We start from the raw sequence: 123,339 nt of genomic DNA on the forward strand, positions 1-123,339 counted from the left end.
TAAGTTCCTCGTAGAAGTTGTAGAGCCGGTCTGATAAGGCATTCAGTATGTGTCCTCAACACAGAAGTGAGTCATCTTCCCGTTTTGCTCTTTCCTTCTTTAGTTTTTTAGAGTCTATGTCAGTGGGTTCATGAAGTGATTGCAGATTCAGGTCCAACAGATAGTATAGCTTCAGTGTGGTCAGAAAGAATATCATCTTGTCTTGTCATCGGCTGAAATTTGCTCCATCGAACTGGTCTAGTCGAATAAGATCTTGGTTCATCATTTTGATCAAAGTCATGCTTGCTTCCGCCTCCATTGCAGAATAACGTTCTAAAAATGTTGGGGAAGATGGGGTCATTGTAACTTAGGAGGAGAAGCTCTGAGGCGCGTATGAAGACACTATCTTTAGAACGTAATTTGCCCCCACTCAGTTTTACTGAGTTTGCTGTTGGGTTACAGGCAAATTCGTTCCTAGGATACAACAAAGCCTTGGGCGAGAATCTACAACCAGCAAAGTTGAAGAGTCTCCAAAGAAACCTTTTGTGAGAGAGTAAATTTCAAAATTGTGTATTTTGGAGTCTGATTCATGCTCCTTAAATAACTTGTGAAGAGGTATGAGGAAAATGTAGGTGTTAGCTTAGAGAAGGCACCTTGAACAGTCACAATTTCAACCATTGTGACTGTTAACTTTGAATTGTGCCTCTTGATCACACCCGATAGAATCGTGACCGTTGATCTCATCAACGGTGATCAACGATCATCAACGCACCAAAACCAGAGCCGCCCATCGCGAGCCACGCGGGTGCACACGAAGTGCGAGCAAAGTGCGCCTCTAAAGCTCCTCATTGCGCCACACACACGTGTGCGTGCTATCGAATCCCCATACTCTCCTCTACTAATTCTAAGGACTGCAAATCAGCTCCTATTGAAATACTGAAAACAAACCTTGTAATTATCCAATGTGGGACAAGTTCAAAACTAGGTTTTTTTTTATTTTTTATTTTTTTTTTGTAAGAGAAAAACTGATTTTCCAACCAAGTGTGCAGGTGCAATTTCTCATGTAATTGACCAATCAAACCCATTGGATTTAATTTTTTATGAAATTAAAACCCAACAATTCATCTACTCCAAGCATGGTTAATGATCGATACATCCATCATATCTGTACTACACCAGTGGGATTTCCTGTTTACCTAGAAAAAATCGTGGGAAAGCACCATTATTATTACTACCATGCTCAAGGAAACCATAGCCATATCTACCTTGTACACAATGGAAATCACTGGCAATAATCCTAAAAAAATGCAAGATAAAGAAAAATAAACAAAGAAACAAAAAAGAACTAAAACACCAACACAGGAATAGGAACCGCCAAACCAGGAATCAAAGAAGTTAGACCTGGCAAAAAGTTGACCCAGCCCAACCCAAAAAAACAAGGTTAGGGTCTCATATTTAACTACCTGAATGTGAGTATGACTCGACCCGACCCGACCCAATCCAGAAAAAAGCTGGGTTGGGTTGGGTTAGGTCATGGGTCAACCCACTGACCCGATTGTGAAGTTTAATTGGGACTATTTATTCATTGTTAGAAGTTTCCACTTTTTATTTAGTTTTTACTCTTTATTGTTTACTCTTTAAATTGTTAAATGTTCAAGTTTTTTTATTTTATATTTGAAATTTTAAGGTTAATTCTTTTATTTTTTGCATTTTTATGTAATTTTTCTTTTTTTTTTTTAATTTTAGTTATATTTTTGGGATGACCCGAATTGACCCACGAGTCAACCCTAACCCACATTTAGGGTTAGGATCTAACATTTGACAACCTAACCCGAAATCAACCCGAAGGGAATTGACCCAACCCAAACCCGACCCACCAACCCAATTGTCAGGTCTAGAAGAAGTTATTTGATGTAATTGGACCATAAATCATTAAAACGGATTCTTGAATCTAATGCCATTAATGCATTTTCAGTTCCAATTTTGATTTTGGTCAATTTGATGGTCGTTTTCTTCATTTGGCACAAATCTCATCGTGGAGGTTCTGTAAAGCGTCGTTGGTCATATTCATTACAATTTTTTTGGAGGCTTATCATAGAATGAATCAATCGCTGAGAATTTTTTAACAGATAAACCTTTTAAACAACCAGCTTCCGGGTTCGCTTCCACGACCAATTGGAAACTTTTGTAGCATCTAGAAGCTCCTCCTAGATGGAAATTTCTTCTTCGGTAGTATTCCAGCCAAATTAAGTAGGAATAGTTTTATGGAGAAGCGTCGTTGGTCGTTTATTACAATTTGTTTGGATTTCTTTCGAAAACTGAATCAACCCCCGTTGTGTAGCCCATGAAGCAAGTATTCCGTCTACTATCACTCTCTCGTGTTATTGATTACTACATACACTTCCGTTTGTAAGCACAATTGGAGCATCATTGAACATGTACATACTAAGTACCCGATTGTTTTGTGATAAAATTAATTATAAAAGCATAGTTTTTAAGGCACCAAGGTGAGGCAGGCGATAGGGGTGCCTTGTCACTTAGGCGGGCACTTAGGCGATGGATTTTTTTTTTTAATAAAGCCATATATCCTAAGGTAGTTCCCTAGTCTTAATAAATATTCATAATTTTCATAAGAGAAGTATAAATTTCACGTTTTAAGTTTAGAAAATCAACATTTTATGGGAAAAAAATGAACAATAAAAAAATATAAGGGCCAAACCCCTACTTTTGTTATAAGAAAAGAAGAAAAGAAAAAGTGGAAGAAGAAGAACATCCTTAAGAAAATGTGTTGATTAGACAAAATTTTAAGTTCTTCCCCTGCATATTGGTTCAGGTTCTAAAATCTTTGAGGATTCAATCAAGAATCAAAACTTCAATATGATATGCCCCGTATCAGGTGTATTGTATTGTATCTTTGGCGCCCTAATACACATGTTTAAAGGTGTTTTCGGGAACCTATTTTTAAATATATATATATAGTATCGTTATAAATATTGATACACCTCTGGCGATATACAAAGGTGTATCAATATTTTGAACCATGGATTCAATACAATAGTTAGCAATGTTTGTGTTGATTGAACCCTAACAAATAAGAAAATAATAAAAAGAAATTAGTATATAAACACATAAAATGAGTATTCTAAATAATTATGCCTATTTTATAATTATAATGTCAAAAATTTTAAAATATAAAAATATTTTATAACATAATGGACAAAACTACCTGGCGACATACACTTCCGTTTGTGAGCACAATTGAAGCATCATTGAACATGTACATACTAGGTAATCGATTGTTTTGTGATGAAATTAATTATGAAAGCATAGTTTTTAAGGCACCAAAGTGAGGCTGGCGATAGGGGGCGCCTTGTCACTTAGGCGGGCACTTAGGCGATGGATTTTTTTTTTTAATAAAGCCATATATCCTAAGATAGTTCCCTAGGTTCCATAACCATCTTTCCTTAATAAATATTCATAATTTTCATAAGAGAAGTATAAATTTCACGTTTTAAGTTTAGAAAATCAACATTTTATGAAAAAAAATGAACAATAAAAAAGTATAGGGGCTGAACCCCTACTTTTGTTATAAGAAAATAAAAAAAGAAAAGGTGGAAGAAGAAGATCCATAAGAAAATGTATTGATTAGACAAAATTTTAAGTTCTTCCCCTACTTATTGGTTCAGGTTCTAAAATCTTTAAGGATTCAATCAAGGATCAAAACTTCAATACGATATGCCCCGTATCGGGTGTATTGTATTGTATCTTTGGCACCCTAATACACATGTTTAAAGGTGTTTTCGAGAAACTATTTTTTAAAATTATATATATATATATATAAGAGTATCGTTATAAATATTGATACACCTCTGTGCATGATACACCTCTGGCGATGCACAAAGGTGTATCAATATTTTGAACTATGGATTCAATACAACAGTTAGCAATGTTTGTGTTGATTGAACCCTAACAAATAAGAAATTAATAAAAAAATAGTATATGAACACATAAAATGAGTATTCTAAATAATTATGCCTATTTTATAATTATAATGTCAAAAAATTAAAAATATAAAAATATTTCATAGCATAATGGACAAAACTACTTGGCGACATACACTTCCGTTTGTGAGCACAATTGGAGCATCATTGAACATGTACATACTAGGTAATCGATTGTTTCGTGATGAAATTAATTATGAAAGCATAGTTTTTAAGGCACCAAGGTGAGGCTGGCGATAGGGGGCGCCTTGTCACTTAGGCGGGCACTTAGGTGATGGATTTTTTTTTTAATAAAACCATATATCCTAAGATAGTTCCCTAGGTTCCATAACCATCTTTCCTTAATAAATATTCATAATTTTCATAAGAGAAGTATAAATTTCACGTTTTAAGTTTAGAAAATCAACATTTTATGAAAAAAAAAATGAACAATAAAAAAGTATAGGGGCCAAACCCCTACTTTTGTTATAAGAAATAAAGAAAAGAAAAGGTGGAAGAAGAAGATCCATAAGAAAATGTGTTGATTAGACAAAATTTTAAGTTCTTCCCCTACTTATTGGTTCAGGTTCTAAAATCTTTAAGGATTCAATCAAGGATCAAAATTTCAATACGATATGCCTCGTATCGGGTGTATTGTATTCTATCTTTGGCACCCTAATACACATGTTTAAAGGTGTTTTCGAGAACCTATTTTTTAAAATTATACAAATTTTGAACCATGGATTCAATACAACAGTTAGTAATGTTTGTGTTGATTGAACCCTAACAAATAAGAAATTAATAAAAAAAATAGTATATAAACACATAAAATGAGTATTCTAAATAATTATGCCTATTTTATAATTATAATGTCAAAAAATAAAAAATATAAAAATATTTTATAACATAATGCACAAAACTACTTGGTGACTAGGTGAGGCAAGCCTCCAAGGGCACCTTGTCGCCTAACGTCGCCTTGACAACAATGTATGAAGGTTAAAATACGTTATTTTTGTATTTTTATTTAATTTGTGAATAAAAATTCATACAAAAATAAAAGAATAGATTTGATCAAAAGAGGCTAAATGTTCTTATATTTGTTCAATACAATCAACATCTTCGAGAGGGAGGTTCATGACAAGATACAAACCCAAGGTAATTTGATCCTATTTGATTTAATGACATGGATGAAAGTAGTAAATGGTTAACTAGGAATGACCCCTCAAATGGCTTAAAACATTAGGAACGTCCAAAATCTTTGAAGGGTCAAATAAGCCAAAGAGAAGTGAACATAGACATGAAAATGTAAGTGGGGTGCAAGTAGAAATGCAGAAATAGGGAAAATTATTGTTTTTAGAAGAAAATGAAGACTAAATGTGGAACAAAGATTTAGAAAATAATAAAGATGAAGTAGAAATTAATGTTGAAGACGATAATAATGTTGATAATGATAATGACGAGGGTGAAGATGTTGATGCATTCAATGGAGGGATTATCCATTCACTAAATGCTTTTTAATTTCAATAAATAGATGAATTGGTATTGCCATTTCTGTAATTATTTTTTTTGTGATGTCCATGTTATTTATTCCTACTTCCTATTAAACATCAACCAATATATATGTTTGAATCTTGCAAGGATTGAAATTGAATTCTTATGAAAATTTTTATTCTTTGTTGCAGTGTTACTTCCATTCGTTAAGGACGGAATTGAGTCCTTATTGATTATTTTAGGTTATGACTATAATATGAGAAATATATGATATCTGAAAATTTTTTGACCAATCAACTGGTATCATAAACGTGGTAGCCAATTTGGTGGTGTTTATCAAAATTCATAGGTGAGTTTTGATTGGTCAAAACTCTTCCCATACCATATCATTTTTGTATTGTAAATTTCACTTTTTTGTTGAAGATAAAATTGTAAAAAACCAAAAAACTCAAGGTCAACATTCAATAATCATCTAAAAAGTAAGAATTTATGAAATTAAATTATTAGTTTTTGTTACCATAGCTACCATGCTAGACTTATTAGTTACTTAATTGGTTTTACCTAGTATTAGCATCCACCATTTAGTTAATTGGTTTTAGCTTAGTATTATATGACAAGATTTTAAATATCGATACGCCTAATATGCTAGTAGGGGCATATCAGGCAGTATTGGTACTTTTTTTTCAAACCCAATTCAAGGGACCTAGTTTAAAGTTCTTCCACACCCTGAACCGGTCAAAACCCCGATACATCATCTATAGGGGCGTATCAAGGTGCTCCCGATATGATACGTATCAACCGATACAAGACAATACGTAACGATTTTTTGAACCTTTATATCTCCCCAAACTCATATTTCCTTAACACCTCAATCAAAAACTAATAGTGAACCAAATCATTCACAAGCGTTCTCTAGATCCAACTTACAGACTATGCCTTTCTTCTTATTCTTAAGTATGCCTTTTACTTCTAGACAATTTTGCAAATATATTTATAACTAGAATCAAAGTTTTTGCAAACAAAAAAAGTTCTTATACTAACAAGATTTTTTTAATGTTAATTTACATAAAAGACAATTATTTAAGCCCAATTTGGAAAGAGCAAGCATATACAATGCACAACCTTATATACATAATTGTCAAGGAAATGCCTAAGCGACAAGGCACCCTTAGAGGCTTGCCTCATCTAATCGCCAAGTAGTTTTGTATATCATATTATACAATACTTTTATATTCTTAATTTTTTGAGATTATAATGATAAAATAGACATTATTAAACTAAAATATTCATTTTCTTTATTTGTTAGGGTTTAATCAACACATACATTGCCAACTATTTGGTATTTAACCCTCAAAGACTTCAAAACCTAAACCAATAATTAAGGAAGAACGTTTTTTATTACCTTCTTCTATAACAAAAATAGGGGTTCAACCTGTGTTTTAAAAGCGCAAGGTGGACAGGGACAATTTGCACCTGAGGTGCAAGGCGCAAGGCAAGGAGCGTGACTTTTTGAAGCAAGGTGCAAGGCAAGGAGCGTGACTTTTTGAAGCAAGGTGCAAGATTACAAAAAAAAAAAAAAAAGCAAAAATATATATATATATATATATATCAAAATTTTCAAAAAATGCAAAAAGATCAAAAAATACTAAACATGATATTAATAAAAGTATAAACTTATATTTTAAAACATACCTATTATCTAAAATTAAAATACATAAACATAACATGTAAAACATATTCAAATAAAAATTTAAAAATAAAATCAAACATATAAAGTATTCTCAAGCATATAAAACCTACAATCCCATTTTTTCCTCAATTGCACAAGTAGCTAATGTGATGTAAAACATATTGCATTCCTGATTCTACGAGTTGACTCTGTACCAAGCCTTTTGAGGCAAGCCGAAATAAGTCAATGTTAGGGTCCCTTTTAAGAAGATATTTGATTAGAATGAATGAATAGTGGGTTCTCAAAGTTTCGGTGGACTAATTTCAGCTTGCCTCGAGGGGCGTGGTTAGGGATCCATAAGCAGAGCCCTCGGCCTAACCACTAGATTCAAAAAAGTAAAAAAGCATAAAAATAGGTGCATGCCTTTCGAAAGGGCTACCTATGACCTAGGCAGGTTGCATACCCAAAAATGTGCCTCACCTGTTCGTCTAGGCACACCTAAGAACTAGGTGAGGCACGCCTTTCAAATCACAAGATTCAATGCTTATATTTTTAAATTTTCTTTTCTTTCTTATGAATATGTTGATTTTCTATACCTTAACATAAAGTTTATGCTTTTTTTTGAAAATTATGGATAATTATTAAGGAAATATGGCTATGAAACCTAGGAAACTACCCTAGGAAAAATGTTTACTTAAAAAAAAATCCATCGCCTAGCCGATGACACAACAAGGCGACTGTTTTGAAAATCAAATCAGACCAGACTGACAAACAATTCAGTCCAAGAGCCAATCAAGTCACTGGTTCTATTTTGGCATTGAACGTTATTTTGCAAAAAAACCATTGAAATGGCCAAATAACCGCTGACCCAAGCGATTGAACAACTAAATCGTTTGACTTAGACGACGATTCACAATTTAATAAAATATTTAGTTTTTTTATTTCAAGTATCATTAGTAGAGAAAAAAAAAAGTATTGTAGAAAAAGGGGGAACTGAGATGAGATCTCATATTTGAGATCAATAAGATGAGAGAGAGAGGCGAGATATCATATATCGCCTTTACACCTTGAAAACTATGCTTGTATATTGTATTTGTAAACCTAATATTTTCATTGTACACATTTGCATTTGTATTCTTCCAAACTAAGCATTAGAATATAATAACACTAGTAAATCGTATGAGTAAAGAGTAAGACCATTGAGAAAATTAGCTAATTGATACTATTTTTTATAGCATAATTAGCAAAAAATACCACATAAAAAATAAGGGAGAATGATTGTTCAGCCCAACTTAGAATTCTTAGCCCCACCGTACAGGTGGGATATCCTGATTGATGCCAAAATGACAACTTTGACAAGTTATCGACATTTCAAACTACTCATCAGTGGAGCATTAAACTATTTCCCCTTTTATAAGACGAGATACATAGTCTCTTCTAAGGTTTCACCTTTCAAAAGGCAACAGATAATAACGAGACAAAGCCTCAAAGCATAATGAGTTGACGCATAAGCCACAATACTTTTCAAAACCTATAATAATTTAACAAACCCAATAGTTGTTTGTCTCTTCACTGGTGTGTCCTCTGTAAATCTGATGGTGAGTCTAAATATCACTTAATAATTTCTTGTCAGTTTGTTAAAGTTATTTGGGAATGGTTTACTTCTTTATTTGGATGCAGGTGGACTCCCCCTTCAAATGTTCAAACTTATTTACTTCCATGCCTAACTGGCCAACCAAAAGGGCCAAGATCATGTGGAAATGTGGTAGGACTGCAGTGTGTTGGATTGTTTGGGAGGAGAGAAATTCAACGATATCCTCAAATAAGGAGAGAAGTTTGAAAGTAATCTCGGAGACTATCCACATTAGGGTGATACATTGGTTGAAAACCTTGGAATTATTTGCAGTGTTCTCAATTGATGAGATGATAAGAAAGTGGAAAGAGATTGCAGATTCAGTCTCAATCAAGAAAACCTCAAATTCATGTTGGACACCACCTCATGGATTTACCAAATTAAATTTTGATGGCAGCAGCATGGGCAATCTAGGGCCTTTCCAAGTGGGGGGAGTGATAAAAAATGAAAAAGGGAATTTGTTAGGTATGTATTCTGGTCCAATTGGGGTGGGAGACTCCTTGAGGGCTGAGATTCTAGAAGCTCTTGAAGGATACAAAGGGTCAAGGAAATGAATATTAAAAAGTTGATTATAGAGGGTGATTCTGAAATTATAGTGAATTGGCTAAAAGAGGACAGTTCTATGCTGTGGAAATACAATAATGAAAAGAGTAAATTCCAATGGCTCACCAAAGACATTGAAATTCATTGTACATGGATAAAGAGAAGTACAAATGCATTGGCAGATGATCTAACTAGGCAAGGGGTGAGCACCCCTCCCTTCCTCTTCTTACCCTTTTCACACTCCACTGCTATCACACCTACTAACTCACCCCCCTCCACGGCTCCATCTCTCTCGAGGCATATTTATCTTTAAACTTCTTTACATGAGCTACCTCATTAACAACCTCAGCACCTGCCACCCTTTCCTTATTCCCCTCTTCCACCACTTCTTTCTGCACCACCATGCTTCCATCCCTTTCACCCTCTTCTCGATCACAATTCACAACTGCTAACCTCAAAATCATCACTTCTTGTTAAATTTGAAAAGGATTTCATTTCTATATTGTGAATTTCTTTGCCTCCTTGAAGCTTCATCTGCTGCCCTTCCTTTCTGCTTCTCAGGCTTTTAACTCTCATCACAGGCTCGTGAATTTGAACTGTGGTATTGATACTCACCTCAATCCCTCAAATCTTCTCATCCTATAATCCTTCCTTCGTGCTTCCATCTCCATCATCACCATCGCCCAAAAATCTTGAGTTCCTACTGGTTTTTCCTTGCTGCAGTCTTGGATGGTCGACTTCTCCTGCAGCTTGACCTGGCTTCACATTCTTTTGATCTGATCTATCAAACTTTGTATTGACGCAGACCCAATTCTCTTCTCTATCCTTTCTTTGTATCTTTCTCCTTCAGTTTCAACTACGACCAGTCTTCAAAGCAACACCCCTTTTGAGAACAAATGGTAGTTCCCCAAATATTTTCCAGTACTTACTCTTAATAATATTTTATTAGCTTAAAAAGGCTTGCCCCTTTCCCAGTAGCATGGGCCCCAAATGCTGAATTTCTTTCAAATCAATAGTTACCCACCCCTACATCTCTTGACTTACCAACTTCTTTGACCAATGGACTTCGCCCTCCCATCTGTTTATTTTATTCATATTACATCCCCCTTCTTCCGCGTGATAACCCCCTTCCTCTTCAGCCCAAGTATTACCTGGATTCAAAATTACCGTACTACCCCTCCTAACCACCTCCCACCTTCAACCTCAAACCGAACTTTCATCATCCTCTTCATCCCTGAGACAAGTTCCTGCAAAATGACCCCCCCCGGTTCCTTGTGTCAAAGCTCCTACTCTCCACCCAGACTCAAAACAAAGCCTGACAAACGCAGAAGTGCCAAATCTTCCCCCTCGCTCTCCACTCATACACTTCCCAAAGGAATGTTCAAATCGTGAACCTCAATCACCATTCTCACAACATCAATTTCTTCCCAAGTCTTATACCTATAGTCCTATCATCAGCTTTTAAAAACTTCCCACAAGGATTTCCAACCTCCCTAAAAATTTGAAGACGCCATAAGATACCCATGCACCTGCCACTGAGACCCATCTACTTAATCGTAGATCAAGTACCCTGTTATAATCTCATTCAATGTTCAAGACCCATTCTGCTGCTTCTCTATTATGAAATATAGATAACAACAGACCAACGTTCAGCTTTCAAACTCCTAATATCTACTCTTTTCTCCACTTAACTTCCACCTATGTGAACACCTTACTACCTCTGGTTCAACTCCAATGAATCTATTAATTAAGCAATCCTCCAGAACTCTCAAGAGAGATGATGATAGAGATTTTTTTATTCAAAAAAAGAAGAGATTTTGAGCTTTATTTATTTATTTTATTGGTAATTAATCTATAGATCAAGATTATATAACTAAATAATCAAGTTTAGAGTTTTCTTGAGTTTGATATTTTTAATTTCTTTATTTTATTTTATTAGACTAGTAAGATAAGGAATGCACCTTATGGGAAGAGAGAAATGACAGAATCTTCCAAGAGAAAGAAAGGAGCAAACAAGTTATGGATGTGTAATGACTGGTTATGCACTAGCTACAAACTTTGGAACTACTTAAAATTTTCACATTTGATGATATTTGGAGGAATTGGGCTTTAGTGGCTTCTAGTTCAATGCACAAGGTTAAGGCAAGGATGGCTTGGTTTCTGAAACTAAACTTCGATGGAAGTAGTCAAGGCAGCCCAGGCCCAACTGGAATAGGAGGGGTCATTAGAGACAAGGAAATTTAAGAGCACTCTTCCTCAGAACCGATGGGGAATGGAAACTCCTTAGAGGCAGAATTGTAAGCAACCCTACAAAGCAAGGTGTACAGATTACAAGAGAGTTGGGATTAGAAAATTTGGTGATAGAAGACTCCAAGGTGGTGGTAGGTTGGTTAAAAGACCCAGATTCAGTGATTTGGTGTTACAGAAATGAAATGAAGAAATTCAAATGGATAACTCAGCAGATGAATGTAACTATGCAATGGGTGGGAAGGGAGGCAAATGCTTTTGCGGATTCTCTAGCTAAACAAGGAGTAACTAGGAAACAGTGGTACTGGGCCCACTTGTAACTTTATGTTGTTTCTGTATTAACGAGTGAGGCTGCACCTCATGCCTCACACTGGCATGCTTGTAACAGACTATCTTCTGCTTCTAATGAAATTTATTGAATCTTTATCAATCAAAAAGAAAGATGAGGGATGTCGATGTACCTCAACAAATTGAGACAAAAGTTGGTGAGATGGTGCACGTTACTCAGCTCTCACAGCTAAAGGTGTGTGCATCAAGTATAGTATATATGGGGCAATCTGTTGCGATCCATTTGTCCCATATTGGTAGTATGGGATGCTAATGTGAGGTATCCTGATGCAGTAGGGCTGGAACAAATTAACACACGACAAAAAGAGAGAGTAGAAAGGGTAGAGAAAGAGAAAAAAGAGAGAAATCCCAAGGAATCACAAGGGGTCCTAGAATCACTCTAGGGTTTGTAGGAATCACTCCATACAGCAAGAGATTTCTTAAGAAATCTCCATTCATTCATTAGCCTCAAAAGGAAGAGAATACACTTATTTATAGAGTGACTTGTGTGGCCTGGAACACTGTTCACCATATTTAGAAAAAGTGCCACTCTGTCTGGTGCAATAAGAAACACAATAACTTTCTATCTACTAATGCAAATAAACTGAAAATTGAAAGACAAGCACTACTATAGGAACAAGATGCTATAGCCCAAGTCCACATTGGGCTGGTCAAAATGACGAAAATACCCCTGACCAGATTAGTCCAAGTCGTTAGCCTTCAAAGGAAGAGAATACATTTATTTATAGAGTGACTTGTGTGGCCCGGAACACTGTTCACCATATTTAGAAAAAGTGCCACTCTTTGTCTTGTGCAATAAGAAACACAATAACTTTCTATTTACTGATGCAAATAAATTGAAAATTGAAAGACAAGCACTACAAAGCTATAGGAACAAGATGCTATAGCCCAAGTCCACATTGGACTGGTCAAAATGACGAAAATACCCCTGACCAGAACAGTCCAAGTCCCAAGAGTCTTCTCCATGCCAAATCAGGACCTGTTTGTTGGCCTTCTTACGAGAATAGGCCTTATAATGCATAGACCGATCCCCATCATCTCTCCCCGGCTTGAAAGAACTCGACCCAAGCGAGTTAAAGGCATGATATTGCTCATAAAGTTTTGGATTAAGATGATACAAATCTTCAGCTGTAATCCACGAATACTATGAAACAGGTAGGTTCTTCCACTTTACAAGAAACTTTTAATAACCCCCACTTGCTGTAGAAATCAACTTCTGATCAAGGATGTCTTCAAGCACATTAGTAGGTGGAACCAAAGGTAGCTTAGGCAATGGGACTATGGGACAATCACTATGGCCATGATATGCACTTAGGTCTTCAACATTGAAGATTGGGCTAATTCCCATTTCGCTTGGCAGCTCTAGGTATTAGAACTGATTTTTAGTGATCTTATATGGACCTGCACTCTTGGAGTGAAGCTTCTAATAAAAGCCCTTAGGAAAGCGTTCAGGACGTATATGCACCATAACCATATCACCCTCCTGAAAATCAGCAAGGCGCCTAACTATCTCAAAGGGACTTCTTCCAATTGACCTGTTAACTGAACTGTTGTAAGCAAATTCAGCCATAGGTAGGATGAGATCCCACCAGGAAGTATGGTCACCAACTAAGCAACGTTGCAAATCATCGGGGCTCCTATTAACTACCTCAATTTGGCCATCAGTCTGAGGATGCAAAGAAGATGAGAACTTCAGCTTTGTATTGAGGAATTTCCAAAGTGTCTTCCAAAAGTAACTCATAAACTTAGCATCACGATCAGAAACAATAGTAATAGGTACACCATGTAAACGAATAATTTCCCTAAAGAATAGACTTGCCACATGTGAAGCATCTGATGTCTTACTGCAAGGAATAAAGTGGACTATTTTTTAGAACCCATTTACCACAACATAAATTGAATCATTACCCCTTATTGTCTTGGGCAGACCTAGGACAAAATCCATAGAGAGATCTTGGCAAGGCTCATGTGGAATTGTTAAACAGGTGTACAACCTTGTATTTTTCTCTCCCTTTTGCCAATTGACAAATTCTGCATTGTTTGATCACACAATCAACATCAACCTTAAAGCTAGACCAATAAAAGCGATCTTCTACCATAGCAATGGTCTTGCCCGACCAAAATGCCCAGCAATTCCACCTGCATGTAACGTAGTGAAGTGTTAGGAACACACAAGCAAGTTCCCTTGAACAAATAACCATCATGGATAGAAAAGCCAGGATATTCAGATTGCTGTCTAGCTTGTAAAGAACTATAAATGATGCTGAAATCCTTGCAACCATCATAATCTTTCTTCAAATGATCGAACCCCACAACCTGTACAGACATAGAATGAAGTATATACACCACTCAGCTCAATGCATCGGCTACTTGGTTCTCGGCGCCAACTGTATGCTTAATTTCAAAGTTATATTCTACTAAAAATTCAACCCATTTCTGATGTCGACTACTAAGATGCTTCTGAGATTTGAGATATTTGAGTGCCTCGTGATCTGAATACAAAACAAACTCTTGGGAAATTAAATAATGATGCCAATGTCGAAGATATTGCACAACAACATAAAATTCCTTGTCTTATGTAGAATACTTTTGTCTAGCTTCATTAAGTTCTTCACTATGAAAAGCTATAGGATGTCCTTCTTGCATAAGCACACCACCTGTTCCAACTTGGGAAGCACCACAAAACACCCCAAAGATTTTTGAAAAGTTGGGCAAATGTAACACTGGGGTCTAAGTCATCCTTTGCTTGATAGTCTCAAAGGCTTTAATTGCAGCCTTAGACCAAACAAATTCCCCATTTTTCATAGCTTCAGTAATTGGTGCCATAATAGAGCTGAAATTCCTTATGAAACGTCTATAAAAAGTAGCCAATCCATGAAAGCTTCTCACTTCATAGATGTTAGTGGGAGTGGGCCAATCAAGTATAGCTTTCACCTTGTCAGGATTAACTTTAACACCTTCAGATGATACAACAAATCCTAAAAAGATAACAATAGGTGTCATGAAAGAGCACTTCTTTAAGTTAATGTAGAGCTTTTCCTGGCATAAAAGTCTCATCATTTGACGTAAATGGTCAAGATGATCATCAGAAGTATGATTGTATATAAGAATGTCATCAAAGTAAACAACCAAGAAACGGCCAATAAAAGGACGAAGTACCTGAGTCATAACTCTCATGAAAGTGCTAGGAGCATTAGTTAAGCCAAAAAGCATAACCAGCCAAAAAGCATAACTCATAGAGGCCATCATTTGTCTTAAAAGCGGTTTTCCATTCATCTCCAAGTCGAATCCTAATTTGGTGATATTTGCTTCTAAGATCAATCTTAGAGAAAATTGTAGCTCCGCTCATCGTATCCAGCATATCATCTAAGCGTGGAATAAAGAACCGGTACTTGATTGTAATCTTATTGATCGCTCTGCTATCAACGCACATCCTCCATGAGCCATCCTTCTTAGGAGTGAGTAGAGTTGGTACAACACATGGGCTAAAACTCTCTCTAATGAAGCCCTTCTTCAATAGATCATCCACTTGCCTCTTAAACTCAGCATGTTCTATGGGATTCATCTGGTGTGCAGGCAAATTAGGTAGTTGAGACCCAGGAATCAAGTCTATTGCATGTTGGGCATCACATAGAGGTTGTAATTCATCAGGCAACTCTTCTGGGATCAAATCTAAAAAATCAGCCAACAAGTCTTCAATCTCTTTTGGCACCTTTGAAATAAGGGCATGTGCTGGTTTATTCACTTCTTTCACTATTAGGGCATAAACAAGGCCTAATGTTTTTCCTCCTCAAATTGCTTCTTGGACAGCAAGAGAGGTTGCTTCTTTTGTTCAACTACTTGCTTTTGGGCTAGAGTTGTCTTTTGAGGGGTCTTAGTTCGCTTCTTGATCTCATCAGGTGACACGGGTTTCATAACAATTCTCTTCCCATTAAATAGAAAGTAATATGTATTCTTTTTCCCATAATGATATACATCCCTATCGTAAAGCCATGGTCGACCTAATAGAATATGTGTCACATTCATAGGAACAACATCACACCAAATATCATCAACATAAGATCCATAGGAAATAGAAACAAGAGCTCTTTGTTCTACCTAAAGTGTCATCTTGTTTAACCAAGCAATCTTGTATGGTTGAGGATGAGGTTGTGCAACTAGACTGAGCCTTTCAACAGTTGCTACAAAAACCACATTCATGCTACTACCACCATCAATTACTAGCTTGTAAAGCGTGTCTCCGCTCTTGACAAAGGTGAGGAGATCTCTATATGAAGCCAATCTTCTTTCTTTTCTTCTTTAGAGGATGCAAAAACGCGTCTAACAAATCCAACAAGATTGTTGTCATCTTCTTCTTCATGTTCAGATCCAGTGTACTCCTCTTCACCAAGGCCTCCTTCATCATCTTCCACTTGTCCTTCCTTCTCACACCCTATGTGTAGATTTTTATTAGGGCATTGAAATGCATAGTGGCCCTTTCCACCACACTTGAAACAAGTATTTTTTGTTGTTCCCCTTTTATTAGCATCAATCATGATGTTCTTCCCCTTGTTATCAGCTCCCTTATACTTGGAACCATTAGACCTTACTAGAACCACATTATGAGATGTAGGTCTAGAGACTCTACCCTCATCTAAACTTTTATGTGTTTCTGCCTCCCCAACTTGAATACCAAACCTCCTACTATTCACTTGCTTCAAACTCTTCTCTATTTTAAGAGCCATCTGAAAAGCATCATCTACATCATAAACTCGTGCAGTCATCATCCCTTTGAATATCATCCCTTAAACCATTCCAAAATCGGGCTAATATTTGCTTCTCACTTTCTGTAGACTGACATCTAATAGTAAGCTCATCAAACTTCTGCATGTACTCAAACACAGATAAGCTGCCTTGCCTCAATGTCATCATCTCATCATGAAAAGCATCTTGGAAGTCATTAGGCAAATATTTCTCCTCCAAGTAATGCTTCGTATCTTCCCAACAGGTGATAGGACGCTTACCTCTGTAATCTATTCTCCACACTCCATCATACTTTTGCATGGTCTACAAGTTTAAGTTTAGCAAATCTAACCCGCCTTTCATCCAACATATTGAACCAATCAAAGTATTCCTCTAGTTCTGCCAACCAATTGGAGAAAACTCGTGGATTGATGTCACCTCTAAAACTAGGAACTTCTATCTTCACTTTACTAGTAATATCGTCCCGATAGTCATCTATAGTAGTCTTAGAATGCTCCACCAACTCATCATATAAATCATTTAAAGTACCTTGAGTTTGTAGAGTTCGAGACCTTAGGGGCTTGATGGGATTCCTTAGTAGGTGGTTCACATGTGGACCAGTAGGGTTATTGATGTTAGAATCCTCTGCTTCAGCACCAGTGCCATTTTTCTCTTGTTCTTCCGTCAACACTTTGACTTGAGCTTCTAGGATGTCCACTCGATTAACAAGTGCAAGCAACAGCTCTTCTTTATCTTGTTCACTTAATCTTCCTCTCATGTTTCTACCATGGTAATGAGCCATTTGAAACCTGATGCTAATGTTATGATCCATTTGTTATGTTATAGGGCTGGAATGTTATGATCCATTTGTTATGTGCAAAGACAGCCTGTGTGGGCGCCGGGACTGCAAAGTGTGGTGGAATGTTATGATCCATTTGTCCCATGTTGGTAGTATGGGATGCTAATGTGAAGTATCCCACATAGGTAGTATGGGATGCTGTTGTGGGGTACATATGTTCTTGGCTTCCCTCCCTCTAACAGCTAGCTTTTAGGGGTGAGTTCTCCTAAGATACATAACACAATCAAGGCAAGGCAGTTTGGACGTGCCTCACCACCTCATATGTTATATCAGTGCCTTCTAAAACTATGGTCACTATGGTCTCTGCTAATTAACTTAAACAGAAAGCAAAATGAGACAATTAGGTCCATCCAGATTTCTCAGGACAACATTGTCCATCCCATGAAATGGTACAAAAATTGTATTATAGGTTTTCCCTTATTAAATATGAAATAAAATGTTATGACATTACTTTTTAATAGTATCCAAACCGAATAGTCATAAAAAAAAGCACAATAAAGATTATTCTTAACAAAAAAATACTGATATTTATAATTTATCCTGGTTTTGTTCATTTCTGGAATCTGGATAGAACCTATTTGTTGCCTTTTTCTATTAGTGGATAACTTAGATTTAATAAACAAATTTTCAAGAAAAGGGACATGAGGCTCTCCATATGCCACACAGAGGGCCTAACTAGTATTTAATAGAAATTATAAAATAATACAAATTGCTCATTAATGTTATTTCTTTTATTTTTAAAAGGAGCTCATTACTGTTATATTACTGTAAGCAAATCCCTTCTTCAACTGATTATCATTTTCTTCTGAAATATTGCTCTGATAAAATCAATTATATAGTTACATTTTAATTTGATAACAAAAGCATTATCATATCCCGCATATGGCCAAATGCAAACATAGAGAAAATATGTACCTCTCTGACTAAATGCTTCTGGTTGAGTCAGTTTTGCTGTTTGCTTACCTATGATGAAAATATAAATTGAATGCAATCTGATAGTAATACCTGGATTTGATATTCATCGGTCAGAAATATCCTTAAAAATCAGTGTGCAAGCCCAAAAATGTCTGACACTCTGATCAGCAATAAAAGCCGAAAGTTCAAACAGGTTCCACATGTTTCTGCTTTTTCACTCAGTGAAGTTTTTTCCACCATGAGTGCTGTTCTCATGCAAAATAAACCCACCCATACCCAGGAAAATCTTTAGACCCATCAAAAAAAATCTTGGAAGGCTGTGGTGGATGTTCTTGAACTGGAAGGGTGGAGAGAAAAGCACTCGCAGATCTCCATTGGAAATTGCCCAATGACCAAAACATGTAAAATAAAAAATTTACACTTCTTATCAAAATCTTGGAACCTAGTCAACATGTGTACCCTTCCAAGTCAACACACTGCTTATTTTGAGCACAGAAGACAGATTTAGAGCCTGCTACCTTAAGCGCTTCATGCCCAAAACCATTGCTAACAGATCCAAACTCTGACTCATCGTCATCACTGTCAATGTTGTTTGGAGACACCCGATTCTGGTAACTTCTGCGCCGAAGAAGAAACACATTGAAATAATAACTTACCAAGTCTCTCCTCTTTTTGGTAGGAAAAGATTTAAATGCCTGGTTCCAGAAACATTTATCCAGAGATGGGGGATTTAACCTCACTATGGTCTTAAACCTCTTTTCTTCTTCCTCTGTCCATGAAAGTGAAACTTCCTCCCCCATGTAGTTGAATCTCCAATGGTGGAAAGCTGAACCCAATTCAAGTTTCAGTCTCATTCTTTTCTCTGCAATATGAAATCTGATGCATTCAACTGACCCTGGAAGTTTGCAACCACATGAATGTGATCTACCCTTGCCAATAGGATCTCTTTCAATTATTGAAATGCGTTCACCTAATTCCAATGGCCAAACTCGTTTACCCAACCATTTAGAGTCACTTTCAGAAACTGCACCAGTCCATTCTGGCACTTCGGCTTGAAAGTGTGGACCCACAGGAACCTGCTTCTCAAAGTCATCATCACCATCTAGACCAAGTGCTGCATTTTCAGACAAAGAATCAACTGCAGCAAGCAAACGGTTATTATAGCTATTCTCCAGCACTTTATTGAAAGGATTAAAACCTATGTTCATGTCATTCTTAGTGGCTGATGATGATTTAGAACAAGAGAGTGAGTGAAATTTTTTCACAGAAATTCTTTCACTGCATCTCAATCTCTCTGTAGAATGGTGATCACCACCAATGTGATCCTCATACATGATGGGATGCATCTTCATCTTTTTCTGCAAGTTGGAAACAATATCTACATTATACAATGAACATGAGAAGCAAAAAGCATTTATAGTTGTTGAAAGCTCATAATTTAACAAAGGATATGGCATTAAGCAGAATAGAATGACGAAACAGATTTATGTAGCCAGCCCCATATAGTTAGGATAAGGTTTAGATGATGATATTTATGGTTGTTGAAAAAACTTTAAAAGGAGGGATTGGTATCAAACAGTGCAAAGCACATATACAGACACCAAAGTAAATAAACTTTAAAAGGAGGGATTGGTATCAAACAGTGCAAAGCCCACAACAATGGAAGAATGAGCATCAACAACGTCATACTTGAAACTTGAAAGCAACACAAAATCTTCTCTTTACCTACTCACAATCAAGCAGATAATATGAAGGTATGCTTTGGTATTGGAGCACAGAGCAACCACGAAATGCAAAAATGTCACCATAAGATCCAACTTTTTAGAGTCTTATGTGATAGGTGAATATCACTTAGGTTAAAAGGAAACAACTGTAAGGTCATCAATACTGAATGGGGCATAATGTTGGGCAATGAAGAAACATGTCCAAAAACTGAGTGTCGTAGAAATGTATATGTTAAAGATGGACAGTGGAAAAACTAAAAAGGATAGGATCAGAAATGAAGTCTGTTGTGATAGGTGTGAATGTTATTATGTCAAATTGTGCAGATGACCAGAGGAACAAATCCACAATTGCTCCACCAATGGGACAGACCACTAATTCTTCCATCTCATGGGCATCCTGGACTTTAAAGCTGATAAGGTAGAGATTCTTAGCCAGGCTATGGCACAGGCACATGGCAAAGGAGCACCCCCCCTTGCTTCCTCTTCCTCTTCCCTTGCTAAAGTAGGTAATGCCTCTGCATATAGTGTTACTAGTCCTTTGCATTCCAATTCTTGGATTATTGATAGGGATGGCAACAAAACAGGTTCAGGGAGAGTTTTGTAATTCAAAACCCTACCCATCTCCCTAGGCCTCCCAACCTGTAATGGGTTGGATTTTCAAAATCTAAACCCTCCCCACACATGAAAATGCAAAACCCTCCCAGACCCTACCCTCCCCTCATTTGAGGGTGGGTGGGGTCCGGTTGGCAGGTTGGGTCTAGAACCTGCATATAATTTCTTATCATTTCCTGTTATATATAAGCAAAAAACAAGTAAAATAACATAAAGCATTGAAATTTCCAATTATTTGATTAGCACAAGTAAAATGTACATAAATTATCAATTATCCTTGACTTAAAATTCAAAACATTATTAAATTGAACACCTAATACATTAGTCCGCATGCCTTCCAACAATATGTGGATTGGGGAGGGTTGGGTTTAGCCTAATTCCTTACCTATATAGGTTGTAAAATCCCAAAAACTGTACCAGTCCCAAAATCTGTTTTTCAAGCAAAATAACCTGACCCATTGAGGCAGGTAGGGGCAAGTACCCACCAGGTAGGGTAGAAATTGCCACCCCTAATTATTGACTCAGGGGCTGCTGACCATATGACACATTGCGCTCCTTGTTTACTTCTCAGCTCATGGTTGGTCACAACAAGGGGGAGGTTCAAATGCCACCCCTTCTCAGCTCATGACTCACAGGCTCCTGACGATATGACTCAATTGCCACCCCTCTCCACCATTTCCGGTAAGGGGGAGGTTCAACTCAGCAAGGATCTCTCCTTTAAGTCTATGTTTCATGTTCCTACTTTCACTTATATTTTATCTATTTCGAAGCTTAATAAGAACTTGAACTATAGTATAACATTTTTTCCCATACATTGTGTCTTTCAGGACAGATTGACAAGGAGAAACATTGGGAGCAGTCATGAAGCTGGGGGTCTTTATTACTTCGATGAAGATATTAGTTCAACTCTACTATTACCAAATTCCAATGGTTGTGAGGACAAGGAGTCAATAACTAGGGTGCATCTGTGGCATGCTAGACTAGGTCATATGTCTTTTCCTTTGTTAAAAGAGTTGTTTCCAGAATTATTTTAGTCAATCTCAAGTCAAAGTTCAGTTTGTGAAGTCTGTCAGATGTCAAAATAATGTAGAACTACTTATACTATTTTAGATAATGAAACATGTGCTCCTTTTAATTTAGTTCACTCTGATGCTTGGGACCAACCCTTCACCCTTTGTTTCTTTGGATGGCTATCAGTATTATATTAGCTTTTTTTTTGTGAAGAATCAAGAAAGAAAAAAAAATTATTAAAAGAAAAGTTACATCCTATCACATTGGTTGTCTAGATGACACACCAACAACATCAAGTACATACTTCAATTACATGTCCAGAACAACTATGATATTATTAGCTTTTATTAATCACTTTTCCAAATGCTTGCTAAAAAATCGTACAGAAGTACCAAGAACAACTATGATATTCTACAAAATGATTGAAACTCAATTTGGCAAGAAAATAAAACAGTATTCATTGGATAATGCAGCAGAATACTTCAAGAGTCCATTGAATGTGCTCTTGGAAGATTTTAGTACTGTCAGTGTTTTAAAAGCGCAAGGTGCAAAAGAGACGTAGGGGTCAATTTGCGCCTGAGGCACAAGGCGCAAGGCGAGGCGTGTCTTTTTGAAGCAAGGTGCAAAAATCAAAAAATGCTAAAAATCAAAAAAATAAAAAAAAAACATTAAACATAATATTAATAAAAAATATAAACTTTAAATTTTAAAATAAATGTTTTAAAAAACTATTATCTAAAATAAAAATACATAAACATAACACGTAAAGCATATTCAAATCAATGTTTTAAAACACAGAGGCATGACGTGAAACGTTCCACTACCTAGAAGCGTGAGGCATAGTTCAGAACGCAAGAGGTGTAAGCCTCCTTAAGAGGAGGGGGATTAGGAGGAGGAAGGAAGAGCAAGGGAGGACCTCATTTTTCTTTATTTTTAATAAAAATCTTTTATATTAAGAAGAATAAAGATTCATAACATTAGTTGAAAGAGAGTGGGTCAAAAACACAAACTGGGCTGCATCGAAAAGGGGGTGGAGGGGTCTGGGTGTCAAAGCCCCCCCAACCAAAGGGGCAGAGGGCAAACCACTTTCTTTCCCCTTATCTTTTCTTCTCTTCCCTTTCCTTTCCTTTTATTTCTTTTTTCTTTTTTTTTTTTTGTCTTTTTATATAAGATGTGCATGAGGCGCATGAGGTGTACGCCTCTAGCACGCCTCATGAAGAAAGCGCATGAGGCATACGCCTCTAGCACGTCTCATGAAAAAAGCACATCAGGCATATGCATCAGATGTGTCAATGCCTCTGGCATACACCTCAGGGCATTTGGGAGTGCCTCGCCTAGAGGCACGCCTCCAAGCATACGCCTCCCACGCCTTTTAAAACACTGATTCAAATGTGAATTTAAAAATAAAATCAAACATATAAAACTTTTTCAAGCATGTAAAGCCCACAATCTCTTTTTTTCCTCAACTGCATTACTTAAAGTAGCTAATGTGATATAAAACATATTACATTCCTGATTCTACGAGCCACCTTTGTGCCACACCCCTCGAGGCAAGTCCGAACAAGTCCATGTTAGGGTCTTAAATTCTTAGTCTTCACACAAAAAAAAATAGTGATTTTATAATTGTAATTTCTTTTTAAGAAGATATTTTAGTAGGATGAATGAATGAACAGCATTACCAAATAGGGGGCTCTCAAAGCCTCGGTAAGTGAGTAAAGCAAGCGAAAATGCAGAACTTTAAAACGCCTTAGCCCAGCCATTAAGGTCAAAGGAAAAGAAAAAAAAAAAGAATTTTAAAAAGGTGCACGCCTAGGCTGAGGCGCACGCCTAGGCGCACCAAGCGTGCACCTTTTGAAAGGGTTGCGCCTAGGACCTAGGCAAGGCGCCTACCCTAAAATGCACATCGCCTGTGCGCCAGGCGCGCCTTTTAAATAACTAAGTACTCTATATTAATCTCTGTGTGCCTATACTCAACAAAATGGATTAATGGAGTTGCTAAGCGCAATAATAGGCATTTATAGAGTCTACTTGGGCATTGTTATTTCAGCATCAAGTTTCCAAGTCTTATTAGTCTCAAGCAATTCTTACTACATCTTTTTTGATAAACCAAATGCCATCTAGGGTTTTGTGCATGAAAACTCCATTATGTCTTGTGTTCTACACAAACTGACTTTCCCCTACCTCCTAAAGTCTTTGGATGTGTCTGTTTCATTCATGTCAAGGCTCCTAAACAATCTAAGTTGGATCCTAGGGCTATTAGTAGTGTTTTCCTTGGGTATTCTTCTACACAAAAAGGCTACAAGTGTTATGATCCCATGTCTAAAAAAAAAAAAAATTATCACCAAGGATGTTTTCTTTGAGTCTCAATCCTTCTTTCAATCTCCAAGAATCCTCTTCAGGGGGAGACCAATAGGATGGTGGAAAAGGATTCTTCCTCACCTTCTTTTGTTCCTTTCCTTGCTCCTAGTCCTCCACCTTCTTCCCTTGACTCTCCTAGCTCTGGCCCTTCATATGAACCTATTGAGACCCTAGTTGAATCCACAATTGGTGCAAATGATGGTGGTACTAATGCAACTCTCCAAAAGCATTTAGAACTAAATACATACAAGAAAAGAATAAAGGATCTCCATCTTGTGATGACAACCAACCAAACTCCAACCAATCTAATCCTACTAATCCAAGTTACTCCTTCCCTATTGTTTCTCTTTCTGTTTCTAACTTGATTATTCTCATTGCTCTTAAAAAGCCTATTCCTTCATGTACCACTTGCCATCCCATTGCTAAGTTTGTGTCTTATTCTATCTTGTCCCCTAGCTACCATTCCTTTGTTTTTGCTCTTTCTTTTGTCCATATTCCTTCTAGGTACTTTGAAGTTGTTACAAATCCAAGATGGAGGGAGGCAATGAATGACGAGATGGAGGCTTTATTGAAAGCCAAAATGTGGGAACTAGTGGATCTACCAAAGGGGAAGAGTGTTGTGGGATGTAAGTTGGTCTTTAATGTGAAGCATAGGGTAGATGGTTCAGTGGAAAGGTACAAAGCAGAGCTTGTAGCAAAAGTTTACCCAAAAGGAAGGGATAGATTATAAGGAGACATTTGCTCGAGCTACCAAGCTCAATATCATTTGTGTTTTACTATCCTTAGCAACTAATTATTCATGAGAACTACACCAATTAGATGTAAAGAATGTTTTTCTAAATGAGTACTTGGCATATTGTTATATCACTAGCGTTTTACTATCCTTGGCATATTGTTATATAACTTTCATTTCTCATTTATCCACATTGGCTCCTCGTTTCATGTAGTCACATGCCTTAACCTCTGAAAACCTTAAACAGTTAAATTTGGCCCGTTTGGCTTCGTAGAATAGGTGTCTAGAATTGGAATCAGAATGGCCCATTTTGGTTCCAACCATTTGTTTGGTAAAATGGGATTTTGATTCCCAACCTTGGCGTAATGGGACTCCCCTATATGGGGGAGTGGCCATCCAAGCTCCCTGCCTAAAGAACTCATGACAAAACCCCCCACTCCCAAACCCTAATATTAATAAAATATCAATAAGATAATAAAATATTATTAAAATAATAGGATAATGATAATATAGTAATAATAAAATAATAAAAAATTAATAAATGATTAACACGTTATAAGAGAAATAGTAATAGAATAATAGTACTATAATAAAATACTAATTAATAATTACAAACAAAGATATTAATTATTAAATATAAAATAATAATAATGTATGAATAAAATATTAATACAATATAATCAAAGTAATAATAAAATAATAATACAATATTAGTAAAACATTAATAAAATAATAGTATTATAATAAAATATTAATAAATTAATAATAAATTGCAAAGATATTATTTATTAAATAATAATAATTAAATACAACTAAAATATTAATATAATATAATTAAAGTAATAATGCAATCTTTGAATCACATTCAATGATCAACCTATCAACACCCATTTCTTCAGCTTTCTCCACCCCATAAACTACTGCTAAGAACTCTGCCATTACAGTCCATTTGGTTCACACAACGTAGATTAGAAAATAGGAATATTATATTCGTGAATATTCCTATTTTCTCATGTTTGCTTCGAGAGATGTGATGCGATGAGATGGGATTAGTATTCTCAAAATAAGGGACGCAATATCTCACAAATAGGTGTGACCCCAGTGAGAAACAAAAGTTGTGCAACGTGTGAAAAAATTTTGTTGAGGGTGGACTGTTCTCACTGCCTACCTCTGCAATGGTCCAAACTCCAACCACCTTATCTTTCATCTCCAACGAGGTTTACGGCCTCCAGTATGTACTCACATCCCCTTTCACGCTATTTAGTGTTTTATTCCACCAAAAATACCCTTCTCTTCCTCCATCAACTTTGATCTTAGATCTCAAACGACAAGGAGACAGGATATTGTCTTCGTCTTCTCCAGCGAAGGTAACTTTTTCTTTGTCTTCTCGGACGGGAAGGAGATAGGATTTCGTTTCACACATCATTCACACTTTTTTTTTTGCATTTTTTATCAAGAATGTGTTTCCTTCCATATGTTTCAGGTGCTTAGCAAACAAGTAGCACGGCTTCGTCTCTAGAGACTAGAGTTCTCATCCTCATCTTCTTCCCATATCTTCTCCATTTGCTAACCCTTTGCTATTGGGTTACCAGATCTAAAACCCTTTTATTTTTTTGTTGCTATAAACCCTTGTTCATTGTATAGATCTACTAAACCAAAAGTGTTTTATATAGATCTAACATCAATTTAATTTTTTCATGATTTATTTGTCCTAACAACATAAACTTCTCTTGCAAATATGCTCTTGGATCTGCCAACTCTCATCAACCAAACGTTGGAAGCAAACTTTGTAGGATAGTGGGTATCAGCAAACATAGTGACCAAAAATGAGAAAATAAAATTTTCCTTTCTCATCCCATCCTTTCACATCCCATCCCTTCTCATCCCACTATTTCTCGACAACCAAGCAGACCATTAGTGAATTCCCTTACCCAATTGGGCCTGAAAACAAGGCCCGAATAGCACCAATTTCATCCCTGACTAACCCTCCAATACCTAAGGGTCCCAGATTTCCCATACTGCTGCCATCAAAATTCAGCTTCATTCATCCCCCTCCAAGTGGAGACCAAACCTCCAAAGTTTTTTGTTTTGTAAGAGAAGATTCAGCTATGGCCACCCAGCTTCTAAAGAAGTCCACCTTGAAATCCAAGAAAAGAGACAAAGTTTTGAGCAAAGTATGTCATTCATTGTACTCATTATCTTCTTTCTCTCCTTTCTCATTTTATTTTTTTTCTCTTTTCTCTTATTTTCCCCACTGCTTCTTGCTGGTTTCTATGTTTCCTGGGTATGATCACAATTGATATTTGATGTGTCTATTAGTTAAAGTTCATTAGAGAAACTCCAAATCATCATTAGTGATAATTTACATGCCCCAATGAACATGCCAAAGCCTTCCCCAAATTCCAAAATTAATCTAAGAAATTTCAATCCCTTTCCCTTGTGCTTTAGGCCCTATTCATTTTTCGGTATATAGCGGGGGCTAAGTTGATCAAACAGGCAATTGACCACAATCCATATGTTCATGTGCTTCTATATTGGGTCCAACGATAAGCCATGATGCCAAAGAGTATCAATTACTCAAGTACCTGATACCCTCCTGGAAGGTGGGTAACTTACCCACATGCCAATAACACGCTCTCCGTCCCACCTCTCTTTACCTAGGTAACGTGTATTGCACAAGAGCACTAGAACCTAACTTACCTAGGTAAGTGAAACCTAGGAAATACTTGCCCAAGTAAACATACTTACCCAAGTAAGTGAAAACGAACGGGGCCTTAAAGGTATTCCTGTGGAACTAAAAGTAGGTCCTCGAATTTATTTTTGGAGTGTTATGCCACCAATTCATGGCAATCAAATTTAAGGAACATTAATGAGACATTAGTAAAAATATTAAGCAATCAATAAGGCCACACAAAATAACAAAAAAGAAAGAAATAAAACCAGCATAAAATAAATAAAGACATTTGATAGATCACACAGTGCCATAAAGAAAGATTCAAAACCTAAAGAACATTTGAGGAAACCATGGAGTAATTCCCCAAAGATATGACTTGATCATGTCTATCAAATACACATGATAAAATCTCTATACCAAATACATCCTCTCACTACCCTAGACAGTTGTGACCAGCATTGGACAGTATCATATTACATGCTAAGAAGACCATTAATAGCAATGAGGTTCAATCGTGCCAAAGGTTCTAAAGAAGTGAAGTTCAAAAGACTATGCACAGAGTTGGTGAAAAAAAAAATCAAGGCAAATCCAATAAAAAATATGCATACTTAAAATGGAGTCATGAAACTTTACTAGTATAACAAACGCAATAAATTGGAACATGACCTCAATGACGATAACAAAGGAAAAACCATTACTTTCGGGTCCATTTACTTTACATCAGTGTTGCATGGGCAACCCACCTTTGGAGGAGACTTGTAAGTCCAAAACATGTCCACAAGTTGACTCATGTCTGGTTCTTCAAAATGCATGTCAGATTAAAGTACAATCTGAATTAGGTGGATTCAACTCTTCAAAATTACAAAATCTCACTTTAATTACCTCTATGTAACAGGATCCAACCATTTAAACTGTCCAATAAGGACTCTAGTACTTGCATTCCCCTAATTTAAACATAACTTTGTCCCATTGTTTATTGGTTCTTCAATAAGTTGGAACATGGCCTCAATGACAATAACAAAGGGGAAACTATTACTTTTGGATCTATTTACTTTACATCAGTGTTGCGTGAGCAACCCACCTTTGGAGGCGATTTGTAAGTCAAAACCATGTCCACAAGTTGACTCATGTCTGGTTCTTCAAAATGCATGTCAGATTGAAGTACAATATGAATTAGGTGGATTCAACTCTCCAAAATTACAAATTCTCACTTTAATTACCTCTATGTAACAGAATCCGACCATTTAAACCGTCTAATAAGGACACTAGTACTTGCATCCCCCTAATTTATACATAACTTATGTCCCATTGTTTATTGGTTTATTTTATTATTGAAATCAAGAAAACCAAAAACAATGGAAAAAAAAGTAGTTTGGTCGCATGGCAAACTGGCAAAAGGTCACGAGTTTAACTTGTCAGTTGTAGATTGTATTTCAACCATTTAAGTCGCTTTGCTTCTAGTTCTATAAATTTTATGAGACTATAAAAATCATATTGTTTATGTAAAGTGTCTATTAATCCTAATTTTTTGGGTTTACCAAAGTCAGACTCTAAAGCATGTCAGATTCCGAATCAGAATCATGGTGATAACAAATCATCTTCAACAAAATTCTGTGATGAAAAGAAATTAAATAAGGCTTACACACCATCCATTCTTTAGAGTTAGATAGCTCATTGCTAGATAGAAAAGAAAAATCAATAAGTATGAGCTAGAATATCATTGAACAGGTAATAAAAATCTGGACCACTTCAGTGTAATTGAATTCCTTGCTTTTGAAAGCACAAAAATGCAGTCTGATATGTACCTGCAGGAGAGACTGTACAATAGTTGAAGGGATAGGCCATCTTAGAAATAATGCTTCTCGTGCCAACAGAGCCTGAACCAAGAACTCCTTACCACTGCAACTTCCCGGTAACATTTCATTAGCAAAATCACCAGGATTCTTTGCAACCTCAGCCACCCAATTCAGCATTTCTGATATTGACTTTCGTTTTCTCTTGCGTGAAAGAGTCTCTTCATTAACAGCATTTCGTTCTAATATCATAACATCGTCATCATCAGCATTGTCATTATCCAACACCATCACACTCCTCACCTCCGGGGTGTTATACGTGTTTTCCGTGACCAACAAAGAAATATTGTTTTCATCTGAATCCAACTTAATGTGATCATCATCCTTCTTCTTTTCCTCTGACGTCTGAGATGGCATACCTCCAAACTCGGTCTCTAACTCCACGGAAAACAAACTTAGATTCCCACCGCAATCAGATAAACCTACCGTAATGCCCTTATCTCTCAAGATTCTTTGTAACCATCGGTCTAACGAATCCAGATACTTAACATAAACCAACTTCACAGAAGACGTGACGCTCGAACCCAAACTGACTTCCTTTGCTACAGAAGTCCACAACCCATTCCTCGATACACAATCGTACCCACCCTTTTGCCTAACGACCCAGAAAAGTTTGAACAAATCCACACACCGCCCATCTCCAAGCATTGCAGGTAAAACGCGAACTTCTTCACCGATAGAGATCTCTCTCAGAAAAACGGAGAGAATCTGGCTAAATAGACATTGGAGCTTATCTTTACCACTATCAGCACCCCCCTTTAGAGAATCATCGAGATCCAAGCAGAACCCATTACTCTGAAGATGTCGAAGGATTTCGACGCAATCCAGAGCAGACCCATCAGTTAAAATCGACCATCCTGCCATGGATTTCGAATTCAAACCCTAAAGAAGCAGAGAAATTCGTTCCTCGCAACCCAACTTTTTATTATTCTTTTACACTTGAAATCAACAATAATGAAGAAGAAATACAGAACGACGAAGCTATTTAGAGAAAGAGATGCAAGAAAGATGAGAAGAAGATACCGATTATTACTCCAGTCTACTGAGAGATACAAAAAAAATGGCGGGAACTGAATGATCTAGGGCAGGAGAGCTATTTTGCACTCTCCGCATTTGATCCCATTTTTGCCCCGCGCCTTATTTCGGGGACTCTCTCCCTCCCTCCTTCCCCTCCTTCCTATTTGCAAATACGCCAAGGAAATGGAGAGGCTTTTTTATGTTTGAACAGATACAGCAACGCTTCAAATTCCAAGTTTGCTAGAGGATGCATCTAGAGAAGGACATGCGTACCAGTAAGTAACCAAAGGGATACCCTTGCTTGACCATTTCTTGCTTTTTTCAATTCTCTGCCTCTTTTCTTTCTTCGATTCGATATCCCTCCCCCCTTGGCCCTTGGGGCAGGATGGGTTTTACAGAGAGATGGTGATGATATAAAAAATCACTTTGGACAATTGGAAAAAGTGTATATTAGGGTTTTCCACAATCACCACTTGCGATTTATACAGTAGGCTTTTGAAACAAACCCTGGTTTACAAACTAGGGAATTGGGTTAGTTAATATTTAAATACGGAGGAAGTGGGTTGATAACATGACGATCTCTTTTTTTTTATTCGGGAAAATTTATGATGCAGAAAAATATATATGATATGAAAAGAATTTTGACCGATTATAACCCACCCTTAATTTTGATAAATAATACTTTATTTGCTATCACGTTAGTAATTTCAGTTTATTGATCACTTATATCATATCGAACCCTTTTTTTTTTGCCCAAAAATTAGGAAGATATCTATTTTCCCACCCCAAGTTCGAAATGTATAGAAAACCAATCTGAATATCATAGGAAATCTCCTAACAAAATTCCTTCTCAATTTCACTTTCCTTTTTGTTGTTTTTCCCTCTGAATCATAACTAATAATCTCTTTGTTTGAAACGCAAGGGTGTTTCTTAATCATTCCCATCTCCCTTAAGAAATCATCTTTTTGAAATCTTACCACCTTGTTTGAAACATCCCCAATCCCCTTTGTCTAATATTCCAAACATCACTCCCTATTTGGAACGAAAAAACAAGTAAATCTTGTAAGTACTTTTGCTTCCATCTCCCTTTCTCTCTGTTTGGGATGAAAAAGCAAGAGCGGAATGGGGGCACCACATTGCAGCAATGGAACAAGTGAAGCTTTTTTCCTTTACTTCTCAAATTTCTCTCATTTTTCACTAGGGATGCAAATAGATTAGATCAGATTCAAATCAGGATATATTTGAATCCAGTCTGACACTATTCATGTTGGATTTGATCTAATTCAAAGATCCAATCAGATCTTATAGGCCTCAATTTGAATTCGAATCCTATCGGTAAGTTGGATCTTTGAATCTGATCTGATCTGAGTTGTTTTCTTTAAAATTTAATAAATCATTAAAAGAAAATAAAATATACCAATTTAAATAAAGAAAAAACAAAAAATACAAGTATTTTTTTTAATTATTTTCATCATATATATACATATTTTTTATAAAAAAATAATATAACAAATTTATAAAAATACAATATAAAGAATATATTTATAAATAAATAAATAAATATCACATATATATGTTATATATAGATATATTTATAAATATATAACATATATCGAATTGGATAGGAATGATCCGAATCCGATCTATTTGAAGATCCAAATATGGGTGATACGAATTCAATCAAATAAGATCGGATCTCGAATCGGATCAGATCATGATTTGATCCATTTGCACCCCTTATTTTTCACCATGAATATCTCATTATTTAATGTTATATGTCATTTCTTCATATTGCAGATGCTTTTGGTTACTCAAACTAATCTCAACTCACCCATGTTGCAAATCAATCCTCTCCTCCAATATCAAGAAAAATACCTTCCCAAGTATACCTTCTTACCTTATTTGAGTCAGTTTTTATACAAAGAATGTCTAACTATTCATTTGAGTTTATTTTCATTTGAGTTGATTTGTTAGCTAAATTATAGTGAAAGGGAACCATTTTCTATGTGCCTCGGTACATTACCAAAACTAAATCCAAGTAGAATTATTATGATGTCGGTCTACCTACGGACCGTTTTTTACCCAAGCCCAACTGAAATGGTTTATTCAATCATTGATTAGTTAACTAATCTTAAATAAATGTAATTAGTGAAAATTTTGAATAATATAAAATAAAATTAAATATTATTATTGATATTTTTAATATTTAATAATTATAAAAATAATTGTGAATGGATCAGGTATGCATCGATTTTCTCATATCCAATTCAAACTAACCATATGACTTAAGTGACATAGCTTTTATATATGCTTCAATTAAACTGAATAGTTATTAATCATTGACTAATAAACTGATTAATTATGAATTAGTGATTAATTACAGAAAATAAATATAGTAAAATTTATTAAGTATTGACTAATTACAATCACATGGGTCGGTTCCTCTCCTTCCCATATGACTTTAATTATTTTCACGATTAATTGTTTTAATAATTTTCAGAGATATATTAAATTGATTATTAATGTTAATAATTATTTAATTATTAATAAATTAGTGTTAATAAATCAAAATTTATTAATATTGATTTATTAATAAAATTTATTTTTTATATATAACTTCTAATTAATATTAGTAATTATTAATTACCATATTACTTTTAACACCACTAAATTTTACTTCTACACATTTATTAAAATTTTGAAACATAATAATTTTAATAATATCGAATATTACTATTTAATAATTATTAAATATTACTGAATTTTATTGTTACAAAATTAAAAAGCTAACAAAATCATTTGAAACTTAATTATTATTAATTTTAATCCCCTAATCCATTTAAAAATAACAAAAGTTAACACTAATTAAAAATCTAGTAAAAGTTAAAATAATTTGATAAAAAATAAAAACTAATGCAACTAGGAATGTCACAATTCTCCTTCTTGGAGTGCGACTTAGGTGGATTGGGCTACGTTGACCCTAAGTGTCAAACCTCAAGCTCAGGCTTGGCCCAAGTCAAGGTCAAGCCCAAGTTTACCAACCCAAACTTGACCTAACACATCTTGGGTTGAGTTTGGGCTTGGGGTGTGTTGACCTTTGTACCCAATTTTTAGGTAAAATAGATTGATAATATGTAGATATGCATGTATATCATAAAATGTTGGGCACGATCAAATTGGTTGGGTTAGGTCAGGCTTGGGTTACTCGAGGCCTCAAAGCCCTCAAGCCAAGCCCAACCCGAGCTTAGGTTAGGCATGAGTTTTTTGGCCTAAGCCCAACCCATGCAAAATCTTTGGTTGAGCTAGACCAAGCTCGGGTTAGACCCACCCAAGCTGCACCTCTAGCTCCTTTTGCTTCAATTTATTTTAACAAAGCTCATGCATTGCATGGGTTTGAAAATTATTACTAAATTTTATTGTTATAAAATTAAAAAAAATAACAAAATAATTTGAAACTTAATTATAATTAATTTTAAATCCCTTAATTCATTTGAAATATAAAAAATTAATACTAAATAAAATTTAGTAAAAGTTAAAACACTCTGATAAAAAATAAAAATTAATACAATTAGGAATTTCACAATGCTCCTTCTTATAGTGCAACTTGAGTGGGTTGGGCTTGGGTTGATCCTAAGTCTCATACCTCAAGCTTAGTTTTGGCCCAACTCAAGGTCAAGCCCAAGTTTACCAACCCTAGCTTAACCAAACACATCTTGGATCAGGCTTGGGCTAGGGCGGGTTGAGCTTTGCAACCCAATTTTTAGGTAGAATAGATTGATGACATGTAGATACGTATATCATAAAATGTTGGGAATATGCTCAAATTGATTGGGTCAGTTGGGCTCAAGCTATTTGAGGGTTCAACCCAAGCCCAACCTGAGTTTAAGTTAGGCTTGAGTTTTTTGGCCTAAACTCAACTTGAAGTTTAAAAATTCAAGTCTAGCTTGGGCAAAATCTTTGGTTGAACTAGGTTTGGCTTAGGTTGGAATCACTCAAGTTGCACCTCTAAGCTCCTTTTGCCTCAATTTCTTTTAACAAAGCCTATGCATCACACAACTCCCCACTAGTACAATATATGTTTGTTTTGTATTTGATCAATATGCAAAACCTTTTGACCTTAATCAAAAAATTCCTTGTTTGTGAGCTCTAGAAAGCTCATTGTCGGCTCAAGCAAAGGAGTCACCACCCATTTTTTAGAAGAAATGGGTCTTCTGTAAGTTCGAGAAAATCCATTTTTGTTTTGAAACATAGTGACTCCATCATCCACTTAAAAAACACTTACCAAGAGACTCTAAACTTGCTAGGATTGGGAGAGGGAACGTGTTAAGCACCTTATCTCCAAACTGAAAATGACAACTCGATATGGAAGTTGTTTAGGCTCTCAACTTCACAAAAATTCAAATTAACAAAGGTGGAATTCTAGAATTTGTGAATAGGACCCCTTCTAGCATCTTTTTATCTCAGTTTTAAGCAGATGTTATCGGCAATTAGGTACTAATTTTTCCTAAATCCCTCACTTCTCTTTCTCTAATTCTGAAATTACAAGAAAATTGAAGGAAAACTTTCACAGATTTAGAGTTCCAATCTCATTAAATCCAAGTTTGAACCACCAAAATACACAAAAAATCAACTAAATAGGAAATAGCTAACTAAAATTAACTATAAGATAGGTTAAGAGACTTGCCTCTTAACCTGTGTTAAGGGGACTAGGATACAGAAAGGAGGTTAGATGGTGCAAACAATGTTGAGGGATGCCAGGACGAATGGTAAAGATACTTTTGATAAGGCCCCAATTAGAACAATCAACATTGAAGGGTTTAGGAATTGCTTACCTTCCTCAATGTAGTGAATATTGTTGCTTGGCCCCACTCCATGTGGTGGCATAGGGTTTTGTATGATTCTCATTGGTTGTTGTTACTTTGCTTGCTCTACTTGAAATGTGATAACACCATCATCAATTAATCTTTGAGTTGGATACTTAAGTTGCCAATACCTATCTATCATATGCCCTGGGCCTTGGTGGTAGCACAATATGCGTTCTCATCATATCCCTTCGGCTTGGGTTTTGGTGGTGGCTTTCACATCAATAGTCTCAAATATCCCTCTTTGACCAATGTTGGCAACATCTAAGAGTGTGGGTACAAATGTACACTAAGAGAGTAAACTCTACCATTTTCTCCTTTTGAGTGCAAAGGTTCTGATCAAAGGTGGTTGTTGGGGAGTGGGAGGTTATGGGGCTAGTGTTAGATGAACTAACTCCTCTGGGTATTATAGATGTTAAGGGATTTAACCTCCCTTGTCATATAGCTTCCTTAATCTTGATGGCCCGTCTAACAATCTCATTAAAATCTTTAAGAGGATGGCCAATCATTATTAAATAGTATGGATCACCTAATGGGTAATTTAGCATTCAAATCGAGCCTTACAGCCACAACCTTTACAACTTTACCAATTATAGCTCCATTGGCAAGTATATTGCATCCAACATCTTTTGGTTGGTGGGTATGGGTGGGTGATCTAATTATTATCACATCCTCCATAGTATTGGATCATGAGTTTTAATTTTTATTAGTAGGGTTCTATTTTGAAAATTTGAGATATAATGGAGGGAAAATTCAACAATTTACTTTTTTAAGTCAATATTTAATGTGATCCCATCGTCAGAAAAAATATGGGTACCTTAAGTAATTTTTAAATAGTAGGGTATGTTTTTGTCCATTTTCTAAATCATAGAGGCACTTTAAGTATTTAGCCTTAAATTTAAAGATTTTTAAAACAAAGATTTTAATATAATGTGATTAAATATAATTGGAAAGTACATTTAAAAGGTGGAATGAAGGATATGTAGGATGCAAGTTCCCACTTTCTAACCTTAGCCTAACCATTGCCATGTCAAACCCACATAAAAGGATGAGAAATGAATATAGCCATGTTAATCACTTGGTTAATTGGGTCTATACTTTATAGTGAAGTTCATATGTAGTGAGTATTAAACCAATTGTTCACATTATTTCTTTCATTTGTAAGGAAAGAAAGAGTATATTAATTCTTAAAATTGTTTACTAAGGAAGAGAAAACAACATTATTAACCCTAATTAAAGTAGTGCCTTTTGTTTACTATGTAATAGGCATGGTAAAAAAAAAATCCCTATAGGCTTAAAAGCTTGCAATGTCACTTTCATTTTTTGAGTAAATTGCTGAAACCTCCCCTGAAGTTTAATGATTGCAACCATCTCCCCTAAACTTTCTAATATAGTTGCAAGTAAACCCCTTCGGTTATAATCTTTTAAAAAGATGCACAAAAATGTCCAAAATACCCATGCAATTATTATTGAGGTTGATTTCTACATAAAAACAATACAAATTTTATAATTAACAAATAAAAAATAGAGAATTTAAAGTTGCAACCTTGCCTTTGAATGATTGATATGAAGGGCAATTTTGGAAAATAAATCAATTTTAGAAAAGATATTGGAAGGATTTGGGCTAGCAGTTCATATGAGGTCAAAATTTGGAAAATAAACATTTTGGTCAAAAGTAACTGCATGGGCATTTTGGACATTTTCATGCCTCTTTTTAGAAGATTCTAACAAAGGGGATCTACATGCAACTATGTTAGAAAGTCTAGGGGAGGTGACTATAATGACTAAACTTTAGGGGGATATTTTCAACAATAACAAAAAACTTTAGAGGAGGTTTTAGAAATTTACCTTTTTTTTCAAACCATTACCACCTTCTTATTCACTTAGGTTCAAATGAGAAATTTGGTGCCTTTATCATGAGAATGTGATGCATAGAATCATGTGGTCAATGAATATCAATCAACATATTAAGAACCTTTTAGGCCTCGTTCGTTTTTTGGGAAGTTATTTACCATGTTCTTTTATTTTCCAGGTAATTAAGACAATGACCATTTTAGTCATAAAAGCCGTTATTAGAAAGGGCAACTTTTTCCCATCCAAGTGTTGGCAACTCCCCCCCCCCCCTAGGTGGGAAAGTTACCCACCTAGGAGACTGAATAAGTGATACCCAACGAAAATAATTTTTTTTTATGAATCCCACACAAATATGAAAAAACAACATGGGTATCTTGGTAAACGGGAACCAAAATTCCATTGACTGACTTTCCCCTCTCTCAAAATCTAAAAAAGTAATGGGCCCTTAAAATTGGTGGTGGTTGGTCGGTAAAGGTGTCAATGGCTGGTCTAGGGTAACATCCAAATCGATTATTAATTTATTAGGTAGACCCAAAAATGAACTAATTGTTAATCGAGATAATCTGATATGATCCAATTAGATTTGATCATGGTTCAAAGTATTGATACATTTGATATGTATGAACATGCATATTGGGTGTTTTATGAGTCAAAAACCCCTTTTTTTTTTAATTTTTTTAGTTTCATATTTTCACATGGGGCTTCTAACATTGTCATCCTAACTGTTACAAACATCACTTGTTTTTCTGCTCACGCTTCCACCAAGGTAATGCATACAATTTGTATAATAATAGATGTACAAGATCACCGAGGTGACAAGGTCGGTAAGGTAGTGGCTGGTTGTAGCACAGACTTTGGGATAGAATCCTTTTTGCACAAGGTAAGACTACTTTTGTCAAAATTTGAATAGGCCCGGTCCAAAGGCCCAAATCCAAAGTAGTGTAAAATGTTAGATTGGGTCAGTTGCAGCCTATTACTTCTAGTTGACAAAATAATATAAACATGGGGAAATTTGAATATTTGATGCACATTCAAATCAAAATTTCAACCAATCAGTTTATAGGTGTCATGTATTTAATTACTTTTAATTGGTTTCACAAGGTGTACTTATCATTAGACTTTGATAAGGTTAATGATTTAACCATGACATGTTTTATCATTGATTTATTTATTTTTTGCTTCAAAGTATAGTTCATGCATCATAGATTAAAGCTAATCTCAAGTTTGTCTGAAAAAAAAAAAGTCGTAAAGATACATTTTTATATTAAACCTAATGGGTTCTAACACCAAACTAAGAAGGAAAGAAATTGAAACAATAAGAACAGATATAATCATACAACAAAGCGGCAAACTTTCTCATCAAAGGAGGCACTCCTAAACATTGTACCTTCCTCCATGAGAATCAATCTCAAAGAACTAAATCGTCAATGTCTTGTCCACCCCACATCCGCACACGTTCTGTCGCTGCTTCTACCTGTAATTTGATCTTCTTAAAAGTTGGATTGATGTAAGCAAGGGAAGCAAAGTTCTCATTGTGGAGAAAAACAATTCTCCTATCATAAAAGTTGGATTGATGTAAACAACAAGGAAAGCAAAGTTCTCATTGTGGAGAAAAACAATTCTCCTATCATCTTATTGTTGAAACAAATGGAGCCTTAGAGCATTGGAGTTATCCAACTTCTAAAGCTTTTTCTTGATCAATAACTTCTTTTTTTTTCTTTTACTTTCAACTATAATGGAAAGGAGCAAAATAAATGATCTGCTGAATAACCAAAGAAGGAAGGAAGAAAGAAAGAAACTATTGGATCATTTAAAAAATATCATGTAATGAGGTTTTCGACCCGTAAGTGGTGTTTTTAATCCCCACTAAATAACCTAACTGCTCTAAGACTATCATAAGTTTTATTATCAGTCTATACTAGGAATGATCTCGTACTAAGTGTGAGACCATTAATCTGAATTATTTCAAAATTTTAAATTATTTATATTAAACATTTAGGTTAGGCTTTTTATTTGATTTAAGAGATTTATCATGTTTTATCTAGAGAATACCCCATATTAAGGGGCAACTATGGCCATGTTTGGTCCAATTCTCATTCTTACCCAAGATGAAATTCTAAAATGGAAAAGAATGGGTAAAAATAGGCAGAATGAGAAAATATTGCTATGAACCAAACACTTTTTTCTTAAAAATGAATTCTTTTCAGATTGAAAAGTGCCCTATGTTGTCCATTTTCATTCTTAAAAAAATGTGCTAGTATTCACAAACCGCCAACCTAGGTCTCAAATAGTCAATGTTTACCAATTGACATAGATGTTTTGTAAAAGTACTTTCGTAAAAGTGCTTTTATAAAAGTGCTTTTGTATTTTTGTAAAAGTGCTTTCATGAAAGTACTTTCGTAAAAGTGCTTTTATAAAAGTATTTCTGTAAAAGTTCTTTCATAAAAGTACTTCCATAAAAGTGCTTTTATAAAAGTGCTTTCGTAAAAGTACTTCCATAAAAGTGCTTTCATGTAAAAGTACTTTTATAAAATTTTTTTCACAAAAGTAAACATCTATGGCAACAATTTTATAGGCAGACTTCCCTCAAAGAATGAAATGAGCAAGATGGAGCATGCTTATTTTTTATGCTGCAGGCTACCCAATTTTTCGTGCTACGGGACTGATTTTTCATTCTAAAAAGAATGTGGCCCTAGGCAAGAATTTTGTAACCAAACAATCTAATGTTATTCATTCTTGCCCATTCTTGCCTAGAATGAACAAGAATTAAGAGAATGAGGCCCGGAGCAGTGAACCAAACAAGGCCTACATTATCATTAAATTTTGAAATTTACTATTTAACTATAAAAAATTAAATTAGAAAATTAACATGGCTCTTACATCTTTGTAATTGACAATCTATTCTGACCTCCTTTGTTTGAAAATAACTATTAATTTATGTTGTTTTTAGTATGAATTAAGAGATTAAATGAGATCTTATTTGTAAACAGTAACCCACTTTAATTGGTATTTAATATTTATTTGATAAATTTATTTTTAAAAACTAAACTAGGTTATGCTTCCAATAAAAGTTAAATCTAGTTTGCAATTAATAAACTATTTAATCTAAAACAATGAAATTCACACCATTTGTATTAATTGTTTAGTCATTTTTATGAATTTCATTTATTTTTATTTTTATCCATTTAGTATTTTGAATATTTTTAAGTTAAATTATTTGTTTAATCATTACTTTTGAAATGGTTGTGTTTGAATAAAATTCAGTTACTATAGTATTAAAGTAACCACTTTTTAGGGATTAGGATGCTATGTATGTGAATTTTAAGAGAGTGGAGTTATCACTTATTTGTGAGTGGATAATTTTTTTTAAGAATGAGAGCTTAACCTCTTCTAAAATTCTATCTATTGAAACTTTACAATGCCATATATCTGAAGGGTAGGGGCTGTTACCTGAAGACCTTTTTATATATATATATATATATATTATAGAATATTCCTCATCATTCAAACATACTTTATAAGCATATTACAGTAAAAAGCCATTACTTACCTCCTTGTTCCAATTGGTGTTCCAAACGATTAAGAAGAGGACAAATGTCTGCAGCAATGTTCCACAAAGCATACCGGCCCAAATTCCCTGCAATCATAGCAGCCATTATTATTGGAGCTATGACTTAAAAAGAAACATCCACGGGAAAGAAGAAGAAGAAAGTACTGTCTGGCCTAATATTCTCATTCCCTTATCCCCTCACCTATACAGATTGACCTGTATCACATTACCTAAATCAATAGGTGAAAGAACAACATGGAACTGGTTCCAAGCAAAACAAATTGGTTTAAATGCCATTGAAAGGACTAGAGATAAGGCTTTGAACAGTCCAAAACAGGATTGGCATCAGTAAACCCAACACATTAGTTTCCATTAATTACCCCAAATATTATAAATTTATAATGTCTCTCTTTTTCTTGGATTATTCTGTACTTCTGTGAGCTCTGTCTCTTTTTGGGTCGATGTGGGAGGTGGGGGTGGGTGGTGTTCATTTTAATTTAAGAGTTGATTAAGACATCCGATTCATAAAAATGGGAAAAAAAGTTAGGACACATCCTAATTGTCATAAATACAGCACATCCCTTGTGAAAAGAACATTTGCAAATAGACCTGGCAATTGGGTTGGGTGGGTCGAGATCGGGTTGGGTCAAGATACTTCGGGTTGATTTGGGTTGGGTTATCAAATGCTAGACCCTAACCCAAAATGTTTGGGTGTTTGGGTTAGAGTTGACCCATGGGTCAATTCAGGTCATCTCAAAAAATAATTGAAATTAAAAAAAATAAAGAAAAATTACATGAAAATGTTAAAATTAAAGGAATTGACCTTAAAATTCCAAATATAAAATAAAAAACTTGAACATCTAACAATTTAAAGAATAAACAATAAATTGAAACAATAAATAGAAAAAATTAAAGAGTGAAAACTTCTAATAATGCATAAATAGTCCCAATTAGACTTGACAATTAGGTTAGCGGGTTGACCCATGACCCAACTCAACCCAACCCGTTTTTTTTTTTTTTTTTTCGGGTCAGATTGGGTCATTCTCATATTCAGGTAGCTAAATATGAGACCGTAACCCTGTTTTTTTGGGTTGATTGGGTCGGATTCACGGGTTGGGCCAACTTTTTTCCAGGTCTATTTGCAAAAGATGATAGGAGTGTCTGTCCTTTCGAAACATTTTTGGCCTTTTCCCTAGGGATTTGTCCCTTATGTGCACCAATCATAACACTTAAAGCTCAATTTAGAAGGAGTGTAAATACAAATATATGGAGTACAAAACCTTGTATTTTGTACTGTTTTGTATATATATACTATATAATATAAATACATACAAAATAATACAAATGCAAATATATACAATATAAATACATACTTAATAATACAAAATATAAAGTTTTGCACTCTTACATATTATATTTATACTCCTTTCAAACTGAGCCTTAGTTTCAGAAAAAATTCAATCAATTTAACAAAACTAATATGTTGGTATACTCCCACTAGAATGGTTGTAGTCATAGGAACCATATGGAACTTACCTCCACTCCTTCGTTACATTTGTAACCAAGCAGAAACCCAAGTGGAAGCCCGAAAAGATAATAACAAGCCAAATTAATATAAGCTACCATTGCTTGCCACCCTCCACCAACAGCAACGCCTGTAACAAATTCAAATCGATGTAATCGAAGCTAAAAAACTGGATTTATTTGAATAGAAAAAGTTTGAACTTACCACCCAGGCCCAACCTGAGCTTAACCCAATACAAGTTGGGCCGAGCTTAGTTAGGCATAGGTGGGTTGATCGTGTTTGAAAGATTATTGCCATTTTTATTAGGTTTTATAGCCTCAATTTAGGAATAAAATGGATTGAATATATGTACAAATTTTATTAGATGTATATATAATTGAAAAAGTATTTTTATATAAATAAAATGTATTAATAAACGAATTTGTTTGGACGGGTTTGAGCCACACGAGCCCTCAATCCAAGCCCAACTAGAGTTTAGGTCAGCCTTGAGTTTTTTTATTTAAGCGCAGAAACTTAAACCCAACCTGTGCAAAAAACTCGTGTTGTATCAGGTTGGGCCTGCCTAAGTTGCTGCACTACATGCATTAGAAAGGGCCCAAGTGATCTACCCAACCTTAAGGACCGCTTCATAACAGCTGAAATTGTTGAGCTAAAAGACTAATCGAATTGTCTTTTAGTTGATAAAATAATTAAATAAAAGAAATTTCAAGGGAATAATAATATACCCAAATTAATTTTGAGGTGGTTAGGGTTGAAGCATTGGCCAGCCCAATCCAACCTGAACCCAAACTTAACTTTATATTTATACGCATAAATATTATATAAACATATATTTTTGGATGCAAATAATTATGTATGTATGTATGTTATGTAGGGGTGAAAGCGAGTTGAGCCTACTCGTGAGTTACTTGGGCTCAGCTCGCTAAATACTTAAACTCGGCTGAAAGTAATTGAGTTTGAGTCGATCTTGACTTGATTCGAGTAGTTGGTTGAGCCGAGTTTGAGCTTCATAACACTCAACTTGAGTGGATAACAAGCCTAATCAAGCTCATAATAAAAATACTATTTTTTAATATATTTATATTTATAATATAAATCAACATTAATATTTTGACATTAACTTATTTATAGTATTTAGTATTAATAAATAAATTTATAATTGACTTTCATAATATATTTTTATTTATAGTATTTATAAAATTAAGCTATATATACTTTTTAATATATTTTTATTTTTAATATGCTTAATATTAATTTATTTATAAATTTTAATGCTAATTTATTTATAATTTGCTTGAATCAAGCCAAGTTCAAATACCTTGTGAGTATTGACTCTAGTCAAGTTCGAGCCAGAAACTTGAAACCCCAATCGAGCTTAAGTCAAGTTTCGAACTCTCTTTTTGAGTCAAGCTTGAGCTCAAGTAGCATGATACTCAGCTCGACTTGACTCGATTAGACCCTTAATGTTATATGTGTATATTTATGTAAAGTCAAAATAATTGCCCTATCACCATATTATTTACTATTTATACTATATACAACATATACTTGTCTTGGTTTCATTATAGGTCATAAAAGTTAAATTCAAATGCTAAGGTTAGTACTTGCTTGCATACATGCATAGCATGTGCTCTTATATTATTAATGCTAAAATTAAAGGCTCTATAAAATAAGAATATGAAGCAAGAGCTAATGGAGAAAATTTGGGTTAGGTTAGGGTTGGCCTCAACCCAACCCAATCTGGCTCAACTTGCACCATGTAGATTTGTTCATGGGCCGGCTTGGGTTTGGGTTTTGCTAAATTTGAACGGATCTAGTCCGAAGCTTGAGCTCAACCACAATGTAAAGTCAAGCCCAAAGCCCAACTCATGAACAGGTCTAGCACCATATAGTAGGGCAACAAGTGGATAAAATAGAACCTAAACCCAATCCTGAGAGATCTGAACTTGATTCAATATTAGATGGATATGTAAAACATAGTTTCAAACTCGTATCATTTAGGTAAGTAGATATCCAACTGGAGTTTATTTGACCAGAACATTAGCAAATTTGGTATAAAATTGGCATAAATTTACAAATATATACTATAAATAGTAGGGGTGTTGACAGGTCGGGTTGGGTCGGTTTCATGGGATTTTCCCAACTGACCCGACCTAGTCGGGTTACTAGAGGTGGGAACCGAAACCGACCCACTGATAGGCCAAACCGACCTGGTCGGTTTGAGTTGGGTTGGGCCAGTTTCGGTTTTGCTCCTGTACAAAGCCGAATAAACTTTGAATTAGTTGAGGACTTGAGTTGAGAGAGGCGGACCAACCAAGTTAAGTTAGAGAATAGAAGATTTTAAGAGAAGACAAAAGTTGAATTAGAAGACTAGTAGGAAACTAGAAATTCTAGTTCTAGTAGGAATTCTAATTGTAATTGCCTAATCTAGGTAAAAAACTAAAAAATGACACCTAATTAATTGAATTCTAATTGTAATTGCCTAATCTAGGTAAAAAAACTAAAAAAGGACACCTAATTAATTGAATTCTAATTGTAATTGCCTAATGTGCCTTCTATTTCTAGTAGAAATCTAGAAGACTAGTAGGAATTAGGAAACTACTCAAACTAGGAAGTAGGAATTGCCAAACTAGTAAAAGAAAGACTAGTTCGGTTCGGGTTGGGTCGGTTTCGGTTTTCTTATGTAAAAACCAAAACCAACCCGAGATATCGGTTTTTGTATGTGCCCAACCCGAAACCGACCAGTACGAATGAAAACCCATCCGACTCGGGTTGGGTCGGTCCGGGTTGGTCAGTTTGGTCGGGTTGGGCATTCTTATGAACAACCCTAATAAATAGAAAAAATAGATGGGTAAATTGCTGAAACTTTCCCCGAAGTTTCTGGTTGTTGCTAAAACCTCCCTTAAAGTTTGATAATTGTAATCACTTCCCTAAACTTTCCGACATAGTTGCAAGTAGAGCCCTTCTATTATAATCCTCTAAAAAGAGGTATAAATTTCCAAAATACCCATACAGTTACTTTGACAAAAATGTTTATTTTTCAAGTTTTCTCTACATATAAATTGCTACCCCAAGCACTTTGGATCTCTTTTTTAAAATTGATTTATTTCCAAATTTACCCTTCATATGAATCACTCAAAGGCCAACTTCAAATTCTCTCTCTCTCTCCCTCTCTCTCTTATCTTCATAAAGTTTGTACTCTTTCTTTTTTTTTTTTTCTTTAGAAACCAGCCTCACTATTAACTGCATAGGTACTTTGAAAAATTTCATGTCTCTTTTTTGGAGGATTCTAAGAGAGGGGGTCTACTTGCAACTGCATCAGAAAATTCAGCCAAACTGATTACAAATACCAAACTTCAGGGGAGGTCTCAGAAATTTACCTAAAATATATTTATCTAAAATATTAAATCAAGCAATATCCTAATTTGTACAATTAATAAACTGATCATATTTTTAAATCCGATCATTTGGAGCCCCAAAGGAGGTTACCGTAATAGAGAGAGAGACCTGAGATAACTGGTTGTATGCTGTTAAGCACCATGGTAATAGCCAGAAGGTAAGCCAATCGAGTGACAGCATGCTGTAATTCCTTGCTATTTGTAAAAATGATGGGAAACTGGTCTTTTGTTGCTAGGATAACAATCATGGAGAAAAGCCCAATAAGGAGAGACTCGAGAATCACAACGATAACTGCATATTTGGTGGCTCTGGGGTGTCCCGATCCAAGCTCGTTTGAGACACGGACGCTGAAGTAAAGAGAAAGTAAACGAAATAGATTGAACTAATTTATTTTAATAAAATAAAGAGGGAAAACACTAAAATCAAAAACGAAAAGATGGACAGATTTGTGATTGTGAGACTCTCCCACCATGAAAACCACCATTACCTCCCAGAAATATTGTTGGGTTCCGTGGTGAGAGGTCATAGTCTAGTTCCTTAATTACCTTATGGCAGCATTGATTCCAATAAAAATCATGTTTTCCCAACCGTTGATATTCATACTGAAATAGAAAGCAAAAAACAGACTGTTACAACTTACAAGCATTCAGATTCAAGTAATAATGTAAGCGAATTAAGTAAGCTCATTTGATTACCAAATAGAGATGGACCCAACTGCTATGATTGCATCACCAAGGTGGCCAGTGAGGACAATTAAAATCATCATGTACCAAATCTCTAGACAAAGCATCACGGCAGAGGCCACCGAGAGCCTAACGAAGGCCCAGATCTCCTTGAATGCCAACCAAGACAACCCCTTCCATCCATCCTTACAGAAGCACACCACATAGGCCACTTGTGCAATGGAAACCGCCCAGGCAGAGATGTTGTATGCCACAGCCGCACCATAAACGCCCCAGTTGAACCAATACACACAGATCCAGAGCAACATTACATGCAGAATTAGATCCAGAAATCCAATCCATGCCAGGATCCCTACCTTGCTTTGGGCCTGTAGGAACTTCTGGGTGGGGAAAGTAAATGCAAGCGAGAACATCTGTGGGATGATTTGGATCGAAAATTTCCCAGAAAGATCGGCAATGTCATCTTCTTGTCCTAGGAGCTTTAGGATCGGGGTGGCAAAGATGTAAACTGGACACAGGAGAACGCATGAGACTGAGAGGATGATCCATGAGCGTTGCATATAGACGCCAAGCATGAAAACCTGCCCAGCACCAAAGGCCTGCCCACATAGCGTCTCCAGCGCACTTCCCATACCCAGCTGCATTTTTTTTTTCGTTTTTTGTTTTTGAATGAGGAAAAGAGACAAACAATATAAGTGCAGTTGCAGCGTCACTGCATGTATGTATGTAACTGCGTGATCGAATGAGAGAGAGAAGCTCACCAGAAAGCCGAAAGAGAAGTTGGAGATGACAGACAGGGAAATGGCAACGGCGGAGAGCTCGACATCTCCAAGATGACCGACGAAGATCTGCGTAGAAGAGTTGACCCCGTATAGGCAGAGTATGTTAAATGCGATGGGTCCGGCAATGGCCCATAGCTTGGTCGACTCCCTCCAACACACAGCTTTTGCGTCATCGAAGTTTGTCACCGGGGGGTAGTCACCTTCACCAGAGTCGACAAGGGTCGACGGCGCGTGATGAAGTTCTTCGGCATCATCGGTGCTATCATCTTTAATTAAGGGCGCTTCCGCATCCGTCGAAGGAATCCTGGGAAGCCCCGACGAAACTGAAAGAGATAATCTTGCAGAAGACGACGATCTTTTGATCGTCTCCTCCTGCTGCTGTTGACCATCGTTATCTTTCTCTCCCGCTATCTTTACTGCCTTTTATATTCCTTCTTTTGAACTCTTCTCAAATCAAAGAAAATTAGCAACGAGAAGAAGGAAGAAGAAGAATCTTGCAGAGCTAATAACTTGCGTGTTTTCTCAGACCTTTCAAAATTGTTTACGAGATTTACTGCGACGGTATTTATAGATGTTTCATGTTTATGAGGCGACTCGCCTGAGATGTAGCGGAGCTCTGCACGTGGTAGTTGCGAAGGCTGCATCTCTTTTGTCTTTGCCATTTACAGGAGGAGCCGAGGAGGAGAGAAAAGAGACGCGTTCAAAGCAGGATCAAATGTTGACGACAATGACGACTGGTTTTGAATTTCTGGCTCCTTTCAAAATTTCGTCTGCCGTTCGATATGAGTATCGTGGTCTGACTCGCGGACTTGCTAAATTTGGTTTGTGGCTCACGGTATTTCCAAATCCACAGCGTCAATCTCTTTCTTCATTCAGTAGTTACTATAGTGCGTGTCTACTGTATAGTGGGTAAGGACTAACTGACTATGGAAAGGAAGAAAGAATGTCGTCCGTCAATTTCACCAATATTTTCTTTTAGGGTAAATTGTTAAAATCTCCCCTCAAGTTTCTGATAGTTGCTGAAACCTCTTCTAAAGTTAAAATCCATTGATATGGAGGGCAAATTCGAAAAATAAATCAATTTCTGAAAAATAATCCTAATGGCTAGGATAATAGAAACTGATTTTAAATATTTTGGTCAAAAGTAATTGCATGGATATTTTAAACATTTTTGTGCCTCTTGTTAGAAAGTTCAGGAAACTGATTTCAATTACTAAACTTCAGCGGATGTTTCAACTAGCAATGGTTAAAAACTTTGAGGGGAGGTTTTAGAAATTTACCCATTCTTTTAATGGATGGAGAAAGGATATCCACCAGTAATTCCATATCATTAATTATTAATTAGTTTCGACTTTGGATAGAATTTGAATTTGGGGAATTATCTAGGTCATTTTTTTTTAACCTAGCTGACATTTAGAACGTGCATGAATTTGAATTTGACTTTGGATAGAATTTCTTTTAATGGATGATAGAATTTGACATTGAGAACATCTCCCCATGAATTTAACATGCATGTATGGGAGATATTTTTGATGTGTGACTAGATGCCATGTTCTAAGAGTGTTTGCTTTTAGGCGATCTGAGCTCAACGAGGTAGGAGACGAGGATCTGAAAGCAAAAACTTGGTGAACACTCTGAAAGCACAGGAATCCAACTGCACATTGGGAACATCTCCCCATGAATTTAGCACACATGTATGCTAGATATTCCTAATGTGTACAATTGGATACCATGTTTTCTCGAAGTTTTTCTTTCAAGAGATCGGGGCTCAAGGTAGGAGACGAGATCTCCTTAAAGGCTTAAAACAAAAACGTTGTAAACACTTTGAAAGCAAGGGCAACCAGCTACACATTGGGAATTGTGGAATAATTGATAAGGTGAGAATTGTGGCATGTTTGGCTGGCATGTAATCATAGATATGCCCATTTTGTCTCTTAAAACCTGGCCTCTCATTTCCAAGTTCCAACCCATTTTGGCATCAAGTAATGTTGCAACTAGACTTATTCATCTCTTAGGCTTGAGTTGAACTTTTCCAAGCATGAAGCCAAAGGCCGAAGTAGTGTAAAATGTTCATGGGCCAAGCATGAAGCCCAACCCATGAACAAGTCTAATTGCAATTTACGGATCTTATCTTTAGTTGAAATGCTGAATATCCCAGTCATCAACTGGTTGCTCTTGAAACAAGAGAGAGATGTTATTCGTGTAATCCTGCTCAAACAAAACCCTTTTGATGATATGCTTACTTCTGTTTTCACTTAAAATGGTGAGTATTTAGTGTTGCTTTCTCAGCTTTGTTTGAAGCCAATCACTGGGACAATCACTCCCTACTAGAAGCCATCTACTAGAGATTTGGCTTCATGTTTGGAATCTTAAGGTGTCCTTGAAGATTAGGGCTTTATCTAGAGGTGTTAAGTGAAACAATTGCTGTCAATAAGGGTGTTAATTGGACTGGATTTGGTCCAATCCGATCCAGTCCATTATGAGTCTATTACAAATGGACCATGTCCAATCCAATCCAATGATTATTTTGGACCGGTCCAATTCAATGCGTGGACCTTTAATTTGGTTCAAAATTGTTTTAATTTAGATTGGTTTCAACCTAAACATGGTCCATTGACACCTATATTCTTATCTCATATCAATGGACCAAATATTGACTTAATCCAACCCAATCCAATATAAATTTATTATAGACAGACGGGGTCCAATCCAATCTAATAAATATTTTGGACCGGATTGGTCCAATCCAATATATACTATTGGTCCGTCCAATCCATCCAAATTGATTTTAGATTGGATGAGTCCAGTCCAAAAACGATCTATTGACACCCTTAGGTGTCAATAGCAAAGTTGGCAAGGCAGCATATCCATCATGACAACTCCTGCCCAGCTTCTTATGTTATTGAGGACGATCTTATTCATCTTCTTCTAAAATGTGATGTGGCTTGAGCCAACTTGGTTTTCTAGTTATTCCTTGGTTTAGAAGCTTTGGTTTAACTGTGGAGGAGATTTCCAAGAATGCTTCTCATATGGCTACCATTGTGTGGGGAATTTACAAAGCCAAGAACACTCTAGTATTTTTAGTGATACTCGACCAGATCCTTTTCAAATTATTCTTCAAAGTTGCAAACTACATAAGGAATTTTGGGATGCAACCCCCCTCGTTATACCTCACTTCGGCCCTAGGCATCTCAATCTCATGGTTTGGAGGCCCCTAGTGCTTTTATATTTTCTACAATGCTGGTTTTGATGACAAGTAGAGGAAAGTCTCTTCCGACTGTTGTCAATTTTGACTCTAATTATAAGTTGCTAATTGTTAAAGTCATGATGTCATTCGGTTCATAAGTTCTTGAGGTGGAGCTCAGAGCAATTTTTTTAGGTCTAGAAAAAGCTTGCAAGCTTTGTCTTCGAAAGCTACAACCTACAAGATAAGTTGAAGAGAATGGATTGAATAATATTTCATTGAGTGTACAGTTATTTATATATAGATGTGTGAACACTGATTTTGTAATTGATAGGAATCACACACTCATGAGTGGAAATTGTATTTCTTATATAGAGTTACAAGAGTTTGAGTTTTAATTGAATTGAACATTTACACCAGATAAGGGAACAACTGTAAAATCATCAATGGTTAAGGACTCTTAGGATAAGAGATTGATGACCTAAGAGTTATCTGAGAACTCTTAGGATTTATCCTTTACATCCCCCCACAAAATAAATAGGATAAGGTTGAGCTTGGAGTGTAACTAAGAAAAGCAGGGAGATGACAAGCCTTTGGTGAAGATATCCGCCACTTGATCATGAGAGCTGATATACCAAACATCCAACTGTCAGTTTAGAACCATATATTGAAGGAAGTAGAAATCCACTTCAATGTGTTTTGTGCGGGCCTTAAACATGGGATTTGCAACAAGATACATGGCGCTAACATTATCACACCAGACAGTGGGTGGCGATGAGAGTGAGACATGAAGTTCCTTTAAAAGAGAGGTAAGCCATATCAGTTCGGTGGCAACATTGGCAAGTGCCCATAGTTCAGATTCTGTGTTGGAGCAAGCCGCCGTTGGCTACTTCTTGGCACTCCAAGATAATAAATTATCACCAAGAAAAACACAGAAACCACCTAGATCTTCTGTCATCTGGGCATCCAGCCCAATCTGCATTAGTGAAAGCAGTGAGAGAGGAGAGAGATGAGCGGTTGATGACAAGGTTTAGTGAGATGGTGTGCTTCAAGTATCATAGGATGCGATTGACAACCTGCAAATGCACTGTGGTGAGTCGATGGAGGAATTGGCACACCTTGTTGATTGTAAAAGAGAGATCCAGTCACGTTAATGTCACATACTGCAGCGACCCAACAATTCTCCGATATAAGGTGGGGTCATCAAGGCTTACACTGTCAAATGATGACAAAGAAGAATTTTGTGGGATTGGTGTGGAGATAGGTTTGGAGCTAAGCATTTCAGCTTTGTCAAGTAAATTGAGGATATAGTGGTGTTGAGATAGAAAGAGACGATCACCGTTGCTATGAACCTCCAATCCAAGAAAAAAAATGAAGAGGACCCAAGTCTTTGATGGCAAATGTTGAGTGAAGTTGGGCCAGTAAGTGATCAATGGCTGGTTGAGAGTTGGAGGTAAGGAGTATATCATCCACGTAAACCAAGGCAATAATTGTGACTGAACCCTTATGCAATATGAACAAAGAGCTATCACATGTAGAAGCAATGAACTCCTCCTGAATTAAGGAGTATAGGTGAAAAAAATAGGCCCGAGGAGCTTGTTTCAAGCCATAGATAGCCTTGTGGAGTCGACAAACATGGTGGGGGTGATCCGGGTCTACAAATCCTGGTGGTTGAGACATGTGTACCTCTTCACGAAGTTCGCCATGAAGAAAGGCGTTTTGAACATCAAGTTGGTGAATGGGCCAGGCACAAGAGTGAGCAATGGTGAGAATCGTTCTAATGGTGGTGGGCTTCACAATAGGGCTGAAAGTATCAGTGAAGTCAATATCAGGTTGTTGAGTAAACCCCTTAGCTACCAAACGAGCCTTGTATCATTCATGGGAGCCATTAGCTTTCTTTTTAACTTTATAGACCCATTTGCAACCAACAATATTACCATGAGAGGGTGGAGGTACCAAGGACCAGGTACCATTGCCTATAACAAGGCATTGAATTCTTTGGACATGGCATCATGCCATTCAGCAGATTTATTTGCTTGAGAGAAGCAACTTGGTTCAGAGATGGTAGCATTATGTTCAGTAAGCAATGCACTAGGTAGGGGATGATGAGTGGTGAGAGCATGATGGTTGGATCGAACACCATATGAGAATAAGGTGGAGGTGGAACAGGTGCAGTGCGATCTAATAGCTCTTGGATGGAGTGCATGCCATGTGGTGGTGGTGGTGGTGAATATTCTTCATCAGATGATAGTGGAAAGCCAATAGCCGAAGTAGGATTTGTAGGGGGTGGAGAGGCGGGAGAGGCATCATCCGTGGTATCCTGTGACATAGTAGTAGCAGTAGACTCCTATGAACACTCATGAGTAGCATTAGTGTCTAAACCAAAATCAGATGTAAGAGGGGGCAGAGGTTTGAGCGGAGTGGCAACATAAGTATCAATGGATCATGTAGAAGGTGAGGATGAAGGAGGGAGAGCATAGGGAAACATTGTTTCATCAAAGATGACATGTCGAGAAATAAACAAGCAGTTAGAGGATGTATGATATCATTTATACCCTCTATGATGTGGGTTGTAGCCAAGGAAGACACACGGTTTCGAGTGATAATCCAATTTATGCTTGTTGTAGGGACAAAGAAGAGGATAGCAACAACAACCAAAGACTTTCATAATGGAATAGCCTAGAGTAGAGCCGATGAGCTTTTCAAAGGGAGAAATATGTTGGGTAGCTGGTGAGGGAAGACAATTAATGAGAAAGGTGGTGGTTTGTATGGCATCATCCCAAAAATGAAGAGGAAGAGAGGCATGGCCTAGTAGTGCAAGAGCTGCCTCGACAAGGTGTCTATGCTTCTGTTCAACACACCCATTTTGTTGATGGGTGTTAGGACATGATAGATGCCATTGGATTCCAAATTCACACATATGTTTAGTGAACATACAATATTCCCTTCCCCAATTACTTTGGAAGGCCTTAATAGTAGAAGGGAATTGATTCTCAACAAGCTTCTTGAACTGTAAAAAGACATCAATAGCTTGAGACTTATGAGTAAGTAATTACACCCAAGAAAATCGACTATTGTTATTAATGAATACAATGTAATGGCGAAAGCCATTGTAAGAGACTATAGGGGTGGGACCCCAAACATCAGAAAAGATAAGATCGAGTGGTGCATTGGAGCATTGTTGAGAATGAAGAAAGGGTAATTGCTTACTTCTTGCCAATTGACAAGACTCACAAATTGTAAAATATTCATTAGTAGATGGCAAACCATAATGACTAAGGACTCATTTGACAATAGCCAAAGCCAGATGACCAAGACCAGCATGCCACTGAGACACACTTTTTCACCAACAAACGTTTGAGGGGATTTATTGGAAGAAATAGACTTAGCATCTTGAACAGAAAAAGCATTAGAGAACTGATAGAGACCATGCATACTAGGTACTTGTAGGAGCACCATCCCCATTAGGGTCCTTTATAACAAAATGGGAAGGGTGAAATTCAAAAAACACATTGCTGTCACGATTAAACTGAGAAATGGATAGTAAATTTTTAGAGAGAGGGACCATGCCAAATATTGTGTAAATGAAAAGTAGAGTTTTTATGAGAGAAGCACGAAGAACCGATATGTTGAATACTCAAACTTGTACCATCTCCTATATAGACTTGTTTAGTACCATAGTCTTCGAGCATTGCTGAAGATTGTTGATGTCGGGAGTCATGTGATTCGTCACTCTGGAGTCAGGATACCATGTGAGATCGTTAGGTGAAGAAGAAGTGGAGGCCTGGTAGGCTTGCATGGGGGAAGGTGCATCAGTTTCACCAGTATAAGAGATATCAAAACGATGTCAACAGGTCTAAACGACATGTCCAAGCTTTGAGCATAATTGATAGATAATCTTTGGTGTATTACCATTGGAGGGACCAGAAGAGTGAGATCCTGAATGACTATCCTTGCCACCACGATCGCCTCGAGAATTGTATCCACCACGCGACTGGAAGGGTTGATTATGATTTGGACGATGCTACTGTGGTCGAGAGGCAGCCATATTAGCTGAGAGTAATGGACTAGATGAATCAGTGGAGTGATTCTACTTCAACCAGATTTCATGACTTATCATAAGTCCATGGAGATCATCAACAGAGACTTCATTGGCATTCATGCGAGTTGTAATAGATGTCACAGACAATTCATATTCTAGCCCTTGGCCATGATGGAGATAAAGTAAGATATCTTGTTCTACTACTGGTTCAAAAATAGTAGCCAGACATTTAGCTAAGGATTTGACAATTTGAATGCAATCATTTACTGATTGAGCACATTTCTTTATAGTTTGTAGTTGACGCCGAAGTTGTAAAATACAAGTCTGAGAAGGAGAACCATATGAATGGGCCAGGGATTTCCATACGACTGCAGCTGTAGGTAAACCAACTATTTGTGCAATAGCATTTTTGTTCAAAGAGGAGATAAGCCAACTCAGAACGAGTTGATCATATCTATGCCAGTTAGAATAGCCAGATTCTGTACCTATCTTGTGTTATCTATTGGATCAGGGATTTCTCTTGGTGGAGTGATAGATTTGTCTACCAAGCCCATCTATTCACAAGAGTTGAGGAGAGGATAAAATTGAGCACACCAGATGTTGTAATTGTCCCCATTGAGTTTGATGGGGATTAACTGAGTTACACTAGGTATCAAGGTGAGATTTGACGAAAAATCAAAGGTTGATGCAAATGCTACCGAAGGGCTGTTGGTGTTGTTGCTGGATGCCATGAGAACTAAACTTGGATCAACCAGGCGCTCTGATACCATGTAAACACTAATTTTGTAATTGATAGGAATTGCACACTCGGTGAGCGGAAATTGTATTTCTTATATAGAGTTACAAGAGTTTGAGTTTTAGTTGAATTGAGCATTAACACCAGATAAGAAAATAGTTGTACAATCACAAATAGTTAAGGACTCTTTGGTAAGAGATTGACGACCTAAGAGTTATCCGTTAACTCTTAGGATTTATCCTTCACAAGATGTATCCAAGTTGGACAGGGGGTGTGGACTAATGGTTAGCTTATCATTGAGAGGAGTAAACTGTGTAGATGCTACTGGCTAGTAAGTAAGTCAACAAGCTGGTCATGTTTGTGAATGTATTGAATAGACAATAGCTTCTTAGCAACTCGGTCCCGAATAAAATGAACATCAAGTTCAATGTGTTTGGTGCATGCATGCTGAATGTGATTATAGGCTAAGGAGTTGGCACTCATGTTATCACACCAAATAATAGCAGGAGAATGCTTCACGCCAAGTTCAGATAGTAGCATGGTCATCTAAGAAATTTCATTAGCTGTAGAAGCAAGACACCTATACTCAATCGACTTCTATACTAGATTGAGAGACAATGATTTATTTCTTTGAGCTCCAACAAACAAGATTAGGACCCAAGAATATGGAATAACCACTTTGAGGACGTTTATCAACCAAGCAACTTGCCCAATGCATCAAAAAAACCAATGATATCCAAGGAGTTGGATGGGCAAAGAACTAATCCATGTGAGATCGTACCTTTCAAATATTGTAGGATTCTTTTGACAATTCCACCCAATGAATAGTGGTAGGGGCTTTGAGAAACTAGAAGAATTTGTTTACAAAAAAGAAAATGTTCAGCCATGTCAACTTCACGTATTGGAGCGCATGGATATGTGAGTGTGTCTCCATAGGATGAGTGGAAGGTATGTGAGGAGCATTGCCAAGAGAGGTTGCAACAACTAAAGTTGAAAAAGGACTAGAATAGGAAGAAAGCCCAAGTGGTTTAGTGGGTGGTTCAATCACAAAGGAAATTGGTATGGGAGGAGTATAACTAGAAATAGGCTGAAGTGGTAGTGGCCCAAGTATAGACAAAGCTTGGGCAAGAACATGCTTTGTAAGTGAAGAGAGAAGCCAACTCAATATGAGCTGTTTCTGTTCATACCAAAAAGTAAATTTGGGGTTGATTTGTTGATCATTGGTGCCAACAACATAATTTGATGGACATGGTATACATTGATGTATCTAATGTGTTGATACCCATTGAGTGCAGGAAGAACTTGCATGGACCATAGAAGATAGTTATGTCTATCTAGACAAACTATATATGATGACATTTATAAAATTGGATAGCGTAATCATGCAATTAGTTCTAGATGAAGACTCAACTTGAGAATTGATTAAAGAAGATTGAGTAGACATGACATTAGTCTTTTACTGCTCTAATACCATACAAAGTCAGTTGAAGAGAATAAACAAAATAATATTTCATTGTGTACAATGATTTATATACAGATGTATATAATTCAAAAATTCAAATATACAGGATAAGAGTTATCCTACGTTGTTATCTAATAGGTGACATTATTGTCCATGGTTATCCAACTAGTGATGTAGCATTCATTGAGTGCTTATTCTCCTATAGCAAAAGCCCAAGCTTTGTTTGTATTCCTTGAAAGTTATTCACCTCTTGCATGACACTTTTACTCTTTAGTTCCATCCTCTAAACAACATCCTTTGTGACATCACCACTTTGGATACAACTCTTCATAATCCAGAGGTTTTATTCATCCATGGAGAGGAGAATCCATTGGCTCACTCAATCGCTACAATCATTAAGAATCTATTTGAGGACTTTGTCCACTTTACAATTGATCACCCATGGTTGAGTCATCTCTTTGATTCCTTATATGAGTGTAAGGCCGTGGATGTGAGGTGGTATGTACCTCGGGGTTCGAGGAATTAACTAAACAAAAAAGGGGAGAGAAGCATGTGGCCAAACCCCCGAAGGGGTTGCATGTATATAGATAGATAGATAGATAGATAAGAGAGAGAGAGAGAGAGAGAGAGAGAGAGAGAGAGAGAGACCATCACCTTGATGGGCTCACATCAAGGTGATAGGATAAGAATGGTTCCAATTCCCCTTGAAATGGATGGTAATCACCTATTTATAGTTTTTAGGTGCATATTCCAGAAGTTTTTTGATTGTGTTTTCCATATTTTACCCTCTTGTTCTAGAATGTTCCATATACAAATTTAAAATGTATGGTTAAATATCTTTCTAGAATTATCTTATTAATTGTTATTTTCATGTTTACCCTTTTATAATTTAAATCACATGTTTATTTTCTTGCTTAGCTGGATTTATTTCTAGAATATTCTCATGTTTGTTTCTTATCCAAGAATGCTTTCTTGGTTTCTAGAATATTCGTTCCATATGCATTGATCTTGTTATTGTGATCAAATATTCAACACTTATATTTAAAATGGACCGAATTGACCCAAGTTTGGTTGATCTTGTTGTGGTTGTCAATTCATGGTTCTACTTAGGTCGATCCCCTTACAATGAGGGTCTTTATCCTCATGTTTGTTTTGCTTTATTTATAAATAGAGGCTTTTTTACCATAAAAACTTTTGTTGAGATGAATGACTTGTTTCGGCTTAAACCCTTGAAATATAGATCCAAACATGTATTGTTTTATGTTATAAACTTACAACAAATCAAGACCAAAATTTAAGGGGGTGGGATGATTGCATAGGTGATGAGATTTTCAATTACATTATCACTTGTGCCCTTTATGGTCATTTTACATTAGTCCATATAAAAAACAAAGGGTAAACTCCAATAGCACCCCTTTATTATGTGGGTGTGCCACTTCACTACCAAAACTATTAAAAGATGTAGATAACACCCGAACTTTCACCAATGTATCAAAAGTTTTGTTTCCTCCATTATCCTTTTGTTAAGGGAATGGATGAAAAATTGTCATGTCCACATCATGTAACCTATTAAAATTTTCAAATACCCAAATTATCCTTCCAAAAGTAGTTTCTCTTATGATCTTTATTTGACATTTAAGTAGAGAAAAGGGATTGTGTTTTACTTTGTTTCTACCTTTTTGGTGTTGAAAGGCTTTTGTTCAAAAAAACATGAGGTCCTTTCATTCTGTTGGATTTGAGAACAAAATCCCACCACACTTGTGAAATAAATAGTTAATTTGGCCATTTTACCTTTTTCATAAACACTATTTAACTTACAAAAATTGGGGGTAATTTGCAACTTTTGATAGTTTAGGTAGTATACTGATACATTACTTTGGTAAAAGGGGGTTTTTGGAGTTTACCCAAAAACAAAAGGGACATAATATTAGAATTGAAAGATCTACAATGCAAGTGCAATATATTGTTCTTTTTATGCATAGATACAAATTATATGCAATATTTGGTAAATTACATCATTTGATGTATTGGTTCCCCTAGGATTAGGAGTATCTCCACTTCACTATTAGTGCTCCCATTCATAATATTCATTATGCATATTGTATGATGCATTTATAGAGAGTACACTTTTGAAAGAGAATAGAAGAGAGAATATAGTAAACATAACTTCCAAAATGCGAACACACTAGCCTTGGAAATAAAAAAATCTGTTGATGTGATGCTTTGAATTTATTGCAAGCACTGGTGTGTTTGCATATTCATTGGGAGTAAAGTGAGCTCGAGAGGATAGTGGTCCTGAGACATTTTAAGAGGACAAAAGGGCTTGCATTCTACTCTGTTTCTACTTTTTTGATGATGCCTCACTTTTGTTCAAAAGAAACATTAGGTCCTCTCATGTAATTGGGTTTGACAACAAAATCCCACCATACATGTGAAATGAATAGTTAATTGGGGGTGGGGGTATTTACAACTTTTGATAGTTTAGGTAATAAATTGATGCATTCTTATGGTACAAGGGAAGTTTTTAGAGTTTACCCAAAAACATAAGGGAGATAAAATTAAAATTAAATGAGTTTTAATGCAAATATAATATATTGCTCTTATTATGCATAGATACATAATATATGGAATATTTGGTACATTGTGTCATTTTACGTACTAATTCCCTTAGGATTAGGAGTAATTCCTTTGAATAATCTTTTTGAAAAAAACAAAAGAGAGAATAGAGAAAGCATTACCTATAAAATACAAACACACCAGCCTTTGAAATAAAAAGTTAGTTAATGTGATGCCTTAAATTTAAGTGTTTGCATTTCACCAGGGGTCTTTGGGTTGTTCTACAACCACGGTTATAGGTAATGCGAGCTTGAGAGAATAGTGGTGTTGGGACATTTTAAGAAGAGAAAAGGGCTTGTATTCTACTTTGTTTTTTTTTCTCTTTTGGCAATGAGAGGTTTTTGTTAAGAAACATTAGGTCCTTTTATGTTATTAGGAATGAGAAAACAATCCCATCATACATGTGAAATAAACCATTAATTTGGTTACATTATCTTTTCCATAAATGCCACAACTTATAAAAATTGGGGGGTATTTACAACTTTTGATAGTTTAGATAGTGATAGATGGGGGGTTTTTGGAGTTTACTCAAAAATGGAAGGAAAATAAAATTAAAATTAAAAAAATTACAATACAAGTGCAATACATTGCTCTTATAATGCACAAATACATAGTATATTGAATATTTGGTACATTGCATCATTTTAAGTGCAAACATGCCAACCTTTGAAAGAAAAAGTCAATTGATGTGATGCCTTGAATTTATTGTAAATAGTGGTGTGTTTGTACTTCATTCTGAACTGTTCTATGACAACGGTCACTAGTAATGCAAGCTTGAGAGAATAGTAGTGCTGGGATCCACATACAAGATAGAGACTAGTGGCCAATTGATTGTTCCTTTTATGACTATATAAAGTGGATGCTTGCTTTGGTTTTGGTGCAAGTCATAAAAGTTAAATTTGATTATATAATGTTATCTTTGTACACATGCATAACATATGCCCTTATACTTGTTTTTTTATTAAAATAAAATTAATGTTATCTATTGTTCAAAGTGTTCATACTTCTTGCCTCTTATAAATGTTGAATTAGTCAAATTTATCTAGTCACATGTCTTAATAGGCATTATAACTTGGCCATACCACATAGAACTTGTAGTTTTATGTGTTTGATCCCACACCTTGTAATTAGAGGGGGTATCGTGCAACTAACTTAACTAATAAAAGTCATCAGTAATCTTTAAATTTGAAAGCATCTTCTATTGTCTCACATTAATTGCTAGATCATTGGGTTCAATTTATAGTCTTGTCAAAATTTGACCACATCTTTTGTCGGTATCCACTCCTATGCAAATGGATCTTGGGTTTTTTTTTTTCTTTTTATGGTAATCAAGTTGGTCTTGGATTTGAGTCATAACATCTTAGTGCTTAGTTTGTCTGGCTTAGTCTAATTGGTACAACTTGGTTCAATTTGTTTGGCACAGTGCAAATCTATTGGTTTGATTTGGGTTTTTACCAATAAAAAAGTGTAAATGACTTAAACATATCCCAAGTTTTTAGAAATTGTCTTAAATATACCCTGAAGTTTAAAAATAGACTTAATATATCTCATAGCCTTATCTCACTAGACTTAAACATACCATTTATTAGTAAAACATCACATGCAAAATTATAGCAAATCTTTAAAATCCTATTTTCCCTCTTATATTCTTCCATGTGATTCTCCCCATGATATTACTCATTATATTCTTGTTTTGATGAGATAAGAGAAGAAGAAAGTGGGAGAGTAGACGGAGATAGAAAAAAAGAAGGAATAATTGGATTAGATTAGACAATTGTGATTATCTGCCATCGAGTTTTTGTTCAAGGTCAATGAGCCAACAAAAAGATTATTTGTGCTATGGTCAACAATTTCCCGTTAGAAAATGATCTACCATTACCAATCCAGATAATATCCTTTGGAACCTTAGTTAATGTTGAATATAAATGAAAACAACAATGACTGGTTTTCTCTAAACAAATTAAGCAAAATCAATTTCTTTAGTTTTGTGGCACCTCTTGGAGCCATTTGAAATGACTGAGCATTTTGGGTTAGGTTTAGGTCACCAACAGGTAAGTCATCCTTTACCTAACATGATCAAATCAATTTCTAGATGATAGATCAAAGTATCTCATATTGTTAGACACTACATACCCTCAACTCCAATCAAACTGATATAATTTGATATTTGTTAATGAATAAAATCAAAGCATTATTATTTCATGTGTGTTGGAATGTTTAAGTGATTTACCCCTTAAGCTGGAGATTTATGAGACTTATGTGTTAGTTTAAAATGTTCTTAACCATTTGATAAACTTGGGAAGTTTTATCTTTCCAAGGTTAGCACTATGGTAATGTCAAATTGGTGGAGGAATCTATGTCAACTAATAGGGTTAGACCCAAGGTACAATTAGTTGGTTTTATTGAAACATTAAATATGGACCATTTTTAGTTATGCCCTTGACTATGGAGATATATTGACAAAGTTGGAAAGTTGCACATAACTCTAAATGTGATAATGATATTACACTAAACATGGACTGTTTTTAGTTATGCGCTTGACCTTGGAGACAGATGAGCAAAATTGGAAAGTTGCACATAACCCTAAACTTGATAATGATACTACACTAAATGTTGGATTGAACTATTTTTTATGTACCAACCAATGAGATCATCTAAGGGTAAAATACCTGGGTATGTTGAAATATTTGAAAGATCACTTGAGTGGATGATCTTTGTGATGAGATCATCCACTTTGTTAGACAATTATACACATTCAATATCAAATTAAATAAAATTATCTTTTCACTTAAGTAGCTCAATGGCCAAGTGAGACCATGGTCCTTGTAGACATGAATTCTTGGCTTCAAATCTTTATATTCTCAAACTATTTTGGGATTTATTTTAAGGCAAGTTTAGTCCAACAAAACCAATCAAGACTGATTTCATCAAGGTCAAAAAAGGCTAGTTTCACCAAGACCAATCAAAGTTGATTCTTATGTCAATTTAGGTAGGGTATGCCCCAAACCCTAGAACTATCTTGAGTTGGGTTCTATTCCAAGAATTTGGAACCAGACCCTACCCAATAACAAATTACGCAAGGTCAGTTCCATTCGGTTTTGGTAGAGCAAATCCATTTGATCACCTTTAATTGTAATGTGGACATGGAATCTCTCTCTCTTTTTCTCCACTTCTCATCTTTCTCATTAACTCTTCCAATTATCTTTCCTCATTAGTCATGCCATTAACACTCTCTCCTTCAATAAGTAATATCACTAATGCTCTCTTCTCTCAATTACTGCACTAAATTGCCTAAAATTCATTAATTCTGTCTATATCTATATCTATTTCAATTTAATCATAATTTTATATCCATTAGATACATTTACCTTTATTTATAATTAATAGTAGAAATTAAATTAAACCAAAATATAATTTAAAATGTAACTCGATTATTTAATTACAATTTATAACCCATTTAATATTCAATGGTATATTATTGTACTCTCAATAATCAACTTCCATTTAAAGATAGTTTTTAAGTTAATTAATCAAGTAAGTTCCATTTCAAAATAAATATTATTTACTTGACTTAAAAATAAAATTATTAATATTTAAAATAGAAAATCGCATTTTATTATAATTATAACCCATTTAAATTCCATTTCAAACTTAACATTGTAATTTATAACCCATTTAATATGCTTCCATTTCATTGTAATTATTTATAAAATATATAGTTATTAACACATTTATTTTTTTTCAAAGATTATAAAATTAACAAGATTTAATTATAAAATAAAATAACTAAATAAAAATATCTCATGTTAAAATTATTCAATAATAAAATTTTAAATTAATTAGTGCAAATAAAATATCATAAAATTTGTAATACATTTACATATAATTGTTAACACATTTATATTTCTGAAAGATGATATAATTATCAACAAGATTTAATTAAATTAATAATTAAATAAAAATATCTCATGTTAAAATTATTCAATAATAAAATTTTAAATCAATTAGTACAAATAAAATATCATAAAAATTTTAGTTCAATTAGGTTTCATTTGAAAAAAAATAAAAATTCATGAGAAAAAGTAAAATTATTTAGTACATTACTTAAATAACATAAAAGACTAATTATTTTGTTATTATTGGTAAAAATAAGTTTTTAGTAGAACAAAAATGAATAAATTAAAAAATAATAAAATTAATTTTTACTAATAGAATTGATGAAATTAATAAAACTTTAATTTTTTAAAATTAATAAAACCCTTTATCTTAATAGATTAATAAAAATAGTAAAATAAATTAAAATGAAAATGCATTCAAATTTTATTTAAAATTAATACAAAATTAATTAACACTAATAAAGTAGATAAATTTATGAAAAAGTAATATAAATAATAAAAAGTTATTAATTTTAATTTATTTATTTGATTTAAATGTCATAGATGTTGTTAAATCTAAACATTGATAAAATTATGGATGGTTTGGATTTGGATTGACTCGGCCTTCCTGGAATGTTATAGAAATTGAATTTAAGCAATGAATTGACAATGTTGGAATAGAACCAAAGGACCAAGAGTTCATGGATGATTGGGGAGAGAGATTGAACTTGGGTTATTCATGGATTGGATTAGCTAGGTCTATACCCAACCCAGTTGGTTCTAGGCTTGAAGCATAAGCCTTAGGCCAAGCTTGATTATGGACCTATGACTTTTATGTATGAAGTATTAAATATGTATGCTGTTTTATATTATGTATGTCATACAATATATCTATGAAAATTTTATAGTTTTTATAATACAAATAATATATACTATATGTATAATAGGTATCAAATTAAAATATTTATATATAAAATACAAAAACATATACATAATTATAAATAATATATACATAAATATGTGTGAGCCATGCTTGCTGTAATGGACTCAAGCCCATCCAAAAAATTTGTGGGGTTAGGCTGAAAAATGATCAGCCCTAGGATGAAGGAAATGAGTGTTTTGCTAAAACAAATAAGAAAACCTAGAACGAGAGGAATGTTTTAGAATTGTCAGTTCATCTTGCCTTAGTTTGTTTATTTTTTTGCCAATAAAAATATTAAAATTTTTATTTAATTATATTTTAAAATTTAAGTTATTTATTTTTTACTTAATTAATTGCTTAATTAACTAATAATGTCATAGGGCCATCTAGACATGATAAAAAAATATTTGGATTAAACTTAGATAGTCTTGGTGATCAATTGAAAATGTCATAAAGGTCCTTCATTTTTAATTTGGCTTAACAAAGACCGTGCATCGCAGGGGTCCCTATTAGTGTTTACATATGTAAAAACTTGTAAATGTACACATGCATTGCATATGGCAATTTTAGATAATAATAATAATAATAATAATAATAATAATAATAATAATAATAATAATAATAATAATAAATCAGATATATGTCTAGATTTTATTAATTTCTTGTATAATTTTTTAAAATTTTATTATTTAATTATGATATCATGAGCTGTCCCATTTAACATAACACAGAAAATGGATTTCTTTTTATGTAAAATTAAAAATTTTTACTCCATTTTCATTACCAATAAAAAATAAATCTTTTTTATATAATGTGATGATGTATAACATCAATGATGACTCTTAATTTTTCTATAAACTTTTTTCTGTTTTTCATAGATTTTAGTGTTTCTATCTATTTTTAATTTTATATTATTTAATCGTGACATCATAAGTTAACCTAGACTATTGAATTCATGAACCATTTTGTGAACGGAAAACATTTTCCTTTTCAAGACAATTTAACCTTTTGTATTCCATTTCCACCATTAATAAAATTATTTCTCATTTATCACACTTATTTTATTTAATATGATGGCTATATAATATTAGAGATGTGCCAAATTTTCTATTAATTGTTTTTGTATTTCTATATTTTAAATTTTATTATTCAATTATAACATCATGGGTTAAACCATTTGACTTGGATAATTGACCCATTTGGTTTTAAATTTTGTATTTATTACATTATTAATAAAAGTAAATATTGTTTATCACACTTACTTTTTTTTTTTTAATATGAGAATTAATATATGATGTTAGAGATGTGTCTATATTTTTCTCTTTTATATATTTTCTATAACCTTTTTTGTATTTTTTTAGAAAAGTATTATTTTACTATGACATCTTGGATTAATCCATTGATCTAAATGGTTGAACCATTGATCCACCATAGGGAGAAAAATAGTCTCGTTTATGGATTAGTTTTAAACGTTGCATTCAATCTCTATTATTAATAAAAATACTTCGTATTTATCATACCCGTTTTTGTTTAATATACAAATATATAATATTAAAGATGTGCCTAAAATTTTTTAATTTATGTATTTTTATCTATTTGAAATTTTTAGTATTTAATTACGGTATATTGGGTTCACTTGTTTGACCCACATGATATAACTATTTATCTACCACCTAGAAAAACCAATTGTGTTTTTAGTTTTTTCTTTACTAGAAGTTTTATATTATAAATATCAGTAACCTCCCTTAACATTTATCATAAATACTAATACTTCCCTTCTCTTTTCAAAATGGATTAATAATTGGCATTGTTGTTCATTGGACCAAAACCTCCATTCTTTTAGAATTACGTGTTTCACTTGTTTGACCCACATGATATAACTATTTATCTACCACCTAGAAAAACCAATTGTGTTTTTAGTTTTTTCTTTAATATAAGTTTTATATTATAAATATCAGTAACCTCCCTTAATATTTATCATAAATACTAATACTTCCTTTTTTTTTTTCAAACTGGATTAATAGTTGACAATGTTGTTCATTGGACCAAAACCTCCCTTCTTTTAGGATTACCTGTAAGTAGTGTTTTAAAAACTGATCTAGAGGTTGAACCATTTTTGCCTCTAGGTCATTGGTTTGACCGTCTAGGTTGAATGGGTTAGACCGTGTCACATCTACAATAAATAAATCATACATATGTGTGTGTGTGTGTGTGTGTGTGTGTATCTGTGTGTGTGTGTGTTCTACATGTAATACATGTATTACTTTATATTTAATTTAAGTTTTTTATTCAGTTTTTAATTTTTTTACTAATAAAAATATTAAAAATTGCAATTTGAATCCAAAAAGTGTTTTTTTTTTAAATAGTGGGACAAGGCACCTATGGCTCCTTAGGATGCATATCTCAAAAAGTTTCCCCAAATAAAAAAAATCACCTCAATTAGAAATCAGACAATGGAGTGCAAAGTTATGGCCTCCCAAAGTTTGCATACGCATTTAGTGTGCAACTCATGACTCGGTCAACAGGTCAAACAAGTCAATGATCCAACCATCTGGGTTAGACATTTTTCTTACCAAGTCAACAATCTTTGACCATCCACATGGTTTTATAAAACCAGACCCTGAATCTTGGTTTGGTGACAGTTCGTGTAGTTCAATTGGCTAGGTCAACTACAGATTGAAAACACTACGTGTAAGACCAACTTGCATGTTATTTCATGTTAGGTTAAATATTTTCAAAACCCAATTTTATCCCTTAGCTACTTATGCCAATTTCATTAAACAAAGATCTGCCATCAAAGGAATTCACTTTTTTTGTAGGTAGAGAAGACTTGTTTGATTTTGTTTGACCACCAAAAAATTTGATATTAAATTGAGTTCATAGTAATACCCAACCTAAGGGTGTTGCCATTTAAGCAACTGGAGTCATTGACATTGGTTGTGTTTAATTTTGACCGAAAGTGAAATATAGAAAAGAAAAGCAATAACTACTTACGGGAAGAAACTTTCATATGCTTTTGGAAGAAAATAAAATAATTTTAAAATCTTAAAAACAGGACCTAGCCCTCTCCCTCTTCTTACCACGGTAGCAAAATCATCGGTGAAGAGGAAGATAACCAATAACTAAGAAGACGAAGGCACAAATGGTGTGGCTGGATGGTTTTGGAGTAGAAAGCAAGACTAAATTTTGATATGTTGTTTAGTTGCCCAAAAGAATAAAAGTTCAGATCTGTTTTATGATCCATTGTTACAAAAATCAAATCATTTTATTAAACTGATGATATCCTAGAAGATGAATACCATGCCTAACTAGTGGTATAAATCAGAAAGACATACCCCATTTCATCACCTAAACCCAAAAGGTCTAAGTTATAATCTGTTAAGAACATTCATCATTAACATGATGGTCTCGAAATAGAAACAAACTAATCAAAGGCATTTTCGTTTGAGTGAGGGAAAGAGATAAATAGAAAAGTGAATTTGAAAGTGAAGATCATAACTAATCTTTGGAGGGAGAGGAATGGTGATGAGTGTTTTGAGGAAGAGAACAAAAGATATTCCAAAGACCATAGCTACTACAATTCAATAGCCTAGACATTGTATTAACTATTAAGGTTGGACATTTTTTCTTTTTTTTTTCAAGTTGACATATAAATTTATTACATGTTTATAAGTTGAATATTGAGAAAGTGAACTCCCATAACAATATTCTGCGTTAAAAATGGTTAGGTAGAATAAAGAAATGTTTTTGGCCCTCTACTAGTATCAACTTAAATATAAATTGGGGAAGTTTTCATGAGGTTAAAAGTTCCATAGTACCCCAATCAAATGTGAAAATATTATATTCAATAAAAAAGTCTAAATATTATTATACTAAAGTGTCTTCATCTTGTTACCAAAACCATTGATTAAATTTTTTTTTTCTTATGTTTCACAGGGCTACACATATGGGGGGAGCCCATCCTCCATCCCCTTAACCCCCTAACCCCTGGTGGCAATGGGATAGGATCATCAACAAGTGAGGCAATTGACAAGGTACAGGATGCCAAATGCCAATATGGGTTTGGATTAGATTGTAGCTACTAAAGACCTAAATCCAAGTCCTTCTCAAGTTGAGGTCAATACCATATTTTCATCCCAAATTAGATTTTTGTTATCATACTTGATTTGCATTAGTGCATTTTAATTATTGATTTTTGCATTTATTTTCACTCGTGCATCTTACGGGCTTTTCAACTAGTAATAGTAAAAGAAGAGAACCGTCAATAATGACCATAAAATAAGCATGAGGTGTAGAGAAACATGCAAATAATAACAATAAAGAAGTAGAAAATGTTTTGAAAAAGGATTAGTTTAACAAAGGATTTATAGCTCTAACAATCCTTGTAATTTGCGAAAAGGCCACTTTTCACCCTGTTATATATATATCTTTCTTCTTCCTCCCATTCTATCTCCTCGGCTATAACCACCTAACTAAAAAATCAATAGAAATCACAACTTCATAGATCAAGCCCACATTACATTTAGAGGTCTAATGTGGGCTATGTTGTGCTGGCATAGCTCACTTTTGCGGGCTATTTGTGCTATAGCAGGTCATGTTGTGTTGACACAAAGGCCTGAGCGGGCCATGCCTGCCTGGCCTAGAGCCCCTCAAAATACAAAATAGACAAAAAATTGAATAGAAAAATCTAGAAGTTTTCTTTCATTTGAATTTAATGAATACAAAGTAAAAAAATAAACTGAAAAAATCTACAATGGAATTTAAATAAAATATAAAATAATATAATAAAATTGAAAATAAAAATTTACAATGGTATTGAAAAAATTGCAAATAACTTTTAAATAAAATTTAAAAACAAAATTTACAATAATTTTAAATATGCTATACAATTAATGAGTATACAAAAATATTGATTTCATTATTTTCTTCAACATCAACCATACAAGTTCCACCTCCTTCATTTCCTTAATCTTGATTTATATCATTTGGTTCTAGTGAAACATCAAGTGAAGTGTTATGTCCTCCCTGATCTTTTAGTTTGTCTTTAGCATCAAGGATTGGGTAATTTTTTTCATGCCCATTCATTCAATCAGGCTAAAATATGAAAGTTATTTAATTCATCAGAGTTGAGTTCATTTGTTAAATTAGTAAAATTAGCTTATAAATAAAAATTGAGTTTAATAAATGAACTTGATGACGAAGTGACATCTATTTTTTTCCTTCTATTTATTAATGACCAAACTATACCTCTTTCACTATTAGAACTAGAGGTTGTATAAATTCTCCTATATCCTAATAATGAAGATTCATATATAATGTACATTTCAAATAATAAAATCATTAGATTCATCTTATTCTATTCCAATTTCACTTTTAATATTTTAATAAGATTCAAGTAAAACATCATCTAAACCATTTTTATAATCTTAGTTAAATATATATTTTAAATTTATATTGTAGCTAAATCTATATTTTAAGTTTAACTTCCATTACATCAATAATATTTTGAAAATTTAAATTATTTTTATATATTTTTAAAAACATTGACTAATTATAAATAAATAATTAATTAAAATACAAGACATTGGGTAATAAACACCAAAAAGTGCATTAATTGTATCATAAAAAAATTGTAAAAAAATATTTTATACAAACTACAATTTTCCAATCTCATTAGTTATAAAATCATGGGACATTTTCTCATTATAAAAATTAGTAAGGATGTGTTTATATGAAATACAACTTTTTAACATAGAATAAATGAAATTCCACCTATGCTGAATATATAATACAAAATTTCTATACTTTAGACCATATTTTTACGTAAATATCTTAGTTCTTATTTTCTAGTACTTGAACTTATAATATACATAATACAATTTCTAATTTACGAAATATGAGAAATAATATTTAAAGCATCTTGTATACATAAATTTAAGATGTTTCATGCACATTTGATATGAAATAATTTACCATTTAAACATAGTTTTGATTGAGAATTTAAAATATTTATTATTGAATTATCATTATTAGCATTATCAAAACTTATAAAAAACTTTAATTTTTAATTTCATAAGTATGTAAAATATTTAATATAATAGAAACAATTGTTAAGCCAATATATGGCCATTCAAGTCTTGTAAAACTTTTTTTTTTTTTTATAAAAGTCAATTTTCATCAATAAAATGCCTCATAACACAGATATAACTTATATTGTATTTAAAAGTCCAAATATCAAATATGAGTGCAGTTTTATAATTAAGAATTGACAAAGTAGAAATTAAATTTTGTTTATATAAATAATTTTTTTTAAACCATCTATTCTAATTGTATTTTTAAAAACTTTTAAACTAAGGGTTTACTCATTGTTGTAAAAATCTTTCTAGCCTAGGATATTAAGCTAATAAAAACAGTTGTTCAACATGTACAATATAGTTGATTATTGTTTCATTTTTCTTGAGAATATTCAAAATTACCAAAAATTCATGCCCAATAGGTACATTGTAGTTTAGGTCGAGTGCCAATTTAGGTACATTGTACTTTAGGCCGAGTGCCAATTTAGTACATGTACTTTAAATCGTGACAATCTAGTCCCTAAACTTTCAATTTGGGACAATTTGGTATTCGGCATTAGATTTCTGTCAGTTAGAAGATAAAAAGTCTTAAATACCCCCAATGCTATTTTGGTCGATTAAAATTATTAAAATAACCCATCGAGCAATGCAAGTAGGAACTACTGTTCTTGCATTTATGGAGAACCAACTCTCTCATGCCGATGGTGTCAGGCGAATGTGCCTCCGGGAAAGTTGATTTCGACGTACACGACGCCGGAAAATGATTGCGCTGCCGTTTTTGGAGGGGAGGAGAGCACTGAAACATGCCACAAATGAATTCGACATCAAAACCACCATCCAAACCACCAGACAGAAGTATAGAAACCCATCGATTTCTCTTCTCAAACCTAGTAGCCAATATACGGGAATGCTGTAGAGAAGAGCAAACAATAGAAGGAAGGGGAGGAATACCAGGGTGTTGGCTGCTACATAGGACGAGACTCTGTAAGCTCCTCTAGAGGTCTCTCTCATCAAAATTCTTCTCTCCGATAAGAAAATCAATAGCCCTTTGTTGTTGAAGAGAGCAAGAAAGCGAGATTGAAAGCGAAAAAACCCGAGTCACGTCTGCAACCTTACCCGGATGGTGTCATTGTTAACATTCATGAAAACTGTTCCTAGCACAACTCCGGCCACTAAGGCTTGGATAATTCGGGCCGCAAAAAGTTGCTTGGTTCTGAATTTGTTGTTGCACAATCTCTGGCTTAGAATTAAGATCTCTCGAAATCGAGAATTTGGGTAGAAAAGATGCTTTTCTTCGATAAAATCAGATGTTGAAGTTGTTGCCAACCGCTTTTCTTGTTGCTCGTCTTCTTCATGATGATTTCCAGTAGCTTTATCCTCAATCGACAATTGGCCTTCAAGAGTCGATGAGGTTTTATACCTAGAGTCTCTATTACCCAGAGACCTTGCACTGCTCACCGCCTGAGATCCCACGAGCTGAATCCCCGCCAGTCCTTGAATCCTTCACATGATCCAATCCCAGCTCTTTCAGTAGCTCTCTCACTCTCGCTGCAGCTACACTACGCCCACCACATCCCCTCAGACAGGCGCTGTACATGAGTGTTTCGACTGTTAGTAACGGGAAGAGCGCGTTGTGCTTGGTGACGTAGCCCGACACTCTTCGAAAATGTGCAGCATCCATGGGCTGATCATTGACAAGAACCTGACGGGAAATTCTACCCAGTGGAATCATCCTGGCAAGATTTTCGTCGGAAGCAGTACTGTTTTTTATCGAACTAAGAAGGGTTTTTCGTTTGGTCAACCCAAAACAAAGACGAGGGGATTAGGGAAATAAGAAGGTATTTTTAATAAAGGGTATTTTTGGAATTTTAAAAATTTTAACCTGCATGTGAGTTTCTAACTGATAGAAATCTAACGTCGGGTACCAAATTCTTGCAAATCTGGGTACCAAATTGTCCCAAATTGAAAGTTCGGGTACTAGATTGTCACGATTTAAAGTACGGGTACTAAATTGGCATTTAGCCTAAAGTATAGGGTACTTATCGGGAATTTTCCCTAACTAAAATCACCTTTACATTTCATGCAAATTGGGGCGGCTTCAACAATAGCATTAGCCATTGAACCACTAGCACCCATTTGAAGCTAAACATGTTGGAAAAGGGATTTTGAAAGAACCAGCCATATTTTAAAAATTTATAGTATTAAAATCCTAAAAAAATGAAAACTAATTGCAACTTATCCAATCTATTAATTTGGAGTCCCAACTTGATAAAACTTTTTAGTCTCCCAAATTGCAAACTTGAGATATTTGTGCAAACATTTTTTTTGTTACTATTTGAATAAAGTTGAGAATTAAGGATTAGAGAGATAAAGAATAAGAGAATATGAGACTGTATGAGAGAATACACAAGTATGTGAATGCACGAGAGTATGAGAATTATGTGATGAGAACAAAGGAGGGTAAGAGTATTTATAGGAGTTAGAATTAATTTAAATAACTAAAATACCCTAAAAACTAATCATTGTATAGTTGTTGGAAGGGGTATTTTGATCTTTCATAAAATTAATTATCATTTTACCAAAATGCCCTCCAAACTGGTTATATAACTATTGAGGGGCATTATGGTCATTTTTTCTCTTCCAAAGCAAAAATACACAAATACCCCCCAAACCAATTATTTATAGCTATTGGGGTAATGCCAAAAAACCAAAAAATAAAGCAAACAATAGTTATTGAAGGTCCCTAACGAATATATTCTTACCTTCTTATTGGTGTAGCCCACAGCCACAGGCCTAGGTACAGGCCTCAAAACCCAAGCCTTATGTGGCCTGGGGGTATGGGACGGGCTGTGGCACAACCCAACTGATATAGTAACCAGGCCGTGCCCGACATGGCCCATATTGTGCTGGGTCGGCTCAATTCACAGCCCTAGGTACAATGAAAAATTTTGATCCTTGCATACATCTATGTGGGCAGCCCACGAGAAGGCATAGGGATTATGGATATCGACACAATCACTCAATTCCAGCCCCAGCCGCAGCTACCCCCGGGCAGTAGACAGGGCTCGTAGAAGCAGGAGGTTGTCTATTGTCATTACTCGGCATTGGTCCAACTATCCAGCTAACTTGAAAGTAATAGGTCATGCTTTGTGTAAATTGTTCAGTGTTCACACGCATAATCCCGGGGATAGGGTTTAAGGTAAAGGCATTCAATCGAATGACGACATGATAATTGAAGCATATTGATCTAATTACAGCTGATGTATTTTTATCTATTTAAAATTTTTTGTATTTAATTATGGTATATTGAGTTCAATTGTTTGAATCACATGATATAATTATTTATCTACCACCTAGAAAAATCAATTGTGTTTTTAGTTTTTTCTTTAATATAAGTTTTATATTATAAATATCAGTAACCTCCCTTAACATTTATCATAAATACTAATACTTCTTTTCTCTTTTCAAAATGGATTAATAGTTGACATTGTTGTTCATTGGACCAAAACCTCACTTCTTTTAGGATTACGTGTAAGTAGTGTTTTAAAAACTAATCTAGAGGTTGAACCATTTTTGCCTCTTGGTCACAGGTTTGACCGTCTAGGTTGAATGGGTTAGACCATGTCACATCTACGATACATAAATCATATATATATGTGTGTGTGTTTTACATGTAATACATGTATTATTTTATATTTAATTTATGTTTTTTATTCAGTTTTTAATTTTTTTATCTGTAAAAAATAATAAAAATTGCAATTTGAATCCAAAAAGTGTTTTTTTTTTTAAATAGTGGGACAAGGCACCTATGGCTCTTTAGGATGCATATATCGAAAAGTTTCCCAAAATAAAAAGAAATCACCTCAATTAGAAATCGGACAATGGAGTGTAAAGTTATGGCCTCCCAAAGTTTGCATATGCATTTAGTGTACAATTCATGACTCAGTCAATAGGTCAAACAAGTCAATGATCTAACCGTCTGGGTCAGACATTTTTCTTACAAAGTCAACAATTTTTTATCATCCACATGGTTTTACTAAAACCAGACCCTGAATCTTGGTTTGGTGACGATTCATGTAGTTCAATTGGCTAGGTCAACTACAGATTGAAAACACTAAGTGTAAGACCCACTTGCATGCTATTTCATGTTTGGTTAAATATTTTCAAAACCCAATTTTATCCTTTTAGCTACTTATGCCAATTTCATTAAACAAAGATCTGCCATCAAAGGAATTCGCTTTTTTTGCAGGTAGAGAAGACTTGTTTGATTTTGTTTGACCACCAAAAAATTTGATATTAAACTGAGTTCATAGTAATACCCAACCTAAGGATGTTGCCATTTAAGCAACTGTAGTCATTGACATTGGTTGTGTTTAAATGGATGAAGTAGAGGAAGTGAAATTAGAAGAGGACACAATGGGTTTTGTAAGAGATCTGAAGGTGAGATGGTAAAGTGGTGAACCGATGAAAGGATGTTTGTTCCTTTGTTACAAATTTTGGAAAAATTACTCAAATCATTGGCCATTAAAGCTTTTATATAGCTTGTGATTGGGGTGTGGCTAGCTTCCTTATCTGCAATGTAGTGTGTCGTTTTTCCACCTTTTACTTTCTTAGCAGACTCCATAGCTTATCTCTCACGGTAATGTTCATTGTTTACCTCTCAAAAATCAAACAAAACGATTTGCTTTACTATGTTTCTACCTACAACAAATTTTGATTTAGTTGGAGAGGAGAGAAAGGAAAAGGGGTTGGTGGAGAGAGAAGACATAGGGAGGATTTAGGTTGGTAATTAATTTTCAAGGTCCACTCACTAGTAGATCAGTTTAGATGGTTTATAATTATCAAAATCAATTCATAATCATTCCAACAATCAATCTGACAAAAGAGAGAGAAGGGAAGTATTAGTCCATTAAGCGTAATCCCCACATTGATTTTGCAAGGTTATATTTGTTTTTTAAATTATTGAAAATAGAAGGGAATGATTAATATACTTGAATTTAAGATTTAATGAGAGAGAATGAGAATTAATGACTTAAATATGAGACTTAATTAGGGAATAAAATATACTAAAAAGTAATATTCAAATTATAATTTCTATCCTCACAATAAAGAATGACCAAATTCAAAAAGAGGGACATTTTATTCCAATACATATGGGTCGTGATGCCATGCACGGCATGAACTATAAATACGAGTCAAAGAATATGTGTGAAAAAGAGGAGAAAATCTTGATTCCAGGCCTCTTTTTCCATCAGCGATGTAACCTTTTTCGGTTGAATATGCCAACCTGCTCAGTTGAGAGGAGCTGCTCTGTCTATGCCAAAATTGCATGCACCCAATAAACTCTTGTGCAGACCTCGCAATCTTTATTTTGGTATTCGGTGCCATGCATCATTAATAGCTTTTCCTTTACCCCTCTCTTCCAAAGTGCTGGTTGCAGAATTCAATTCCGTATTAATGCTAGAACAAATCAGCTAATACACCAACGAATCAGCCCTCAATTGGTTACAGACCTTGTAATGTCATCTTAAAGCATTCTTCTGGGTCTTGCAGAATGCTCATGTCTCGCAAAGCACATTTCCCCAAGAGGGAGATGATTGACCAACATCGTCAAATTGTGGTCATCTCACTGTATCTACTACCTTCACACTGTCTCAATCATACCAACCATTTTGACCAAAAGCTAAAACTTATAAAAAGTTCAGTCCACCTTAAGGATATCCCCTTGGAATTTTGATTCATTCCCCCACCTGTTACTTACTGTTCCAACTGCACTCAAGTTATATTAGTGTTATAACCCACATTTTTGACATACCACTAAAGTTATATTTGTCACTTCTATTGGTTTGACCGTTTGAGTGATTGAGTCGAAGGGGGAAGTTCACTATAGTGAATGACTACTGATACGGAGGGTGGCGGGTGGTGACAGTGGCTAAACTAAGCTACTAGAAAAATAAGCTGTTGTAGATTGTAGGATTTTTCATTAAGGCCTCATTTGCTTTTTGGTAAGTTATTTATTTGGGTAAATGTAATTACTTGGGTTATCCATGTTCTTTTATTTCTTAGGTAAATAAGGCAATGACCATTTTAGACATAGAAATCCATTATTAAAAGGGGTATTTTTGCCCCATTCAAGTATTGGTAACTTTTCTCTTATGTGGAAAAGTTATTTACCCACCTAGGATATAGGTATAACTTTCCTGGGTAAGTGATACCTAGGAAAATATATTTTCCTTAATCCCCACATAAAACTGAAAAAAGAACATGTGAATCTTGGAAAGTTTTCTAGGGCATATTGGTTATGCTAGCAGCTGCGTGGTCTAGTGTAGGAGCCAACATGATTTATGAGTGTATGAAACTACTGTCTACGGGGTTCACAACTTCAGTTTGCGGGAGATCACATTGGCGCCCCCTACCACAAATCTCAACATGCACTGGGAACATCTTCCATACTTATCATAGGGAAATGTTACTAATACACAGGTGGGAGGTGCTTTGGGGTGCCAATCACATCTCAATTTAGGGCTTCAAATGACTTACTCATTTTTGTAAGTATGGGAGATGTTTCAGAGGGTAAATTCCTTATTACTATACTGTATTTTAGGCTTAGTGCCACTTTGGTCCCTAAACTTCAAAATGCAACAATTCAGTACCCAAACTTTCAAAATGTGACAATCCAATACTTGTCATTAACCAGCCCGTTAACCAACCATTAAGTGATATTTGAAAAGACACAAATGCCCTTCGGGTGTCATCTAATTTTCTTTATCAACCATCCATATGTTGATAAAAAACGAAGTATCAAATCCTTGCCTCTCTTATTCAAGAAAGTTGGAGTTACGTCTTAGTGAACATTCTGGTGACCCCACTTTCTTGAATAGAAGAGGCAAGGATTTGGGACTGTTCAATTTTTGTCAATGTTTGAATGATAGATAAAGAGAATTAGATGACACTTGAAGTATATTTGTGTTTTTTAAAATGTCAGTTAACAGTTAATTAATGGGATAGTTAATGGCAAGTATTAGATTGGCATATTTTGAAAGTTTAGGTGTTAAATTGTCGCATTTTAAAGTTTGAGGATCAAAATGACATTAGACACAAAATACAGGGTACTAATTTGAAATTTTCCCTGTTTCCGATGTACGAACTTGCTGTGAGGTCAGTATGAGACGCAATATGTGAGAAAAAGATCCGGACTCATTTTTCTCTAACCACATAAAAAAAAAGTTTCGTCCCTGAAGGCGTATTGATTACTCACAATAAGATTTCACTTTTAAGAATTTTTAATTGAAAAGAGAAAATTTGAGGAGTCATTATTAAAGGATTAGAGCCTATGACAATTGACAAATGTGGTGGGTCTTGGTGTTCACATGTAGTGGTGGCAATTGGGTGGGTTGGTTTGGGTTGAGTTTTAACCCAATCCATTTAACCCGCCAACTCGTTAATGACCTAATTATGTAAAATTCAATGGGTTGGATTCAACCCAAACTCGCTTTAACCCAATCCAACCTGTCCAAACCCATTAATCTTATATTTATGTACTTAAAACTAAAAACTAACTCCATTTTAATAAATAAGTTGGTCATAGCTTAGTGGTAATAGTACTTGTTATTTATACAAGTGGTGAAGGTTCAAATCATATTACATGCATTATTTTTATACAACCAGCAAAACCATTTAACTATGTTTAGGCTTTGGATTTGACGAACCACTTTGGTTCAAACCGGTCAGACCAAGTTGAACTATCTAATTGAATTGTCTTTGAACTAATCACATCAAGAGTGGTTGAACCATTTAGATCTGGCCAGTTTGGTTAGACCAGGTCCTAATTGAACCGGTTCGGACCGGTTGGGATCACATCAGATTGGGCCGGTTCAGCTTAGTCATGCTAGCCTAATTGGACCGGTTCACTTCGGTCGGACCGGACCGATCCGGATTCGGGTCGGTCCCATGTCAGAGGCTCCAAAGGGTCTAGGTCAGCTAGCATTGTTGACCCGTGCCGGATTCGGTTCGGGTTGTATGGATACGCGCCGAACCGATGATCCGAACCGGGCAAAGCAAGTGGGGTGGTTTAGGGTTTGGACTTCACCCGTGCGACCTACTTCGGATTTGGATCAACCCGGATCAGCTTGTATCGGCTTGGTCCGGGCTATGTGAATAATGGTTGGACCGGATGACCCAAACCGGACAAAGCAAGCGATATCGAGCCATCCCATTTGAGTTCTATTTCAAATTCGAGTTGACCCAGATCGGTATATGTTGGATCGGATGCATTGAACTGATCCATACTTGGGTGAAATTGATTTGGATTTATCTTAGGTGAATGCATTGATTCAAGACAAAACTAAATTTGGTCAACAATTAATAGAAAATTAATGCATTAATTATAAATCATTTAATTCAAATGAAAAAAATATAAAAAAGCTAAGGAATTAATACTTATGTTTGTAATGATTAACCCAACAGTTATCCCCAACCCAACCCAACCCAACCCATTTAAATGGGTGGATTGGGTGATGGGTTGATCACACAACCCGCCAAGTAAATGGACGGATTGGGCAGGTTATATTCTGAGTGAATTGGGCGGGTTCAGCGAGTTGGATGAAAAATTGCCTCCTCTATTCACATGCGGTGCAATCATGTTTCTTTGTTTTATTCAAAGTGTTGTACGAAAATGCTGCCACCATGGTCACAGATGATGTAATCTCTAGGTTGTGGACCTGGAAAATGAACATCTTTGTGACCTAGAGGAAATTGTGTAAGGATCTTTCTCAACTGACCCAATTAGGAAACCTTTTCGCTTCCTAATTAGGTGCAGTGGGAAAGATCCTCCCTTAAGAGCACCCTACCAATAGGAATCTTGTGACTAATCCAGATGATGCGTATTAGATAATGGATTCATTCATGGGTGCACATGTTATTGTTGGAAGAACAAATTTGGTTGTGGGGTTAATTGTAGAACAGAAAATAAATGGAGGACGGACAAAGTACAAACTGAAAAGCTATGGACTATGGTTGGTGAAGAGTATGCTTTCATTTGGGGACAAATATCTAAAAAGTAATTTCCTGCTTTTCCAAATTCTAAAGAACCAAATATATCTTAACGTACATTTTAACCCAAAAAATTCATAATTGATTTATAAAATAAAAATTTTGAGAAAAATTTTCAATTAGTACCTTGTACTTTAGGCGTAGGCCTAGTACCACTTTTGTTCCCCAAATCTTAAAACGTGATAATTCAGTATTCAAACTATCAAAATATGTCAATCCAGTATCTACTGTTAACCAACTATTAAGTGGCATTTGAAAAGGCATAAATGCCCTACGAGTGAATCTAATTCTCTTTATTAGTCATCCAAACATAGACAAAAAATGAACAGTCCCAAATCCTTGCCTCTTCTATTTAAGAAAATTGACACTCGAAGGGCATTTATGGCTTTTCAAATGCCACTTAACGGTTGGTTAACGATAGGTATTAGATTGACATGTTTTGAAAGTTTAAGTATGAATGATCATGTTTTAATGTTCGAGGACCAAAGTGACACTAAACCCAAAGTACAAGGTACTAATCGAGTTTTATATATATTTATGTTTATATAAAAATTAGAGTAAAATATAAAACCTCCCTTGAATTTTCTAACAATCATATAAGTCTCCCTTGCAAAAGCATACAGTAAGTAATCTCCCTTCCATTATCTTTTTAGATAGAAAACCTAATGCAATGCTTTTATTTTTTTTTAAATACCAATTTTGTCCTTAGAATTATCATTGATACTCGAACCAACTTTTTTTAATGCCAATTTTATCTGTTTTGTGGCTTAGCATAAACCTGAGAGTGAAAGCATGGAGGCAATACATTGCAATTCAAGGAGGGTAGAGTTTGAGTAGAGAGTAGTGGGAAGAAATCTAGTTTGACATTCCATCTATATTAGTGGTTCTAGCAATCCATGCCCCACCATGATTTTCTCTATGGATAACCAAAATTTATAAGCAAACAAAAGGCCCTAAACCCTGAGAAAAGATGGTAAGAGTTAGTCTTGAAAATAGAAAACAACTCTGCCAAAACTATTAACATATATAGATATTTGTAAGAGAATGGTCCCTCACTCCCTCGGATCGTTGACAACAAGAAACTCATGAAAATGAGCTATATCCCAATTGCGTTTAAATCAGTTGTTCCTGCCCCCTCATTTCAACTTTCATGTCTCTCATCTGCAGGGGCATATGTTTCCTCTTTTACAGTTAAACCACTGCCAGGGTTTTGGACAAATAACGTGATTTTGTGTTAATATAGTAGATACAAATGCCTACCGGCAATGTTTAAAGTATCAATATGTATTGTGTTGATGGCTTCTCGATACTCCCCTCCAGGGGTTGTATTGGGTCAGACACTGATTCAGAGGATAATCGGGCCTTAAATCGATCCCTTTGAACCAGTTTCGAAAAAAAATAAATAAAACCTAAAAAAGTACCAACACAGGCCGATACGTATCTGCCTGTGTCGACGATACTTTGAACCTTGCCTACCGGCTGCCACATGTTGCTTATAGATTGCAAAATCGATTGCATCATGTTATGCTTTTTTATTGAAATAAGTAGTTTTGTTTTTAAAATGTCAAATCCAACCTCTGTCAAGTCAGCAAAATTTGCTGACATGGCAATTGTTTTTATTGTAAAAATAAATAAATCATACATGATGAGCACTAGTACACTAGAGCTACTAAATTATCCGATCACCCACATAAACAAACAAAGCGTTATCTAACCCTAAGTTGGCCAAGAATGGGAAACCTTCATGCCTTTTAACTAGTTTTAACATGCCGAGAAAGAGAGGTTTCCTTACCTTTTCCTTCAAACCAAATGTAGACTCGAAAGGAAATTTTATAAACAACAGTTATAGCTCCAATGCAATCAGCTTAAGCTCCACAGAATTCTGTACCATTTTATAAAAATGGGGATGGTAACAATTGTTTAGTCAAAAATCTTGGTTTTACTTTCCCTTTTTACCCTCTACTATTTTTCTTTTTTCAGTATTTATCATGAGGTCATATGCTGTCCATCAAAGTTTTTCCAACATAAAAAAATGAGAATGCAAACTATTAACATGGTTGTAAATCCTATAACCAATTACACACATGACACATAAGGACTGCGAAATGGTGGTTGGAGATCTCATAACCAATAATTTCTCATTATTTATGTTTTTGCTGAAATCATATATCAATCAATTAATTCTATAAATTCACCCTGATGTTTAGAATAAAAATTAAAAATTCATGAACCTCACTTAAGATTAGCATAGTGCATGTGAAATCATGTAAACACCAAAACTTGAGAAGAATACAAAAGACACCTCTTATTGAATTAATATTAATTTTAGTTAGATAATAAGAATCCTATTATGGGCTTAATATTAATTTAGGGTTTGTTTGGATACTTTTTCTAGCTATGGGTGAAAGATAGCAGTAGACTCAATAAGAAGGATTCAATTATATATTATAGTCATGTTATGGTTTTCTAGAAAGGGATTTCACATTCAGTGGATTATAAGAAATATATATTATCCAAAGAAGGAATCATAATTAAAATTATATGAATGTTTAATTTTGTTCAAAAGTGAAATATAGAAAAGAAAAGCAAGAACTACTTACGGGAAGAAACTTTCATATGCTTTTGAAAGAAAATAAAATAATTTAAAAATCTTAAAAGCAGGACCTAACCCTCTCCCTCTCCTTACCACGGTAGCAAAATCATCAGTGAAGAGGAAGATAACCAACAACTAAGAAGACGAAGGCGCAAATGGTATGGCTGGATGGTTTTGGAGTAGAAAGCAAGATTAAATTTTGATTTGTTCAGTTGCCCAGAAGAATAAAAGTTCAGATCTGTTTTATGATCCATTGTTACAAAAATCAAATCATTTTATTAAACTGATGATATCCTAGAAGATGAATACCCATTTCATCACCTAAACCCAAAAGGTCTTATAATCTATTAAGAACATTCATCATTAACATGATGGTCTTGAAGATAAAAACAAACTAATCAAAGGCATTTTCATTTGAGTGAGGGAAAGAGATAAATAGAAAAGTGAATTTGAAAGTGAAGATTATAACTAATCTTTGGAGGGAGAGGAATGGTGATGAGTGTTTTGAGGAAGAAGACAAAAGATATTCCAAAGACCATAGCTACTACAATTCAAAAGCCTAGACATTGTATTAACTATTAAGGTTGGATTTTTTTTTTCAAGTTGACATATAAATTTATTACATGTTTATAAGTTGAATACTGGGAAAATGAACTCCCATAACAATATTCTACATTAAAAATGGTTAGGTAGAATAAAGAAATGTTTTTGGCCCTCTAATAGTATCAACTTAAATATAGACGGGAGAAGTTTTCATGAGGTTAAAAGTTCCATAGTATCCCATTCACATGTGAAAATATTATATTCACTAAAAAAGTCTACATACTATTATACTTAAGTGTCTCCATCTTGTTACCAAAACCATTGATTAAAAGTTTTTTTTCTTATGTTTCATAGGGCTACACAAATGGGGGTAGCCCATCCCCCATCCACTTAACCCTCTAATCCCTTGTGGCAGTGGGATATGATCATCAACAAGTGAGACAATTGACAAGATATAGAATGCCAAATGCCAATATGGGTTTGGATTAAATTGTAGCTACTAAAGAACTAAATCCAAGTCCTTCCCAAATTGAGGTCAATACCATATTTTCTTTCCAAATTAGATTTTTGTTATCATACTTGATTTGCATTAGTGCATTTAATTATATTTTTAATTATTGATTTTTGCATTTATTTTCACTTGTGCATCGCACGGGCTTTTCAACTAGTAATAGTAAAAGAAGAGAACCATCAATAATGACCATAAAATAAGCATGAGGTGTAGAGAAACATGCAAATAATAACAATCAAGAAGTAGAAAATGTTTTGAAAAAGGATTAGTTTAACAAAGGATTTATAGCTCTAACGATCCTTGTAATTTGTGAAAAGGCCACATTCACCCTTTTATATATATCCTTCTTCTTCCTCCTATTCTGTCTCCTCCTTTATAACCACCTAACTAAAAAATCAATAGAAATCACAAGTTCACATATCAAGCCCACATTACATTTAGAGGTCTAATGTGGACTATGTCGGGTTGGCATAACTCACTTTTGTGGGCTATTTGTGCTATAGCAGGTCGTGTTGTGTTGACACACAGGCCTGAGCGAGCCATTCTTGCCTAGCCCAGAACCCCTCAAAATACAAAATAGACAACAAATTGAATAGAAAAATTCAGAAGTTTTCTTTCATTTGAATTTAATTTATACAAAGTAAAAAAATAAACTGAAAAAAAACTACAATGGAATTTAAATAAAATATAAAAATAATATAATAAAATTGAAAATAAAAATTTACAATGGTATTGAAAAAAATGCAAATAACTTTTAAATAAAATTGGAAAACAAAATTCACAATAATTTTAAATATGCTATACAATTAATGAGTATACAAAAAATATTGATTTCATTATTTTCTTCAACATCAACCATATAAGTTCTACCTCCTTCATTTCCTTAATCTTGATTTATATCATTTGCTTCTAGTGAAACATCAAGTGAAGTGTTATGTCCTCACTGATCTTTTAGTTTGTCTTTAGCATCAAGGATTGTGTAATTTTTTTCATGCACATTCATTCAATCAGGTTAAAGTATGAAAATTATTTAATTCATTAGAGTTGAGTGCATCTATTAAATTACTAAAATTAGCTTATAAATAAAAATTGAGTTTAATAAATGAACTTGATGACAAAGTGGAAACTAATTTTTTCCTTCTATTTATTAATGACCAAACTCCATCTCTTTCATTACTAGAACTAGAGGTTTTAGTAGTAGAGGTTGTATTAATTCTCCTATATCCTAATAATGAAGATTCATATATAATGTACATTTCAAATAATAAAATCATTAACTTCATCTTATTCTATTCCAATTTCACTTTTAACATTTTCATAAGATTCAAGTAAAACATCATCTAAACCATTTTTGTAATCTTAGCTAAATATATATTTTAAATTTATATTGTAGCTAAATATATATTTTAAATTTAACTTCCATTACATCAATAATATTTTGAAAATTTAAATTATTTTTATATATTTTTAAAATGTTGACTAATTATAAATAAACAATTAATTAAAATAGAAGAAATTGGGTAATAAACACCAAAAAATGCATTAATTGTATCATAAAAAATTTGTAAAAAAATATTTTATAAAAATTAGTGAGGATGTGTTTATATGAAATACAACTTTTTAACATAGAATAAATGGAATTCCACCTATGCTGAATATCTAATACAAAATTTCTATATTTTAGACCATATTTTTATATAGATATCTAAGTTCTTATTTTCTAGTACTTGAACTTCTAATATACATAATACAATTTCTAATTTTAGAAATATGAGAAATAATATTTAAAGCATCTTGTATACATAAATTTATGATGTTTCATACACATTTAATATGAAATAATTTACCATTTAAACATCGTTTTGATTGAGATTTTAAACTATTTATTATTGAATTATCATTATTAGCATTATCAAAACTAATAAAAAACTTTAATTTTTAATTTCATAAGTATGTAAAATATTTAATATAATAGAAACAATTGGTTAAGCCAATATATGGCCATTCAAGTCTTGTAAAACTTTTTTTTTTTTTTATAAAAGCCAATTTTCATCAATAAAATGCCTCATAACACAGATATAACTTATATTGTATTTAAAAGTCCAAATATCAAATATAAGTGCAATTTTATAATTAAGAATTGACAAAGTAGAAATTAAATTTTGTTTATATAAATAAATTTTTTTAAAGCATCTATTCTAGTTGTATTTTTAAAAACTTTTAAACTAAGGATTTACTCATTGTTGTAAAAATCTTTCTAGCCTAGGATCTTAAGCTAATAAAAACAGTTGTTCAACATGTACAATATGGTTGATTCTTGTTTCCTTTTTCTTGAGAATATTCAGAATTACCAAAAATTCATGCCCAATTTGTAATTGATTTTAACTATCTTTATTGTTTAGATAATTGGTTACATGTTTAGCTAAAATTTCAATACCATCAATGCTATTATAACTAAAAGGGTAAAATCGGATAGGTAGCCTGTACTTTAGGTTGAGTGCCAATTTAATACCCGTGCTTTAAATCGTGATGATCTAGTACCCAAACTTTCAATTTGGGACAATTTAGTATCCGACGTTAAATTTCCGTCGGTTAGAGGATAAAAAGTCTTAAATACCCCCAATGCTATTTCTATCAATTAAAATTATTAAAATAACCCATCGAGCAATGCAAGTAGTAACCACTGTTGTTGCATTTAAAAAGAACCAGCTCCTCACGCCGGTGGTGTCAGGCGAATGTGTTGCCGAGAAAGTTGATTTCGACGTACACGACGGTGGGAAATTATTGCGCCGCCGAGAATTCGAGAAGCAGTGCCGTTTTTGAGGGGAGGAGAGCACTGAAACATGCCGCAAATGAATTCGACATCAACACCACCATACAAAAGTATAGAAACCCATCGATTTCTCTTCTCAAACCCACTAGCCAATATACGGGAACGCTGTAGAGAAGAGCAAACAGTAGAAGAAAGGGGAGGAATACCAGGGTGTTGGCTGTTACGTAGGACGAGACTCTGTAAACTCCTCTAGAGGTCTCTCTCATCAAAATTCTTCTCTCCGATAGGAAAATCAGTAGCCCTTTTGTTGTTGAAGAGAGCAAGAAAGCGAGATTGAAAGCGAAGAACCCGAGTCACGTTTGCAACCTGACCCGGGTGGTGTCATTGTTAACATTCATGAAAATTGTTCCTAGCACAACTCCGGCCACTAAGGCTTGGATCATTCGGGCCGCAAAAAGTTGCTTGGTTCTGAATATGTTGCTGCAGAATCTCTGGCTTAGAATTAAGATCTTTTGAATCGAGAATTTGGGTAGAAAAGATGCTTTTCTTCGATAAAATCAGATGTTGAAGTTGTCGTCAACCGCTTTTCTTGTTGCCCGTCTTCTTCATGATGATTTCCAGTAGCTTTATCCTCAATCGACAATTGGCCTTCAAGAGTCGACGAGGTTTTTATATAGAGACCTTGCACTGCTCACCGCCTAAGATCCCAGGAGCTGAATCCCCGCCAATCCTTGAATCCTTCACATGATCCAACCCCAGCTCTTTCAGCAGCTCTCTCACTCTCGCTGCAGCCACACTACGCCCACCACATCCCCTCAGACAGGCGTTGTACATGAGTGTTTCTTCGACTGTTAGCAGCGGGAAGAGCGCGTCGTGCTGGGTAACGTAGCCCGACACTGTTCGAAATTGTGCAACATCCATGGGCTGGTCATTGACAAGAACCTGACGGGAAATTCTAGCCAGTGGAATCATCCTGGCAAGATTTCTATCGGAAGCAATGCCATTTTTTATCGAACTAATAAGGGTCTTTCATTCGTTCAACCCAAAACGAAGACATCAGGGGATTAGGGAAATAAGAAGGTATTTTTAATAAAGGGTATTTTTGGTATTTGAAAATTTTAACCCGCATGTGAGTTTCTAACTGACAGAAATCTAACATCGGGTACCAGATTCTTGCAAATTAAAAGTTCGGGTACCAAATTGTCCCAAATTGAAAGTTATGGTATTAGATTGTCACGATTTAAAGTACAAGTACTAAATTGGCACTTAGCCTAATGTATAGGGTATTTATCGGGAATTTTCCCTAACTAAAATCACCTTTACATTTCATGCAAATTGGGGTGGCTTCAACAATACCATTAGCCATAGAACCACTAGCACCCATATGGATCTCATCGTAATGTGATAGTACCACCTTTGAAGCTAAACATGTTGGAAAAGGGATTTTGAGAGAATCAACCATATTTTTAAAATTTATAGTATTAAAATCCTAAAAAAATGAAAACTAATTACAACTTATCCCATCTATTAGTTTGGAGTCCCAACTTGATTTCAATTGATAAAACTTTTTAGTCTCCCAAATTGCAAACTTCAGATACTTGTGCAAACATTCTTTTTGTTACTATTTGAATAAAGTTGAGAATTAAGGACTAGAGAGAGAGGGAATAAGAGAATATGAGAGTGTATGAGAGAGTACACAAGTATGTGAATATATGAGAGTATGAGAATTATGTGATGAGAATAAAGGAGGGTAAGAGTATTTATAGGAGTTAGAATTAATTCAAATAACCAAAATACCCTAAAAACTAACCATTGTATAGTTGTTGGATGGAGTATTTTGATCTTTCATAAAGTTAATTATCACTTTACCAAAATGCCCTCCAAACTGGTTATATAACTATTGAGGGGCATTATGGTCATTTTTCCTCCTCCAAAGCAAAAATACACAAATACCCCCCAAGCCAATTATTTATGGCTATTGGGGGTAATGTCAAAAAAAAAAAAAAAGCAAACAATAGTTATTGAAGGTCCCTAACGAATATATTCCTACTTTCTTAGTGGTGTAGCCCACAGCCACAGGCCTCAAAACCCAAGCCTTATGTGGCCTGGGGGTATGGGACGGGCTGTGGCACAACCCAATTGATATAGTAACCAGGCCGTGCCCGACATGGCCCATATTGTGCTGGGTCGGCCCACTTCACAGCCCTAGGTACAATGGAAAATTTTGATCCTTGCGTACATCTATGTGGGCAGCCCACGAGAAGGCATAGGGATTATGGATATCGACACAATCACTCAATCCCAGCCCCAGCCGCAGCTACCCCCGGGCAGTAGACAGGATTCGTAACAAGCAGGAGGTTGTCAATTGTCATTACTCGGCATTGGTCCAACTATCCAGCTAACTTGCAAGTAATAGGCCATGCTTTGTGTAAATTGTTCAGTGTTCACACGCATAAACCCGTGGATAGGGTTTAAGGTCAAGGCATTCAATCGAATGACAACATGATAATTGAAGCACATTGATCTAATTACAGCTGATGAATAATTGAAAAAAGGGAGTGAACTCCACCAGGTGCTGTTTTAATTGAACTTGGTGCCCTACACAGCCACTAAACGTTTTAATCCGAACACACAGTGACAGGTGACAACAAGCCAGACCATACCTTGTTACATTCATTTGCAGAAATTGTAGTCTATATTATAGAACCCAATATTCAAACAAAAAAAATACCTTTTCTTATTGGTCATTCTATACTTCATTCACTGATCGAATACCCACCAAACCCCAGACAATACCAAGTTAGAAAAGAAAAAATGAAAAAGAAAATAGAAAGACAGTAACCATATACAATTTACAGATCCAATGCAAAAGAACAGTTCGTCCAAGCACCTGGATTTGCAGATTAAAAGAGATGCTGTACAAAAAGGGGAGACTACGCTATTAAATCAAATGGTGAACAAGAAAAATCCAGAGTTTACCATTTCTTTTACCTTCAAAAAACAATGCTTCAAACAGCTCCCTCCAATGCATGTGCAATCTGCATCATCCTCCTGCTTTTAATCTGCCCAACCCACCAGAAACCTCACAATTATCACAGGAGAAAATGAGCCATGTGTTGTGTTACGTCAGTCCCTTAAATTTGATTACTCAAAAATAACCAAGAAAAGTGTGAGGCATTTGGAATAGACACAATTCTCCCATAGAAATGACAATGACCAATATAAAGCTGAATCTGCAGCTCTGAATGACTCACTAATAAACAGAGAAACCCCTTGTACCTCCACAGTCCTTTCCTGGTAAACTTCCGTGTCAAACAGCTGAAAAATTCATTCTCCCCTCACATTGCTGCTCTTACTATGCATTAACAGTATGATTGAATATCATTTCCTGCACCACAACAGAAGCACAACCTTTTCATGGATGGAAAAAAGGATAACAAACTGACAAAGCATATCCCTGTATACAATCATCTTACTGACAGCATCACATTGTCATATTATCACCCATAAATTAGATGTTATACAAGGCAAACCTGATCACACACAGGGCAGGTATCACTTCTTTCCATCCATTCAAGAATGCAAGCAAGGTGAAAATGATGTTCACACTTTGTGATTATTCTTGGATTTTGTTCATCATATTCTGCGGAGGAAACATTAAAAGGTTTATTAATATGATTGAGTTCCGATACAGTAGAATAATCTGAGATCACCCATGGTAGAATGAAACTGCAATTGATGGTTTTTGCAGTTAAAGCAATAACTAACTCAGAGAGTCCATAAAAATTTTTTCACCAATTGTCATCTGGAAATTATCAAGAAGATATCCAAAATTCACTATACCTTCAACTGATCAAAAATGAAAAAAAAAAAAATGTATACCTTCAAGACATGTGGGGCAAACGTCTTCTTCTTCAGTTGTTGAAATGATAGCTTCACTCAACTTTGAAAGTTCAACATCCGACTCCTTTGGAGATGAAGGCAAAGAATTGGTTTCACCTTTACAATCTGATTCCTTTAGACTTTCACATGCAGCCAAAGTTTCAGCACCACTGCTGATTAACATTTCTTGGACAGTCTCCGAATTTGCTGTCTGCAATTCACTCTTGTTGGCACTACTTTCTTGAGTGGATGGTGGAGTTTCCGGACGTCCCAAATCAACATCGTATGGCAGAGGTGCAGGAGGTGGACAATAAGTATCAGGGCTTGATGTTTGTAGGTTTGCATTAACTAGGACTCCTGTAGAGAGTGCAGGAGTTGCACCTTGATGGACTGTTAAGGATTCACGTTCTTCCAAAGCTTGTGGGCACTGCAGAAAGGGGTTGGTAACTTTAAATAAATCTTGAGGCAAGAAAAATCTCACGAACTAGCTCTAGTTTAATACCAACATGCAACTGAGAACATTTACAACAAAATTCCATCAAGTGGCTACATGAAAGAGGCAGTGCCAAAAGAAAACACATTTACAAATTTTACAGGCTTATATGTTTCAAATTTTACAGTCTCATTCCTTGGACAGCGAGCTCTCTACTTCTCCACCTATATTCTTTATCCCTAATCACCAAATTACCTTAATTCACCTTGCAAAGCCTGCCACTAGATCTAAAGTTGTAGGCATAGTTTGCAAGGCGCCAAGGTGATGCTAGGCGATAGTGGGGCACCTTGTCGCCTTGTCGCCTAGTTGCCTAAGAGATGATTTTTTTTTTTAAGTAAAAAACATATATCCTAGGGTAGTTCCCTAGGTTCCATAACCATATTTCCTTAACAATTATCCATAATTTTCATAAGAAAATTATGAACTCCATAAGCATAGAAAATCAACATACTCATGAGAAGAAAAAGAAAGAAGGAAAGAAAATTAAAAAAATATATATATAGGGGCTGAACCCCTATTTTTGTTATAGGAAAAGGAGAAAATAAAAGGTTGAAAAACCCCTATTTTTGTTATAAGAAAAGGAGAAAAGAAAATGTGTTGATTAGACAAAACTTTAAGTTCTTCCTTATTTATTGGTTCAGGTTTTGAAGTCTTTGAAGGTTCAATACAACATTTAGCAATGTTTGTGTTGATTAAACCCTAACAGATAAAAAATAATAAAAAGAAATTAGTATATAAACACACAAAATGAATATTTTTAATAATGTCTATTTTATAATTATAATATTAAATAATCAAGAACATAAAAGTATTTTATAACACAATGTACAAAACTGCTTGGCAATTAGGCGAGGTAAGCCTCCAAGGGCACCTTCTCGCCTAGGCATCGCCTTGACATTTATGGTTGTAGGACCTCCTATCTATTACTATGGTACCTATATACTCATACGGTTGTATCTGATACCTTTCCAGGCAAGTCCTTTGCCTAGGTAACACACATCAGAAGAACAACATGATCAGTTGCAATTAACTAAGTAGTCCATGAATCCAGGAAAATCAACTTGGCTTTGTCAAAACCATCACACATGTTACAAATTCAGATTTTGTACTGTGGGACTGATGTTAATAAAACAACTAATTACTGGGACACAAGAAACTACATTTAATAAGAAACCCAGTATCTGTTTCAGACCTGTTTAGGGGTTAGTTCATACAATTCTTGGATAAATGGGGTAGTATCCTTTGGGATGATGATCTTTTGCTGTAATTCCTTTTTCATTGTCTTTTGTAGCCTTGTATGTTTCTGATGAGGAAGTTTCTCCCTCAGCTTTTCTTTATATTGATGAAATTATTGTACCACCTTTTATAAGAAGGAAACTCAATCCCATGGACTACTGATATTAAGATATCTTCTTATCATATCTGTGTGAATAAAGATTCTTTAGATGCTCTTTCTGAAATGAAGCTCAAAAGGATGACTGGATGGTAAATTGGTGATCAATTAGTTGCCATGGGCCAACGGACAAAGGGAGACTAGGAAGAGACAAGGATCTGGTTGGAAAAGAAATGTTAGTTTGTTCTGATCATGATGATCCTCTAACATGCATGGGAACATATATTTATGGGCATTCCCATCCTCTTTGTCCCATCCCCATTGAAACACATAGCATGGACAGGTAAAGCTGACAATCTCTGCAACAATTCTTTTTTTTTTTATTGTTATTTTTGAAAAGTAAATTAAATTGTATTAGAGGGAGAGCTTCCCTGAAAACAAAAAATCTGCAACAATTCTGATGCAAGCCTCGAGGTAGTCAGCTTTTTCTCCACAAACACCACCTTCTGCAGGAGCCTAAGTTTCTAAGGACTAGGGAAAGAAGAGTTCAGAATCATTCTTTAACCAATTAGTTGATGACACTGCATTACCTCATTCATGAATGATCCTTATGCCAAGAAGTTATCCTTTGGGGAGTTGCTACATCACCTCTATGTGCACCTCCCTTAATACCACCTGTACACACTCCATTAGGGTATATGTCAGTTTCTCCCAGAATGCTTCCCTGTCTACCAAACTTTTGTCCCAATATGTGGTGCTATACAACGGATCATCTGATTCTGTGTGTGTGTGTGTGTGTGTGTGTGTGAGTCTATGAAAGATCCCAACTTATTATTATCTTGACTTTTCCTGCCCCCCCCCCCCCCCACAAAAAATAAATAAATAAATAAAAGAAAAAGAAAAAAAAGCATTAATAATTTCATAACACCACAAGGTACTGCTTTCTTCTTCTTGTTGCTACTTGGAGAAACTGAAACTGGAAACAAGCAGATTAGCAAAAGGAAACTCCAGAAAGATAATAATAATTTGAAACAGTATGTTATTGTCTTATTGATCAAAAAAAAAAAATGAAACAGTATGTTGAGGGCCATCTATCAATACTGTCAGCCAACCTCACAAACAAAAAAGAAAGCCCTTTGAATGGAAGGAGGTTCAAAGACTCAATTCAACACTATCAACACTATGAAACCAAAAAACATAAGAAGATCAAAGACACAGATGTATGGCTAACAATACTTTTTTTTTTTTTCTACTGAAAGCACTTCAATGTGTTTATAATGTAGTGAAGGCAGTGGGTTGGACTATGTGAAGGAGAGAGAGGCATTGTGCAATGTGTAACAGAAAATGAAGAGATATCTAGAGGTAATGGAAGCAAGAGAAGATGTGGAGGCAAAAGATAACTCATTGTCAGGTGCCCCAGGTACTGACCATGATAACATTAATGTATTGTTTCCAATGAGCCCCATTTATTTGGTTATTTCCTACAAGAAAAATGCAGTCCTTCAAATAATATTAAGAAAAGTGGACTGCATTATTAAAAATAAAGGTGCTCGAAGCACAAATAAGAAATAATTTGGTCTTTTAAAGTTTTTATTGGCATATGTTAGAAAGAAGAAGGAAAGGAGCTACGTGCAAGGCCTGTTAGAGAAGACTATTGGCCCTACACCCTTCTCTTTTTCTATTATAATATGGATATGATTCCACCTAAATTTCTGGTTCTCTTGGATTGGTTAGAAAACAAGTCTAAATGATCCAGTAATCTTTCCATGTGTCACGTGGTTGGGATCAAAAGGGTCACACATGATGGGGGAAGTTTAGTTGAAAAGGCCTTGCCTTGCCCATCATGTCCTTTTCTTGTAGGCCATATTGAAATTGAAATTTTGAAACTCTTGATAGCTTATATAACTTGGGAAAAGCTCACTGCGAGTTGGGATACAGAGTTCAGAGACTATGAATATGTGGGCAATCCAATGATATGGATTATCCACATCATTCTTCCACATGGGAGAAGCAGGTTTGCCTATCTAGAAAAGAAGCCCAAGTCGTGTGTGTTAACCGACTGATAATCATATGAGAGAAGTCATAAGAGCAAAACCCATTGAGGCCCTTGTGTTTATCAGGGGTTTGTAGTTGACTCAAAAATTGAAGTAGAATTTATGAACTTGTCCAAACCTGGCATACAACCAAAAGCATTTAAAGTATAATGTGTATTTCAGTAGCTTCAGCAGTTCAAACCAGAAGATAGTGAAGGAGCAAGAGAAGAAGAAGAACTTGGTAGCCTAAGCCCTACCAATCGACCATAAGATAGATTAGGGGTTCTAATTAGAGAACAATGACTAAACTGCCCCCCCCCCCCCTTAAGTATGGGACAGGAAGTCTACAATAGTAATATTAGAACTGCCACATAAGCACATAACTTAAACTGAATGAAAAGACTAATCTACCCTTATTCGGCTAACTCTAACACTCCCCCTCAAGCTGGAGAATATGTCATATAATCCCAGCTTATTACATGTATAGTTCACTCTCCTTGAGTTTAAACCTTTTGTAAAGAAATCTGTCCACTGATCACCTGAGCCCACATGTTCTGTGCTTATCTCTCCAGCAAGGATTTTCTCCCTCACAAAGTGGCAATCAATCTCTATGTGCTTTGTTCTCTCATGAAAAACAGGATTAGATGAGATATGACTTGTAGCTTGATTATCATAGTACAATCTCATAGGTCTATCCATTGAGAATCCAATTTCTTGTAGGTTTCTCAGCCATACTAATTCACATGTAGTGTGTGCCATGGCTCTGTATTCGGCTTCAACACTGCTCCTTGCCACAACGGTATGCTTCTTACTCTTCCATGTCACCGGATTTCCTCCAATGAATGTGCAGTAACCTGTAGTAGATCTTCTATCCAACACGGAGCCTGCCCAATCTGCATCTGTATACCCAACTACCTCAAGTCTTCCTCCTGGTTTGTACAATAACCCACGGCCTAGAGCTCCCTTCAGGTACCTTGCAATTCTAAGAACCGCATCCCAATGAGGTATCCGAGGATTCTGCATAAATTGGTTCACCACACTAACTACAAAGAAGATGTCTGGTCTTGTGATAGCCAGATAGTTCAGTTTCCCCACTAACCATTTGTATCTTCCAAGATCATCAAATATTTCACCTGCATCACTGCTCAACTTAGCATTTGGTTCCATGGGAGTTTCAGCCGGTTTCGCACCTAACTGTCCTGTTTCATCCAACAGATCAAGGCCATATTTTCTTTGGCACAGATTTACACCTTTTTTGATCTGACTACTTCTATACCCAAGAAATACTTTAACTTCCCAAGGTCTTTTGTTTGAAAATGGTCTTGCAAGAAAGCCTTTAGTTTATCAATCCCCAATCTGTCACTATCAGTTATGACAATATCATCCACATAGACTACTAATAAAATCTTTCTAGCTTCTGAATCATAACTAAACACTGAGTGGTCAACTTGGCATTGTTTCATTCCAAAATTCTTCATCACTTCATTAAACTTCCCAAACCAAGCACAGGGAGATTATTTCAACCCATAAATTGCCTTTTTCAGTCTACACTCTACACACCTCACCATCCTCCCCCTGAGCAACAAACCCAGGTGGTAGCTACCTCCTCCATAAGGTCACCATGAAGGCATATTTAATATCAAGTTGAAATAAGGTCCAATCATACACAATTGCTAGGGAAATTAAGACACGGACTGAGCCAATCTTTGCCATTGGAGAGAAGGTCTCCATAGTCCACCCCATACAATTGAGAATAACCTTGAGCAACAAGTCGGGCCTTCAAATACTCCACATTGCCATCTAGCAAGTATTTAATAGTATACACCCATTTACAACCTACAACATGCTTACCTGAAGGAAGAGTAGTGAGCCCCCACGTGTGAGTATGCTGAAAAGTAGAGAGTTCCTCCTTCATTGCTTGACGCCACCCGGGTAAAGTAAGGGCCTCCTGGACATCCTTAGGTATATAGATAGATGACAATAGAGAAACAAACTGGCAATGTGAAGTGGAAAGGTGAGAGACTGAAACAAAATTGGAAATGGGATGTAGGGTACAACTGTGTTTACCTTTCTGTAAAGCAATGGGGAGATCAAGCTCTAAAGATTAGGGGACAGGAGCAACAACAGGATCCATAAACAAGGTAGAAGCCGGAAGAGGTGCCAGTGTTTGTCGATGAGTATACACGTGCCGACTCAGTGGTTGTTTAGTAGGAATCTGCACTGGAGGAGGTGAAGGTTCAACCCCAAATGGAACAACCAGAATGGGATTACAGACTGGAAGAAGGAGAGGAAGCAAAAGTGGAGATAACGATACTTTAGGTCCCGAGAAGAATGGGAAAGACTGAAAAAAAGTGACATCAGGACAGACGTAGAACTTCCGAGTAATGGGATTGTAACACATACCTTTTCTGGGCCCGAGAGTAGCCAAGAAAGATATACTTAATAGAGTGTGTATCCAACTTGTCTAACCCATGACTCAGATTGTAAACAATGCACACACAGCCAAAGACTTGGGGTATTAATGGAAAGGGAGACAAGGTGGAGAATAAAATAGAAAAGGGAGACCGACCATGAAAGACGAAGGGAATCTGATTAATAAGGAAACAAGTAGTAAGCACAACATCACTCCAAAATATTTAGCCACCCCATTTTGCTGAGGGGTGGATGCACATGAAGTTTGATGAATGATTCCATGCTGCTCTAAATATTGTTGAAAGGAAGTAAGAAAGTATTCGCAACCATTATTTGAACGAAGAACTTTGATTGGAACACCAAATTGCATATGTATTTTAGCATGGAATTTTTAAAAAATGAAAAATAATTCACTCATTTCTTTCATTAAATAAATCTATGAAATACTTGAACAATCATAAAAAAGAAGTGACAAAATACTTGTAACCATTATAAGACTATTTTAATCGGATCCCAAACATTTGAATGAATTAAAGCAAAAAGACTCAACATACGACTATCAACCCTGGGACTAAAGGAAACTCGATGGTTTTTCCCATACTGACACAACTCAAAGATGGAACTAGTATCTTGAGTGCCTTGAGAGATGGATGTCCCAGCTGACAATGCCATTTTAAAGGAGTGAGGGAAGTCTGAAGTGCAACAGGCGATCCACCACCGTCAAGATAATACAATCCACCGGCTCCATGCCCTCCACCAATCTTCTTCCCCGTCTTGAGATCCTGAAAACACAAAAGGAAGGGAAAAATGTAATAGAGCAATTAAGGGTCTTAGTTAATTTACTAACTGACATAAAATTGAATGGAAATTTAGGTACATATAGAACAGATGATAAAGAAAGAGAAGCCATGCCAACATTACCAACACCACAGATGGGAGAAGATGAACCATTGGCAAGGGTAACAATTTGAGATGTGTAGGTTTCAGAGAGGAAGAGAACATACCTAGAGTCCCAATCATGTGATCAGAGGCTCTAGAGTCAATAATCCAGGGAGAGGGTTTGGATGCCAGACAAGCTATACCTGAGTGTGCAAGGGTGGCTATAGTATGTTGTGAAGTAGCCTGAAGACCTCTCATACTCATCGCTTGGTACACTTATCATCTCCTTCTCGAAATAGATGTGGATGTGGTAAGGTATGAGATCTGTCTGTTGGTTATCACTACTGACATCAACACAACTAGCTAATGTATGATTAGCCCATGTAGAAGGTGGGCCATGGAGATCATAACAAAAATTCACTGAATGTCCTTCCTTGCCAAAGTGGGTACACTTCCTAGTAGAGTTACCCTTTCCTTTACCATGGCCTCCCCCTAAGTCACGACCACCACCACAGCCAAATATGAAATTACCATGACCTCCTCGAGATGCATGTCCTTCCCTCTAGTACTACATTCACCTCCTCTGGCTACCACAAATCCTGATCTATCAGACAGTGTGGTACTCTTTGTAGATCCCAAAGAAATCTTGTGAAGTTGTGCAAACACTTCCTTAAGTGTAGGAAGAGTAGAGCCCCCCAATATTTGGGTTCTAACTAGTTCATACTCTGATTTCAGCCCCACTAAAAACCTAGTGACATCCAGTTGCTCCTTCTGTTGTTGCTAAACCTTAGCATCTGGAGTTAAGGGATGATAGACATTAAGTTCATTCTTGAGATTTTTCATATTGGCATAGTACTCTTCTAGGGTTTTATTCCCTTGCTACAGATCAAAATACTCCTGATAGAGCTGATATACCCTCGTAGCATTATCCTACCCAGAATAAGGCTTCTTGGCATGTTCCCATATGTCCTTAGCTATGATTAAGAACATAAAGTTGGCACTTATTTTGGGTCCCGTCCTGTTCCATAACCATGTCATGATTTGAGCATCTTCCTATTCCCAGTCATCAAACCCTGGAGAGTCAGTTGATGGTTTATCTTGCTTCACATGTTTCACTTTTCTCTTTGCTTTGAGAAAAACTTCCACTGACTTGGCCCATGACATATAATTCTCACCATTAAGTTTAATTGAAGTCATTTGCACACCCAAATAGTCGGAGGGAATCATTACACCGGGTTTCTGATCACTACAACCATCTCCAGTTGCTGCCATGATGTCCTCCCAATGCTACTTCTAATGCTGAATCCCCAATCACCAACCGAGTACTACCGTCAGGAGCTTGATGTTTCAGACACGACAACAGTCTCCAAACACAGATAATAGGTTCACAACCAATTACAGTCAATCACCAATATGTAAATTACCATTCAGATTAAGAGCTTGATGTTTCAGGCAGGTTCAGCTACCATTTCAGATTAAAAAAAAAAGGTAAACTAGCATTCAGACAGCAACAAGTCAGAAAATTGATGTAGACAATTCGGTCACTCCTTCCAGCACAAAAACACAGACTTTTGTTCTTGTTCACACCACTATTGATTACACATAACCATAAATCACCATGACAGTAACTAAGCAACTCAACTAACCACACACAAACCCTCTTGAAACTGCTCAATAGAGGGTGAACATCACAACCACCACCACACAACCAAAGCTGTCACACATGGTGACAGCAATATGGAACTGATAGCCTAGGACTACCGCACCTTCCTAACCACTTGAAACAAGGACTAAGGCAATCCTAAAAAAAACTTGCTGCAGTAACTAGATTGAGTAGCTCAGATTTCGCAGCCTAGAGAAGAGGAACCCAGAAGAAGGAGAAATCACAAAATATGAACCTTGGTGCCGCAGCCTTCTTCTCCTTTGTTTAGCACTCTGATACCATGTTATTTCAGTAGCTTCAATAGTTCGAACCAGAAGATAGTGAAGGAGCAAGAGAAGAAGAAGAAGAAGAAGAAGAAGACAAACTTGGTAGCCTAAACCCTACCAGTCGACCATAAGATGGATTAGGGGTTCTAATTAGAGTACAATGACTAAACTGCCCCCACTTAAGTATGGGACAGAAAGTCTACAAGAGTAATATTAGAACTGCCACATAAGCACATAACTTAAACTGAATGAAAAGACTAATCTACCCTTACTCGGCTAACTCTAACAATGTTGAAATAGAGAGTTGCTAATTGTCCTCCCAAAATACAAGCAACCCTTATTATACTTCCACACAAATTTTTAATACATTATTGTCCCCTTCAAAGAAAAATGATCACCTAACGTCAGCCAAAAAGAGGGTGAAATCAATAACTTAATTTATAAAGAATGGAGATGATTGCTCTTCAGAAACTAGATTATATGTGGTCTTTGACTTCATTTCCAATTCCCAACTGACTCAGAAAAGAATGACATAGATATGAACACGAAAAGTAACAAATCTTCCTTTCTATCATTCCCCTTCCTTCTCAATAATTTCTTATAAGTTGTATCTTTTTCTTTTTTTTTGGACAACTGAAGACAGTTGCTTCTTTATCACTTTATCATAGTAAGAAAAAGAAATAGAACTCAGACAAAAATAAAGAGAAAAGGAATCCTAGCCACAGAAATACAAAAAAGAAACCATGAAGTTGAAGCAGAAAAACATCCTTTTGGTATATAGGTACAATTTTGCTCGAAGTCCAAAAGCATAAAGAGGTTCATAGACAAAGAACATGAACCATAGCAAACCAAAAAGAAGGTAATTTAACAAGGGTCAGAAACTACTGACATAATAGCATATTGGTGTCCCATCCAGTTGAGATCTTCTTGAGGAACAACAACAACAGCAACCTCCCATGTCTTTCAATTTTCTCTGCTATCCAGTGAAAGCTTTGGTCCTTTGTGCATTTTTCTCCTGTCCTTCAGCATAGCAGCACAAACAAATGCTACTGAATGGAAAGATAAGTGAAACAATTATTTGAAGCCATGACTGTCACAAAGATTCTCAAATAACAAATGCAGCCTTATTTCTAGGAATAGGAACTACTAACTTAGAAAATCATCATTTCTAGAAGCAAGAACGTAATGTATCATCAAATTTAAAAGCATAGTTTTGATAAGCAAGAAAGCTGGACCAATTTTGCTCTTTCAAATTAAGAGAAGCAGAAAATCATCATTTCTTGGACTTTTGGCATCCTAACAACACTTCTAATATGAAACAATATCTCCAATGGTAAGAATTAGGGGTGTCAATAGTTGAGCCAGGTTTAGGTCCAGGTTTATCCAGACAGAGATCCTATCATATCCATTGGTCAAGGGTCTCGCCAGGCTCAATATGCACTAATATCCTTGTTAGCTGCTAGTTTAGTAAACTCAAGGAGGACCTGATTTCTATTGGGTATCAATGTGTTGACCGAAGTATGATCCTGTCCAAGATATTGGGCAAATATCCCAACTAATAAGCATTGTTGTGTCACATGACAATGTATGCAAGGTACCACACCCTTGCAAGAAAAACACATAATATATCATGAAACATTTTGAAGGTCATGAACTTGCCTGAACACAGTTTTTTGCCATTTAGACTGCGCAAGGACATTGAGGTAACCATATCAACATTGCATACACAAATTATACACCACGAATAACAGCATGAATTGTGGAGTCCTAAGGATATACATCAGCTAGTGAGAGTTTGCAGCCTTCTTTTATCTCTAGTAATGCATTATGATAAAACATGGCATAATTTATTTGCACAATTGCACAACCAATCTACCACATTGCTTGACATAACTATATCTGAACTGAATGGCATAGTTTTTTCTTAAATAGCAATGCACATAATTACATAGAAGATCAACTTAAACATGATTACATGCAAGATTCACTGATGAAAATATGGTGAAATGGGGTTATGGTTAGCTTCCACACCCCTCCAGCAAGTGGTATATCCAGAAAAAAAAGGCAGGTGAAAGAGATCGGTCAGAATCAATTCTCAGGGAACTCTACACTTTGAATCTTGAATCTAATGATACAGGGAAGAGCAGCTAATCAAAATTCTACTTATATGGTTCACACACAATTTCTATATTGTGGAAGATGCAAAACCATGCCAAAACAAGGAAGAAAAAGTGAACTCAAGATAAGTTAATGCTAGTAAACAAAGTATTAATTTCGAGATTTGGTATTTAAAGAGAAAGAAAACTTCACCCTACCATCTAGGCATCTACATCATTTGGGGTGGTTTAAATTCAATGGAAAAAATTTATGGACTGTAACTCAGCTTCTAAATTTTCAATAGCTTCAGAATTTCAACATAACTTGGAATTTGGGTTTTGTACAACCAGAGAGAGAGAGAGAGAGAGAGAGAGAGAGAGACTAACAAATCATATCTTCTGCCATAGTACTTCACAGGTTATTATATTATGTTCATCAGCATTTTCTTGTGTAGAATCTTAATCAAGTGAGATGATCAAACCTTTTTCCCCACAGCTCATTACACCTAGAGCCATAAAAATGTCATAAGCATGATATTCACAAGAGGTTCAATGTCATCCATGCTTCGTAGGTAGAAGTATTCTCAATCCCAACACATACAACCGGAGCACTAGTAGAAGCATTTTCTCCTTTAAGGCTTTTTTAACCAGTGCCAAACCCATAACTTGCTACTTATTCAGCATTATCACCTGTTACCAAATTTCTGCTTAAAGTATCTCCTTCACCCCAAGGAAGGCCAATTAATTGCTCATGGACTCTTAACCCTGTAGGTCTGGTCCATCACTCTCCACTTGGAATTTGCAGTGATTTGGTGCATACAACTGAGAATTCAGATTACTGATTCAAACCACTGGTTAAGTCTAAAAATCACAATAATTAACGAAAAAAAAAATAAAAACATAGATAGCAGGTGCTTTTTTTTTATTTCCTTGAACTCAGTCCACCACTAGCATCTTGAAATCATTTGAAACGTTCTGCCTCCCTCAACCAAAATTGCAGTGAACTATAACTGTTTTATCTTTAAACTAAAAAGTTCAACTTCACTTAACTAATATATTGACCATAACACAAGACAACGCAAAACATTCAATAACAAAACACAGAAGCTAAAAAAATCCAAAACCAGCCATCTATTTTCTAAAATTAAGGGGGTATTGGCCGATACATATGATCTTGTTTTTTAAACAAAACAACGGCTATATCAGAACAGCCATATCATACATATTGGCGAACACCTCCTAGAAGAAGATTTTTCTGATTCCCAAATTAAAGGACAAAGATAATGGCATATGCACTTGAAAGGATCACAATTGAAAACAACAAAATGCTAATAGAACTAGACGAAGACACAGACGTCAAATTTTGTTACCCTAACAAACATCAGAAGCGCTTGAATCACAACAGTAAGCAAACCAAAGCACACTTGAAAATCATCAACAACCTTGTCAAATCCAATCCAGTCCAAACTGAATAGACGAATATATCAATTGAATTGTAGAAGAAGAACGAAAAGTAAAGCCACTAGACTTCGGGACTTCCGAGTGCCAACTATTCCAGGTAGAAATTACCAAAGAACATAAACCCTAACTAATGAAGAAAATATACATAAAAACAGAAAAGCAGACAACACAGAAACAGTTGTTCATCCATGTAAGTGAACAAGCAAACAATCAATCAAGCTGCAGGGTTTTATCAGTGAATAGATGTTGAGCATAAGACAATCATTACCTCTCTGTGCAAAAGAGATCGAATTCGAGAATTTCCATTAAATTTTCATAAATTCAAGAGGGTCACCCTGCTTCTACTAATTGTTTTATCAGCAAAAGAGTTCAGTTTTCTCTCTTCTTCATCCTCTACTATCTTTCGAGGAATGCTTCACTCAACAGCAGGGGATTCGCATTCAGAGATGTGATGGAGTGCTGCAATATGCATTGAAGAATCTGTCTATCTCATGATGGACCGTTGGATTAGAATTTTTACACATGGATTGAAGATTACTGTGGGTTTCACTTCGGGTATAGTAAATCCATGGCTCCACGGACAAAATCCGTTTTTTTGGAATCATTCCATCCGAGATTAGAAGTTCCAATCTAACGGCTACGCCAGCTTCTATTCGCCATCTAGATCTAGAATCAAAGTTCTCTTCGTAATCTCGTAGATAGGAGTGAAGTAAGGGCAAAAGTTAGAAGAATCTCCATGCAACGCAGGACGAATGGACGATACTGAACAATGGTAGTATACTATCTCCAGTCAGACGGATTGATCAAAATCAATTCACATGGCAAGGTGGGGCCATGTATGGCAATGGCTCCACACAAAGAGATCAAGGTGGGGCCACGGCAATAGATCAAAGGTTTTGAAATAGTTGTTTCAGGGCAGTGCTTCGACAGCAAATGTAGTTTGATCGTTGAATCCAGTGTCTTGAACACCGCGAAATCAATTTGAATCATGTGGGAGGCAGTGTAAAATCAAAACCAATAATCCAATGTTGTCAGGCTTCGGACGAACGGAACTCAGAAATCAGAATGCTCGGTACGTCCCCATTTTACCTGTTACCCAACCTGCTCGATCGTTCAGCCAATAAGAATAGTCAAATAATCGAGAACCGTAAAGCTTTCTGGGTCATCACTTCACCGGTCCAACCTTTTCATCTGAATTGATAACAGTTACATGGCACTGACCCGGGCAAGGGCATGTGGTCACTGGTCAGTGCTGTATCCAATACTCGGGCAATCCTGTCGTCAGCATGTAATGTAAGAGCAGGCTGGTAATCGAGTTGGATTCAACATCCTGAATCTGATCCGATTATCAGAAAATCTGGATTCGGTTTGAAATCTTTTTTGAATTGGGTTTATATATTTTGGGTTTCGGATGTGATGCGGATTCAAAGAAAGAAAGAAAGGAAAGGTTAAAAAAAGAATAAATCAATTTTTAACTTAAAAATATAGAATAGAATAGATTATTGAGATAAATATAAAATATAGAATTTATTAATATATTTAATTGGACTTGGATCTTAATCAAATCGGATCGGTCAAATGGATAATCGGAATGTAGAAAAATAATCGAATCAGATTTTGGGCTTTGTGAAAGTGATTATTCACCATTATTATTTATTTATTTATTATTTTTTATAATAAACGTAACGTGTTACACAAGACGGGAGTAGCACGTCCCCACAAATCACTACAACAAATAAATGCAAAAGACCAAGGCAGCTTACAAAGGTTCAGCGAAACACAACTATCACACTCGGAAACTGGGCTTCATGAGTAGGGGTGGCAATTTTCCCTGTCCCCGATGGGTACTCGGGCTTCCCGACTTGGCGGGGTCAGGTGTGGGGGCTAGTTTGGCGGGGTGGGGGTCGGGGATGGGGAGATCCCTGAATCCCCAATTGGGTTCTAGGATGGGGATGAGGAATGCAATCCCCACCCTGAGCCGACCCCAATTAATATATATATATATATATATATATATATATATATTATAATTATAATTATTATTATTCGTTGTTTAAAAGATTAAAACTTAAAAAATAGTAAAACACTAAAACCCTCGACAGTAAAACACAAAACACTTCAACTTCAAGTCTTTGATAGAGAGAAGAGAGAACTCTACCTCTGAACCCTAGCTTCGTGCCTTCGTCTTCGTCACCGATTCGTTGACTGTCATCGTTGCCACCACTCGTCCGTCAGACATTGGACAAAGGACAAAGATGCTAGAATGATAGAGAAGAGATACTCAAAAAAGAGTTCAAGTTCTTTAATCTTCCTTCAACCTTCATCTATCGTCACTGACCGTCGTCGCCATCGCCCATCAGACTCTCTCTCTCATTGCCGACCTCAACTCTCACAATGATTTCTCTCTCTTTCTCTTTCTCTTTCTTAGTCTCAATCTCTCTGTCTCAGACCCTCATTCATTCTCTCAATTTTGATTGATTTCCATTATATTCTAGAATCTAGAAAATAAATTCTAATATAGTTCAAACTTCAGATAGAATGCCTGGAATGTAGTACTCAAATCAGTATGAGCCGAACCTAAATGAAACCCAAATGAAATGCTCAAATGCAGTATGAGCCAAACACTGAAATGCAATATGAGGCTATGAGCCGAACCCAAATGAAATGAAACGCAAATGAATAATCACCCTACAGATCTCCCTGAAATGCAGTATGAGAGCCAAACCTTGAAATGCAATATGGGTCAAACTCAAATCACCCTTTAGAGTTCAGATCTCCCTATCCCGCTGTTACCAACTTACCATATGTTATTTTATCAAAATATTAGCTTTATTGTTTATTATTTCTATAATTTGAATAATCACTGAAATGAAAAGTTGTTTATTATTGTTTATTATTCTATCAAAATATTAGTTTTATTGTTTATTACTTTTAGGCTGCTACCAACTTACCATTCTAATTTCTAGTTTTATCATATTCTAAAAAATTTTAATTCACATTGGGTTTGTGTTTTTGCATTTGATATTTTGATATAAGTTGGTAGTGATGTTTATTAATCGAAGGTCAATATATTCAGATATACTTATTATTTAGGGTAAATCACAAAGACCCCCCTATACTTTGTTTTACGAAAAATAGCCCCTTGTACTATGACCGTGAGACAAAGACCCTCTTCTGTTAGTTTTTCGTTGAAATCCGCTATTGCAATATGTTTTAATCTCCATACTACCTTTGTAAGAAAAGCATTGTTCATCTTCCCTGACCTCCAACAATGACGTTAATCCCTTATACGTTAGATTCCTTCACATTTCTCTCTATCTCCCTCTCTCTCTCCCCCCAATCTCTCTTATTCCTCTTCCCCTTTCTTTAGGCTCTCCTTGGTCTTCTCTCTCCACTGCCTGAGCTAAGCTGCTGGTTTTGCAATTCCGCCATGAGAAAAGTCCGAAAAGGAAGCGGTATGATCGTGAGGAAAGAGAAAGAGAGATTGAGACTAAGTGGTGGGGATGATCGTGAGGTTATCATTAAGGAGGTCGAAGATCAAGTGGTGGGGAGAGGTTTGAATTTGATTATAAGGGGATGGGCCCCACAAGTCCCATTACTGAACCATGGAGCCATGGGCAAGTGGAGAGAGAGGACCAAGGATTGCAGAGCTAGCAACTTAGCTCTGATGGTGGAGAGAGAAGACTAAGGAGAGTCTAAAGAAAGGGGAGGAGAGAAAGGGGAAGAGGAAGAAGAGAGAGAGAGAGAGAGAGAGAGAGAGAGAAATGTAAAGGAATCTGAGGTAGAAGGAATTATCGTTGTTGTTGTTCCTGTACCATGAGGTTGGTGAAGATGAATAGTGTTTCTTACAAGGGTAGTATGGGGATTAAAAAATGTTGCAACGACGGATTTCAATGGAAAGATAATGAAAGGGGATCTTTGTCTCACGGTCATAGTACAAGAGGGGTCTTTGTCGCAAAATATGGATTTTTTGCTTTTTAATTTTTTCTCCAAATTTAAAATATGGAAACTCAAGCTGAAAGTTCTAAATCGGTGACACCTATTGGTAGCAATCAATCTCCAATTGGGGTTGAACTTGAACACTCTCAAACTCCAGCTTTATCAACTCCAATTGATCCTCCAAGAGAGTCACCTGTTGAATCTCCCGCTCAAAATTATAATAAAATTTTGGTTGATGATTCAGAGTCACCTAATCAAGCCCCCGGTGCTAATGTTGGTGTAAAAAAGAAATTAACATTTGTTGTTTGGAATCATTTAAAAAAAGATAAAAATAAATGGGGAGGATAAGGCGGAGTGTAATTATTGTCATAAAAAGATTGGAAGCAATAGTAAAAATGGGACAACTCATTTGCATGACCATTATAAGACTTGTCCAAGAAGGTGTTATGAAGATATAAGGCAACATGTTCTAGTAAAAGAACAAAGAAAGGTTGATGGGAAAGTTTGTGTTAGTAATTATCGTTTTGATCAAGATGCTTCCAGGAAAGACCTAGCCACCATGATAATTTTACATGAATACCCACTTTTAATGGTTAAACATTGTGGATTTAGGAAATACACAACTATTTTTCAACCTCTATTTAAGGTTTTTTCTTGGAATACTATCAAAAGTGACATCTTGAAGATATATGACTATGAGAAATAAAAAACATTGCACTTTTTTGGAGAAGAATCCTAGTAGGGTTACAATAACTATTGATATGTGGACAACTAGCAACCAAAAGAAATGCTTTATGGTTATCATGGTGCATTTCATTGATAATAGTTGGGAGATGCAAAGTTGGATTATGAGGTATTTAGTTTTCAATATGTTATTTTAAAATTTATTTTTCTTGGTACATTATCAAAGTTTTTTTTTTTGTATTATTAGTAATTTGATTTTTAAACAAATATTTGAGACTTGTTTTTATTAGTAAATTAATGTTGCATTTTACGTTTGTTTATATTCCTTGTCCACACACTTCAGAAGCACTTTCCAATGTTTTAGTGGATTGCAAGATGGATTGGAATATTGATAGGAAGTTGTCGACAATGACAATTAATAATTTCTTTACTAATGATTCCCTTATTGAGATTATCTTGAATAAGCTTAACACTAGTGCACCTATGTTAGATGGAAAATTGTTTCACATGCGTTGTTGTGCTCATATTCTCAACTTAATTGTCCAAGATGGTTTAGGGATCATTAGAGAAGCATAGAAAGGGTTAGAAATAGTGTGGCTTTTTGGATAGCATCACCCAAAAGAGAGCAAGCTTTTAGAGAAGTAGTACGTCAATTGCAAATTTCAAGTTAAAAAAAATTGATTCTTGATTGTAAGACCCGATTGGACTTGATATACTTGATGCTTAGTGTTGTTTTAATTTATAAAGATGTATTTCATCAGTTGAAAAATGAGAGCCTTTGTATAAATGCTTGCCAACTCATAAGGATTGGGGTTTAGCTAAAGAGATTTGTGAGAGGTTGCAAGTATTTTATAATGTGACTGAAATATTTTTAGGAATAAATATCCAACGGAAAACAAGTTCTTTCCATTGATTTGTGAGATTAGACTTTCATTATCTTAGTAGCTCTCATGTTCTAATGAGATTATTAGAACAATGGTATCAAGTATGTTGGTTAAATTTGACAAGTATTGGTGCATCATTGATGGAGTAATGGCTGTAGCATCTATTTTGAATCCAAAGTTCAAGTTGAAGCTATTAGAGTGTTTCTTTCCTAAACTTTATGAAAGTTTTGCTTCAGATGAAATTATGAGGATTCGTCAACTTTGTTATGATTTACTCCATGAGTATCAATCAAGATCTAACTCTAGCAAGAATACTCATTAATGGAAGGGAATCTCTTCACCTTCATCTCATTGTCCAACAATGAATGGTTCTATAGATTCCAATTTTCTCTGTGGGCATGATTCATTTATTGATGATTCTGATGATATGACAATGAAATCTGAGTTGGATCATTATTTAGAGGAGAAGTCTTGCCAAGAGATCCAGATTTTGATATATTGGCTTGGTGGAAGTCCAATGAAATCAAGTATCCAACATTGCAAAAGATTGCTAGGGACATTTTAGCTATTCCCATTTCAACTGTGGCTTCTGAGTCTACTTTCAGTACTGGTGGTAGATTGGTGAGTCCTTATCATAGTAGACTTCATGTTGAAACTTTGGAAGCATTAATGTGTGCCCAAAATTGTTTATTGAAGCAAGTACAAGGTATTGGAATTAATATTATAAACTATTATTTTCTTTTAGTTTTATTTTATTGTCTTTTCTTTTTAGGTGTTCATTCAAAAGTTATAGATGCATATTACCACATAATTGAATATGATTTTGATGTTGATAAGGTAATAAATATGCTTCTTAATTTGATTATTGATGTTCATGAATTTTGTTATTCTTATTTATATTTGTATCGATAATTACTTTAATTTTTGCAGGAAAGTGTCTTGACAATTCAATCTCAATCAAGTCTTATTACTTGAATGTTTAATGATGCCATGATAAACCATGAATGGGTTGTTTTGAAGTTAAACTATTTTTTAATTTAGTACATTTTACTTGGTGTTGAATGTCAGACAAATTTTAATTTCAATGTTGGTGGTGTTGTAGGTTGACCAGTTGGTCTTTTTTTTTCCTACTTTTTTCATGGTTAATGTATTTAGATTTCAGAAATCAAACTATTGTTCAGCATTCTCTTTGTTTCTCTTACTTTGTAAGAGAAAGTTTTAGCGACTATTTATGGTGGTTTGGATGGAGTTTTGCAACTCAAATAGGTTGGAGTTTTACAAAATGTGGGAACATACACATAACTCGATGGGTTTTTGATAAGATGGCATCACCCTTAAGCATCCGACGTCCTCTCCTTGTTTTCTACTCCTTGATTCTCAGTTTCCTTTAAGTTTAGTTCTTTTCTTCTTTGTTTTCCTTTTTCTTTTGGTAATATTCAATTTCTCGTTGAAAAATTAAGATGAATGCTTCATTAATAAAGCATCATAGAAAGTTCAAAACATCTCCTAGCAAGAGACTTTTCTTGGGTCCATCTAGGAATGTGTGTTGGATTTGATCACTTAATGTTAACCCAAGATAAGCCCCCTTGAAGTGCATTCATGTGATGTGTGTTCTTGCTGGCTACTTGATAGAATTTATAGATTTTGGATTCTATTTTGCTTTCTGGCATCTGTTTATTTGAAATTATGCTACAATGACTAGTTTGTTTGATCAAGAAGATCAGGCCCAGTTGCAGAAGGTGGTCTGCAAAGCCTAGCAATTTGTAGAGAGCAATTTCAGATGTGCCCACCTCCTGTTTAGCTATAGCTCTGCTACTCAAACTTGTTCTTGGGCATGAACCATCCTTTATCAGAACAATCTTTCACTTCTACAATTAGTATGGATGGCTATCACTACTCCGTCTAGGAAAGTCTAGCCACTTGGGATGATTTCTCCATATTCTCTTCCAAGAGGAAGTGGGATAAGCCAAAGAGTGCAGAAGTGGGCACAAGATGCGTCACAAACCAAGGATTTGTCACTGCTCAAAGCGAAGGTATTATTCCTCATATACTTTCCTTCCTCCTATTTTTGACTTGTATGCATGTGTAAGAACGATTAATGTTGCTAAACACATTTCTGGTAGTGATTTTCTTCTTGAATTGCTTAATTTCCTATGCTAACATTTAATTTCTTCATAGAGTTTTCCTTGAAGCTCTCTGTTTGAGACTTCTATGAGTCGTCTTAGGAAATGCAATTAATTGTAGTTTGTTATTCTCTGGTTCATGCAACTACTTTGATTACTATAATTTGTGGCTTTTCATTTTTTGCCTATTGTAATGATGATTTTTCCTATTCCTATTATTTCAGTACTTTATCTTTTTTCCTTGGTGGTAGGAAGCTGAGGATAAAGAAAGCAATCAAAGTTAAGTAGCAAGCTAGCAAATATACCTCAAGATGATTTCTCATGGAGAAAATACGAACAAAAGCCCATTAAAGGATCTCCATATCCAAGGTATGTTAGTATTTCTCATCAGTCCTCCCTTAATTGAATTCTTCTATGCAAAAGGGATTGTTGGGTGTAGCATTTTGTTTCCATTTCATAAACATATACCTTAGTTTCCATCAACAAAAGGAGTTTACATGTCATCCAGGACATATGCTTCCTATCTTTTAGATTTTTAGATATAAAGTTGGGTATCTTCAATTGTTATATATTATGCACCATCCACCAAATGGATGCATGGAAGATTTGATCATGGAATATATAAGTTTAGTTGACAAAGAGACTATTAATAATTTAATATTTATGCTTCTTATATATATAATGATAAGATTGCAGAGTGAGGCCTACAAGCTGATAGCAGTATTGAAGTTCCTTTAATGGCTAATGGACCAGCTTGTAGTCATGTCAGAATGGTGGATGAGATGAGGCTTGGAAGCTCTTTCACAGTATGATCCAAGATGTGCACATACATATCTCGTTAGGAATTTGGGTCTCTGATGGGGAATTCATCCCCGTCAGGGTCGGCGACGGAGAGGGGATTCCTTACCCTGTTAGGGATCCGGGATGGGGATGGGGGGTGATTTGGGGGTCGGGGTCGGGGATGGGGGATGTAATCCCCACCCCAAACCTGCCCTGTTTCCATTCCTATTCATGAGCATGGTGAGCCAGCCAATTCGTAGCTTGATTTGCTTCACGAAAAACATGCTTGCAGATGATCCCCTTTCCGCACCTCTTCTTGAGCTCCTAGCAGTCTTGAATGACACTCAGGTTCCACGTGCATGGACTAGACTTGTTAAGACAAGATATCACTATTTTGGAATCACCCTCAATTATAAAAAGATTTTTTTTTAAATTTAAGGCCAAATTATGGGCTTACCAAGCAGCCCAAGTTTCCGCCCTATTAATGGAGACAAAATCCAATTTATAAGCTTTAATATCCAAAACTGCACCCAAGTGACTCCTAGCAAGAGCTACAATGGTGCACATACCATCCTCCACTTGAGAAGCATCAAAGTTAATTTTAATCACACCCAAATCAGGGGGATCCCACCTTATATAGCTACAATCTTTGGTTAAATTTTCACCCTTAGATTTATTTGTACACTCTTGAAATTCCATAAGCGAGCCAAGGACATTATCAATGACCTTACATTGAGGAATCAAATGATTCTTAAAATCCCTCAAATTTCTATTCTTCCACAGATGCCATAATAAGAATACACATTTTTCCTTTTGCCATTCCTCCTCGAGCATCAAACTCTTTAAAAGTCCAGCCACCAGTCTTTTATGGACATGTCTTGATCTTCAAGCCCTTGAATAGTTGCAAGGATAATCCCCCAACAATTCCTTGCAATAAAACATTTTCTAAAAATATGATCCACATCCTCATCTTCACGACAAATAGCACATCCACCATCGATATTGAAACCCTTGGTCTAAGAAGAGACTTAGAGGGAAGCCGATTGTTCAACAATAGGAACATAAACACTTGAAGTTTTGATGGGCACTTTAGCTTCCAAATGTTCTTATTCCAATTAAAACTATTTATTGGATTAAAAATAATACCACATTTCAATCTATAGGCAGAATTTGATGAAAATTTGCCATTAGCATTAAACCACCACACTAATTCATCCTCTTTTGACTCTGATGGGATGAAAATAGTTTTGATCTTCAGCCAAATATCATATGAAAAAATACTGCATATTTTCTCTTTATTCCATATTTTCCTATTTTGATCAATCACATCACTAAGAGTCCCTCATTAACAATGTTTCCTTGAGGAACCAAATCAACAATAGCTTTATATACAATCCATCTATATCTCCAAAAATTTACTGATTTACCATTACCAATTTCCCAGCCCAAACCCTTCATAAGAAGTTCTCTAGCCCAGAGGGACCCTCTCCAAGCCCACAAGGTACTTTTCTTTGGAATTTGAAAAGATCTCATAACAAATTGAGGAATCATATTGATAATAGAGTTAAGAAGAGTGATTCTTCTATCCATAGAAACATAATTATTTTTTCAATTAGCCAACTTACTAACAATTTTCTCACAGAGATCATGAAAAGTGATTTTTGTGACCCTGCCCGTATAATGGGGGCTCCTAAATGGGATTTATATTTTGCTTCGAATGGATATTTCATAATTTTAGCTAAAAGTTTCCTGAATCTCACGGGCATGTTTTCAGAGAAAATAACTGAAGATTTTGCAAAATAATTGTTTTTAAATATTTACTTTTATTTATTTTGACCCACAATTTTTTTTTTCATTAGTAATAATTTTCCAACCTAATTTTGCAAGGTTGGCTTCATTAACCCAAACAAGGTTCTTAAGGCCTAAACCATCCTTATCTTTAGGAGTGCAAACTCTTTCCCACTTCATTAGGTGAATTGGCTTCTTGCCTTCAAAGCTGGACTAGAAAAAACCCCTTTGAGTTCTATCAATCTCCTCAATCATATTCTTTGTGATTTGAAAAGATCTCATAACAAATTGAGGAATCATATTGATAGTAGAGTTAAGAAGAGTGATTCTTTTATCCATAGAAAGAAAATTCTTTTTTCAATTAGCCAACTTACTAACAATTTTCTCATTGAGGTCGTGAAAAGTGTTTTTTGCTTCAAATAGAATTTTCATAATTTTAGCTAAATGTTTCCTGAATCTCATGGGCATGTTTTTAGAGAAAATAACTAAAGATTTTGCAAAATTAGGGTTTTGACCCAAAGCCTTAGCAAAGACATCAATGATTCCTTTGACTTTAAGACCTGCAGGGATAGTAGCTTCAGCAAAAATAAGTCAATCGTTAGCAAATTGCAGAATGGAAATCTTAGGAGCACCTCTAGAAACTTTATAGCCAATAGGGTTTCCCATTGTCAAAGATTCTTACTCCAACATTCTAGCAAAGGTTTCAACACAAAGAACAAAGATGTAAGGAGAAAGAGGGTCCTTCTGTCTTATTCCTCTAGTGGGGTGAATTTCTCGTGGGCTTTCCATTAATTAAAATTTGGTAAGATACTATTTTGATACATTCCATAACCTAATTTACCAATTTCTCATGGAAACCAAATTTCCTTAAGACTTTCTCAATAAAATTTCATTCCAATCTGTCATAAGCTTTCTCCATGTCAATCTTGTAGGCCATCACCCCAACTTTACCATTCTTCTTTTTCACAGAATGCATCATCTCATGATCAATAAGAATGTTATCATTGATTTGTCTATTAAGAACAAATGCACTCTGATAAGGGGAAATGATTTCATCCAACAGAGGTTCGATTCTATTAACTAGAATTTTGGAAATAATTTTATAAATAACATTACATGGACTTATAGGTCTAAAACAATCCACTAATTTTGCATTTTACTTCTTAGGAATAAGTGAAATGAAGGTTTTGTTGAGAATCCTACATAGCTTTCCCGAACGAAAGAAAGCTTTCACCACTTTGCACATAGACTTCTTAACAATAGTCCAATATTTTTTAAAAAATAAAACATTGAGACCATCATGTCTCGAAGCTTTAAGATCTTTCGTAGAGTTGAGGGCATAGAGAATCTTCTCATCAGTAACATCCCTCTCAATATCATTGTTTTGATCATCACTTATACAAGGAGTGATCATCACTTATCAAATTGCTTACAAAAATAATCAGCAATTTCATTCTGATCATTTATTAATATTCCATCCTCGTCTTTGATATAGACAATCCTATTTCTAGCCCTCCTAATTATAGCCATTGTATGAAAAAATTTGTTATTCCTATCCCCTAGATTGATTCAATCAATTCTAGATTTTTGGGCCAATAAAACTCCTCTTGCTTAAGGATATTATTTAATTATTTATGAAGAGCCCTCTTTAGGTTGGGTAGTGAGGAATTATTCATTGAATCAACTTGTTGCCTTTTCACCTCCTCCCTGTCTCCTGAGGATATTCTCTTTTCTTTTGAATATTTTACCAAATTTATTTCTATTCCAATCTTTAAGAACTTGAACTAATTTGTTTATTCTCCTTACAAAATGCATAGCTCTAGTACCATTCGTCTCAAAGTTCCAAGCATCTTGGATAGTTTTTTCTAAATTTGGGTCTAAACACCACATAAACTCAAATATAAATGGCTTAGGACCAAATATAGCCAATGAATCCATATTAAGTAATAAAGAAGAGTGATCAGAATCCAAGAAAGGGAGATTAATGAGACTAGAATTAGGGAACATCATCCTCCAAGCCTCATTAACAAGCACCCAATCTAAACACTCCCACATAGTCTTATTTTTTCTAGTAAACTGCAACCCTTTCATTTTTAAGTCCATGAGGTTATAGTCATCAATAATGTCATTAAAACTTTGGACTTGGTTGTATCGAACTTCTTTTCCCCCTCTCTTATCCTCTCTTTTTCTATATGAGTTAAAATCACCAATGAGAGACCATACTTCATTAATATTGTTGGAAATATCTCTTAACCAGCTCCAAACAATTCTTTAATCTATTTTACTAAGGGGGGGGGGGGGGCATAGATGAAGGTGCAAAAACAATATTTATTGGAATCAAAATTAGTCACAAAGATAACTTGGAGATTACATAAACTTTTATTCCAAAAGAGCCACAAAATTAACAATCATAAAATCATAAAAAAGAAATGATTTGGCTATTTTGTTAGATCTTTCTAGATTTGTTCTAGTCTCCATAAAAAAGCAAACACTAGGCTTATGGATTCTACTGAGATCCCTAACTTGTCTCTACAAAGATTGCCTCCTTGCCCCCTCTCACATTCCAACTAATTACCCTCATTGACAACAGTTTTGATATTCGCACCTATATTGTCCATTTCCAGAAGGGCAATTTCCCTATCAACATCAATATCTTGTTGCACCATAATATCCTTACCTCCATGGCTAAGGGAATCAAATCCAAAGTTCATGGAGTTATCTTTAGTATCACCACTTTGTTGGTCATTCCATATAGTCTCCATATCCTGCCCATTGTTCCCCTCTTTATTATGTTTATTCGGGGGGGGGGGGGGGGTTAGGTTCAGTTGGTTTGATAGTGGCATGGCTTGCATTGATGAATCAGGTTCTACTCAGCTCAAATCTATTGGAGGGGTCTCTTGATCTCTTAGCCACCCAGGATTTGTTCTTGTTCAGCCCATACCTGTCTTTTTTTCTCTTTCTAACTGCTTAAAATTCTGGGAAGGAATCCCAACGCTGGCAGCTTTGTGACTCTGAAACCTTCTTCGTTTAACCACCGTCCATCCATCCGATCTTTAATTCTGGAAGCTCTTTGTGCAATCTGGAGCCTTATGCCCCCTCCACCCACAGTTTAGCGGTGGCTGGGTAACTAAAGAATTCATATCTACGCCCCACATCTCAGCATGCATTGGGAACATCTTCCACTGACAACTTTGGGAGATGTTCCCCATGCATGCTGGGATGCATATGTGGGGCGTAGATGTGATCTTGTAACTAAAGATAAAGGGGTATTTGCACAAGTGCCACATCAGCAAAATGAATTACTTATCCATATGGCAAAAATCAAAACAACTTGGGAACACCCCCTAATAAGGTGAAATTTGGTACTGGTTACTTTCTAGTTTTGAAATGATGGCACATCAATGGTTCAACACCACCTTGGTTGGGATTGTTTTGAGATAAAACAGTTATAAAACAGTTCTACTATAAATAAAATCTAGCGGTGATCCATACGATGCACAGGAAAATCTAAAAGATTTAATAATTTTATTTACTATTAATTAATATTAAATTAATAATCAAAATTTGTTGTTAATAAACTAAAAGTATTCAAAGTGTTTGTTAATATCTAAAATTTTAATAATTGTATTTTCATTTAATGTTGATTTACAAAAAATAATTATTGTTAATTTAATAACTAAATAAATACCATAGTTAATAAAAAATACAACTAACTTTTGATATTTTTCAATAAATTCTGGCTTGGGTATTTTTAGTAATAAAATACTCTTAATTGTACTTTTTAATTATTTTTTTAAATACACTTATTAATAGAAAATATTTTTAATTATTTTTAGTTCTTTAATTATGTTTAGGTTTTTTAGAATGTTTCAGAATTTTAATTAATTGTTGGTATTTTAAAACTACCAATCAATATTTTTATTAATGTTTATTAAGGTCTCAACTCATAAGTTATCTAATAATATTATTAAAACTATCAATAAATATTTTTCTATTTAAATTTCTTATTTTTATTAGCATTTATTAAGCTAGATTTTTAAGTGGAATTAAAACACATTTTTAATATTTACAAAGTTTTGTTAATATTTATTTTTAGTGGATTTTTAAATTAATAATTTTTTTGATTGTTTAACCTCAACCTATTTATTTTATTTGGTTTATATCATAGTTTTCAAAACCGGATCAGACTAGAAAAACTAGGAATCAGTTATGTGATCGGTTCCGTTTTCCCTAGAACCATTATTTTTGCCAAAAAACGTTGATTTGGTCAGTAAATCGCTGACCCGGGCAATCAAACCATTTGAACTGTCCCACGGTTTTGGCCATTTTTTTATTATTTTTATTTTTTGTCGGAATGTGCCATCCATTCAGTTTGAACGATCGAACCATTCGACCTAGGAATTGGACCTCTAACCGGTTCGTGTTTGGTTCAGTTCTAAAAACCTTGATTTATATTATTACTATATCTACCTCTCTCTCTCTCTCTCTCTCTCTCTCTCTTTTAAATGTAATAATAATATGCATTAAAATAAGAGGCCTTGAAAAACCTAAAGGTCTCTTTGTCTTAAATATCTTTTTTAAATGTAATAATAACATGCATTAAAGTAAGAGGCCTTGGAAAACCCAAAGGTTTTTTGTCTAATAGTGTGCAACTTTATTAATCTAACCTAGACAAGCAATGGTTACTATTTTATATTTTTAAAACAAAAAAAATGCAAAAAATGGGGAAAATAGATAAAATTGCTTTTCTTAAAGGAAAGGGTGCTAACATGAAACCTCCCCTGAAGCTTCTGGTTGTTGCTAAAATTTCTCTTGAAGTTTGGTAATTACAATCACCACCCCTAAACTTTCTCACACAATTGCAACTTGTAACTTGCAACTTGCAAGTAGACCCTTTCTAGTAGAATTTTCTAAAAAGAGACCTGAAATGTCCAAAATAACCATACATTACTTTTAACAAAAATGTTTGTTTTCCAAAGTTTTTCTTCATATGAATCACTACCCCAAACCCTTCTTGTCACTTTTTTGAAATTTATTTATTTTTCAAAATCGCCCTTCATATTTAGGGGTGCAAATGGATCAGATTTTGATCCAATTCGAATTTAAATCTGATATTATAAATGTCAAATTCAAATATATTATTAGATCATCGGATCAGAAAATATGATCCATTTGCTCATCAAATTGAATTTAGGTGTAGCCCTGATTCGATCCAAAAAATTCTGATTTGATTGTATATATTGTAGGTACATGTTGATCACCACAACCGTAAAAGCACAGAAGGTGCTAAACCGATGCCACAAGGGTACCCGTGAAGAGTTCAAGAGTTGGCATAAACCTGCGATGAGCTCTAAGCCCGCATAGACTTGCGATGAGCTCAAAGCCTAAAATGATCTTTCGATGAGCTCAGGGCCACCACGGACCTGCAATAGACCCAAAGCCACAATACCGAAGATAAATTCAAGGCCATCGCGAGCCTGTGATGAGCGCAAAGCCATTGCGAGACTGCAATGAGCTCAAAGCCATTGCAAACCTGCGATGGGCTTACGACCATCGTGTATCAATGATGCATGAAAGAACACGATGATTGACCAACATCACTCGTGATAAGATGCCCAATAGGATTAAGAGAGACACATAAGATTGGTAATGACATCATCCACGCCATGTTAGTCTAGTAAACTCACAAAAGGAAGTAGCATATGTGAGGATCCTCAGACAAAAGGAAACCTTATCCTTGAGATATCTCATAAGACACGTGGCAAAAACCTAGCGGTGTTCCTTGACAATTAACATTGAATCAAAGATTCCCTTTCCTAGTGGGAATAAAACACTTTTAGCTCCTTCCTTTCAGGACCTCGGGATCTCTCCCTATAAAAGGTGGTCTAACTCATAATGAGAACAACATTCTGTCAATCATAACCTTTAGCCTACCCTTTTCACTCAGCCTTCCTTCGTCCTTAAAGGAGACCCTCATACGTAGCCTTACCACACTACTCACATTAGAATCTCTGGTTGTTCATTGATTACAAATGATGGCTGCTCGTAGAATTAACCTTTCTCCCATCCCTGAAAAACAAATTAATGAGCAAGAGAACACCAACCTGAAGATCAGAGACCAATCCATATAAGAGTTAGCTAAGCAGGTTGACATCAATTGTATAGATGCATGCCAAGATAAGAAGCACCTTGTAGTTACTCCTCCAAAGGTCATCTGTGGCCGAGCACTCCCCCTTCACCCCTGTCGTCCCTTCCATATCCATCCTTGCTAACAAGATACAATACAAAGAACCCACTTCTTCACCACTGAACAACCTCGTGTGACCCCGCAAAACAATGTGATGACAAAAGCACCCATCAGCCGCGATGAACTGAAGGAGTATGTCCAGGGCCTGATGGAGGAGAGCCAGAATAGGGCCCAATCCTAACTTATCCTCCAAAAACCCTACTCTGACCGAATCCTATACAAACCTTACCCCTCTGGTTACATCCTGCCTTAGTAGTAGCTACAATATGATGGATAGAAAGGGAGTCCAGAGGAGCATGTGAACAAGTTTGAGGATGCCTTGGGATCATATTCCCTGGATGAAGATTTGAAAGTTAGGGAATTCTCAAATCTCTAACCAGACTTGCATATACATGGTTCTTCAATTTGACTACAGACAGCATAGACTTGTGGGAAAAGTTGGCAAAGAGATTCTTGTTCAAGTGGTTCACCTTGGAGCGAAGACTAACAATGGCGGACCTGCACAACATGGAGCAACGTCCTGGCAAGGACCTCTTGGCCTATGTCATGAGGTTCTAGAAGTTGACACATTCAGTCTTTGATGAGCATGCTACTGAAAAGAGCTTTGTTGAATAGTGTGTGCAAGGGATGCATCCAACCTACAAGATAGGCATTGAAAATGTTGAGATTGAAACCTTTAGTCAGTTGTGGAAGAGAACGGATAGGACAACGCGCACTGTCAAGAGCACCACACCCTAGTCTACCTCAATGGCATTGTAGTATGGTAGGAACAAAGCATATGTTGTTGACCGGAGGCCTAACCAAGGGCCTTATTACTGCAGCAACAACCAGAATCGACAGAATAACCTACTACCTCCACCCCCTCCTTTTTTCTGTAGCAAAGAAGAGGTGATAATGATAATGAACAAACTGGTGGAGGATTATGTGACCAACCTACCACCACTTTTAGCAAGAGTCGACCCTAAGAAAGAGAGGCATGGGAGCAGGTGGTGCAACTTTCACTAGTCACCAAACCATGACCTAATGGACTACTTCACACACTGGCGTTTGTTTGACCAGAAGGTAAAGTTGAATGACTTTTTGTCAAAAGGAAGCTAGCTCAGGTAGTGACCAACCCCCTCCCAGCACATGCCCAGGGAGGAAGTATCAATGTGGTAGGAGCACCAAGTCAAGACAACCTTGATATGCTGATCCAGCTGTTCAGACAAAGTACATACATGTAGTAGTTCTTCAACAAACAGGGAGCTAGCACTGCGGCAAGGTGACTTGCCATTAGGGCACTGAAAAAAGCATTCAGAAGGCCATTGGAGCCCCATCGATTGGACAGGTTCCATGTAGAGTTTACCTCATATGACATGATGGCCACTGGCCCCCATGAAGGGATGAGAGATCCATCATATGGATGGTCGAACCCTGCAGGAAGGTTGGATAAATTTTCAAAAATTTCTCTCTCATATGGGAATCGTATCCCTATTTTAGAAAATTGCATTTTCAAGGATCAATCTTGAACCCAAAACTGGACCAGATCTGAAACCAAAAGAGAGGAGAGGGATATACCTGATACGAAGTAGTAGTAACTCCCAATGAAGGTGTTCACGCCCAAGGAGAATACCAAAACCCGTTTCCACTGAATATGACACAGTGTGTAATGAAGCAGGATCAGTAGAATGGCTCTTCAGCAAGAACCAAAATCCTTTAGCAAGAATCAAATAGGGCCTGGTAAGCACAACTTCAGGTTGTTTCTTTATCCAAGAAACAATATCAAGAACCTTTCTTGATCAATTCCTCTAGAGGAGATCGAATTGGGTAGAGATGGCAAGAATAGGAGAGAATTCTGTAGATTGCTGTGATGTGTTGTATAACTGAGGAATTCACCCCTTTATTTATAGCCTTCTCAGGATCAACCTCCTAATCTAATTAGGAGAGAGATCCTTAATCCAAATCTGATGTTTGGATGTGGACTCTTGAATGGATAAGACTTATCTTATCCTTTAGCTAATCCTAGTCAGATTATAAATTCTATCTTGCCTCCTTTTTAATTAACTAACTTAAGCCCAGGTCGAATTGGGCTTTAGGCTCATTAAGCTTATGTGATCACTTACCCCTTTAACCTACTACCCAGTTGGTTCTCTTTATATGGCGTGGGACCCAAACATTGATCTACACATCAGCCACATGGGTTCAGCCCAACCTTTGTTACAAGGCCTGGCTGAATTCACTGTAGGAGATAGTGTGAACTCCTAAGTCCATCACTATGGGCTCTTGATGCATGCACAATTTATACATAAAATTCTAATGTTTATGCTTAGTTTTTGTGTTGATTTGTGTCAAGTTTTCCCCAATTCAGCATAATTTCAGGAAATCTTCAAGGGAAACCAACATAGGAGAAATAAAGCAAAGGATAAAGTAATTGATTTGAAGGAAATCCAGCCCAACTAGAACAAGAACCCAACTGAGAAGTCAAGAGAGGGCCATTTGACCCATGAAGCTCATGCTGCACTCTTGGGGAGGGCCCAAGAAGAGAGCCTAGCCGCAACCTTCCAAGGAGCCTATTCGGCCCAGCAAGGAGGAGGCCCATGTGCAACCCATTTGTAGCTCCTAAGCAGCACAAATTGCAGCCCAAGAAAAGCTAGGGGCGGCAACTTCTAGAAGGCTCAAGAGCAGCCCAATGTGCAGCCCAAAGAAGCTAGGGGCGGCAGCTTCTAGAGAATTCAAGAAGAAGCTAGGGGCAGATACTTCTAGAATGTTCAAGAGAAGTTAGGGGCAGCAAACTCTAGAAGGTTAAAGAGAGGCTAGGGGTGGCAACTTCTAGAGAGTTCTTGGAGAACTATTTAAGGAGGTCTCTAGGAAGGGAGAAGGGGTCCAACACTTGATCTCAAACTCTCCTTGAGTTCTTGAGTTTGAATTCTAAGAGAGTAGAAGAGAGAGATAGGCGCAAGAGAAGGAGAAGAGAGGAGAAATGAGCAGCTTTAAGAGAAGAAGAAGCTGAATTCAAAGCTTGTATTATGTAAATTCAATTCTGTAATTTGTTTTCTAAGTTCATTCGAGTAAAGTAGATTCAATCTTGAAGTTTCTTGTTTGGAAATTCAATTGTGGACTGTTGGCCGAACTACTATTCTGAAATCTCAGATCTGAAATTTCAGATCATGAATTTACAAGGTCTGAATTGCTATTTTGCAATCTCAGATCTGCAAATTCAGATCATGAAATAGTGAGATCCTAACTACTATTCTATAAAATCATATCTGTGATTTCAGATCAGGAACTTGTAATACCTGAATTACTTGAGAAAGAATTCAGGTAGCTTTAATTTAGTCTGGCCGAATTGTTCATCTTTCTTGGAATTCCCAGAATGCTTGGGAGAGACTCTAAGATTTCAGATCTGCCAATCAAGAGTCGAATTGAGTGCAAGGTTAGAGATAACTTGCACAATTTGGTTGGTGTTCATTCGGCTGAGTTGATGATCATCCAGTTGAAATAAAGTCCTAGAATTGCTAGATCTGAATGCATGCATGGTGATTAAATCCTTGATAGAGATATAAAGACCATGACTCATGCATAGATTGAACATGCGCTCGAGAGAGGCTGTTCATTGCTTTGAGATTTCACCAAACCAAGGCTAAATCCTATTCTACTCGAATTGCCTAGAAAACTAGTTACTGAATTTATTTTTCTATACATCTTTAGATTGTCTCTTCACTTGCATACAAGGTGTTTGGTCCAATGTGTTAGAGATAGCTTTGTAGTTAGAATTTTAGATTTTCATTAGTTTTACATTTCGGTTGATTAGATAACAGTAGACTGATTTATTACTAGTAGTTGCTACATAAGTCCTCGTGGGAATGATACTCTACTCACAACTCTGTTACTTGAGCGGCTAGTGCACTTGCTAGTGTCACCAAGACGCACCAGCTCTTAATGAGCCTAACATTTACACTAAATGGTCCTTGGGTCCAGCCACCTTATGAAAACCCCAAGGACTGTGGGCAGATGCAAGATTAGCCCATCAGGTATTACCCTCAATGGTTTTACACTTAACCTCCCAGCCCATAATGATCAAACACTGCCCGACAAGAGATGACCTTTCCCTCGGCTGGAAGGAACAATGCTGCACTCTCTACTCACATGGATCTTAGGAATTAAAACCTTTCGCAAACATTTTAAAACCATAATGTATATCTCTATATAAATACATTTTGCAAAACAGTCTCAACATTTGAAATCAACTGCCGCAGTTTAGGTTTCCATCAAATAGAGTGCATTCCCCGATCATTCACTTTGTCCGACAAAGGGGCTGATCCTATCACTATGATCACCCACTTAGGTGAATTCTCAGATTGTCCCAACATACCCAAGTTTTGATCCCCTCTAAGGATCTCACTAATTGACATATCAAAGATAGCTCAATCTGACACCTAGTGCAGTACCATAATCGAGTCTAGGGGTTAGGTGTAACATTCCAGTTTTGCCCATCTATCTCCAAGGTCCAGGGCAATACTAGAATTAGGTCCGGTTCAAGGTTTCAAGAAAAACCCACACTGCATGTACCTCAGGTCTCACCCTAGCAGCTGAGACAAGCCACCCCAACCAACTTGGCAGCACATCAGTGTCAGCCCTGGCAGGATAAATCTCCCCATATCTATCCAATGGATGTGAAGATTCTAAACTAACACAAGTCCCATAAGTGTCCAGTTTAAGGGTATTACACAGAAATACACCACAATGACATGAATCAATTATGTATTTTATTCATTTATAATAAATGTCAAAAGATACATCAATCTGATTGGAGCTAAGGGCATAACTGTCTAACACCCCACCACAACTGGCCTCTATACATCGCGACCAGGATAGGGGTATGATATGCAACACTCGATGATTGACCAGGGAAGTTCTGTGAACTTGATCTCTGTCCACACCATGAAACTGATGAACATATAGAAGGAGACAGTCAAGGGGTTGCCTATGGAA

At 35.5% G+C, this 123,339-nt stretch overlaps 2 protein-coding genes and 1 pseudogene across 38 annotated transcripts; all 3 read right to left on the reverse strand.

The window, feature by feature from the left end:
* Positions 1-18,464: 18,464 nt before the first annotated feature.
* Positions 18,465-30,820, reverse strand: LOC148848723 (AT-rich interactive domain-containing protein 2-like). Of its 2 annotated transcripts, XM_088951770.1 has the most exons (3): positions 30,375-30,820; positions 29,304-30,208; positions 18,465-19,744 (listed from the first exon to the last, which is right to left on the reverse strand). In XM_088951770.1, exons 2-3 carry the CDS (start codon positions 29,997-29,999, stop codon positions 18,833-18,835), a joined length of 1,608 nt encoding a protein of 535 aa, XP_088807896.1. In that variant the 5' UTR covers positions 30,000-30,208; positions 30,375-30,820; the 3' UTR covers positions 18,465-18,832. The 2 variants fall into 2 exon arrangements, with proteins under 2 accessions (XP_088807896.1, XP_088807895.1); XM_088951769.1 differs by having other exon boundaries at positions 29,304-30,820.
* Positions 30,821-38,217: 7,397 nt separating this feature from the next.
* LOC148848724 (uncharacterized) lies at positions 38,218-71,666 on the reverse strand (annotated as a pseudogene). The gene is made up of 12 exons (XR_016101067.1): positions 71,393-71,666; positions 71,051-71,328; positions 70,620-70,844; positions 52,145-52,554; positions 51,894-52,011; positions 47,003-47,467; positions 46,254-46,879; positions 46,104-46,160; positions 45,667-45,905; positions 42,171-42,289; positions 40,635-40,721; positions 38,218-38,558 (listed from the first exon to the last, which is right to left on the reverse strand). The product of XR_016101067.1 is annotated as an uncharacterized LOC148848724 (transcript).
* Positions 71,667-88,081: 16,415 nt separating this feature from the next.
* On the reverse strand, positions 88,082-102,386 carry LOC148848725 (putative E3 ubiquitin-protein ligase RHB1A). Of its 35 annotated transcripts, none has more exons than XR_016101117.1 (7): positions 102,192-102,371; positions 99,256-99,386; positions 96,197-96,340; positions 89,288-89,714; positions 88,939-89,048; positions 88,685-88,793; positions 88,082-88,467 (listed from the first exon to the last, which is right to left on the reverse strand). XR_016101117.1 is itself a non-coding variant. In XM_088951504.1 (7 exons), exons 3-7 carry the CDS (start codon positions 99,322-99,324, stop codon positions 88,761-88,763), a joined length of 816 nt encoding a protein of 271 aa, XP_088807630.1. In that variant the 5' UTR covers positions 99,325-99,386; positions 100,945-101,284; positions 102,192-102,328; the 3' UTR covers positions 88,082-88,760. The 35 variants fall into 35 exon arrangements, 17 of the variants coding, with proteins under 17 accessions (XP_088807630.1, XP_088807634.1, XP_088807629.1 ...); XR_016101112.1 differs by having other exon boundaries at positions 96,164-96,340; XR_016101110.1 differs by having other exon boundaries at positions 88,660-88,793; positions 96,164-96,340; positions 99,256-99,412.
* Positions 102,387-123,339: the final 20,953 nt, after the last annotated feature.

The sequence above is a fragment of the Nelumbo lutea genome, chromosome 6 (assembly GCF_056320005.1).
Source record: "Nelumbo lutea isolate HS-2025 chromosome 6, American lotus-T2T, whole genome shotgun sequence".
Classification (NCBI taxonomy): domain Eukaryota; kingdom Viridiplantae; phylum Streptophyta; class Magnoliopsida; order Proteales; family Nelumbonaceae; genus Nelumbo; species Nelumbo lutea.

Coding starts and splice junctions, on each gene's coding strand:
- LOC148848723 (XM_088951769.1), bottom strand. CDS start 30,215: ATGGCAGGATGGTCGATTTTAACTGATGGGTCTGCTCTGGATTGCGTC. Junction 19,745..29,303: donor TTGTACAGTCTCTCCTGCAG/GTACATATCAGA, acceptor TCCAACTTGCAG/AAAAAGATGAAGATGCATCC.
- LOC148848725 (XM_088951503.1), bottom strand. CDS start 99,324: ATGGGAGGTTGCTGTTGTTGTTGTTCCTCAAGAAGATCTCAACTGGAT. Junction 96,341..99,255: donor GGACACCAATATGCTATTAT/GTCAGTAGTTTC, acceptor TTGTGTTTTCAG/GATCTCAAGACGGGGAAGAA. Junction 89,049..89,287: donor TTGCCCCACATGTCTTGAAG/GTATACATTTTT, acceptor TTTCCTCCGCAG/AATATGATGAACAAAATCCA.